The sequence below is a fragment of the Hetaerina americana genome, unplaced genomic scaffold, assembly GCF_022747635.1.
Source record: "Hetaerina americana unplaced genomic scaffold, ioHetAmer1.1.p SCAF_15, whole genome shotgun sequence".
Taxonomy (NCBI): Eukaryota; Metazoa; Arthropoda; class Insecta; order Odonata; family Calopterygidae; genus Hetaerina; species Hetaerina americana.
Window position 1 is genome coordinate 13,040,187 of NW_027286625.1, and position 144,179 is coordinate 13,184,365.

Below are 144,179 nucleotides of genomic sequence, written 5' to 3' on the forward strand. Positions count from 1 at the left end.
TTTAAATTAATTACCAAAATTTTGCGCACGAAGCTTTCAATGAAAATACAATGTATGATTTCTTGAAAAATATAAAAGAAAACATCTCTCGTCCGAAGTGAAATGCTAATTTATTTTTTAAATTTATATTTTAAATATCTATAATGATAAACTTTATCTTCAATATAAAATGCACTCAATATGTGCGCATCATAATATATGTTCATAGACGAAGAAATTTGTGGTTTCATCACGTCTGGCAGTTAGTTGATAATAGTCCGCTTCTTTTATGTACCTTCGTCATGATCCCTATACCGTTTTCTTCGAAGCATTGAATTTATCAATTTCATTATTATGATTAACCATATGATGTCCAGACGATCAAGGATATAACTGCGAACTCAGCGTAGAAAAATTGTTGAGTCTAAATAAAGAACAGATGATAACAACTGTCCACTAAATAAGTTTCATTGTACGTACGGGTTTCGATGTATTACATCATCTTCACCCGGTAGAAACCCGGTCGTACAATTAAACTTATCTAGTGGACCATTGTTACTATCTTTTCCATATTATGTTCGAATTCCACCACATCACGTCTGAAACTACTCAATTTATGAGTCTAAAGTTTTACATATCTGATGACGTCTTTATTAGGAAATATAAAAAGGGAGCATTGGTGATCAATTATGAGATAGTTATGATCTATAAAACACCAATATTGGCTTGAATTTATGAATTTAAATTATTCAATAAAAGGAAATAAGTAGTCAACGTAGATTATTAATTCAAAGGTTGATTTGTGGCAGCTCTCCGAGCCATCCCATTACCTGCCTATCATTGCTCCCTATTCCGTCTTTTCCTTTCGATTACCTGATTCTAGTAGTTCATCTTTGGCCTTCCACTGTACGCTTGTACTTCATCCTCTTAATGTTTTCTTTGATCACTGTTTTAGTAAATTTTCATATCTTCGGATATATTCAATCAGTTGACATCTATTTTAAGTGCCCTCCATGAACTTCTCTTCGCCGTGCTTCTTCAATTGCAATTCTTTGTATTCACTTTATTTTCGTCATTCTTCCGTAGCATCACATATCTATAATTAATAATGTTCTCTGCTTCGATCGTCCAAATCGCACAGCCGTCGAAAATAAAACACTATAAATGAGTTTTTGTGAGCCATTTGTTTGTATAGTGCAAACTTTTGTTAATATTTGCTTATTTTTAAAGAAGACCTTCTGCACCATCCCGATCCTACTATCCCACGTGATTCTTATATAGCTGTTGTTATTGTGCCTAGGTAGCAAACCATTGGCTCACATATAACTTTCCCTAGTTTAATTTGCACTATATTTTCCGTTCTTCGAAGATATTTCTTTTTTTAAATAAAGAAAGGACGCCTTCCAAGGAGCTGTCTGAACCTCCTCAAATGGAATCGCGATGAACAGCTTTCGAACTATTGCGTTAGACTGCATCCACTATGTTTAATGCGAACCCGCTAGCCTCGCAGATGTTGGAGAGCGCGGTGCCCACATGGCTAAGGAAGCCGGCGTTTTACGCTTACAAAATTAGAATTCTTGCATTGTGTTTCCCCTAAACGTCGCTGCGGGTCAAGCGGAATGGATTTTCGTCATGGATTCCGTTCGAGGGCCGTGATTTCCCCAAGTCTGACGTCACCGCGGTTCTCTCGCCTCCTCTTTCCTTATATACTCCACTTTTGTTTCGCCCCCATGATACCGTTCGACCCAAAACTTTCGTCGTCGGCACCTCGTTGCTTTTAGTCTACTATATGTTTTTCCTCTCCCGTTTGGGCAAATGCGGATATACATATTAGTCTTCCTGAGCGTGATTGGAACCCGTTGCTTAGCCGAACTTCCTTTGAGATTCCCATCTATTATCACTTTCGGTTTCGGTAAGCGTGAGCCTCAGGGGAGGCTATTTCTTCTCGCCCGTGTATCCTGAGTAGACCTGCTTCTTACGTAAGCACTAATTCTGAAACAACAATTAACATTCAGAAATAATAATTGGCCTTTAATGGGATAGACGATCGTCAATTTTATCACGTACAGACCCTGAACGATTATAATCCCTACAGGTAGGTCACAGCAAACATGTGTCTCAACAGGCCCCGTTTGTTATAATCATAAGTTAATTTACAAGTACTGTATGTAGCATTAAAGGCAACTTAGAAACTTTTCAAATTTCTTGTTAGCTTTTATAAACAGGCTTTTGTCTATAGTGCTATTTCTGTCGTGTCAAACGTACATTACAAACAGAATACATAGTATCCCTCTGGGCAGAGAGGCTAGCTTAGCAGAGAAGTGGTGTAAGCTAGAAGTATTAGCAAAGAATCAATGTAAGCGAGTAATATTTACCTATTTGGCTTCAATTTCTCCATCGGGAACTCTTCTACCAGTATCATATCATAGTAATGGATCGATGCATAAGAGATTAAGGAGTAAAAAGAACCAAACGAAACAAAATAAGTCCTTACAAATATGTATAGGGACTTCTTTTGTTCCGTGAAAGTATATGCTAGGGGCAACTTACAGTTCTGCTTTCTAAATACGATTGCTTTGATCATTTTTTCAACCTTTTGCATTGATGTTTCGACCTCATTTTGATAGCTGAAAAAATACTTACGTACTTTAGCCTAATTTTCCCCGAATCCAGTCATGTTATCAAACTTGAGGCAAACGACAAATTCTATTGGTTGCTTGTAATTTTCATAAATTACTCGCCTTTTGAAATGTCAAAGTCGAATTCTCTATTTGAAGTGGATTCTGTTTCGCGTTCGTAATTGGATAGGCTGTGGTATTCTAGTGGGTAGAATGGAAACTGGTGATAAGTAACAGGTAAGGTTTCAGGTATTGGAGGATGGGAGGAGAGACATTGAACAATGGCGTTTGGCTACCCTCAGTATAAGGAACGTATCACCCTGCAGTTATGGTAGCAACTTAAGTCGTTCTCACCACACGATTCCCATTTAAGAATTCGAATTTGCTAGGTGAAACCTCCACTACTGAGAATCCACGTCCAGCCCAAAGTGTGGGTCAGTTCAAAGTACCTATCAGATACGCCTTTTGCCCATTTTTATGTCGGTAGGAATATTTTTAGTGTTACAACTTGAACTTAATTCAACTTAAACTCAATTTCTTTTTAATGGCAAATGTTATTTTCTTCGTTTACCTGTATTTGAGGGCGATTTAGAAGATTTCTGGGAATATAAATTTTACGACAATTGTTTATCCTTCCATTTAAATTAAAACTAGGATGAAATTTCATATATCTTTCGACCTTTTCTTTTTATCTTTGTCATAGTACATGTCATATTTCGCTTTTGAAGGAAAATGGAAAACATTTCCTTAGTTTCCTTTTAAAATGGTCATCATTATCTACATCTTAGCGTTTACATTTCAACATATGCGTTTGATAATGATTTAGAATGTTGAGACATTTTTGCCTCCGAATTACCGCACGATAGAGATAATCTCCTGTAGGGCATTATATGATTTTTGTCATTCAGTTTTATGATAAGATTTGTTAGTCAAATTAAAGCTGTTTCTATGTATTTGAAGCAACTGAATGTGTTCCCGTGCTGACAGGTTATAGAAAAGTTGAGTCGTTTTCTTCGTAATAGTAAATTTAGTTGCCCATTTGTCAAAACTACAAGTCCATTCACAAGTTCCCTAAAAACTGTCGAATATGTTCTTTTAAACATTTCAAACTGTGCTTCCTGTAGAGGGTGCGTGCTAATAGTTTTTGTACCGATTTATTACCTTTAGAATGCGCAATCAGAGAAAAGAACAGACTGGTAGATTGACGTGCAACTTTCAGATACGAGCCCTTTATGTCTGATTACTTCCCCCTCAAGTATTGGAGGTGGTGCCTTAAAAATGACCGCATTTTTTTAGTCCGGTACATTTCAAGCGTGCACGAGGAAGCATATTCATGCTTAAGATGTGGAACACTTTCTGTACTTAATTAAACGCGCAACCAATTGGATAATCAATCATGATCTCTAGCAGCATTGTCACATATTTTTGGAACAGCTTTTCTTACAACCGGTTCTGTAAGCTATGTTAGTGTAGGATCTCTTACCTAAATGTTCTAGTTTCCAAATCGGAAAATCTCTTTATTCCATTCTCTACTTAAAATTATTGATGGTGGTTTATCAACTCGTGTGTTTCATATCTGTATTCCTTGTTGAGTAGTTACTATTGTAATCTTAATAATTCCCTTATTTTTTTAAAATTCTTCTTGTTGAGTGCGTTAGTTTAACTAAATAGATTTGGCTTCGTTGACTGTGAATTTATACTCGATGGCATGGTTCAATTCGACACATTTTTATTTAAAATTAATATTGTACACAGGATGTAAAGTACTGCAAATTTTTGCGACTTTTTTATCGTAACCGTTTTAGTTGGATCATTTGTTATCAAGCGAGTCATTGAATGATTTTTCAGGGTACCGCGAGGAAAGCTTTATATTCTTTGGAATATTGAAATATTTTAAGCATTTTAATGTATTGATAATAGCCTTTAAAAACTTTCCATAAAAATACTTGCCAATCTGCAGAATATCCCATAGCATACCTTATTGAAAAAATATCAATTTTCCGTTTTTTTTGCTATTTGAAGTTCGTTTTACTTGGGTCCATTCTTTCTATGGGTCCTTTAGTGGATAATGCGTGTTGATTTCAGCTCTTAGGTTTTAAGTTTCTCGGTGAAAATGGTGAAGGTCTCTAGTTGACATTCCAGAGGGTGTTATGAAACTTCCGTTTAATTTTAAACTCGCCGCCGTGGAATGTCCTTGTTTGTCTCCATTCCATTATTTTCACCGTTGGATACTTACACAATTTTTGGTTTGCAATGCATTAGAATATATTCTACTGTTCCGTGAAGACTGAATGAGTAATTTACCTCTCGGTGGCTTAGGCAGGAGGATGTAAAGCAGCATGTATAGTTTATTTATTCCTCATGGCATGTTCATATAAGTTCCTCCTTAAGTTTCATCTCTTATTTTTCATGCATTTCTTCGTTTTGATTTAGTAAATTATAACATTAGCATTATCTATCCGTAGGTTTTCGCAGGTTTTTCACACTTTCCCTCATGTGTGTTCTCCTGCAGTGGGTTTTTCGTCAAGGATAAAAGCATTATTCCTTAAGTTTTTCCCAGAATTTTGCATATCTTTCTACACTCTTTGTACTTGTGCATATTCTTTGTAAATCGATTGTCATTATGTAGTTCTCTTTTAGATTATTTAGCCTTGAAATGTAATTATATTTTCATTGAAGGTATTTGACGATAGGTCAGATGAAAGAAGGGCCTGTCACAGTCTCAATCTCGCTCAAATAAAGCCGATTTATTATTATTATAATGGCGCCTTTTCTGGGTGAACTGGGTAAATCCGACAATTATTCACACCTTTTGTACATCACCTAATTATTCCTGGTTGAGCATTCACTAACAATCAGCCAAGTTATATTTTATGTTCCAAAGGATAGTCATTTTTCGAAATCGACTAATAAATGTGGATCCATTCGGCAGATGAGCTTTAGATATCATTAGACAAAGCTCACCGTTGTAATAGTCTATTGGCACCATTCCAAAGAAACTGCGGGAGATGCCGCAATTGGCACCATATTGCTATCGATTTCGGGTCATGAATTTGGAATCCATTCCCCCAATTTATTGTTTATTGACCGTTGCATTTAATGTATGAATTGATGTAATAGAAATGAGATTTAATTTTAGTCTTCAAATTATGCTGTTTGAGTTGCTTTAATAATCTCAGGTTGTTGGAATCATCGAAGTATTATTCTAAAATTAAAGAACTTAGCTCTTTTAATTCGATACTAGCGCACTTTTCATCACACTTGCGCTAGTTTTGAACGTTATTATCGGTTTTCATTATCATCAGGATTTATTTGATGGAATACCTCTAAATTATATTGTAACATCTGTTCTCCCTGATTCATTAATTCCTCCTCATAAGTAATAGTTGCTAGCTTTATAAATATTTGACTTACAATTAAAAAAAACTTATTTTTGACGTTGCACGCCCGTTATTGAATCACCTCCGCCACGCACACCCTACCAGTGACTTGCAGGGTACCATGTAGATTTGAATGAATGAATATGGTATTTTCTTCCATAATTTTTAAATCTATAATTTATGCTTCCGTGACTTCTTTATCTCTTCCCATTGTCCCATCATAGTTCCTTCCTTCAGTAGCTTATACAGCATCAGTATTATATAGATGTAAATATATTTGTATAAATGTACATATATATTAAACATATTTTCCTCCTATGTGTTTTCCATTTGGTTATTTGGTTTCCTCTACTTGTCAGAGCCTTTTTATAGTACATTTCTCTCCTACTCCTCGATGGAATTCTTCATAATTACCTCGGTCTATTAATTTTATTTCAATCCTTCTTCTGTAGCACCACATTTTATTGGATTTTTCTTTCCTATAATATTTCTATCGTTCTCATACCTTGATAATGGAAAGTTAGGAAGATCAGTTTGATGTAAAATTTATACAAATTCTATCCTGCCGTGGAGATTATGGTCATTTGCCGTTTTTAGTAGCTAATTCTCATCAAAACCTTGACCTATATGAATCCTTGACATTAAATCAGCTGTGCACATATGTATTCTTTGGTGTTTTCCAAAATTATAAAAAAAGTTCTCGTGACTTTCAAACATCTCTTTTGACCCATAGAAAACCTTTAATTTTGAGAAAAAAGGAAACATTTCGGTTAGAGATATGCTGGATTTTGTTTTGAGTGAATTCACTGTTTTAACAGAATGACTGTTGGAAAGGGAGTAAGAAAATGGGCAGCATTTAATTCAATGAGGTATTTAAAAATTATGTCAGTTGTCAATAATGTGTAATCAGTTCATTGCGGGTTTTGAGTCTTTTGAGTTCGATACGTCGAAACTAGTTGTACCGAATAAAAATTTAGTGGAAAGATACATTGGTATTTTTATTTCAGTTACCACTATTAAATATCAGTCGTAAATTCGTCTCTTTACGAATATCTTGATTTTCTTGTCCTCTCTGCTGAATGGTAACTATCTTCAAAAGTTACGATTCTTTAACATCTGGTGTGCGTTGAATAAAGCATTCCTATGCTTGCATGCTAAATAATTTCGTGATAGTTACAGTGAATTACATAAAATGTAAAATATGTCATTCATCACATTCATAAAAAATACTTTTTGCTACTCTTCCTTAAAAAATCTGTTATCTTCGTCAATTCTATTCTTTCGTAAAGAGTTTCCTAAAAATAAGATCAACAACATAATTTAATTGGCTCATAAAATTGGTATCTTATATTTTCAAGTACCTTAGTGTCTCATTAGATGAGTAAAAAACAATATATTAAAATTAAATATATAAATCGGGAAATTCGTCAGAGTTTAATAATTCTTATGCGTTTTTTGCTTATAACTCTTTGTGCGGTAATAATGACGCACTGGGAATATAAACGTTAGTGGGTATAAACATCAACCTCGACCTAAAGTGATCCAGCATTCATTACGTTGTATGTAGCAATGAGTAATAAACTAGGTGTTTTCTAGAATTTCTCCATCTCTTATTGATTCTGTCCGACAAATTACTCCACTGCGATATTGAAAATGAATATCTGGCCAAATATCTCAGGTGAGATAAATAATTCTTGCCAAATATGTACGTACTGAGGGTTTAAAAAGATTGCAGAAAAGATTGCCGCCACTTTTGTTCGTTGTTTTCCCGTCCTATCTCAAGAGGGGATTCCTAGAAGAGCAGCGCATTCGGACTAGATTCAAGGCGTTTCTCTTTCCATTTCTGCCTGCGTGAACGGGTTTGTATACTCAAGATTTGTGAGCCACCTAGTGGAATATCCTTCTGACGGCTGTCGTAAATATCCTAATGCGCTATTATTTTCCTTCATTTCTGTCTTCGTGCGAAGGAACAGGTAAACTACTCTGCCTGTTCATGGCCACCATCCCATGACTGGGCTCTCAGATGCATTAAGGCATTCATCACTCGCTATAGAAATTTGACTTCTATTTAGTATTGCTGAAGCCGTGTCTTCTTAACTTCATCATCTATCCATCGAAAGGGGAAAGCAGTATGGTTTCTCCAAATTTTATCAAATAATTATGAGTATAATTCTTTAAGGATGATTAATGAACGGATGTAAGAGTTGTAAAATTCCCTCCCCTGATCCTTGGAAATCAGGAGGACCTGACTTACTGATTGCAGTAATACCTCCTTCTGGGGTAGGAAACCAATAATATTTAGATAAAATCGTATTTCGCGCAGCAGAAATCGCATGTGCTTCTGTGTATCTTAAAATTTATGAGTTTGAGCTTAACTCTCATCGAAGGTATTGTAGCACAAAATTCTGTGGAAAAGTATGTTGTTCCTTCCAATACTATGCACCTAAATATCTTGTTAAAAGATGCGTAGAATAATGTCTGTTATGCGAATATTTGTAGTTCTAGAGTGTCGCCTGAAGATCTGTTGTTCAAATAAAGCTGCTGGAAATGCTTTCATATTTATTAGGCTTATCTTTTCTCGCATCAGCGTTTTATAGTTATCGATTCCAGCATTGGTTACTTTTTATCTATCCTCGACTTCAAGCAAACCTTGCCTTCAAGCCTTTTTTTTATTTTCCTTTGATAAGCATATCATTGTCCTCGTATTTCATTTTACTCCTTTTTCTATTTTCTAAATCTCATTTCCTTGAGTGATACCTGTAACTCCAGTGCATAACTGGCGACGTTGACGTGTTTTCCAGCTCAGTCGTACATCACGGATTCTTGTCCCGCTTTTATTTGAAAGAATAAAGCTAGATGTGTCAACAACTTATATCATTCTATTGAGTCTTAGTCTGAAAATTGCTACGAAGCTTTTTATAAAAATGGCTTATTTGGCGATACCAATTGACTCATGTGCACTTGCAGTATTGTTCCGCCGAAATTCTAGCATTCTATTGGTGTGACAGGTAACTTATGTAAATATTTACCGTCATAACGTGCGGAGGAAATAATTCGTTTTGTCTTTACAATGCCACGGCATTAATACACCGAAATTTAGACTTTAATAGTTTGGAGAAACATTTAAAAGCGCAGCGGTCATCTAACAACTGATTATTTGCGGCCGTACTCCGACCTTAACCGACTACGGACTTTGGCAAGTCCACAAGTGAATCAGGAAATATTTATCGAATGCGTGTAAAGACCACATCAGTAGGAAAAAATAACTAAATAAGTGAATGTCATTCTGCATACCCTAGATGGAAGGAATCAAACCATTGCTTGATTCGATAGTTATATAACGAATACACAAAATCAAAAAAAATTGTGAAGAAGAAATGTGAAAACATTTAGCCACGAAACATACTCGAAATGATAATCACATATTCGATTGTCTAGTACGTTACTATCATGCCAAACAGACGTATTACCAATTCGGTTAACAAAACTATAATTTAAAAAGCGTTTAAACTCGATTTTCTCTTAACTTTATCCCGTCTCTACCCATAACGGCCTATTTGCATGATTAGGAGGTCAGAGATTTGCTATTCAAGAGTAAATACATAAAAATTGATTCAGAGCGCTCATGATTACAAAACTGATTCTCACCGCAAGATCACCAATAATAATAATCAAAACCAATGTTTATCATATTAAATAGTCAAAGAAAATATTTCCCAAAACTATAATATTTAGTTGAATTTAAATATTAATACTTGTAAGTGTTGTTGTGTGATATGATAAATTTAATCTATTTTCTATTTCTTTCGGAGGTTATACTCGACCAGTTTATGATCTTGTGAATCCTGCAGCACATCTCATTTTCCGTACACATTTTTCATTGTTATATTTTGGAAAAATAGGGTTGGATATTTTTTTAGTGAAAGAAAAATATACTACTTAAAAATATTTATTTGCATCACACTAAACGATTCAAATCGAGAACTCATGTAAAAAACAGCTACGTAAAAACCAGGCTGTATTTTACGGATCTCGGAACCGGAGTCTATTCTACTTAAAAAAACAGGGTCAGATATTTTTTTAATGAAACAAAAAATATATTACTTAAAAATATTTATTTACATCACACTAAACGATTCAACAACGAGAAATCATGTAAAAAACAGCTACGTAAAAACCAGGCTGTATTTTACGGATCTCGAAACCGGAGTCCATTCCACTTTGCCACACTAATAATGACCACGGAATGAAAAATAATGAAAACTTATACGCTATCAAAAAAATAATAAATTAACTCAAGGGGGGGAAAAATTGCGGACAATAAAAAATGTATCAGCGAATCGGCGAGTGTTTCTTGCCCCATTAATGCTGTAACAATTATTTACTAGAAAAGGGAAATATTTGTGGGTGATATTCTTCTTGATGAAAGGTAAACTTAAAGCGGATAACCCAAACTACGGAAATGTCATATGTTCCATAAACTTTCGAGTACAAAGGCTTGAACCTATTCCTACCGGAAGCAAAATTGTTTTTGGTATCGAAGTGATTTCTTTGGACCTGATTTTACTTCTCTGATTGATTTCGGTTTCTAAGAAAATCGTCCCTATAATCAGTTTTCCTGGAAATTTTGAAATGGCCTGACGGGGGAAGCAAATGAGATATTCAAGTAAAATAACGGTGAGTTTGGAAATATGTTCAATTTTCTAACTTTTATCGGTCAAAACATCAAAGTCATAATTTCATTAAATTTAGTATGTTTCCAGAATATTAACTCTTCAAACATATGTGGGCGACAGTTCCACCTTGGTGGGATTCAAACTGATCACATGCGAGGCAAACATCAGTGTCTAACTAAGAAGCAATAACCATTTGGAATGTGCGACGGTTTACGAGATCCGTACATTTTTCTCGGCATGCACTCTGCGATTCACATGGCACTTGTAGAAGTCGACGGGTTTTGGAGGACCTTAAATTAATGATTGCCATATAGCCATTGTTCTCTGTTCCCTCCATCAGAATCAAATTCCTCCTTTCGACCACCTTTGCTGCCTTCCTTGGCATCCACTTCTCTGCATAAGGTACTTCTATTAGAGTCTTTCACTCTCTTCCTTTGATCCACCGCCGACTTGGTTTACTGTTCGCTTTTAATTATTTTTGTTACTTGTTAGGAGGAATAAGAATAAGTACGCTCGGCGTCATGGAAGATGCGACGCGCATTCACCACGAGGTTTTTATTGTTCGGCTAAGTCTTCTATATTTTAATGTTACCCCCTTCGATTAGAAGCGAATGTTAAAGCTCGATCGGTTACTTAGCTTTCGCGGTGATTTTTTTGGCGTTTAAAAATTCCGCGTTCAGCTTTCATCAAATGTCCGAATTTATGGACGACGATATTTTTTTTTTTGGTTTGGCGACAGAAAATCGCGCCGATTTACAAAACTCGATATAGTATACTCGAGTATAATATACATACATATTATGTTATCCAATTGGCTTGGACGTAGTAATATTAACTTAAAAAAAGTAATCCGTATAATTTTTCGGTCCCTGGGACCGATTTGAGGGTCTTTTGATTTTAATAACTTCACCCTGGAGATCATATTGGAACTCGTGGAGTATAAATTTGAATCGATGTACTCTTTATGCGTTTTGGGTGAAAAAACCAAATTTCCCGAAGGAATTGGGAGTACGTACTGCGATTTGATTTTGTTTCGCGGTTTACCTACTTCATTAGCGCGCGAGCGATTCGGTATCCGTGCGGGCGATTTTTGGAAATTGTTTTATCGCGGAAGGCAACCTATAAAAATAGTTTTCATTCGCACTATTGCCATGCCCGCTTCTTCCTGAGTCTTTTTAGTAGGAGGGCCTGGGGTCGTATGGCGTTGCGTTGAAGCCCACATATCGGTTGTTCTTCCGATGCTGGAAGCCCGTACCCGGAGCGGTGTTGTAGTATACGACTCTTCGAATGCCGAATGGGTCAATGTAGCCAAAGCTCCCAGATCGTACGTCTCCTCCGGAAGAGGGTGAGGTCTCCTCCTCGTGGTATTGTCTCGGCAGGAAGTACCTGAAAAGAAAACGACTCACAAATATTAGTTACTCCTCGCATTGTCCGTTTAAGTCCGGAGAAAATGTTATCTGATCAGCAAATTAAATATTCTCAATAGTTGCAATGAGAAATTGATCTAAAACTAATGTGACTCAAAGATATCACTCTTTGTGGAATTTTTACTAGAGTATAAGTAACTTTATACCAGGGATCATTGATCTTGGATTTATTGGAATTCAAAGTTAAGACCTCAGGAGGTGCACAAACAGAGTTTGCATCAAACCTGTAAAATCTGAAAATCCTGGTTTCCTTTGGGATCATTGAGGACTAGTGATAGAAAAGCCAGAAAATTACTTTATTAAAGGCACGGAACTATGAACTATGGAAAGAAATGACACTATCAGGGGAAGATGATATTCTGCCGTGGTAATTGATATGCTTTAACATTCAGTATGCTTATATTTATTGTGACCTGGCAGACCTGACAGTCTATGTCCACGGAGAAGATATCATGCAATGCCAGGAGACTATTTTGAAATAAGCTACGGCAAAAACTGATATAGTTGTTTCTTACGATATGAAAACTAAAGTGAAGAGTAAGAAAAACTAGACTGGATCTATGAAAATAATTTTTATTGGGATTTTTAGTAAGTTGGCCTGATTTCATATATCAAGTTGTGTAGAAAAATTGTTAGAACTGGCCGTAAGCGAAATGTGAGAGAAATAAATTAAATATCTATTAGATTTTGTGATCCGTTCTCTCCTCTCACTGCCCACAAATGGGATGGCGAGAATAAGGTAACATTTGGCTCTCCTAATGCTTCATTTATGGTTTTACTCTTTTTATTATTTCCCATGTTGAACATTGATCAGCCACTTCCCCATGCTTCAGGGTCGACATGCACCGCCACTTTATAATCAGCTATTCCTGGCTGGAGTTTGCCCAGCATTCATTCTCAATGTGTGACTCGGCCGATAACCCTTGGATTAAATACATACTAGAGCTAATACCTTATTGGAGTACAAGAGTGTTTCTCTTGTCAGACTTATTGAATTTTCATCTTCGGATAAATGAAACCTCTGCGAGAATAGCTAGAAAATGAGGAAATATTCCGGAACAGTAATAATCCTAAATGTTAATTCAGATTTGGATGGTGCCATGTCTGCTTCCCATTCCATGCAGAGGTCCTGGGTTGTATAATCCTGTGAAAGACAGGTTAAAAAAAAATCTTATCCTGATCGTTACTTTCGAGCATTTAGTTAACGGGGATCGGTTTCGTGCGGTGAATTGTTTACTGGCTTCCAATCCCGAGGGCCGGGGTTTGAATATCAGCCGTGGCAGGTGTCTTCCGAGGTATTCCTATCCCTACTTGTGGTGCTTTGCGGAGAGACTTCAAGTGGAATGTACTGTCGTCGGACGGGACCACGAAGTGTGGCTCCTTGGCACTTTTCCTTAAGAGTAGGTTAACACCGACGCCGGTTCTTTTTCCACCCCTCTACCATTCTCTGAACACCTTACCTCTGCCAGAACTGACCACCTACCCCTAACCGCGACTTCAGCTGTAGGGTCTCCCTAATAACCATCCCCATTGAGTTGAGAGTGGGATAATTGTGTCGCTATTCCATGTTTCAAACTAGATATACTGCTTTATGGATTTTTTCGATATGGTACATTTTGGATAACATATTTCTGAAGTTGACGTCTGACGTCCAATCGCTTTGTTCACACACTAAAGATTCTCCAGTGGGAAAATTCCGAAGTTTTTATTTTATTTTTAGTATGTGAAACAGGCAATTTTTCATATTTGCCTTCCAATTATTCGCAGCACATATTTTGGGCCAATATAAAAACATAACCTTGTAGCATTGAGATTTATATCGATTTGATTATCATTGTTTAAGTACAAAGTCACTCACCTGAAGCCATTGTGGTACGTTGAGACTCCATCGTATTCCGGATAGACGGAATTCTGCTCATATCCATCATTCTGGTATGATGGTCTCTGCACATAAGTGGTTGGTGGTCTGTGATCGGTCTGTGGGCTGCTGTCGTAATCTGTCGGTCTGCTATACACGAAGGGTGGGCGGTAAGTTGTTGGTCCTAGTCCTTGCTCGTATGCCGGTGCCACTGTAGGTGGAGGCCTGTGGGTTCACAGTTCAACATGGTGCACAGTAAGTGTACAGTTCAACATGGTGCTCGATAATGCAGCCTTTTTAGAGGAAAATAAAGATACGAGCCTCAGTAATATTCCAGTCAAGTTTTTCACTGCCTGTTCAAGAATGTGGTCTTATGAGCTACACTTTGGTATGCTCCCTGAAGAATTATTATTATTTTATAGTCTATCGTTTAGGGTAGGTTTCGGGTTGACGCGAACTTAATATGTATACATTTTTCTCCTCACCTAAAAGACACAACCACATCCCATAAAACAGTGAAGCTTTCTTTTTATTACTTATATGTACAAAAATAATGATACAAACCTCGGTAATATTGCAGTAAAGTTAAGTTTTCAATTGTCTGTTTAAGTGTTTTGGACTTACAAGTATTAGATAATCTTGGATATATTAATTATTGCCTTTTCAATAGAAGCGTCACTCGGAGTGCCTCTTACTTGTAGAGATACTGATCCCAATGATGGTACTTTTTACTTTGTTTACTCTCAGAGCTGACTTTGAATTCTTAAGAGGTCGCCTCGAATGTTTTCTCTGAGTTCAGCTAATCCCTTCTCTCAGCCTTGCGTCCCGTAAGTATGGGGAATTTTGGTATCATTATGCCCCTTGAGATTGCCCTGTCTGGGTACACTCTTGACTGATCGTGTCACGAAATTATGCATAAGTTGGTGCCCTGTGCTTAGTTGATTTTTCCAAACGATCCGCGCTGCGGCAAGCCACATGGGAATGGAGAACTTGCTCATTCGTCTAAATGAATTATGCAAAGAAACTGTGGGTAATGCCGTAATAGTGACTTCAGAGGAGTCGCTTACTAATGTGCACACAAATATGAAAATTTCCCTGCGTAAAAATCATGTCGGTTCCCGGCCGAGTGTTATAGCCACTTAAACCGGAAATCGAGGAATTCGGGTTCAATTTCCGGTCAAGGTGAATCCTTTATTGCGAAATTCGCTATTTTATTATTAAATTCTCGAATTGTAAGTTAATGAATAATTCCAAACACACCAGGAGTAGGTAACTCCCTGCTAATGTGCAAATCGAACGTACTCTGGACGCATGGTTTTCATTTCATTTGCATTCAAATGTTCTTCATGTAGCTTTTCACTGCATTGGCAAAGGATCAATAAAAGTTAGGGGTCAAACGAAAATATTATTCTCAAATCTTTTATATTTCTTGGTCGAAACATTAAAAATTAGGCTCTTCTCTGGTACCCAGATATGTGTATCTACTGTTTAAATCTGAATTCGAAGGATATTATTCTTTTAGTAGAATAATATCCTCAAAATATTATTTTTTTAGTTCCCGACATGCATTTCATGCGGTCCTGCCGAATTTCATGCAGATTATGCCTCCTCATTTTCCCAAATTAATTCTCTTTCATGAAGTGGAGGCCAATCCGTGTTTAATACGTGTAATTATATTATGATCCATGCAACGTCCGTAATGTACTTGCTAATGCAACGTTGACTTCTGGTATTTTAGTGAAATTGCAATGGCACAATGCGATAGGCAGATTCGACTAAAATTGCCGCTCGCTGGAAAAAAAGTCTTACGGCAGTGCTAAAGTTAACTTATCGTAGAAATTCAAGGGCACGTAGCATTTGAGCGCGCCATTTTTTCATACGGTGGGGAAAAATATTTACTGAAGGAGGAGTTTTTCACTGCCAAGATACTTGTACGTCGGTTACGGGTATTCTACGAAATTAGTTAAGTTCGCAGATGGAACCTGAGGTGCACCTTGTTGCTATGATTCCTCGCGCCCCCTTTCTCACCTGTAAGGTGGCCTTGCCGTAGTGACGGGTGGAGCGGGGGTTGTGGGCAAAGGAGCAATAGCAGAGGGCGAAATTGCCGGGGCCTCTTTGGTCCCGACGAAGATCTTCCTGCTCTTGACCACCCTGTAACCGGCGTTGTCTGCCACGTAATCCTGAAGGCGTAGCATTCCGTTGGGGTCCACCCAGCCATACGTCCCAACTACGGTCCCATCTTCAAGTCTTTTCTCCTTTCGGTACTGTCCAGTGAACGTCTGAAAGAGGGAATTTTGGAAGATAACAAGGTGCGAAAAGTCGCGTGTTGTTAGGAGTATCTCCTATGTTTTGCTCAGAGGTAATTTTGATTTCGCTGCGGTAAACCTACCCAGGTACAAATTAAGAATCAATAACCTTTAGTGAACCGCTAAGGGGGTAAAATAAGAGATAAATACTGGTACTGGTAGGTTCTATTACACGTTTTTCATTCGCGCGAGACGTGATCACAATGAAGCAGAAGCAGTGCGCCCGAAAATATTTTTAATTTAAAAAGCAGTGCTCAGTCATATAATGTAAAACACTTATGCTTGTGGGCGCGTGTGTGTGTGTTTGTGTACATGGAATATATATTCATTTGCACGCATGAACTCATATTTGTTCATGAATGGTGTATGCTCTATCACTCCCACACCATATAAGAGACCAACGGAATAACAACTTGTGGAACAATTCAAACTAAGTATCTTTTGTTGGAAGATACATACCCACGAATCGTCACCAAATCAAAGTCGGGAGTCCTTTGCCCTCCCCAGGCGATCATTTTACTCTTCCTTTATCCCTTCCTGGTAGTTGATACATGATTATACTGACCTCATTTTTTATATTTTTTCGCAATAATCATTGATAAAACCTCCTTAATGGGAAGATCATTTGTCGTAATTATTATTTAACCATTAACTAATTAAATACGTGGAAAGGTTGACTAAGTGTTGTAAATTCTAGAAGAAAATAAACATTATAATTCGTAGACCACAGTTTAATGAATTTTAATTTGGAACCATTTTATTTTAGTGCTTATGCACTAATTATAATTTATTATTATTATTATTTCTTTCTGTTGCTGCATGAAATTAATATTACTTCAAATGTAATAATAGTAGCCTGATAACTTTACTACTACAGTGAAATTATTAATTCTTGTAGGCCAAAAGATTAAATTATTTTGTCCCTATGCTGCATATCTTTAACATAAATTATAGCCTCACTTATAAATATATTAAGCTCCCGAGAAATTTATTAAATATATCTTCTTTTGTTTTCTTTTTGTAGAAAGTAATTGCTGGTATATATAAATTATTCTTTGTTGCTTTACTATATTTTACAATATTATGATTTGTTTTATTTTATTTAATAACATTGAATCCTTTATATCAATCAGACTATTAACTACACTTTTTTAATTTCCTGTAGGCCTCTTTTCTGCCACAAGCTGTTTGGCCATCGTCATTTTGCCATTTCCGAGTTATTCCCACCCTTCATACCTCAACCAGGAAATCCTCATAGCCCTTTCTATCATCAGCATTTAAAATTTTCACCCTTTTAAATTTCCTGTGCTTTTGACCCGTAAACCATCCATTCCGTCCTTCCTTCACCCAAACCTAGTTAGCTCAGAAATCCATTGGGCTGGAGCTATACTCACCTGATATCTGAAGAACCTTTCGGGGCCTTCGTCGGTTTGTATATGGTACTGCGTTGGCTTTTCACTCCATCCGCCCTTTGCTGACGCTGCGTCTGTTTCCTTCATCACCAACGCAACGGCTAGCAACACCTGTGGGTGGTACAGTGACAAAAGCATTAGAAGAGAAAAAGGCTTGTTTTCCGTCCACCTTATAAAAATATATGATTATGGCATAATCCATTTGTTGCCAAAAAATGATCAAAGGATGAAACAACGAAAGTTTGACGGTTTTTGTGATGTCTGGGGATTACTCTTATCAATAATCGTTTCTCACTTAATTTTACTCTTAAAATTGCAGTTGAAATTTTAAGTACTGATTTTTTATCTTTGGTTGTTTGATTCACATTACTTTCTGTTTTTTAATATGTGTGCGTTTTATTACTGGGCATCTTTCAATTCGTCCTGAATTCGAATATGTAATGTTTTCGTCAATCTCTTTTTTTTTAGGTTTTTAGGTAATAACGAATGCGACAACATTTGTTTTGGGTCTACATGTGTAACCTGTATATATTCCAATTAATATTCAGCCAGAGTAATTTGACAGTTTTTTACAGTGTACCTGTACGCACAAACAAGCACCCTTAAATCCAACGAACTGTGTATGTTATGAATGGTTAGAGATAACCGTCAGAATGGGAATGGATTGTAAGGAATTGGAATAGAAACACATTTCTTAAATGTACTCCCATTAATTATTTTCTGATAAGTAAGCATACCTTAGTTTATCGGTTCTGGTAGATATTCATCTAAATTTGTATTTGTGATCTAATTGGCAAATAGAAGTTAGCTTCCAGAGAGATTCTTTGAGATGCAAGTCTCTCCATCCTCTCTTAATGTTTTCAACTGTTCAAACCTAGTTTAAAATGTTTTGTCATATGGAAATAGGTTGCTCAAATCGGCATTTCTCCAAGTCATCAGAGAATTCTGCTTTTGCGGATACTATACTCTGGGCAGCTGCATTGAATTGAATCTGAGATCAAGATGACCACTTTTCAGTAATCTTTAAGTCACTTCTTCCAAGAATGCCTTTAATGAATCCATTTCTTTTATCAACTTGCTCGCAAAACTTATGTTTACGAGTATCCAAGATTAGTTATTTCTTATAGTTGCCTCAAGGAATAACTGAAGTAGCTAACCGGTCGATTCACTTCTAAGTAAACACTCTTAAGTTTTTGTCTAAAAGAAATCCCTTCATGAGGCCTATGATTTGAAAAGTCACGAAAGATTAGTCATCTAAATTTAAGTATAAATTTTACTTGTCATTCAGGTTATATATCAATGAATTATTATTTCCCGAGCGGTTGGAGCCTCTTTGAAAAATAGAGGAGGATTTTACGTTCGGTTGGCCGAGTGCGCAATCAGGGCTTGGGAACAGATTAGAGTGCAGCTCGATTATACGTCTGCAGCATACATTTATCTCTAAATTATTTTCGCGTGACGGTCTGGGAGTCATGTGGTCTCACGTTTGCTCTTCAAGGTTCTTGTATTTTATAATTTGCCGCCAATCATTTTTATTTTGGAAGTAATTAGCGCTGAAGAGCGGTAGTAATTAACGGAAAGATTAGTGACCAAGTTATTTTATGCTAATTCACGGGAAAGATTTTCGTTGTTCTTCAGAGTGGGGATGTTTGGGTGAAAAGTTGGAAGGGAGGTGGCAAAGTTGAGAGTTACGAGAATGCAATGTTGGGAAGTATGGAAAATGGAGACAATGAGAACTAGTCGGGGTTGACTAAACAGTAAGCGATTTGGTTAATCATCCAGCAGTAAATAAGAGTACCCATCCTTGTGATAAAATAAAAATTCAAAGAAAGCTAATAGATCTTTAATAAACGTTTCGATAGCTTAGGTCTGCTTTTATCAGTTAGGTATTTTAAATGTCCAGTGTATTCAATTATTACGGTATAGATTTACTAATGGATTCAAAATTATTTGTCGTAGGGTATCCTGCTTCACTGAAAGTTAATATTAAGATTAAATATACAATGGCTATGTTTTTGGAATCCAGTTAGGAATATTTAGAAAAGAGTATTAAAATCTAGAGTAATATCATTAAAAAAATTCTAATGTATGTAAGTTCATTCCTAAGGCTCACTCAGTCATTCTTAGCCGACTTATAAAGGGCGTTTGGAGGACGAAAATAAAGTGGGAGAATTATATATTCAAACCATTAAGTTTAGGGACTCCTATTTCTTACCAGCAAAATAATATAGAAACAGCGTAAATACCTAATTTTGTCCTGCTCTACCTTTCCTCATTAGTCTCAACTTTCTTGAACCGCCCTCTAAACCGTCCAACGTAGGGCTAGGAATATATCAACTTGCAGGGAATATATCTACCTCATAGGAAGCAGATATTTACCTGCTAGTCGCCCCGAGGGCTCGTTTGGGGGAGGAGGTTGGCGAGAACCAACAATTTATACTGTAGAAATCGCTTTTATGTTTTTTAATGGCTATAGGTGGATATCAAAAAGTCGTGTTCATGGCAGATACCCGGATTTATCGTAAAAAGAAAAATAAATGATATCGCTTCGGTAGTATTTTTAGCCGGAAAGATGACCTTCATAATTAAAAAAAGCATTTAAATTCACGAGCATTGTGCTTAAGCTTCTCTAACGAGCATCGCCTGGAGTTGTTACAAAATGGCTGTCATTGGAGTGATCCGGCGAGGTCTTTAATCTTTAAATTTCTGGGAAGCGTGTTGTATTCACCCGGCCTCATTTAATTACAGGGAATCTAAGACTTCCCAAATGATCCCTGAAATTTCTCATAACCATTTTGTCTCTCTAAGGTCTCCATTTATTTCCTTCGTTAATTTTGATTTAAATATTTGTGTTTAGCCCATTTATTTGTTTACTGTTTTATTATTCTTAGAAGGGACATGGTAGCCCAATGGGTTGAGCGTTGGAATACGTACCTACCGGAGGTCTCGGGGCTGCCTCTGGGCGCCCTCAGCTTTACACAAGCTGTGTGATTTTTCCGGTTCCAGAATAACTTGAGAAACCATTGGCGTCACAGGGAATTTTACCCTAGCCGTGATATGTGAATCCCACACGCCGTTGTACTTAGTGCTGTTTGCTCTCTAGGGGATTAGTACTAGGTACTTTTACGTAGAAAACCACCTTTGGCTTGATAACTGTGGTTTTTTATTCTTAGAAGCTAAAACAATCATTTTTATCATATAGAAAATTTTACTTTAACTTTATTGATGGGTCGATATGTTTTTTTAAAGACTTAGCTTTGGGGTTTTAGGCTACCAAGGAAATCAGTATTGGCATTTTATTATTCACTATTTTATACTATATGGTGTAACTCCCAGTGTTTATAAAATATATCGATAGGTTTTTACTAAGGGATTTTTTATGAAAAGAATTTAAGGCGAATTCCCATTTTACCTCAGTGGCACAAAACTTCTACATTATCCGTAGATCGGAATGGTGCGGTGGATAACGTACGGGCTTCTCATCCAGAGGGCCCGAGATCGAATCGCGGTGGCGACAGATATTTTACAGGGTTTCCCGATCCCTACTTCAGGTGCTTTTTGGAGGGCACTTTGAGTCAGTGGGCCTTCGGGATGGGACCTTAACCTGCGGACCCCTTGGCGCCTTTCGTTAAGAGAGTAGACTAATGCCGACGCCGGGTTTCTCTCCACCCTTCCTTTCCCATCCATCTCTAATGGCGCAAATTTCGCCTCCCCTAAAAACTGCTATTTCAATATGATGCGAATGATGTAATGTAGTGCAGTAGCCGTAATATCCTGATCTGTTTCCGTAATGTTTTGATCACGATCATTAACCAATATAGGGATTCTTTGTCGTCTCTCACAATATCATTCTATTAATCATTATACTTTTGCACATTTAGTCCATTCATCATTAATAGTCTAAAGCTATGGGAACTGATTACGTAGTGTATTGTTATAGAATGATATGCCAATAGAAGAAATGTTGAAGACGCATGAGGATATCGAGCTTGTGACTATACACGTCCAGTCAAATGTTGCTATGACTTATTATCAATAACTTTTATAGTTGCAATCAAAAATTTTCCACAGGCAAGGTCTCTGATATTAAATAAACCTAGAGGTTGTTTCACCATGTGGATTATAATTAATGTAGTTAATATAAAATGTGAAATCAAACATAATTTGATACTCTGATACTTCTATATTCCGTCCATTTTTTGATAGAATGCTTATGATACATGTTTACGAAGGCTAAGGTAATTTCTTACTATGAAATTGTAGTTTTTATATTTTTTTGTATAATTTAATATGTATTATTAGATTATTTGCCTGCATTATTAAAACCTGTTTTGATTATGTTTTTCTTTGTTTTTAGTAAATTAATAAATGGTATATTTTAAAGTGGATTACGTTATGTAGACAAGATGTGCAAGTACTCGTAATTTAGCTTTATGAAGCTTCATGGTTTAATGACAGAAAAGTAAGGGCGAGTTGTGGAAGATCCTATGAAATACCATTGAGTTGGTTTATTAAATATTATCGTTCTGAATAATGTGCACTTAATGTTATTAGGCTAAGATGCTACTATTTTGATAGCGTTCTTCATTTTGTTAATTGCAAGATATGAAAATTACTGTAATATTTGCATGAAACAATCGCGCCTCTGAATACTCTTGTGATCCGAAGAAACGGTCTAATATTTTTAAATTTTGTTGACTTTTGAGTTGACTGTTTGAGCTAAATTGTGTCGTTTTAAGATATTTCATGAGCAAAAATCCAAACTATGGCAAGGGAAATTTATTTGTGTATATTCATTCTGGGAAGCAAACGTGTCACCTGAAAATTTAGATTGCTATGCATTCTGTGAATTACAATATGGTATTTGTTTGTTTCCCGGAATTAAACTGCTTTCTTAAAAAGCTACAATTGTTGAAACATGCGTAACTAAAAGTCGGACGTAGATTGATTATTTGTAGTAAACAGGTTCACTTATATCTGTGATGTATTTTTTCACATCGGCATATTGGTTTTTCAGATGCCTACTGGTAGCTCTTTGTAATGAATCTCATAATACAAATGACTGTATTAATTGAAAGAGTTTTATTTTCTCTGAAAATAATAAAAAATGCCTTTTGAATTATAATTCAAGTTACATAAATTAAATTCACATTATGTCTACATAAAAGATAAGTTACAAAAATTAAATGCGATCTAATTGTTTCGAATTTTGCTGAATCATGTTCTTATGTTTCTATCTCTCGCCATTATCTCTCAATTATATCAGGCGGTTACATCGACAGCCGCAAGACTGCTCGATAATTTTCACGGTTCCACATCAGTGAAAAATTATTCGTAGGGGAATATCTTATCCTTTGCAAGTTATAAGGTATCGTCATTCCGCCTGTATACCTTCGTGAGCCGCGATGACCGGACCGAGTTGCCTGTCCGATTTAGTTTCCTTAGAAGCTGCCAGGGTGTGTTGCGGTTCGACGACTCATTTACCTGATGAAGTGCCCCGCCAAAAGAAGTTTTTACTCGTGGATTGGGATGAACTCTCTCCTAACAGTAAGTGCCTACGTTTCACATAAACAAATCTGTTTTCTTCCATATTTACCGTTGTTCTTTAGCATATTTTTACTTTGGCAGTTCTGAGTATGAAATAAAATTAGCTCTCCAGCTTCATTTTCTTGAAAAATGTTAACTATGAGGCTAGAAAGATCTTTAATTGGTCAATTGAAAAAGTTCTCGTAATTAGGCAATATGTTGAACGTAATGGAAAATAATCAATGGAATGTCGGTGTAACTGAAAAAAGGCGAAGTTGATGTAGAGCCAAAAAAATCAGACTGGAGCATTACTCTGAAGTAATTTTTTTGGCTTCGTAATTCTATTTCAAACAAAGACTTTTACGTGATGATCTAAACCTTAACTGGACCTTACTTTACCTTAGAAATTCGAGTAACCCTCGGTTTATCCGGAAAATGGTCTTGCAAGTACGTGAGCGTTTATGTAGCAGTTAGGGAATTGAACACAATATTTCAGTGTGTTGTAAAAATTACTTCTTCAATATTTGATAATAGTGGGACCATTACGGCACACTGCACTCTCCAACTATAACCACGGTATAATTTTTTGATAAGTGCTCTAGATACTAATGATAACTCTGTCGCTCCTTCTCCAAGCTTGCATGGCGACTTCTCTTTCTGTTCCTATCTTTCGAATAAGGTTAAAAACGCTTCTTGAATCCTGCAAATATTAATCGAACAGCATATTTAAAATGCTAGTAAAAATGGATGGATGAGAATAATGAGAGAAGAATGACGGCTTGTCTACTACGAGGAAGCCGCCTGATAAACCCTAGACCATTGACCTCGAAAAGGGTTCACGATATTATCATAGCGACCTTCGTAGTTTTTTTGGCTGATGGCAACTACAGGAATTCGTATGGAAATGAGTTGAGATACTGGCTCGTTAGCGACAAAAGTGGATTATTCTAGTAATCACCCTCATAATCACTTGTCATGATCATCTACGTAATTCCTATCAAGTATTCTTCATTTCGTTTTTAGTGGTCTTTAGTTAACAGTAACGCAATCAGAGAGCAAATAATTGTTCTTTTAATAAAGTAATCCTAGTTAGTGGGCATTTATTCACCCAGGAAATACTGAGATGGTAGATTTAAAACAATTACCAAGGTCTTCTTTTACCCTTTCGGCAAACCGTGTTTTTAGAAGATGCTTAACATTTTGAATCACTTGGAGTGATTATTTTTCTTCATTAATGACTCATATTTTCGAATTTTTTTATGCTGCCAAGAATTATGAGAAATTATTTATTTTAGAGATATAACTTTCCAGTTGACTTCACATGGATTAGGTTGCCTTCATTCGAAGAGAGGAGGAGTTGGGTACTAATAATGCCATCTGAATATAAGTGCTATATATTGGAAACCTTCATTTCCACTGGTTGCGATTGAAAGTTTTGACAACCCGAAATTTCAATATGGAGGCAACTTTAATATTCTCGAGCGCTTTCGGTTTTCCGTGTTTGATTTCCGAAAAAGGGACGATGACCTTCCGGCTCAAATAAAGAGAAGCAATTAAATCGCTCCGTGACGCTTGACTTTTCCGTGGGGAGAAAAGCGTCCCTGAATCGTTTGACTTAGCATCCTGGGCGGATGGTATGCGGCGCCACGTTTCTCTGGGCGTCGATCCACAAGCCCACGCCTTGGAAAATGAATGAATGGTGAAGTGAAACACGTAAGAGTGCTGTCCAGCGTCACGAGCGCTAATCTGTGGGACTGGTTGGGTTAGGAAAATCATTTTAGCGGCTGATTGCTTTCACCTTTTTCAGTAACGAGCGGTATTTCTTTCATTCAGATTCATATTTTTGATTGAAATCATCGTTAAGGAACTTGCGTAGCCTGGATATTTTAGAAAATATGAGTTTGGGTTAGAATGATAAAATCTTAAGAACCACGATACTGCTATACACTGGAAATGGCCAGCATGGGCATTACAAATATGTATATTTGGGTTGTGGTATTCCAGTGGCTAGACCGACCGCGGAACATGTGGTGCTGGGTTCAAATACGATAGGCACTCCACTGGACATGTGACATATGGCTGGATTTGGAAACATTTTGCTATTGCATGCTTCTTTATCTCGGAAGCTCATGCGCCTGAACCACGACCTATCTCAAAAACACATGGCCGAGAGAGGGAAGAATGTAGTAGCGCTCGGAGTCTGCTGAGAATGAAACGGGTTCTTCCGGGAAGACGCGAAATACGAGAAGGAATCCGGATCCCCATTCCCCTCTCATGAAGGTATTTCTGAATCAACCTCACGAGGAGAGTTTAAAAAAAACTTCTGCGGTAATTTCGGGTCTTGAAATTTGAATAATGAAATGAAAATCGATAAATCTCTGAGGTGTGTATTCCTCTTGTTAATGCTCTATTTAACGTCTTAATTTATTTCCGATTACTGAACGATTTTCAACGAATAAAGTGATTGTAAATTCATAATTTTTGATTGAATGAGCGGTTTAATTTCAAAGGAAGTATTTCACAGTGCTAGAAGACACGTAGTGAACACTATTATCGATGAAGGATATTTGTATAATGTCTTCGTGTCCTTAATTCTACTAACCATTAACTTCTCTTATCGTAATTACAATGCAGCCGTATTACTACCAGGATCAGCTAATGAAAAATATACATGTATAGACATTGTTTTAATCGGAAGCCTCAAAACTGTGTAATTAGAGAATTATCGTGGTAACTTAACATCGGAAATGTAGATGGTATTTTAGCATTTTAACGGGGACCTAACACATCATACCTGAAAAAATCGTACTTTTAAACAATTCAGGTGACATATATTGAAACATTGATACCATATTTAAAACGTAGGCAGCTTTATGCTAACCAGAGTGAAAATTGATGGAGGTAATTCATTTACTTAAGATGCTGGTACATAGTCATTAAAAACTATTTCATAATGTTTAAGTGTAGTAAATGCAAGCAGAAAACCTTTTAAAGACACACGTACTCTTTGAACGAGGGTTTGACAAATGCTAATAAGGACAAAATAGGGCAGCACAAAGTTACGATAGGTCGACTGACCCCCAGTCGAGCTCATAGTAATGGCATTCCCAGCAGAATATATCCATTGAATTTTATGATGTTCGCATCCGGGAATGTTTTAGTGTACGTGCGTATCGAATTGGAGTTAGAAATGACGTACGACCATGCTCACATGTCATTTTAAATGTATTTTTGTTAAAGTTAATTTATTTTATTAACACATTAAATGGTAGGATGATAAATTCTCTCTGATGTTAATGAACATTTAGCTTTCGTCGGGGGAACTAATTAACGAGGCTTAAATCCAAATGTCGGTTTAATATGCTAGGGTAGAGCTAATTTGGCGCAAAGCCTTGTGACCTGTGAAATTTGAAGATTCGGGGACGGGGGAATCATTTTCTTTCCGTATTTTCTCAGAAATTTCCGACACTCGGCTGTAAATCACACATCTTAGATTAGCTGGAAGTATCCGTATGAATCAACCGCGTTTTATCTCTGGACCATCTGATCTATAGCCGAAAGCTATGCACACTAAAAAAAATACATCCCTATGTGAGAGAGAGATCCTTTGAATTCCATATATTGACGGTGTTTTTTTAACGAAGAAACATTTTAGTATTACATACAATTTGACGCCGGAAAAACTTGAATAGTATTTTTGAACTCCGAGCGTTTTTTTATTATTCTATTTCCTTCCCCGTGGCAAATATCACTTTTGCTTGCTGATTATTTTCCTCGTTCAGAGATTTAATCCTTCCTCATTTTATCCCAATCGTTCCTTATTCCCGTCCTAAATGCCAGCCAGAACCTGTTTGTGTGCTAATCTCGAAAGCTTCACAATGTGCTAATCCCTTGTGTAAGAGGTTATTTAACAGAATTAAAGTCGTCCGCCAACTGCGCCTTGTACAAGCGTAGCAGGCCTGAAGGACGGTGAGTTTCCTTGGGAGTTTTCCAAGATGTCGATCAAGTGATAATCAAATGACATTAACATTTGCAAATAGCATTAAAATTTGCATTATTGAATCATGAAAATATCGTCTTCTAATATTTAAAATTCTGGTTTCTTAACTCTGCATTTGTTTAAAAACTTTCTTTATGTTAAGAGCGAATTTGATTCCAGTATAGCTCGTTTTATCACGCAAATATGTCATGGATAAAATCTAGAAAAGATATTTTTTCCTTAAAAAAAATTTATTAGGTGATTTTGTTTACAAAAACCTTTAGGGAGCATTTACGTTGTGATTGCGATAGAACCCTAACTTATGATCTCATCTAATTACACTTTTCTCTCAATCTTCAATTTAGATTGTAATTCCATTTTCTGTTGAAGTTATGAAGCATAGAGACAAGCATTTCGATGATTTTCGTATTATTTTATCCTGAATATTATTTATTATATTAATACACCATTGAATATTGGATAGTATACAAATCTAACTTTGTAGTCATAAACGGCTTATTTTTCGAGTCGAATCCAGGAAGGCCTTATTCTCTTGGCAGTAAATGCAGTATTAAATCTATTGGCAATATGCGGGAGAGATATTAAAATTTTACACTCTGCGATATGCGCCAGTATTCGAAAAATAGCATACTTTTATCATGAACGACATATTATTTCCACGATATCATGTGAATTTCATGTGCCTCATGAAAGTATAAATTCATTTTCGTCTGAACTGAGGGAGGTGTTCAGCAATCATATTGTTCTTCATCCAGGAGCAAAAATATAAAATGGTGCCCAAACTTTTTAGGCCACTTATTTCGTCTGACCTAATGTACAGCTCAGTCTTGTAGGAATTAGCGTGACTTATAGCAGATATCACTATTTCCAAGTTACTTAAGATTAATGGATACTCGTATAGGGATACCCAAGAGACAAAATTTTCCCATGCAAAGCAAGAGTTTTAGCTAGTATTAGAGAACTCCTGCCTGTCATCAATTGTTTATTACTGCAAGATAAGTCGTGCCTTTCATGTAAGGTTAAAAGTGTATTCTAGAATTAAATGAATAAAGTACAATGGTCCTACTTCTGGGATACTCTACGACAAGAAAAATGTGCCTGATTGTAATCACCGTGAATCATTGGATCTATAGATCATCAGGATTTTTTGGCCATTTGAAATGAAATTAAACGGGAATGAAAAAACGAAATGAGAAATTGTCAGTTGTAGCGTTTCTCCATACACGTAGCAGTCACCTATTACGTAGCATTGGACTTGATCACTACCTACATAGCCTTAATTTTTAGATTCCTTAATGTTAATGAATTACGTGCCTTCTTTAAAATCCGATTTCTCAGCTAGCGTAAAAAGTAAAGTCTTGTGGCCAATGGTTACACATTTCTTTGCAATATTGCTGTTTGCTCGTTTAAATAATAATCCTACCTCTCTATATTTCTGGTGCCCTTAAGGTTGCATGCGTGAAATATAGCCAGATCTGCCTTCCCATTTTCGTCATATTTCAACCCGTAAATCCTTTGCCTCAGCTCCACTCCGACCCCTATCTTCTTTTCACTCTAGCTTCTCGATTCTGTGTGTGTGTATATATATATATATATATATATATATATATATATATATATATATATATATATATATATATATATATATATATATATATATATATATATATATAAATGTGTGTGTGTGTGTACACATACATAAATGCACTCGGGGAATGACCGTTATCTTTCTGGTCTTCCTTTCTCTCTCACCCTACTCCATTACATTCCGGTGCACGATGGGAAATCTTCACACGGGCCAAGGATCGCAGGCTATTTATGCTCCGCGCAGAGCGTTCGTGGGTCCGAGGGGGAATTGTAAGACGGGTGGACAGTGGGAGAGAAGTCTGTCATGAATACGAAACCTCAGATGGGTTGTTAAAATAAGGCTTCCCCCTTTCTTTTTTCATTTCATTGCACACGTTTAAAAAATGTAGCACATGCACAAAAGAGATAAGGCAGTCGTTCCTTATGCATTTTTTTAATGATTTCTCCGGAAATGGGGTCAACAGTGACAATTTATTCGTTCTAATGTAGATATAGGAATGAATGTTGTAACTTTGCCGCAAGTGCTGTTTTAGTATGTACTTGTACAGGTATGTATGCTCTGTGTGAATGCCTAATTTTCTTATAAGTATATAAAACACTTATGTTAGGTGCTGTGGAAAATATGTTAAAATCGATTTTGTTTATAGAGTTTCTAAAGTGACTGCTCTCACTCGTACTTCTTTACTTTTCAAGGTGTTGCTCTCTTCGAGAATCATACATCCGGTCACTCCGTTATGAGACACTCAGTTATCTGATCTCTTCCAGCGTATAGGGTTAGTGTATTAAATTAGCTTACTTGGCACTGTTTTACCATTTTTCCACGAAAGGAACACCTACATTAAGTTAATAATACGTGACCAGAGGTTTATTTTAGATTAATTGCAAAGATAGTAATAATAGAAAAGGCACACACGGAAGCATGACTAAATTATTACCATCATAAGAATATTATGTTGGATGATTAGTTAAAAAAGTGTTTTTACCGACTGCTCATTGAGAGGATAGTTACATTTTTAACCATAAAAGTCACATGCGGCAAGAAAGAATTCGTGATTTGGGGAATAAGTATGATTTGCTGCGTTCCCAGTTTATGCGCTTACCCTGTTATTGCCAATGGTAACGCGCTCCCAGATCAACTCATGGAACGCCTAGGATCACATTCGCTGAGGAACTAGATGTTCAAGGATCGTAATTGAATTTTCTCAACTTGAGTTTACGGTTCGGAATGACCTCCGGCATTCAGGGACCTTAAAACTCAATCATCCATTTTTGCTGCTATTGAGCTTACAATTCGCAAATACCTCCGAGTCAAAGTTACTTTACATCTCGAGGAAATTACGATGGCTAAATTTTCCGGCTGTTGAGGCAATGGTTGATATAGGAATTTTGAATTTTTGAATCATTTGTAAAATTTTAATTATTTATAATTTATGCCAAAAATCCTAGGCTACATATGTACACTTAGCGGATGGAGTAAAATATACTAAAATAGGGTGGATCAAATAAGGAACAAATGGAGCACGTTTATTTTTGGAATTGGTTCGGGTGGAAGAAAACGAAAGAGGATATTATGCGAAAGAACTACAATCTAGAGTGATTGTCGAAGAGGAATATAATAATGAGTAACAAGTGAGTAGAAACTTGAAGGGAATTGCAATAAAGGTAGTGTTGGGCATGTGATTCTTGGGGTATTTATTCGCGATGGATGCCTGGGAACTGGGATGATGGGCCCTCATCGCCCGACAACTTCTAAAATTCTGCGTGCGGGACGTGTTCCCCCAATCGACCGTGGCAATCAAATCTAAAAAGACATCATCCTCCAAGGTCCCCTCCCGCTCACTCATTTACTCCCACGTAAATATTCAGCTCCCCCCATTCCACAGTCCTGAGCTCCTATCCTCCTCGCCTCTCGGGCGTGGTTGAGATATTACGTCAGCTCAGTCCTCCCTCCCCTGGTTGAGAGTTGTGGGCTGCTGTTCTCGTGTGGAATTCACAGGTGGGGCTATGCTCCACAGTTCTCGTTCTCGTGCTGTGCGGTCTGTGGGGTTGCCCAGGGAGCGGAGAAGGGCATTGTTTTGAGAGGGGTGGGCTTGGTTGGATAGAGGGGTGGGGGCGAGGACGAGAGAGTGGGGTGGGTTCGAGGAGAGGAGGAGTGTAGAGTGGTTGCCCCCATCACTCCCGAAGGCGCGCGCGTGACTGTTTCTTCCGGCGTGCCGAGCCCACACGTTATCTCCATCGAAATGCCAAACTGTCATGTGGAGCACCCGCTCGTCACGCGAGTGCGTGGCTGGAACAGAATGGCTTCAAAGCGTTTCCTCTTCCCAGCTTAGGGCGGAGATGTCCTTATTCGTTGACATTGGGAAGGGAAAGAAATTCATACCCTTGAACCTCAGAAAGGAGGCTGATTAAAATCCTTGTTGGGGACCACGGAAGTGATAAGGATTGCAAAAGCTTTGTGAATGAGTGGTCTTCGGGTGTTCCGGGGGAATTTGAAAAATACCGCGTGTTGGCGTGCCGTATGTTTTTTCGGGAAAATCGTTTCTGGGGCTTTGGGATTGACGGAGGACATGAGTGGAATGATTGTTTACTGGCGCCTGCAATTGATGACACATTTACCATTGATTAATTTTTTACACTTCAAAAGTGAAGCAGATTGAAACGGTGTTGATATGGAGTACGGAAAATTTGTGTTTTTCTGTTTATATGGATTAAATACAAAACATTCATAAAAATATAAAAATAATTTTGTATCCATTCCACATATCTTTTTGTTAAACAACTTATTTTCAATGCAGCATTTCATTTTCAAGTAAGGATGACACTTGATGATTAAAATTGAAACCGGGTTGTATGGATACGAATTTTTATCCAATATTCGTAATTTCCACCAAGTGAAGGCTTTTAATTTTATCATTGCAGCATTGTATCAATAGCAATGGAGAATGTAGGATTCGATATGCTATTATGATGGGTGCCTTTGTGTAGTATTTTCTTACCACCACTCAAAAGAATAGTTCAATATATACATGTACGTGCTGTGAGTTTCTTCAATTTACTGATTTAAAGAAGGATCAATACAAATATTACTCCTTGTTATTTCAGTGTCTCCTTTTTATGGAAAAATAATTGAGACTAAGTTGATCGCCATTAATTTGAACCTAGTCTTAATTACTGAGGTGAACTTGGAAGGCCGAGATAATTATTTTCATCTCTACCGGTGTTTGATGGCATCTGAAATTGTATTACAAGGGGCAACACTACTTAAATACTGTGTCTGGGAAATCAATCGAAGGGAAGAAGTTGTAGTGCATTGCAATCTCCATTTTTAAAGGCGATTTTACAAATTTGAGTAGTGACATTTACCAGCGCAAATGTGCTGGAGTGCAGGCATTACCGATACAAATTAAGGCAGTTTGATGAAAATAATAGTCAATCAGTAATTTATGCAAAATAATTTTGTATTTTATAAGCGGTAGTATTGAGAGTAAATTGGTGCCTCATAAATATTTATTTATAATGTAAATTATATATTAACATTTGTATCTAATAATATCGTTTTGAATGAATGCTTACATTTTCCATTTCAATAATTATAAACATCAATGAACTTTTGATTTTTTCCTACCCAATATCTCACATGGTACCTCAAGAACGTGTTATTTCTCTGGGTTCAAGTCTTACAGAGAGATTCATGTGTCAATGTAAAGTCCATCAAAACATGTTTGACCTTCTACCTTTAAAGGCATTAATTATGTATTAGGCATTTTAATATTCTGTTGAAATTTTAACTGTTTTCATGCAGCCTAACCTCGAGTTAGTGGATATTTAAGGGTGCACATTTAGTGTCAAGTATTTAGTCAAATGCTGTAGTAGTTTGTCTCTACATTAGTGCATTGTGTTGAATCACCCCTACCGCACAGTACCTTGCAGGATACCATGTACATGTAGTGAATTAGAGGGGAAAATGCTTGAATATGATTGATGCATTGAATTTGAATACGATTGAAACGTTCTAGATTTGCATGATCATATATGATGGTTTCACGGTAAAGGAATGGCAATTTTAGCACCTTAAACGCCTCCACACGCATGATATATGGCTGAAATTTTCTCTAGTCAGTAATATTCTCTTCTATGTTTAGTATGACGACTGGAGTTGAAGTAAATTCCATCTGATTCCTCAGAAGATATCTTTAATTTTTACCAGAAATTTATGATCTGAAAAGTGAAGAAAAAACTGAAGAAAAACGCCAATTCGTAACGTAGGCTCAGCTATCCTTTCTTAAGTTTATCTTTATCATTTTATGCGCGCGTTGTGGCATAAATGCATGGTATAATTATTTTTCTTATAGGTGTTATTTACTGCCCGCGCCCGCAAAATTTCTGTCAGGGTTTTCAACCACCCAATCGCCAAAACCAAGTAGGCAAATAAACGCTTAGAGTCTACCATTGAGACGAAGGCTTTTACGGCCTCCCTCATACGGATTGAGATGACTAATCGAAGGTGTGGAGGAATGAGAGAATCCTCAAGGAAGTGCCCCAAGATTGCCGAAGTGTTGGCGCATCGAGGAGTCATCTCACGGGGGCGATGCATTACCACACAATCGGGGAAACAGACTTTTTCTGTGGAGGTTAAAGGGTTGGCTCCATTATTAGATCCACGAATATTCAAACGGACCACAGTAAGGAGGAATAAATATGCAGGCCTCATTAGGAGTGAGAGATGAATTATAATATGCTTTTTCGAGGCTTTTTCACCTTTCTTTGATAAGGAAACATATTTTATGCTGATTTTGAATTTTATTTTATTATAATTTAGCTGTCGCATACTTAATTATAATGCATTCAGATAAAATGCTGCAAGGTTAAAATTGAATTTATTCACCATGAAACGAATATTTTAATCAATAATTACTAGAAAATCCCCAAAACTCTTCTTCAGTTTTTGATAAGAAACATTATATACGGCTATTCTTGATTTTGGAAACTGACTATTCACATATTAATTCAGTATACGGCCATGTCTGGCAAATATATATGCTGGCATATCATCACAGTGCTGATTTCGGCCAAAATTTCACCAAAAAGCAGTGAGCAGTGTCAGCAGATGCATTATTGTGGGGCAAAAGTCATGAATTTTTTGCCGCAAATACGGGCCGTTTTTTTCGTATTGCTTCACAGAAACGGTGGTGAAATTGTAAGTAGTACTATGTATTAATCATTTGACCTTTTGGCAAGAACTGCCCTATGTCGTGCACTATGCGAAATTACAGAATTCCCGTTACTTTTTAACCACACGACATTTTTTGTGAATAGTATACTTATTGAGTTTTCTTTTGCCCTCTGGACACCACCAGTGGTCCATTCTCTTACTGGAATCTGAATAAGCTCTTCGGCTACTCATAAGGTTTCCGGGGGGTCGAACCATCAGAGCTGATACAACATCCACATACACCCACGTACACCACCCGAGCCGGGACTCGAACCCGCCATCTTTGGTTTAGAAAACGGTCGCGTTACCCATCTGACTAACTCAGTTGGTACTGTTGAAACAAATTAACTTGTCATTATACGGATATGTATGATTGACCACCCAGGGATTTGTAAACTGTTTCGTAACTTTGAGAAATAGACACCGGCAAATCTCCAGATTAAATAATACCGTGGAGTCCAAGCAATTTAGTGGCGTAATACTGAGTTTATAAACCTTATCCAGTATATAGCAAGCCTCCCAACTCCATATTTTCCGAATCTCGAAGCACAAAGACAATGTGTCTGTTTTCACTCATGCATATGCATTATGCCCTGGAATTTTGCAAAAATTCGTCTCCTCGATTCTCAATTTTACTATGGCTCACTATTGGAGCTCTCATCTGAGAGATAGTAGGAGAAATAGTAGGCGTAAAGCAGGTGATAAAAATTTCTATCAGAGGGCCAGTCATCCCAGCCCATCATCACCAGCTGAGTTATTTATTTGAGACCTGATTGAGTCTTTATTCGGGACCATTAGAATAAAACCCGTCCCACAATTAAATTCATAAAATAAAACAAAAAATCCAATTTATAAAAAGCCCCCAAAGGCACACGGCAGATATGATGGTTTACCTAAGCGGTGCCATCAATATTAAGATAACAATAATATTCTGTCTGTATTACTTTGTTCGGAAGATTTACTGTGACTCTCCTAATCAGATATATTTATCTGAGAAATAATTTTATGCATCTAGGACAATGTGAACACTCTAATAAAAGCAACCTGTCGTAAAGACAGAGCATATGCCGGACTTACGTTTTGGCTCCGCAGCTTTGGCGTGGGAATTGTTGAGTAATACGTGTATTGGAGGACGTTTTCGATCTAAAGCGGTCAACCTCTTTTTTCTCCTCGCCGTGCGTAGTGAGAAATGGTCTCGTAATATTTGCGTACATTATTCTTTAGACACGGTTGAGATTATAAATTACCCAATTTAACTGGTTTGATCGCGTTACATTTTATTCAGAATTTTGTTCAGTACGCTGATTAATCAGTATGTAAAGCTATGAGTCATTGAAGATCAAGGATGCGGTGCGAGTACATGGCCATCATTTGCAATCTGAAGACATTGGTAAGGTGAATCACAGTATTAAATATTTGCAATAGAACAATTCAGATGAAAACATCTAAGGATGGAATCGTATATGATTTACTCATGACTTTACTGTACTGTGGTTGTCATAATTCCTAATTTACTCCTCCGCTGTTATGGATGTTTTCAGCATTACTAACAACGAAAGTGGCAGTTATGTACTAATCGTCCATTGATGATAGGATATCAAACCAATAATACTTGTACAGCGCACTTTAAAGAAGGCCACATAAGATCATATTGGATTTTGTTATCTCCTGCAGTCACAAAATATATAATCATTACATTGGATTTACGTCATAAGTAAATTGTATTTTATTTTTGAAGCAAACTGCACCAATATTGTGCCATTGAATTAAGGCCTTTTGAAAAATATTTTTATTTTGGTATTTTTTCGCATATTTTGTATTTTTTCTTCCATCATTGTGGTTCAACATTTTCATAATTTTCATTCATTGTCAAATCTGCTCGTATATTAATACCTTACCTATTATATTCATAAGTGTGAAGTAATATCTTCTCGTTCCATGTGCGTGTGCATATTTAACGCAAGAAGAGTTCTAAAGCACTTGCTCTCTTTAAGAAATATCATTAGAAAAATTGTATAATTCCATGAAGGTTTTCGCCGTCACGGCTCATCATTGATTTAACTTTCACCCAACCTGGAACTCATTCGCCCCAATGTTCCGTAATCCGTCTTTTTCTAATGAGTGTTGGAAAGGTTTGTTGCGTATGAACATTCCCACGACACATTTGGGATCAAATCCTCACATTATCAAAAGATAATACTTAAATTAAGTTTGAAGTAGTATGCTTATGAACGGACAGAATTAATTATTATCATTCCATTATATCCACAATTACCATTGGTTCAAGGGTAATATAGTCTGATCATGGGAATTGAAATGGGAATATAGTCTTTGCAATTTCCAGGGAATAACCAATTCCCAAATCATACCCATGATTAAATCTTTGTTATTTCATGCTATCTATTTGCGATATAAATTTAATGATAGTATTTCATAATTTCTTATTTTCTAATTTGTAATCAATGGACGATAAACATTTGTTTATATTTGCAAATTTCGCGTTGATTATTATTGCTGTACCTGTTCAAATTCTTTTTTTCATGTATTTAAAAAACATTTTACGTAAAATTACTCCGAATAAGGATTTTTAACATTAGGTTATCGCATTCCTTTTTCCACTAAATATAATTTTCAAGGAACCAACTGTAAGTCCCAGCCTTAAAGAAATCATATTTATGGAGAATTTCATTATGAAATATCACATTAGAATTTCGCATACAATTAGTAACTTGAATGTTTACGTTTTATGTTGCGATTTTTTTCCAAAAAGATATTTCAGTATAGGGAATAGAGCCGTTCGAACACCAAGACGCAATTTTAATAGTGGTCCCTTATTCATCTAAAGCTATGTAGCAAAAATACATATTAATTAATGTAATCTTCCAATATATTCCTATACTTAAAAAGGAGTCATTCATTACGGAAAATCGCCGATGATCGCCCAAGGCTCTTGTGGAGCCTCAGAATCAATATTCATGAGTTGACCTCAATTGGGGAGTCTTGACTAAATTAGTTTCAAAATTTCAACTCTGGGAAAACCCATTATACACGGCATTGCCGGTTACGTGTGTGAATAACATAGTATGTACACATCTCCAGTACACAATAGCCAAGTTATAATTGTTATAGTATCACGACGCAACAAGGACAGTTGTAAATCATCCATACAATGCGAATGAGAATATAATTATAGTTTGTTAATGGACAATATTCATTCTTAATTACTTTCAAACCTTGCACCCACCTTAAGTTGCGTAACAATACAGAATCTTACTAATGTATGTCTTCAGTGCATTTAAATTTCGTTCGCACGGCCTCACTTTCCTTTTTTACTTTTAGAATTCAAAGTTTTCTGCAATAGAACGTTCGAGGTTCTGAAGCAACTCTGTCGTTTAAGTTTTGGTATGCCCAATGATGCTTTTCCCAAATTGGCCTACCAATTCAAGGGTTAAGTATAGGGTCCAATATTTAGATACTACCATACCAATACCAAATAAAGGTGAGTAATTGACAAAATGTCTGTATTTAAAACGGACTGGGTCCAAGTTTTCAATCTTTCACTGTTAAATCTCACACCTCTGGCATTTCTAATTTTTATGTTCTGAATTAAACTTTAATTAAGAGCAGTCGAGGCCTTGCTCACAAGAGAAGGATGAAATAAAAATCGATTTGCAAAGAAAAAAATGTAAGGGTATTTTCTTATGCTCATCATAATATATACTTCCATCTAATGACGGTGGTGCTTTTTCCTCTGTGATCTTTTCCACGAATATATGTTTTCCGCCTATGAATAATATAAAACCATAAACACAGTAATCAACCCGAAGGTTGGTTTGGTAGGCGATGGTAGAGTTCATCCAGTACTAAGCCCGACGGCGTGTGAGATGCACATATCAGGGTAGGGTGGTCAGTTCCTTTCCCTGTGCCGGTTATGGTTTCCCAGGAAGATCTGATACCCGAAAAATCACATAGCTTGGGTGGAGCTGCATGTGCCCAGAGACGTGCCCGGAAATCGAACATTCGTCTTTTTGATTGGCGTAGTTAAAAACATTAACGAAGTTGCTTCGTAATTATATGGATGAGAAGTTATGCTCTTACCTACTCATTCCCAATATGGTGTTCTTATTTCTTTAAAATCATGTTATATTGTATTTTCTACTATTGTAACTATGTATCTACTCTAAACTTTCTAATACTCTTTCATGGAATGCTTTTGGAATACTTTCATGAAAAACGTGAATTTTTATCGAACGTTTCTGTAAAAATTATAAAATTGTGAAAAGGGCAGTTCCTTTTGGGTAAAAATTAATTGACGCAAATCAAAAACGGTTTTACTCAATCGGAGCATTGAAAATTTGTATGGAGCCTTCAATTTGGATGCTAAATTTATAGGATAGGTATTTACACCAGATGAATACAATTAATTGAAAGGGATTCTGTAGCATAAATTGTCATAGAATGGAAAAATGCCTGTTTCGCTTAAAATATTTTTGTCTCTTTCTTAATTTCGGTATTTCAAATTCTTAGCATTCAGTACATCGATGAAACCCAATTTTAGTAAAACCTCTTTCGCAATTAGTATATGTACTCAACACTTATCTAATAGTTATATTCCGAGTACTTTGGTGTCTTTACCAAACCTATTTTCCTACACCAATATCATTTAAATGAAATATTCTTGACCTAGAAAATTCTGCAAAAACATTCCATCTTATTGTCTTTGTCTTATTCGACAATTTTGCTTTAAACATAAACAAATCTTAAACTCGTGGCATTTTCATTAGCGGAGCATTTCATTCAAAGTCTCCCTTTAAGTTAAGCCTCATGGGAGCAGTTATAGTGGATTATCCATATATTCAATTTCACAATAAAATTTTAGCCTGTGAAACTTCACTTTCACATCCGTGCCCAGTGGGAATCTTTGACTACTAAAGCTTTAGAGAAAACGAACGATCAGACGACTCTATCCAAAGAAACGTTTCTAGCGGCACAGCTTCGTGCTTGAACGTGAGCTTCCTACGAACCTTATTTCCGCAAGGCTTTTTCTTAATTAATTTTCAACTCCATCTTATTTTTCCCTCATGGCTCTATGACATCAGAGCGCTACGAAACTATTATAGGTTAGATGTATGCCAACCAATGAGTACCGACGTATGTCGCTAACTATGCAGAGTATAAAGGCTTATGAAGTAGTACATATATATGTAATTAGGGTATATAACCAACTAGGTAATCAACCGGAAGATTTGTTGTTTAATGATGCTGAAAGCATACGTTATACACAGTCCTACTTTCTGTGAAATTCACAATCCAGGTATCGGAGCCATTCGTTTCCCTGAGACATCTTTCGTTTCCCAGATAATTCCTGAAGCGAAGATACGAGAAAATTACACAAGTTCGTGTATCCAGAGGCACCATTCGGTTTTGAAACTAGGAAGCTCTTTTACTTGTAGGTGACTTAGTTGCATGGTCTTCCATATCCTATCCACATACGCCATGATGATACATGTACGTGTGCCTGTAATTTCAGTTTATTGGGATTTAATTTGATACCAGAGGTCTATTTTTTCTAATCTTTATAAAAAGGACTTTGAACAGTATTAAATGTGCTTGAATCGAATCATTTTTGGAATAAATAGCTGCTGAGTACGATGACTAATAAATAGCACAGGGGATTGAGATCCCATAGTAACTCACCACAACCTCATGTCAAATGGAAAAAAATGTTGGTTGGGTAAAGCATGACATTTATCGAAATTTGATTTAATTTACTTCGTGTTTTTAAAGGGAATGCGCGTACCAATGACAGTTCTGCCTCGGGGTGTCTGGGAGAACATTATATAATTGAGAGATAAGAACAAATTACAAGTACTTATTGTTTTTCATTCAGTGATTTACAATGAGAGTGAACTTGTTGGAACGGCAATGGAATCATATTAACATTTTAATATTAGTTTAGAAAATTTTATATTACATTTGCGATATTTTGTTAAGGAATTGTATATTTACTTGTAGCTGTGAGAAATGGGCACCTGGTGGCAAGCTCTCTTTTCGTCGCCCCGTTGATTCTAGTGGCACCAGATATGTTGGGGAAAAAGGACGATCCTATTTCACTTGTCTGTTCAATCAGCTGGCTAGGAAGATTGCTGGTGAAATGGAAGGCCGTGAGTTTAAATTCCTTATAGCCTTTTGATTATATGTTATAGTGCTGCAATTGAGGTTTTTCTAAAAATATGCAAGGTGGTCTCAGGTATTTAACTACCTAAGTATGCTGCGTACCTGTGTTATCGAACCATTTTAATTGCTTCACAAACGGTAACATCAGTTAAATAAGAAACTAAAAACGAACGCAAAGTTAAACTCATCAATTACTGCTACAGTTGTTTTGCCATCAACTATGGGATGTTTATTGATGGGATTTTGGATGTGTGCCTTTAAGAGAGTTCTTTAAGAAAGTTTTCTAGAAGCGCACCAATTTATTTCATAACTCCCTGCCCTTATGACATCGTTTCCTGTTTTGTATTTTAAGATGATCCTAAGTTTCTTCCTGCGCTAACTTCCAAGTTTCCCTTTTCCGTTCCGATTGTGGAGGGTAAATTAAGAATTCGGAAATGGAGAGGAAAAATAATATACACATTATGTATTGTCCTAAAGGTGGGAAGTATCTCAAGGCGTTTCGTAAACAATTCCACTTCCACTCTCCCCTTCCTCAACCTCTGCCTCTTTCCTTCCCCCGGCGGAAATACGGCATGAGCCACCATTTCTAATTTTGCGACGTTTTCGACACGCTAGGCCTGTATGTCCGGATAATAGATATATAGTATGTATCAGTTGGCTTCAGAACGTCTTAGATTTCTTCGCCACCGTGCCGGAAGGGAAACCGACAATATTTTTAAGGAAACCCTCAAAATTCACTCCATCTGAAGTTGTCATGAAGGCTTTTCACTTCTAATCTTATTTCGGCGAAAATTGAGTTTTAAACTACGTGAGACTTATTTTCAATGAAAACTCACTCATTATAGAGATTTCGGTTGTCATAACGATTGAATGTTTTCTCGTGAGTCTGTTCATGTGAAGCAAGTGGTTTTCGTGTTTATTTAAACCTTTTGCAGTCAACACCACTCGGGGTTCGTTAAAAAAAAGTGGGCATTATAATTAGTTATTTCCAGGAATTGAATACAGGAATTTGCTGTTTTTATCGTTCATATTTGGAGTCTAATTAACTTAAATACTGTTTCCGACTAGACCCAGACGCGAATCAGATTTTTTTGCAGTAGATGGACTCTGTATTTAACAGTATATCCTTAAGTACCTGCATTTCTGAGTGCTCCTTGGCGTTTCTTTCTTCAGCTGTGATCAATTTGTAGGGAGATACAAACATCTTCTAGAAATGCAATACTAGAAGATGGAAACATCTTCTAGTAACTATGTAAGCGTATATTTAAAGTACATTTGATGGGCAACAAAACTTAAAGATTTTTTACGACTTCGATATACGTCATTGCGTTACCATTTTTCATTCGTGATGATTTCGATTATCATTAATAAAAGGGAATTTTAAGTTCGTATAAGGTAATCTCTCATTTTTATTGACTCTGTAATGCTACATGAAATCACTCAAATTAATGCTTGAGGAAAAGGAAAAAAGGTGTAATATTATTAATCAGAAATAAAATTTTATAAGATATAATAAAAATTGAGTGGTATTCTAGTGAGTAGAGAGCTGAGCCACTTACCCAAGGTCCCAGATTGGAATCATGCAATTTATTCGGTGCGATTTTCTTGTTTATAGAATTTCGTGAGAAACCAAATGGTGGTACGAGGGTACCCTGAATATATGGATTTCACGCATCCATAAGGCTTAGTTCGTGAGCTCTTACCGTACCCATTAAAACCAATCCCTGGGTTTGATTACTCTAGTGCTGGCCGATAACAATCAAATCCCATGTACTCTAAACATTAATATTTTGGTTTTAATTAATCATTTTTTATCCGTATGATGCTTGGTGTAGAAAATAGATTGGTAGTTTAGAAAAGGCATTTATTCCATTTTGGTGGCTCGACCGTGCTATGAAATTGAACTAAGAGGCGAGTGCAGAGGTTACATGAGCGCCTCATCAGGTGGCATTTATATCTTCCAACTGCCATAATTTTTCAGTAATCCACAGTAATAATTTGTCTTTAAGGCCTAAAGAATTATCCGAGCATAATTCGAAAAATCCGACTGCCAACCCTGAAATCCGACTCTCTCCGTTTCTCCCCGAAGGCATTAACCAGTTAAGTCAACGGAAAGAGCCTCCCCGAAGACCGCGAGCGTGACGTAATAGAATTCGTCGAGGTTACACTTTGACTCACGCGTCTGCTCTTCTCTCTACCCTTCGCTATGCGTTTAGCTTGCGTGTGCGGTCGACTTCAAATCTGAGCAACGACGAGCCTCTGCCGGTAACTCGGACGTCCTTGTTCGGAGACGCGGTCACTGGCCAAAAAATATCATCCGTTGTGATAGTGGACTACGGGTCGAGTGTCCGAATGGAATATTGTATGAGACCACATTCATCGATGCATATAAATATAGTCATTGTTTTGCAACACATAGCAGTGGTGTTCCGTCTCCGTGAGTGAGCCGTAATGCCGTTATGGCTCATATTATTTTTTGGTAATACTCTGTCTGACATGAGAAAAAAATCTTGGCCTCGGCGGAAAAAGATTTTGTCAGAGGATTGGCCTAATTTACTTGTACAATGCTTCATATGTAATTATGTTACCTGCTATGCTACTGATAAGATGAGCTCAGCACGTTGACTAGTATACTGACACACTATACCCTGGGTCCGACTTCTGGTATCGAAAGCAGTAACCCTTTCATTGCTATTCCGTTCTTTCTCGTACTATGTTCATGATACTCAAGGGCATTACCCCATGCGTCTGAAAGGATTTTAAACACTATCCCCCTTAAAGTCTTTCTTTGTATGAGGAGAAATTCTGATTCAGTGTTTTTGCCCTCATCTTTACTTTTTCCAATCCTTCCTTGCACTAATTATCTGTCCTACTTCAAAAATTCCAAATATCTCGGAGGCTGCGTGCCTGTTATATTTGTCATTGAAATTAGTCCGCTGATGTTGACATTTGTATTTGAGATTACGAATAAAATTGTACGAAAGTAATTAGGTGATACCTTATTCAATACTGCTGGTACCATAGGGCCAGAGATTTCCATTCGGTGCATGATATACCGTGCTGGAACCATTCTAAAAAGATTTTAAAATGGGCCGAGATTATCTGAGAAGTTATTTATCAACGCAGTTCATAAAGCCTGAATCATGGAGAAGGGACTGGAACGAATTGAATAAATTTAATCTTTTCACAAAATTTTGTCGTTTACAGCATGGTTTCACACAGGGATAGTATACGCATTTCGTATCTCGAATTTTAGAATTATTATTGTTTTATTTTTAGTCGTCTATCAGTCACGGTAGGTTTTGGATGCAACAATTTCTCTGCTAGCTCTGCTATATATCTAAATCCCACGCAACAAAGTGCTAAATAATAATCTAAAACCTTCATTACAATAAACCATTCTTGAAATCCACATTCTTTCTGCCAAACTGCCGGTTCTTTTCCTGCCTTTCCGCGTCTACTCAAATTCTAGTCTACCACAGTTTTCAAGTCTTTGCTGTCCAATGTACCCTGAATTCATTTTCATGCCTTCTTTGAATTTTTTATTATTAGCAGTAGAAAATGAATAAACACGGCTAAAATGTGAAAGGGAACCTAATGAGTAGTTCCTCTGGGCTTAAGAAGATTATTTTTGGTATTCTACCGGCTGAGGTAGGTTTAGGATGGAGACAGACTATACAATGGATTGAAAGATTATTTATATTAAAAAAAAATAACTTTGAGTTCTTATGGCAAACATGTATATGATACAAATTAATCCTTAGGCTTCCGCGACGTCTACATGATGAAGGATCCATGCTGCTTTCGATAATTGCCGTCGCGTAGGTGTGTTGATGGACAGCTGTTTAGCCCCCAGTCCTGTAGGCGTAATAGTTGTCCATCAACACCTACGCGATGGTAATTCCCGGAATCAGCATGAATCCTCCATATGATACAAATACTTATTATGATTCACTTGAAACTAAATTGTAATATTTTATACATATTTTTGAGTAAAACATTATTAAAATTTAATATACTTCGAATTGAAATTGTAGGTAGTACCAGTAATTGGGTTGCTCAAATGGTGTATTGCGACGTACACTTAACCAATGAAATTCAACCACATACATAACGTTGATGGCTGGGGCGGGATTCGAACCCGTGACCTTCGGGGTAACCAGAAGCTGTGCGTTACCCAAGAGGCTAATGCCAGGCTTCCCTTTTCCAGAGTGTCGTTTTATTGCTCCTGGAGTGTAATTTTCCTTTCGGCGTCGCTTGGTGTTTTTCTTATTGGAGGCATAAAACTATACGTGCACACTTCAATACTCCTTCCCTCGGGTTAATATGTGGGGAACTTTTATCGTGGAGTGCAAGAGGTCTGTTAAGGGGGAGTAGTGAAACCGAGAGTGAGTTCAACGACTTGGTTTTGCGAAAGGAATACGGCGAACCCTCCCCACCTCTCTTCGGGCGGATGGAAAAGCGGGGCTTTTTTGATCGAAGGCCGTGAAAATCATCCGGATCTACTAAAGAAGACTCCTTATATGAGCACGGAAACTTGAGAGGAGGCGTAGTGGAATAGAAGTCGCGGTCGGAAGCGCTTTCTACTGCATGACAAAAGCCATGGCAAGTCGAGCATCCCTGTTTGGTGTTTATGCAAAGTCATCGCGCCACCTTTCATTGTTTACGCCTGTGCTTATTTCACCTTGGGGATGCGGCTCCTTTTTTACGCTCTCCCGCTTTCATTATTCTTGGAACGTCGTCATTTTAAGTTTTTCATCCGTTTGAGATGCGAGACCGCAAGTTGAGGATCTAAAAAAATATGCGAGACTCCTGTTCTCTTTATATGTGGTGGGTCCTGGAGATTTTTAATCCTCATTAGTTTCAAGGATTCGATAGGTGGGTAGTTTTCAAACACTGCCGGTTCGTCGATTGCCATTTATTTGCATTTAAATATGATAATTATTAGTATATCATATACATTCGTACATTCACGTTTTTGGTGGACCATGTGATGTACAGTAATACTTCATAAAATTCGATTTTTCATTCCCGGTAAAACTGATGGTTTTGTAGTCTCGTTACATGCGTTGACACACGCTGTGGTGTTTTACGTACCGTTCATTTTGGTAGGTCGCCCAACATTGTAAGATATCACCCTCATTCATCGTTATTATTTTCCATTCTGAATTTAATATGAAGTGCCTATTTATTTCGCGCATCAAGTCGGACCGTAAGTTGTTGAGAAATAGGATTGCGTTTTTTTAAAACTTGAATCTTGTAAATATTGTTTCGCTGTTTAAAAAATTGAAGATAAAAAAGCTAGGAACCTTGAAAATACTAATATTTTATGGCGTCATCGAAGAAAACAATATTATTCCCGAAATCCCCTTTATTTCCTTTGAATTAAAAAAATATAAGGCCCTTAATATTCGAATTATGTAGTTTCACTGTCGGGTATTAGCGAAATGTTGAAAGACGTAATATTTTCTGGAAAAATAGCACATTGTTAAATTAAGAGCTTGGCGCTGCCATGGTCGAATAGGAAATAATCAGCTTAGATAAAATGAAACGTAAAAGATAAATACACATTTCATGTTTAGTCAAAAAACCGCTCAATATATGATTTATATATCCATGTATGTGTATGAATAATTGTTTATATGAGCACATACTATATATACTAAAATGCATTAACAAATTTTTTGTATGCATGGCTAATACCTTAGCACCCCATCCGCTAGCTCGTGCTGCGGCTTGCGGGTATTGTGTAGATGACGATGAAGCTGGGTTTTATTGTAAAGGGATGCAAGAAAATGTGGTTACTTAAAGACGAAAATTTAACAATTTAATCCAACAATCGAGCAATAATGTACATGGACATTTAACTGTATTGTGGACATGACCAAATATATATTAAAATTAAAACTTGAACCTTGAGATGTGTTGTTTAGATTTAGAATTGCTTTGAACACTTATTCTCGAATATTGATGTGCATTTTAAACGTAAACATAAGGGGATTCTTCGAGATAAATTTAATATAAAAAGGGCTCAACTCAATCGATAAATGTTATTAAAAATAGTTTGCGAGAGCGTGATTCTTATTTGATTCCTTCTTTAGATTAATGTATTCGTGTGCCCGAGGAGTTTATACTCCCGAGTCAGCTGAGTAAACATCCCTCTACAATTAGCATGAACGATTATCATTATAGATACACCGATTATTTTTACTCTCGTTGTCCAAATGTTTTTATAATTTCACACGGCCGTATAATTACACAGAATATACTCTTTCTAATGCTATGAATTAAAATAATAGATAAATAATTGTAGAAAAGTCGGAAATTCTTTCTACGTCATAAAAATAATTGATGTGTAGGAATAACTTGCTTTGCTTCCTAATGATGCTGATGAAAAAAGATTCGCTGTTTCTTTTTTAATTACGATTTGTGGTAGGTATATGGCAAGTGTAGAGACTTAAATGAATCGAATTTATTTTAATGCAATTACATCCGTTATTGCATTTTAAAATGCCTCGTCAACCAGAGGCTTACAAAGTCGCTGCCTTGCTTCCAGTTACTGTTGTTTCACTATTTTCCGTTGATATTTTGACCCTCTGCACACCGTTCAACGAACATGACGTGTTACGCAACTATTCAGAATTATTCCTTTTGAGCCCCTCGCATTCACGGCATGCCGTATTGCCCGTCGTATTACGGAGCTATTATGCCAAGGAGTGAAAGAGAAAAGGCCAAATGAGACATCCAATGATGGCTTTGGCTGACTTGCGAACGGGAAATTCTGCTTTGTCGAAAATTCCATCACTATTATGGATTCTGGGCGTTTCATTTGTCTAGTTGTTTTTCGAGGTCACATGGTGTTAATTTCATAGTCAATCACGGATCATATGTGATTTAAGAGTACACATGCGTCCATTGTGTAATGCTATGAGTGTTATTTACATCTCCATAAATACAATTTCCCGCAAGCCGCTGTAAGGGCGTGTGGTGGGTAGTATTCGGTTACCAGCTATATGCGTAGAATTATTATTTAATATATACACTTGAATATATTAGCTCATAAACAAGCACACTCGGTGCACATACATGCCTATGTACATCATGCAATAATCGTTGGACTTGACTAATATGTTTATATTTTGTATTTAACGTTATTTAATTTTTCCGGCTCTTAGGATCAATGTTGTTATGATTGCGTGTCGTGCAATGGAAGAACGAATACTTGAATGTGTCGCGGTTTTGGCTTCTATCTTTCTTATTGTATCTCTTTCGCCAAATATGTTAACATATTTTGGCATAATTATTGCCTTTGTGGGGAAATAAAACTGCTTTCCTGTATCTTTATGAAAGTATGTATGTTTTAAGTCTGAACAAACATTTTCTCCCATGGATCCAAGATACTTGCCGCGTATTCTAAATGTCGCCTAACTAAAGCAGAGATCGTAATACTTTTCTCTCTTGCTTTTTCATCACACTTTCACGCAACCCGTGTAATGAAACTTCTCCTATACTGACCACCATATTCTTGTGATTGGTGTACCCCATGAAAGGTTGGATGTTAATGTAACTGACAAAGTATTTGAATGTGCGCGTAAGTTACACATGTAAAAGAATATTCACTAGTGCAATTGTTTTTATAACCAAATTGTAAACAATAGCTTTGCTCCTTCGTTCTTGAAATGGCTAGCACATGAGGGGGAAAGCGAGGAGTGACAGCGATAAGTGAATGCAGGTCAGTACGTACGTTAGTCAACAGCTCGTGGTTCGGCCATTTGAAGAGGGGTTCGGTGAATTGGGTTGCGCCCGTGAAATCGGTGGCACTCCGCGGAATGTCAATGGGGCCATGCCTAATTTTAGATCTGCGGACGATCATTGTTCGGCTTTGTCTTCCTCTTGGGTTTGAATTTATTAGCCTCGAATGTTTAGAAGGTCAGGGTGACAGAGCTTTGACTGTAGCAGGAACAATACATGTCTACGAATATTTGCAAGAGACGCTACTGATTCTAATTTTCGAAACGAAATATTACAATATTTTCCCGAACGTATTAATCGCTCATCTGGTGTGAATAGGGCCTAGTGATGGGCGGAATATGTAAATTAATCCAGTTTACCAGAAGATCTATGTCGGAACATTAATGCGCAGTGCATGCAGTTTTGTTTCATGTTGTAAAATCAGTGGGTAGAAAAAAATTAATTAAAATTACCCTTGTTGTAGACAACACGTTAACAGGTAATGATGATGGGCATGTACAAGAGAATGTAGGGAAGCTGGAAGAAGAAAAAGAATGGATATGTGGATGCGTATGATGAGACAAAATGAGCTGAAAAGGAAGATAGAGGGCAATCTATGTTGGTCAGAATTAAATTGAAAGTACACGAAGATATTCAACAGTTTTCAGTGACCGTCCAAAACCTGACTCTAATAATGGAAGACCTATAAGAAGCAGATAGTCATGCATTTGGAAATAAACAAATATTTTAAATGCGCTATTTGTGCTAACCTGTATTACTGTAATTACTTGTCTCTAAGTCTTTTGTCTTCTGTTTATACAGTATCGATAATTTCCGATAGTTAATATCAATTTAAATGAGTTTTATCGTATTTTCTCTATTTGCACGCATTTGAACGAATCAGGAAAATCAGCACAATAATATTAATTTTACAAATAGATTATTTTTAAACCATAGGTAGTTGTTAATTTTTATTTTTAACCCTTCACAATACCGCATTTGAGTGTTTAAGATTCTCTTCTGGTTCAAATCAGATCTTACATGTATTTTTATTAACGCAAGTTAAATTTCATGCTCACGATTTATGTATTCTGGTATATATTTGGTTAAAGTATGAATTTTATTTGCAGGCCGCTCATGATTTGCACTCTCGCGTATTAAGAATGTATTTTCCTGCGGTGTGTTTTTCTCAAGGGATGAATATTGGATTTCTTAATTTTTGCACATTAATGCGACTGCAATTTGGTTATAGCTGACGACCTATAGGAGTATAAAGTACGAGGGCATTCATAACAATTGACTCAAAAGAAAAATTCGTGTCTTTCCAGCAATTGTCATTACGGAATCGAACAAGTAATTTTTTACCTAGAGCTGATAAGCGTGTTCGCGCAGAGCATTTCATCGGAATTATGGGTTGCTTGTCGTGATTTGTTAAAATATTTGGTGGTGCGCTTATGGTGTGAATTTTCCCTTCCATGAATCATTGACTTGATTTTTGAAAATAGACTTACAGTGAAAAATTGGTCGGTAGTGGAGAAAATGTGGCACAAAGTTCATACCAGTACACATGTGTAGTCTGGGAAGTTCGCATGGACGAATAGTACATCCAGAGGTCAACAATTTCAGATTGCAAAAATCACTCGCTTTGACCGGGATACACTCTGAAACTGTTGCATTGTAATGCAAATTTCGCGGATGACTCCGTTAAAAGTTACTGTCGCGGGTTATCCCGCAGTTTCTTGGAACCTCAAGAAATTCCAAAAGTATTTTTCGCCGGACAGATCATTTCATATCACCTCCTCTGGTCAGATAAAACCTATCGACATTACTCTTCTATGAGTAAAAGATAATGATTAACACCAGTAAATACGTTACCCATATCAAACCACAAAAAAACGGAACGAATTTCATTCAATTTCATGCTATGGCATGTAGGCGCAATAGCTGTCCGTTGCTCATGAGCGAAACCACCTACTACTCAATCTTCAGCCCGAACTACACGTGGAACAGTAGTTTCAAGATACTCCAATTTGAAATTTGGGCTAGGTTTTCGTCCTAAACGACACCAAGGTATTTTTCAGAAAGTCTCCTCAGGAGTGGTTGCTGAATCAACCCTTGACCGATTAAACGCGCGGACCCTTCCTTCTTTCAGTAAAAGGCCGAATGGTCGATTGAATCAGCTGCGTCAGTGCCGAAACCGCGGAATCGGCGATTTGGATCGCCCTGAACGTCCCACTCTGGAGTCACCTGTCCGTAAAAGTTGAGGATGGATGGATGAGTATCATTGGCCTGTCCTTGCAGAGAGCGGTGAGGCGAAGGAGGGGGCCCTGGCCGTCCGTGGGTAGACCTGCTGACAAAAGGGGGAGGGAGCGTGAGTGGGCGGGCGGGACAGGAGGGAAGGGTTAGTGGGTGGGATCGGTTGGCCAGGGTGTTGGGCAAATGGAGGGGAGGGGGAGCGGCACCATCTCTGCCCCATCCCATCCAGTCGTTCGGACTCCCCGCGTGGCCTTATATAGGTTTGGAGGAGTCGCTGCGTATTTCTCGCAGCACTCGGTGCGGCGTCACTTGAAGGAATTATATCGGGTCCGTGTGACGCTGAGATTCTCTCAGACGCAGTGCTAGGTTGCTCACTAGAAATTTTATGATTATGACTTGCGCCCCGGATCTCGGAAGCCCCAAATTTGGAGAAAATGATGCAAATATTGCGGTGTCGATTGTGAATCATAATTTGAAAATGATCATTTAGCTACAAATGATCACTTGCATGCCCACAAAGCCTACAAAATAGCACTATATATTATGAGATTAATTAAAAATTGTCTATAGGGGCCCCCAATATTGTGTTTAGGGTGTCCTGGAGATTTGAATCCCTCATTTCCCACGCAAGCACCGAGGAGAATGACTGCGTTTCCTTCTGTAAAAGGGTAGTGGACATTTTAAATTTGATTTCTAGTTCACTTCTGAGAATTCGGTCAGGCTCGATATAAAGAAATATTTTTCGTCTTCTGTGATTTTCTAGACAGTAGTTACGAATTTAAATAGATGCAGAATTTAAAGAGTTATTTCTTTTTCGTAGAAATGTGCGACGCAGCTATGTATTCTGGCGCTGGGAAAACTAATTACGCGAAAAATAATTCTCATTGGAAAGATTTTCCTCTCACAGAACTCCTATTCACGTCCGCTTCTAATGGGTTACTGCCCCTAACAAAGAATTTGGTCTCATCAATTTTTATTATGTTCAGCAAAGTTTCTAGCTTTTATTCGCAAATGTTCTCTTTTATACGGTTAATATTATCAATAAAATAACTTAACCAACAGTGACAAATAATATAAAGTAACGTTACTATTTATTTTAACATTGAGGCTCTTTTTTAACCAGAATGAGACTTGACTTGCTTTAATATTGCAAAGCTGAATTACGGCAGTTACTCTCTCCGATGCTGATTTGTCATTCGTTCCTTTCATCAGGTGTTTGAGGGTTTCTTTAGGTGCACTTCTATTTTTTATTTTACTTTGCTGAAAAATTTTATTTGGGATTCTAAATCTTTTAGTTATCCTGTTAATTTTATTTATAAGTACATATAACTTATAAATAACCATATAAAAGTATGTTATTTCTTCTTAAATCGTTATCAAAATAAAGGTAATCAAAACTGTTTGATGGAACATTTTGATGTTGAGATTGTGTGAAAGAAGAAATACAGTACCAAAATATAAAATTTAAAGAAAAACATCAAATTGCTCGAAAAAAATCTTTCATTAGCTTATCGTTTGGTCTCTGATTAATTTAAGAAACGTTGAAATATGTTTGTATGGAAACATGGAGGGCAGAAATTACCTTACTGAGTTTCCGACTACTATGTTGGTGAATTACTAACTTTGATCATTAAATGACACTCACCAGAAGGATCACTTTCCATCTCGCTCAAAATAAACGTTATTTACCGTAGCTTCAATGAGGCAGTAGAGAACTCAGGCTACTCACCTGTGAAGAAAAAAGATTATAGTTAGGAAAACGTGTATGAAAAATAAAAAGCGTTGATATAACCTCGACGAAATTGATATACTTAATTTTACTTATTGTTTAGAATTCAATTTTCGAACATTTTTATACATTATAGAGCTGAGCTTGTCTATTTAAATAATTGCCATGGAATCATTTAATGCCAATTTAATTGCTTTCGGAACACCTAAAAATAAGAAAAAAATGATAAGGGCATGTAATCGTGTTTCCACTTGTCATTGCACCAACATAAGTGCGTACTGACTCACTACTACAGATCGGAAATAATTATTTTCTGCATCGTATATATACTATCTTTGTTTTTAACTGAAGGCGGTTATGGCATAAACGTTTTTAAAATGTGGAAAGTTTCCATTTCTCCGTTAAACTCAGTCGTTGAGTAAGTTGTCCATCGGGCTCCATTAGTCGATACGTGTTGCCAGAAATGATTTACTACTGCCTCAGAGATAATGCGTGCGTAAAAGCATGAGCAGTGTTGTCTTCACGCATCCGTGCGTGGTTTCATATATATATATATATATATATATATATATATATATATATATATATATATATATATATATATATATATATACACATATACATACATATATATATATATATATATATATATATATACACACATATATATATACATATATATATATATATACATATATATACATATATATATATATATATATATATATATATATATATATATATATATATATATATACATACATATATATACATATATATATATATATATATATATATATATATATATATATATATATATATATATATATATATATGAAAGTAGTGATCACTCATTAAAGAAAAATATAATATATATTTTTTTATGTTTTGGCTGTTTCCATTCTCAAGCGCATATAGCACGTCAGAACTTATTTAAAAATTATATGATTCAATAATCGTCTTTATACCGCAGTGTTTCTGCAATAAGTGTTAGGCATTGAGTCGACATAATTATTTTGATGATACTTGATGTAGGAGGCCTTTTACTGTTAGTACTTTACAATTTATTGAAAAATTGTCAATTTATTTCTTTGAATGATTTTCTTGCTTTCTCTGACAGAGAAAGAAAATCCTTTGCAGACTCCTCTCTTGCCTTGCTTCAATAATTCTGGGTAGTTGGTAACCGTAAAAAGTTGTGTATTTAGAAGAGAGTTGGGTTTCGGGAACAATTAAAAATAACCTACACTCTGATATTCATGTAACGAGTCAACATACAGAAAGAAATAATAAATCAACGGCCCATGTATTGAAAGGACTTGCATCAGCTGACGGATATATAGTATTGTGTGAATTCTCAGATTGTTGAAATGAAATGGGTATGGTTAATAAAGAAAAGAAAGTAACAATTTTACCCTAGATAAGTTTAACAGCAAGACCCGGTTTCGATGTATTACATCGAAAATTGTTACTATCTTCTCTTTATTATGTTCGTATTTCGACACTTCACGCCTGAAGCTACTCAAAATGGGTTTGGTCTTTGTGATCCTTGAGATTATCCTCTAAATTCCTCCTATCAATACAATTTTACTCCCATGGTTGAATCATATGCTCCGTAGACATTGATGTAGGTAGGCTTATGTGTAGGAATTGGAACCGAGCACCTTGGGATATTACGAGGTTTGAATGATATCTAGCGGCGATTTAGGATAGGTTAAGCAAAAAGAAGGTGTGATACACGTATATGACATGATTATATGATGTTTCTTGCTCAAAATGGATAATTTATTGCATAATACTAGCCATGCAACCAGAAAGTTGTGCAATACACTTCGTCAGAGATCACTTTACGCCTCGTGTTGAGGAAGATTTTGTTGAGGATAACGCAATACCTACTGTGTGGGCCATTCTGCTCTTACGTTTTTCTTCCCACATTTTCTGCGAAGATTATTGTGTCACTGACCGAATTTTACTTTTTCTAAACACCCATTTTTAGTGACTTAGAATGTCATCTTTGAATTAGTACCATTTTATTTTACTGAAATATGTACGCTTTCATCGTAAATCTCAGTCAGAAAAAAATTGCGCTGCCCTATATTCATCAAAATATACTGCGCCAAACTGTGAGATCTAACGCGTTTATTACCGGCTTCATTTTGGAATTTCCATAATTGCTTGTTTTCAGTTTTAATGAGTCATTCAATTGAAGTGTTTGAGCCGCCAAGTTAGGAGACTTAAAAATTATAACTGGTGTGGGAAAACTTGAAAAAATCAAGCTCAAATCCGGGATGAAGTTGCTTGCCTTGAAGTTCATTTTGCAATTCATTAGGGTATTCCAGTTTTATAGCATGTCCTTAATACCAAATAACATTGACATAGTATATGAAGAATTGAAAAAAGTTGTGTACATGAATCCAAATTATTCACAATTTGGAAAGAGAAAAAAATAATACAGAATGCACAGATAAAATGAGGAATGACGAAATGGAGATTTTTTTAGAATTATATTGAAATAGAAAAGGATAAGGCAGTAGAGAACACCCCAAGAAAAGGGAAAATCTGAGTTGGACAATGGAGAGACAATAGGTTTATGAGGCACGTTTTAGAAAAGCAACTTGGGCGTCAGGATTCATAATGAAATACAAAGGTCAACTGCTTAGGAAACAAGAGGTGACTATGAAAAGAAAGAATATTAGAGTTGTGCGGATTAGCATTGCATGCGTAAGTCGCGGGCGTTCAATGAATTTAAGGATTGAAAATGTAGAGAAGAAAGCGCTGAAAATATTTGGGCCAATAATAACTTATGGTGTAGAAAATATTATTTTCTAAAAAAACGCACAGCAAATTTCTTATACAATCAGTGAAAGTGTATTTTGTCCATGTTTAGGGATATTTTTACTCATAGAGTTAGGTATGTATATGAATTAATATAGACAGGAATATACGATATTTAGGGGATGATAACTAAGAAAAACTTATTTTTTGATGCTGGATCACCACCTGCCACAAACACTAACGGTGGCTTACCGGGCTTGTAGATGTAGGTAGTTGCAGAATATGATAATGGTGTTGATTAGAAAAGGTAGCGATTTTAAAAGATTTATAGGAGTTGGTTTATGATAGATTTCCTACTCAATATTCCCTCTAAAGATAGGTGGTCGTATTAGTATATGTACTCGTATTTCACATCCTCTTCCTCAGTCTTGCATAAAATTCCCACAATAAAGCATGGATATCGGTTAGGAATTCAATTTGTATTCATTTCCTCGCCTCTTCCTTCTTATTTTTAGCCAAGGCTCCAAAAATTTCGAAACAAGGCCGAATCTTCCGACCTTGCTCGGACTAGTGCTTACCAGTGGTTCGCCCTTCCAAGAACTAGGATAAAGACAGAGAACGTTTTGCATGGGATGCGCGTGGGAGTGTCCAAGGAGTTTGGGGCGACCGCCTGGGAATAGTTTCCTCGGACAATGGGTGCCATTGATGGTGGTGTAGCCATTACGACGGATCGATGTTCGCACGAACACCGTTTCGCAATTGGGTCGAGAGCAAAAATTACGGTCTTCATGGGACGGGACGGAATTGGCACTTGGCGATCGTGACTCAAATGAGCATCGCATTGTGTTCGGTCGTTAAGGAGCGATTAGCACGGCGACGCCACAATATTTTGCGTTCATGCATCTATGCAATGAATTGGATAGCGAAACTCTGTGTCCTATTGGCTCTCTTTAAATGTCACTGCTTAGCTCTGATGTTTCTTTTGTCTTATATGTGGGGATGTTGAAATTTACTGGACTTCACAATCTCTTTGGAATTCCAATGCAGGGTCGTGGGTCTGAAAGTAGCTATGGAACCCATTGTGAAAGAAATATATTAGTAGTCCTGGGAGGGAAAACTGTTCATTTGGGTGTTAGCTTATTTTTAATATTAGTCTAAAAGATAATATAAGTGATGTTAAACGAGAAATAAAATCTTTCCAGATACCACAAAAATGTTCCTAATAGAAACAACCGTATTTAAAATAGCTATGCTTCGAGTCGTCCAAATATTGCTGCAAATGAAAGAACCAGACCATGCCTTCTGTTTTTGTTACTTATAATGTCTCATTGGTAACTTCAGAGTATCGAGGAATTTACATTTAAGAATAAGAACCACTAAAGGGGAAAACAATAAAACCCTTAGCTCGAGTCTAGTCACGTAAACATCAGCTTGTTCGGATCCTTTTTCTCGGATAACATTTACTTATCCATTGTTAGTTTCAAATTATTTCGCAAACATTTATTATATTCTTTCGTACTACTATACATTCAGGAAGAACAGCTTACTTTGTATGTGCGTACCATTTAAGTTTTCAAAGTATTGCAATCTATCCAAAAATGGAAATCGAGAGCAATTGCCTTTCAGGGAAAAATATCCTGGGTATTCTGAAGGAGTGCAGGCTGCTGGAATAAATAACTTGAAATTTAATTCAAGCTCAAGATACGAAAGATGTTAAATCCAATACTTTGCGCTTTTGGCGAAACATTCATAGAATTTGCCTTACGGCACGAGTAGGCATTGTGAATTTATTCGTTAGCTTGAATTTAGTGGAAGATATCCGTTTTATGCTCGATTAGAATGCTGAGTGAAAGAGCAAATACCATTAGGAATTGTACATTTACTTGAATCTAAATGTAAATTTTCTGCCGAAACTACCATTATCCTTTCTAACTTAAGTAGTAACTTTAGTTGAACTGCCCGCTATTTTACTGGAAACTTTTCCTGGTCTTAAGAGAAATACAAGTAATGATAAAATAGCATATTTATCCTATTGAAATGAAAGAATAGATGCTAAAAATATACGTAATTACCTTTGAACACAGAATAATAACTCGTAAACTTTTACTTTCTTAAGAATAAGATTCACATAATAGCATTTGTCCTATTTGGGACATAATGATTACTGGCTCAATGTTCATTCATTGACTTGTCACCACGAAATTCTTTCCAATCCACGTGGTGGTCAGCTTTTTATTTGTCATGCTTACGTTGTCAAAATACCGTCCGGTAATGGGAGGATAATATACGGCTGTGGAAAACCAACGTCCATTTTTTCTGCGCCCTTAGTGTATAGTTTTATTTCTGCAATGACCATCTAAAAATATGTAATGAAATGTTATCTCATTTGCTGTGCAAAATAAATTCATTTATAGGTTTACGGAATAGGAGTCGCAACAGTGTCGAGGCACCTCCTTACCCTTGCGTCATTATTTTAGCTCTAAACACATCAGTTCACAATGAAGAATAGAATGATTTCAATCAAGTAAATTTTGAAGACGTTTAGTGGACTAAGAATGTAAGAGAACCTGATTTCATGCATCGCTTAATGCGGACTTTTATTGATGGTGACTAATAGAGGGAATCCCTTTTTATGATTATTTTTATTAGATATTCACTTCGATAATTACCTGAAAATTACCACCGAGGACCATTTCATGTCGTAGCTCTACACGATTCCGGAATCATTTCATTGAAAATATTTAAAAAAATCAGATTTCCTTAAAACATATAATTATAATTTTTTTAAGCTTGCAGTTGAAATTGTATTAATGCAAACATTATAACAATTTATTGGGAATTCAACACAAATATAGTCCTGGACCTACACACCTCTAATATACTATTATTTTTCAAAAGATTGAAGAGGAACCATAGGGATTTTGTGCTTTCGAAGCTTGAGGACTTTCAGCGAGGAAATAAAGAAACGTTTGTAATAATATTTAATGGATAAATGGATTGAGTAGAATTATGAATTGTCCCTTTAATTCCTCTGTATGCGCATCCGTTGCTTATAATAATACCAATAAGCATTAGTGCCATAGAAAAGAACAAGAATTACGCAGTAAAATCTTCATGCACGCGCTTTCAATTAAGTGTTTTATCTGCAATTCTATGCTTAGGCCCGGCGGTTATTCTTCTCGACCTCGCAGTGCGAAGTGCTCACCACAGCATCGACAGTCAATGCAAGACTTGGCAGAGGCCACTGAAATTTTCAGGTGCATTGTTAGCGACGCACGCCTGCGCGTGACGTTTTCAAGCGTGTGGCGGCAGTTTAGAATCGGTCCGAAGGCCGACAGGAGGGCGGAGGTGGCGCCTTCGGGCGCGGCCATGGTAACTCAGGGTACACGGGCGTGACTCGCTGGACGCCCTCGGACAGTGTGAGTGGGAGTTTAGTCGGAAAGAACTGCCAGGTGGGAGGCATGGGCTAAGCCTCTGTATGGATAGATCTAAAATTGTTGAATCACCCAAGATTTCACCAGTAAGAGCAACTGCTGGCTCTAAGGTAGAGGAAAAAGATCTTAGGTAAATTTAATCCTAGAAATAGATAAACTTCTTCATAATATGAGTGAAGGTGCGTTATAATAGCAGTTTACCTCAAGATATATATATATATATATGTGTGTATATATATATATATATGTGTGTGTGTATATATATATATATATATATATATATATATATATATACACACACACACACACAGAAATAACGAAACACAGCATTACAAATTTTCGGCCGTTAGCAGTCGTCAGGGCGGGAAGACGTTGACCGCTGCCTTCGCTTGAATTTATCGATTTGGAGAGGGTCTCGAAATCATTTCAGAAAGTATGCTATGATTTTATATTTGAATCTGAAGTCGTAATACAAGTACTCTTCAAACGATAATTATATTTTAAAGTAAATATTCTCATAGGGTAAGAAGCGAATTGTCTATGTCATTTGATTTTCATGAAGATTTCTTATATTATTTCATTAAATTGTTCATAATTGTACAAATTTCGGCTCTTAAAGGCAGTTGAATGAGCTAATTTTTAGCTCTAGAAATCAATACGAGTTTGGATTCCTTTTCCGCCCTTTACGTAGTAAAATGAAGTGAGTTTTTAGAAACCTGTTTCTCCGGTTGATTCAATTATAGTGGTTTGAAAAGGTTCTAACGAGAACGACTATGGACAGGTTTTAAATGTCTTATTTAACTGAAGTTTAACTTTAACGTTCAATTGAGGTCAAAACTCAGTTTTTTGACCTCTGGTTACGTAAAAAAAAACCGGTTAATAAAATGATAATTAACACACAGGCTGCATTTCTGCGGTTGAAACGATCACATTAACTAATGAACAATCTTATTTGGTTATAAAATTTGATTTTCGGTGATCATTAAGTTTAAGTTTAAGCATTGTCACATGAACTAATAATTGGAATTTAAGAAGCGAAAAAAAACCGGGCCTAAATAAAAAAAAATGCATTTTTGATTGAATTGATCCTATCAAATATATTATTTCTTCCTTGGGATTTAAGCCCTCATTTTTTGGATCAATTTACGTTTTTAACTTGGGCTGATATTTTTAAAATGTGGTCAGATGGCCCTTCCAAATCGAAAGGAAGCAATGCGCCGGGTCGATTAGGCTTCTTTGTTTTCCAACGGGCCGGGGACTGGTGGTGTCAGAAAGTGAAAGTGGCAGCATGGTACTGATTGCGAATTATGTTACCGACATTGATTCTCGTATTTGTGGTCTACCGGAAGCTCTTCCTGTGACTGGCGATAAATTGACCAAATTCAATTCCTTCAAGACTTAACAAAAACGGTAACAGTGTAAGCGAGGACACCTGTTTAGCTGCCATCTCGTTTGAGGTTCGTATTTTAATTTATCTTCATTGCATTGCTTTCAAAAATTATTTTACAAATTTCCATTTGCTTCATATCTTTCAGTTTGTGTCTTCAAATCATAGCAAAAGTAAACTTCTCAAATATGTGCCCTCTTTTTTGTTTTTTTTGCGATCACTTTCGTTGTCTCCCTAATTTCGTGAAACTGTAAAATAATGTAAACCGTACTATAGTGTCTTTCGGAATGGAGTATAAAAATTATTATAAGATATGTTCTGTAACCTAGGCTCGGCGTTTGACGCATAGCCTAGGAGTATCCCTAGGAAGATTATGAAATACTGAATATGGTTGGAACAGCCTCGAATTTATAATTTTTTCTAATTTATACTATTTTAATTAAAAAATATTTTCTATTTATATTTAATTTACTATACACTTTGTAATGAAATTTCCATTTAATAAATCGGAAATCACTGATTCAAACCCTTTCCATTGGATTCATTTCTTACTCAATCGCTTTTATAATTACTAAAAACTTCCGAATTCGAAATCAGGAATTATGAAAATGCGTTCATAATCTAAATTTGTTTTTCACGTGATGAGGGAATATTTCTCCCATCTACTGACTTCACCGTAAATTTATTTCCCAATGTAGATGATCAACCGCAAAGTGCGTAAATTATTAGCGTTTACCTTGAGTCTCACATTTAAAATATGCCAATATTGCTTATGCAAAATTGACCATATCTGTTTATCGTTGAGGCTGCGAGTTTATGCAATGAAATTGATCGTTTAGATCCAGAAACATCGTTAAGTCAACATTTTTCTTAAACAATAATCTTTTTATGTGATAAAAATTCAATTCAGAGGTAATTCTCAGCGATAGATTTTAGCTGATATCTATATGTCTTAAACACGTGTGCATTTATGGTTCATACTTTGCCCTGCTGACAATGCCAAGCATTAGGAAATGAAAAATATGATAATTGCTTTTCTGGGCGCTAACCATTTTTAATTATCTCTGCTTCAGTACCTAATTCAATGGAGGGAATTAAAAACGGCAAGATGATTCTAATTAGAAGAGTAGTTGAGATTACAAGTATAAGCTTTACTCGCTGAAAGATGAATAAAATAATTACTTAGATAGTTACAGTTATTTTAATTGGTTATTCCACGAAACAGGAATAATATTCCCGAGGCAACGGAAATGAGAAAAAGGAGGTAAAGATTTTATAAAGATAAAAACATCACGATCGCCAACTTTATCTGCGATGTTGGGTCACTCTCATTCGCCTTCATTGTGAAACAGTAATTGAGATAAATGAAGAATGTATAATCATGTATCGATTTGAATCTTTTTTCTCTTTCTTCATTAGTCTCGTTGATCCATAATTGAACACTGAGTCTCTTTTATACTCGTCTGACTGATACCGTCAACACCTGGCAATAACTTCAATTCATTTTGCAATATTAACAATTTCTCGATCTTTAGAAGACATTTCAGAGAATAACATCAAAGGAAAGCAAACTGACGGATCCAGATCGTTTACTCACATAATCTCCGCTCTGGTTTTATCTTGTGCACTGCAATGCTAGTTTCTTCACATTAAGGTATGCCCTTGAAATGTAGTACTCCTAAATGCTTCGTGAACGGCCGAGGATAAATTCCGAGGGATCCGCCCCACTTTACTGTGATGGGACGTTGGGCACATGCCTAAGCGAGCCACGAGTGGCCACAAAGTCAAGTTGCAAATAATAGCGATCCTAATTGAAGCGAGGCGGGCGTAATTGGAAAATAATAATACGCGTCACGGATAAACGGTATTTATTATTATATTAGAATACGTATGCGTTTCATATTAGGTATTCGGGTATATTTTTGGGACTCACTTTCCGTTTATTCCTGTCGTTGGGTACTGACCCTTTGACCATTGTAAGAGGCGTTTGAATTATTAATTGTCATTCAAGGTTTTGAAGGTAATTTTGTGCACAAACGCGTGTGAAACAAAGATTCACCAACATTAAGTATCTCTTGAGTTAAGGTAGCATATTAATTTTGGGCGTTAAAAGTTTTTTCTCTTCTCAGAGTCATTGCATCACACTGTGTGTTGTAGGTTTGAATACATTTCTGTCCTTTGCTTTGAATGGAATTGTTATCAATCTTAAACGGTAAAGTGCGACCTCAGTGAATTTTGAATTTTTTAGTCTTCCAAAATCAAGGTCAATAATGTGATATTTTAAGCAATTAATATCAAGGTTACTAAAAAAGAGTCATTCTAATTATGTTTCACTCAGTGCTTTTAAATATGACGCCGGAAAATTAGGACCCTCTTTGGAAAAAAACTGCAAATGAAGTGAGTCGTTGCGGAGAAACGGAATCGTAGAGCTTAAAGCATTTTTACGAATTGAAATAACTCATACATGTATTTGAGATAAATTAGACTTAAGGAAAGAAAAGGGGAGGAATAATTACAATAAAAAAGAAGAACACATTTTGACATTGCATATTCCTTACGTGGGTGTAGGCGTGGGTATTCATGTAACGTGCCAAATTGCAATTCACCATTAAATTTGATAGTTTTGTATCAGTTTAATTTTACTCTAATCTTATGTAGCATTCTTATTCATCTCCTGAGCTATCAAAAAGCTAATAGTTCCGTATCTTTCCTTTGAACTACGTAGTCCAATTTCCATCTTATTAATTTTAAATATGGATCAGGAAACCCTGGTAGATTTGCGATCAGCTAACTATTTAAGGTCTGAGAATCCAAAGACCGCTATGGCTACGGATTTTTTTGCAGTTGCGAAAGTTAATTTGGGTATTTTTAACGGAGTAAAGTGACTTAGGCCTGTATTTATAGTCGTCTCCCAGCTATCGCAGACTCTCTAAAGAGTATCTTTTATCAACATATACTATGATATCCATCTTAGTGCTTCTGCTACGTCAAAATCTCAGGAAAATTCAACTTATAAGAACCTATGGGACTCTAAAGTCGTCCTTGGAGACATTCATAGTTACGTGACTGATTGGTTTAAATTGATGAATTTTAATAAATGGTCATTATCTTCGTATCTTTAAATACTACTCACCTAACTATTAATTAGACCCATGCAATTAAAATGTATTTTAATTGAAATCTAACTACATGAGATTTAGAGGATAATTAGATTTACAGAAGTTAAATGATGCAAAGGGGTTTCTGTGAGCATTCATTCCTTACATGAATTAATTTAGAGACTTTCGCGGGGAGAGTTCCCAGCTGAAGTCGTGCTTTGATGCACCAATAATCTCATTACTCTCATATTAATCGTTGGCGAGATTATTAGAACCACCAGTTCCACAAAAGCTTCCCTTTACGGGCTTACACCTGAAAGTACCTACTAATGACGAAGAAATTCACCACTTAGGAGAATCGGTGGGTAAGAAAGTCAGTAGCTAAAAATTATACTAGAAATAACCATGGGTACATGAAAATAAAAATTCAAAATCGTGACACATAGACTGGGAAGCAATTGACATAAAATCGGAATTGACAAACTCATAATTTAATTATATTACAGTTAGTTATATATGCCCATGTGAAAGGACAGTGGCTTAAAGGGGCAATTATTTTATCATCAAATTTTTAATATTCGCATGAGATTAATGTTGTACTGTATTTTATTTTGTATGAAAAACAGCGTGGGGTGTATGCATCCTGTTGCCATAGTTTTTTTAGATCGATTCTTTTCGTGTGAAGGCAGTTCATACCTGAATTAGCGAAGGGTATTTGAAAAATCGTATTCATTTGAGAATGCGCGGAGTCGATGGTGAAGCAGTAGAATACGCAAAAAGTACCGAAGAAGTGGGTTGCGAAATTTCATATGCTTCGGCTTTCAAAAATAAAAATGTATGAAATATAATAAAAGAAATAACCAGACCACATGGTACACGCCTTTCGAATTCTGATCTCAGATTCCCCATTAGGAATAGGTCATAACGCCACAACCAGGCGTCTCCCCGGATCCTGCGTTTCAAGTCCTCGTGCTCGTGTTTCGTTTTGCAGAGTGTGGACGGCTTATGTTATTGGATCAAGGTACTTATGCTTTCAAAGCGCGTGAGCCCCACGCTCGTCATTTTTTTTTACCGTTGCCGCCGAGGCGCGCGTGACGCGTCTCTCCCACGCACCTGACCGTGTGCTCGCAAACAGTCTTGCAACTCCGTGCAACCGTGAAATTCCGGACTTGTCCATCACGTTTCGTTCCTTCTTAATAAGGCACATGCTACAGCTTTTCAAACGTTTTTAGCTCATTTCTGCGTAGCCAATTAAATAACGATACCACTGATTGGTAAACTTTTTTAATCAGCGTTAAAGTAGAAGGGGTACATATAGAATTATCAAAAGCTCTTTATATCTGAGTAGAAACTGAAGTTCGATACGGAAGAGACCATTGCTCCAGAGCATACGGCAACATCTCCTTCCCTCTGACCTTTTTACTCTCCCACCTCGCCCCCCTTCCCCTTAAGCTAACCTGATCACGTAAGGAATCACTCTTTGGGAAACCAAGTGCCGAAGCGTTCCAGTGTATCCGAAATTGGTTTGTTTCCATGATCTTTGACAGAAATTTCCATTTACGTCGAACAAAATTTAGTTTAAGGTTTTACCTTGAAAATGACTTTCGTATGAGTCGAACAATGGGGTCTGAAAATAAAAAAATCGATGTGGAATCACCGAAATTTATTTCGTTTATATGGAATTTAAAATTTGGATTTGGAGTTAAAGTAGGTGAAAAGCTAGGATAGGTGGTGGTTGGATCCTTTGGAAAGTCTGGATGTTGCCTACGGGATATATCAATACCAAATTACCCATTGAACTGTTGCCCAAACTCTGTGGCCGAGAATTGCAGAGCTACAGGACGAAATCAACGGTGAATTGCAATACTTTTTCATGGGTGTACCTTTAATCTAGCAACTGCCCATAATTAAAAGAATGTCTATAATATTAATAAACATTCAAGTCAAGATTCAGGCTAATATTACGGTAATGAATCATGATGCTTACTGAAGAATACGAAAGGGGACGTCTTACTTCGGTAACATAATAATTGTAACTTTAATGAAGATAGGCAAAAGAAATACTGAGAATCATTAGCCAGTTTAATTACTAAACCTTAGTCATAAATCGTCTCTGAGTATGCAAGAGTATGCTTAAGAAAATGAAGTAAGATCTATCGATAAGGGGCCTTAATTTTAATTATTTATAAAGACCTGACCTCGATTACAGATCCCTTTTATCAAAATTAAAAGCAATGTTTACAAGCCCTTTGATTCGATGCTTTCATGAATTCTAATTACAATAAAATTGTCAATACCCCACAGCCAATACATTTCTTAGTATATATGTATTCATTAGTACGTTTTACAATGTTTTGTAAATTGATTTAAGGAAACTTAGATATTGAATTTCTGATTTGGCCGTGGGGCCCTCGGAAAGAGTAATAGGAAGTGAATGTTTAAATAGTTTTGGTATTTTTAGATGACTTCCATGAAATTTCATTGTTTAACATATTTGAAACCTGCAAAAATCGTGTGCTAGAATATGTATTAAGATATACTGGAGAGGCAATTAGGTGCTCTAGTAATGTGAATATTAATCAGAATATGCCATTCTGGTGATTTATTTAGGATATATATTAGTTAATAAGGTCGCATTTTTATGTTGTAAAAATTAAAAATTATCACGCAATTCTTTAGATATTGCCAACGCAAAGGCGATGGCAATATTACTTAAAATGAACTCACTAAGTCCATTCCAGAGTTCTCTTCTAAATTGAATCTGAAATTGAAAAACTGATTCTTAAAAATTGCTTGTGATAACTGAATATGGTAAACGTGAAAAAGGTAAGGAGATATTTTAATGCTTAATTTCAAAAATGCCTTAAAATAAAGTACGATTAATAATGGCTATTTTTAATAAACAGTGAATTTGCGAATCAAGTTTTACTATAATATTATTTCCAACTTTTAGTGTGTTATACTATTGCAAGGAGTGGGATAACGCTCAATTACATCATTTTCTTTTGTCAATTTACCCGCGGCTGCAAATTGTATTTTCCACATTGGTGAATCGTCGACAAACCTTACACGTCAGGGTTCCTTGGAATTTTTCGTGTTTCATGGCTCGACGGCGCTCCTTTGCAGCCGTTACCTCCGTCCGACGAGGAACGACATTATAGATGTCACGTTGCCAACACCCCTTGCTGGCACAACGGCGCAGTTTTTTGGCGATCGCCCCCAGACGCAGCCGATCGGCCAGTCGGACGGAGAGGAGTGGAGGAAGGCGGGGAGGGAATCTGACTAGAGCAAGCAGTCAGTCCGATCTTACGTTCAGTAAGTAGGCCATTCGGCCTTTCGTATGGGAGTGCTCGAGGGGTCTCATTGCACTAAATGGCGGTGCATTCTTTACGCTCAGGTTGGATTCGCGGTTGGATGGAGTTTTGGTGCGCCCCCACCACAAATCAGTTCGCGTTGCGCAAATGAGTCTCGAATGAATACAGAGGATCGGTCTCAACTCCCGCTCCCCCAATCAGATCGACGAATTAAGCGTTTTGCCGTGGCCCGAGGGGTTTAACCACGGTACTTTCCATCCCATTTTGTCGTAATCCATCAACTTGTAAATAAGGCATCGTTGAACACACCTGAAAGCTTTGTTTCTCAACAATTTGGTGTTTAAGGAAGAACTTTTGCATCACGGTTTGCCCTATAAATCGTAACGTGTGACTTGAAAAGATGAAGTATTACAGCTTAGTTCGGAAGTATTTAATTTTCATTTCGACCTCAACGCTCTCAACAATACAGTTTCCTCTGTATAAGGTAACGTATCGTATCCGTAAATATTCCTCAAAACATTCACATTTGTTTCAAAACTATGTCCGGTTTGCATCTGGGTTCACGGCTTTCAGGGTGGATTGTAAGAAAAGTGTATGAACTTGGCTGTTGGTCTGAGTCAACGCTACAGTGGAAAGAACGATCGTGTCTGAGATATAAGCAGGCTTATTGCAAATTACTCTTAGTTTTTCTTACTTCCCTCTCCTGCGTCATTTGAGTCGTCAGGATTTCCGCGAATGTGACGGTTTCAATAATTTCACGAGCATACTTGTTCTTTTGCCGATGCAAGGCATGCCTACGATAATTTTGCTGTTACTCCTGAAAAACAAAGCACTCTGAAATTTAAAATTTCGGTCATTTTATCCACAATTAACATTTTTTACCAAAACATATTACAAGGTCGAGAGATGGCGATAGTTTAATTGAAAAATTACTTAAAGAGTTGAAAATCATCAGTGATTAAGAGTGATCAGTACAGAGTGATAACGTTCTCAGTATCAAATCACTGATAAATTACAGAGTAAAAATGATTAATTGGAAAATGTTGTCTCATGGTTATGTGAAAAGTTGAAAAGCAAATATTGACACTTCTCAAAGGATGAAATGAATGGAAAAATTGAATAAGCTATCTTCTGCTATCAGGTGAGGAATAATGAGATGAAGTAGCTTTCTATCTTCACCGTAAGGTAATTCTTAAATTCGTGGAGAAAAGGTGAAATTTGCAAGTCCTTCAATGTTAACTAAAGGTTCAGGGTGGGCCTGAAAAGATGTACCTTCAAATTTTGTTTGGTGGCCCAAGTTTTATGACGATGCAGTGCAATCCATCTGCTTGCGGAACGTTCGAGTATATGTCCGATAATATCTCTGGACGTTTGATCTTTCCATGACCAACTCAAGGATTCGTCTTCTCCTATGTGCTAGCAAATCAGAAGTAGTTATGAGTTAAGGAGAAAACTGTTGTAAAGGTAACAAAAGAATCAGATTCATTATAAAAGATATCTTTGAAAAAGCACACAAATATAAAAGATCGTGGGCCGATGATATTTGTCTCATTTTTGGAGACCAAAAGATTTGAGAAAGTTGTTTCCAACTAATTTCTGAGTCACCGAGTGGCAAAACGCTCGTAAAACTTACTAGTTATAGTTATGCTTTTGGCGTAGAACATCGCGTAAGCATAAAAAGGGTATTTCCCTTTCAATTTTAATATGCTATTATGCAGCCAGTAATATTGTCTGCTACTATGAACGCGAAGATAGTAGATGGGATGATGTAATAATTATAGATGATACCCGATCCTTAAATTATACCTTGATTTATATGTCCAGATATTTTCTGTGAGAAAACATCATTTCAATCTGATCGCGCCATCAAGTACGTGTATGTTTGTTCTATTTCAAAAAAACTGCGTGAAATGCTGATATTATTAAGTAGTCGTATCGAGTAATCTGATATTTGTGTTGGCTGAGGTTTAACTTAATGCGGTTTTAACTTAAGATTTTTACTGTTTTTCAAAACATTTTCTCTGGAGAAAACATTAATTTATAACAAGTACATTGAAAAAGTAAAAACGATAAATTGCCTAATTTTCATCGAAATGGATTTGCAATGAATAAGTTTCTTTGTACTTGCAGATAGTAGAGATTTTGAATTGATTCTCCATAAATAACATGCTATTCAGCTTATTATTATTGAAATGTATGCCCATTTTACCGAATTGATAAATTGAAGATAGTACAGACCCGTTAGTGAGCTTGACATATAGAATTAAAGGTTAATTTGTCATGGCGTTAAATGGAAACTTATAAAGCTCGAATTCCTTCTCTTTGAGATTTTCTTTCACTTATTTTGAGTGAAAAAATGTTTTATATTCCACCGTCGTTTTTTAAACATATATAGACTGTTTATTTGGTCACTCTAGAAAGTATTACTTTTCATTTCATTCTGCATCTATCCAGAATGAATTCCTTTGTCATTTTACTAGAATATTATTTGGATCTTTACTTCAATGATGGTTGATCTTCCTACCCATAAATTGTGTATACAATTTTGGGATTTCACTAGGGAATATTTAGTCATTAATGAGTATCCTAATGAATTTGTAATCGAATTCTTAATTTACTTGTTGGTACACTGACATTCTGTGGTGCCAGTTTCAAGAACACTGCGCAACAGCTTACTGCAATTAGTAGACAGAAAGCGCTGGATTACCTCACCCAATTCGTGCTCATCAAAGGCACTAGTAAATCACCCGGTTTTCTTGCTTCAATTGGAACGAGGAGGATAATTTTCATCTCTGTCCATCAAGGAGCATGAAATCCTTCTAAGCGTGTAGCCCATATGAACTTTTTCTGTCGATGGATATGTATGAACGCCCTCTTTTATTTCATCCTGTTTTAAGAATTTTCACTAATACATCCAAGTTCTTTTGATCAATAAATTATGTGCAATCGCACGATTTATAGTTAGAATGGTTGCTCGTAGTTGTTCTTGAGTAAGCTGCTGGGAGTATAATTCCCCAAATTCTCATTCTATGCTGTATCGTCAGAACACCATGCATCAGCCTCGCCATTTTTACCTTAAGGGAATATTTTATGATCAATTGAATAATATGACGCATGCCAGCAAAGAGGCCCCGGGCAAGGAACTGTAGGAACATCCTCGAACTACATTTTCAACCTCAAATAGAAATGCATTTTTTTCATATAGAGCAAAGGGAATTTTTTCAACAAAACTCAATACGGATGGCTTTTTGGCACCAAAATATAAATATATATTCCGTTTTCGTAATTTTAGCCAGCGTAGTATGTACTCGAAGAAAATTTTAAAATACTTGATGAAGATTTCAGTTGAGTGTATATTTTATTTAAATATCTCCAGCTCAATTGTAAAAAACTTGACGAAGGTATGACACAATTAATGGAAAACAATGCTAATTAATGCAACAATTTCAGAGCGTAAAAATCATTCGCCTTGACTGGGACTCGAACCCAGATCCCTCAATATCCGGTCGAGTGCTTTAGCCACTTAAGCTACCGAGGCGTCCTCTTAAACTCTGAAATTTTGGGGCTTTTAAAGGAACTAGATGTTATGACGAAATACCGTACATACAATGTCACATGCATTCGTAGTCGTGCGCGAGGCGCCACTGTCCACGAGGTTAAAAGCCAACTTTAAACACGTATGGTGTTTTCCCTTTGACAAATTCCAAAGAAACTGCGGGAGATGCCGCAACAGTAACTTTTAACGGAGTCATCCGCTAATGTGCATTTTAATGCAACAATTTCAGAGCGTAAAAATCATTCGCCTTGACTGGGACTCGAACCCAGATCCCTCAATATCCGGTCGAGTGCTTTAGCCACTTAAGCTACCGAGGCGAATGCATGTGACATTGTATGTACGGTATTTCGTCATAACATCTAGTTCCTTTAAAAGCCCCAAAATTTCAGAGTTTAAGAGGACGCCTCGGTAGCTTAAGTGGCTAAAGCACTCGACCGGATATTGAGGGATCTGGGTTCGAGTCCCAGTCAAGGCGAATGATTTTTACGCTCTGAAATTGTTGCATTAAAATGCACATTAGCGGATGACTCCGTTAAAAGTTACTGTTGCGGCATCTCCCGCAGTTTCTTTGGAATTTGAAAACAATGCTATTCACTTATGAGCAGGCATTAAAATTTCTGTTGTGCTGAGGGCTTTTCTTGGTAGCCCTTTAGCCAAAAATTTTCAGGCTATTTTATGTGGCCATTTGCATTAATTGTTCGCGTGAGACTTGCCGCGGAAAATTTTGAAAACATTTAACTGCTTAGGAAATGACATGGATTTAAAAAATGCATTCCCTGCGTAAAGAAAATTTAAACGTATTTTGGTAACTAGATAAAAGAGGATTGCTGGAGTTTTTGAGTCGTTAATATGTTAATCAAATGGTATCATTGCTCAATTGATTACTATATTCACATGATTAATATTTTTGCATCGCTAGTAGTTCATCTGTAGATGGATCACTGAAACAACAATGGCAGTTACGACATAACTAATGATGGAATATTCCCCATGGTTCATCTACGGAACTAATGAGCGTCAGTTCATGAGCAGGTTGGCTTGCAGTTCTGCTGTACCATACAAACAAGACATATAATAATCATCAGAAATACAAAATATCCATTTATGATTAAGTCTTCGGCACATTACGCACCGTTGGTTAGCCCTATCCAGTTGCACTACTTTACTCGTTTTGTAGTCGTTTTCATAAGTAGATAAAAGAAAATTTGCAAAGTCTTAGAAAGTCAAACATGAAGTTTTTTTACTTTTTTTTGCATCTTCATAAATTCCCCATTCATTCGTGCAATGTTGCCGCCCAAATTTGTTTGCAATGAGCGAAGATTCAGTGGTGAAGCGTAATACATGCTATACTCACGATGCTTTCGGAGATTCTGCAAATGTTTAGTTTGGATTCAATTAAAGGTCATATCTTGCTTCCAACATGGAATAGATTTTGCTGTGCAAGTGTAATTCCTCCCTAAAGGAATACTGGTTTAAGTTGAATTCCTTCGACGCACACCATATCCAGACCGCAAGTCAGTTAGTTCTCTGCCTCCTTGGAATTCTCGAGAAATTTAATTGCTGAATAAAACTTTGGTAAGGCAGATACATTGACGATAATTTTTAATAAGATTTAAAATCAAGTATAACACACACGAGGAATCCATTTAAATCGAGGCTCAAATTTGCATATTATATATGTATGTGTGTGCTAGCTTCCTCATCTCGATAATTTTAGTTGGTTTCTTAGTAATTGTTCAGTCTCTCATATTTAGAAAACAGAATCGGTCACACCCGTTAATATCATGACGTGCTTTTAACCCGTTGATTGCGTTGAGTTACGAGATATTGACTATAAACAGATGGATTTTATCCACATCTTGGAAGGGAAATGGCTAATGGGAGAAAATTTTTTTTTCGAACTTGCAAGGGAGCTGACTAAAGACATTTCCCATGTCTCAATTCAATTGACGAATTGAAGAGTGAAAATAGTCGTCTAGTTTTTTTTGTTTTATTTATTTTTTAAAACAATAAAGACTGTGAGAATCGTGATGCGTGTGGACGTGAAAAAACAAATTTCCGCTTGCAACGCGGGAAGCACACGAATTCCCCACCCCCATCTCCCCCCACCCCCATCTCCTTCCCCAACATCCCTTTCATAACGGCGCCGCCCTCACAATGGGGGCCCTGGATTGTTTTTTTACGTCGGCTCCTGGGCGACGGGGCGAGGAATGGAGCGTTGCTCTTTTTTCACTTTCACATTCTCTCCACCGCCTCTCGATTTCTGGAGCGGACGCGTAGAATTCACTCGGTAATCGCGGGCGCGATTCGACTCCAGATCCCAGCGGTATACCCCCGAGGAAGACGCCTAAGAAAGAAGGGGAAAGTAGTGGTGCTGACAGTGCATTCGATCTGGGCGGTTCTGTTCATCCCGGCGGGTGATGACGCGGAGGTGAAGTGATGACAAACGAGTGATTAAATTCGGAAGTGAATGCTTCAGGTGGAAGCGAAGAACACTTTAAGATGAAACACGACTTCGGAGGAGATGAAAGGTGCCCTTCACCTCAAGGAGATTTAGGCCTTCCAGGGTCGGGGTAAGGTACCTTAGAGCCTTGCGATGCTCTGTGGTAACAGTTGATAAGTTTGCTGCGGGAAGCTATACTGGCTTTGATTCGTTAATTTTTAAATTTAGCATATACATTTTTGTTAGTTAGGGCTTTAGTTGCAATCAATATTTGCATATATTAGTGATATCAGTAGCAAAAATCATGCAATCCATCTCTACATTAGGTGGAGTGATTATCTTGGTTTTACTTCCCTTCTCTCCCTGTGATATCAAAAACATACTTCATTGCAAAAGTAAATCTGTTAATTTAAAGTTTTATTTTTGGTCTCGCTATTATGATGCCGACACGCAGGCTATTAATATTATCTGTATTTCAACACACACGTTTTATTTTAGCTATTTTGTGGCGTAGCTACCGATTAACCTAGTCTAACAAAAATTGATATATTAAGTACTATCATTCAAATATGTATGAAGTGACCTAAATATGGAGCAGGGTGGAAACAAAACCTGGTACTACGGATGGGTGAAACGAAATACCGCTAGCTTCGTCTTTTAGAGCCGGAATGGGAATGAAAGCCAGCGAATATCTGTCCCGGTATCTTTGGGTATTTTGAGAAAACCTACTTTCTTCCTGCCTTATGAGTACCTATCGAATCAGCTGATACCATATTTAAATGAAGCAGAGGGGAAAATCAAGGTAAAGTTGACCCATAATTTGAAAAGAAATACCGAACACTCGGAACGATGATTATTGAGCACACCGAGCGTTAGAGCGAAGAATATCTTTCGTGTGAATCACAAATTAGCCTTAACTTGGTAGTAAGAAGGACTCTTGAGGAAAGTATTCCTATGGACAAATCAGAATCATAATAGTGAATAAACATAAAGTGGGATTTTATATCCTCATGAAAGCAAACAAATATTTAATTCGAATATGATATGATATTAAATAATGAAGTGGCTCAGGAAATTACGAAACAGTAGAGTTCTTTTTTATAAAGTAACTGCTAAGTTATTTTTCGTCCCTTTGAGAATCCTGAATTAACTATGAAATGCAGGCTAAATGTCAGGGCTTTATGGAAAAAATTCACAAACACGACATTAAATGCCCTGTAAACTACGATTTGACATTTAAGCTACCGATTAGTGAATTGTCAACGAGATAGTTATTAAATAGGCTAAATAAGCTAAGAAGCTTGGAGCATATGGCATAGCGATGTTAATCTCGGCAAAACATTGAAGTGGAGGCGTGATTTGTGTTGTGGGTCAGCTGTTCGGCCTGGCGGTAGATCTGAGCGCTGGCGGCCGCTTTCTTTGACCACTCCTCTCTCACGCGTCAACCGAGAGACCACTCGCGATTGGACGTGTTAGATGCAAACTGGGCCTGCTTCCGCTCACTCTTCCAACAAACGTTGGTTTTTATTGCCGTTTGCATGCTCTGTTGTAGCTCGAAATCTGTACTCCGAGATCGAGCTTGTGCACGGTTCACTTCAAAGCCATGTTATGCGCTACTTCTTCGCTTACAATGTGCTGGACGACTTGGCGCGAGACATATTTGGATTTACCCTCAGATTTATTTTTGAATTTCTCAACGGATAAGTTCTACCCCGCTCTCATAATTCGTGTATAATTGGTAAATAATAAGAGTTATTAGCGAGAGCGGAAATGAGGTGGCATGCATTTGATTTTCTCGAGTTCAGCAGTAGACGAGAAAATCAAATTCATACCATCCCATTCACCCTCAGCTGTTCGGGTTCAGGCTTCCCCTCTCGGGGAGGAGGGTATGGGCTCACGGGACGGTCGCGAATATTTGCTTACTTAAAAAATAAATATAAAAGAAATACACAATTTCATGTATAAAAAACCATAAACACGGTAATCAACCCGAAGGTCGGTTTAATAAGTGATGGTAGAGTTCACCCAGTCCTAAGCCCAACAGCGTGTGAAATTCACACTTCAGGAGAGGGGGCCAGTGCCTTTCCCTTTTTCCCAGGAACATCTGGTACCTGGAAAATACCCCTGGGCTACCGCGACCCACAATTATATATATATATATATATATATATATATATATATATATATACATATATATATGTATACATATACACTCACAAACATTCAAACACGAAAACCTGCCGTATGGTGAACAATAATTCATTCAAATGGAAATATATATAAGGAAAAGGGATAGGAACACATATAAGGACACACGTATAAGTGTTCCTATCCCTTTTCCTTATATCTATTTTCATGGAATGAATACATATATACGTAATTTTTTATTTATTTACATGCATGTGTGTGTAAAATATTTTGCTGAGTGCGTAACTGAAGACGAGTTGCGTTTGTTTCATTGATCCAGTGAACTTAATATTTATGGTGAAATTGTTCCTGACAAAAATGTTTAGTTGCTTATTGCCGCTTATTATTAATTTATGATGAAAAATCCTTAATTGGAATTTATTTTTATCTATTTTTTAACACGGCGAATTAATTTATACGAAGGTACACTTTGCGGTCAGCAAAATTCAGTCACATTAAAAACCAGTGAAATTCTAGCTATTTTAAGGCTGAAGTTAACAATGATTTTTCCAGAAGGAATGATATATCGAGAAATACTTTGCATATAGTAAGTATAAATACATGTTATGTGCAAATAAGTATTTTCCCTCCCGAATTATGTTTTTTTAACTGTTTATCTCCCTGTTCATATATTTGTTTGCTGTACGTTAAAACAAGAAGAAAATGAAATAATTATCTTTTAACTTTGAAAACATTGTAAATTATTGAAGAGTAAATGGTAAAGTCCTTGTATTTTCATATCTCGCTAAATTTTTAATGAATTTAAAGGAAATTAAAAATGCATGGCAATAGCTGACATAATTTTCATTGCCTCTAATGTATAAGGAATTGAGTATAGGACTCGAACGTTTTCCTTCCGGTATTAAGGATATAACTTACCGCAAGGCACTTTATAAATCATTCTGTGCAACTCTCTGAGCTCTACAGGGGAAAATGGAGAAAATGCTCCACATCTCCCCAAAGCAAAAACCTTTCGTCGTTGATGGTGAAGGAACGCACTTTCGCGCCGTAAAACTCTGTCGAAGTCCAATTTGAGCGATCGTTAAAGAAAAAAAATGACAAAAATCGCCATCCTTTTTTGAAAATGCTTTCTTCCTTTCGAACGCTGCAATTTTTTTGCTAATTTTTTTAATGCCCGTCGGTATATTTTGCATTCATCTCCTTAATCATGTGCTTACATTCGCCTCTTGCAATGAATCCATCCCGGAGATGATTGCCGGTACCAGCTTCGAGGAGTGTCGCCGTAGGGTGTACTTCCTTTCTCCTTTTTGGGAGCCGATTTTTTCTACCCCTTAAGGAGGTCGCAACCTTGATGGAAAAGGGAAGAATCAAAGATTGAGGGATAGAAGAAAGCTTGCGAATGCTTTTTACTTTGCTGTTACACGCCTCACCGAGGCTACCTCGGGTGCATTGAAATGTTTAAAGGAAACCTTTGACCCGATTACTTTTACTCGGGGTGGCCGGCCGGGTGGGGTAGAAAGTCGTGGTCCATTAAATGTGCTGTCTGAAGTGGTTCGTAAATACAAGCAAGTATTTGCCGCTTTATGATTAGGGAAGGAAACTTACTTGTTACTGTAATTAGCCTTGCATAGTGTCTTAATCCACGTATTGTTCGCCACAACTCTACTTTTTTCTTATTATATTTATCATTTCCTTCTAAATTAATCAGGTGCACATTCATTATCAATCTTGAACTTTAAAAAATTATGACCATCTAATAATATTCTATTCCTGCACATGACATTATTAAAATATTCCAATTATTTTTTCCTGTTTCATGTAAATTAAATGATTGATAAATTTCAGGTACAATATACAGAGTTTAATTCGATAAAAATAAAATTGTTCCAACCTTTCATACAATTAGGTGGAGGTCTCTTTAAAAATAAACTAAAAGATTGTTTTCTCAAAATAAAATTCTTAGGGGTATGACTCATTATTGTATGCATTCGAATGGTAATCCTCCTACCAAATCGTCATTCGTCCATTGATGTATACATGTATTTATGGGACAAATACATTTATATTGCACACCATACCTCCATTGTAAACGTTTTGCTAAGCCTTTGATAATATGTTTAAATATGTTTCATTTCTTATCCCATATACTTTAGCATATAAACCATACTTGGCAGTAGAACTAACTATAAATATTTAAAATTATTATTCAGTTTTAACTTAGCCCTTAGAGTTTGCCAACGTTTTTTATGATAGCTGAAATATTAGGTTGTCAATCGTTCCAGTAATCAGTAATATATAGGTACCCATTTGGTCAATGATGAGCTGAATAAGAATGCCACTTTCGGAACAGGAAGTTTCTAGGAGTCGGAAGAGTGTGACTTTCTTTCCTTATTCCAGGTTCTTTAGTTCTCAGTTGCTTCATTAATTCTTATCAATATAATTCGCTTCTTCTGTAGTCCATGTAATGACAATAGCCTCATTTATAAAAAAATAAACTCATGCTCTGGTGCTTTCCCGGTGTATCAGTATAATAGAGTTTTCTCGGGTATTCCACCGGGTCAGGGCTCCATGTAATCGATGTTTCGACGCTCGACTCGAGTATTGTCCTCTGGGTAGATGAGTCTCAAACTTGGGCTTTTTACATTAAACTCCATACTTTGCGTCTTCGCTTTACTTGCAAATGTTTTTTCTTGTTGGAGTTTTCCTTTTAAGTAAACTGAGGAAATTACAACTTTGGAGCATTTAGGAATTACGATTTCATTTGTGTCTCCTTTTTATTTACTCTTGATTCCATCTCAGAGTCCTTAGAGCTATATAATGTGGAAAGAAGTTTCCCCAAAATAATTATAATGGAAAAATGACCTTGAAGAGGACTGCTTTCTTCCAAAAGGGATTACAGTTTTAGAATTGAAAAACTTTCGGGATACTACTTTGAAAGCTTCGTTTTGATGTTGAATTGAAGAGGTACACAATAACAATTATGGTTGATGGAATGACTTTGACATAGTAGCTTTCCTGCTAATGGCGTCATTAGCACCTCGATCAAATTAACACCCACCGAGAATTGCGACCGTGTTATTGTTTTATATTTAAAGTGCTCCTCCTTGATATCCTTGTGTGTTAGAGATGTTGGATTGATTACCATTCGATCTTGAACTTGTCTGAGGAAAAGCCACGTGCACTAAAGACTCGAACGTTCTCGACCTTCAACGGAGGAATTTTCCGAAACGAACTTATACCACGTGGCATCATCTTCTTCTTCGTCTCCACCTTTCCGGTGGTGCGTGGGAGTCCCTGAAAGGGATAGAGGCAGCGACATAAAAGAATATCGCCGCGATTCCTACGATCTCCTCCCAGTCTCTTCCTCCTCCACCTGCTGAGCTCCTTTTAAAGTAATGGCTCCGCTCTTGCCCGTCGCCAGCAGTGACGGAAGAGGGGCGCGGAGAGAGTCGTTTGTGCCTTCAATAAAGAGAACCATTCCCATTTCCTCGAGTCATCGGTGAAAACACAATCGTTTGCTAAACTTGACACGAAGTGTTATTTCTAAACTTCTTTTTCATCGAAAGAAATGGGATCTTCGGTATGAAGATAAAGGCACTTTTTTCTCATACTTGTGCAATTCACCCGATGTTTTGAGCGGTCATCAGATTTACTGAAAACATATATGGGCAGTATTGGGAATAACAAGAAGGGAATTAAAACTGAACGCGTTTGGTAAAAGATTTCACTAAAAGGTGGACAACAATGTCCAAGACTATGAGAAGGAAATTATGAAACATACAATGGACGTGTGTATAAAACTAACAAAGACGTTAGTAAAGATTGTTAGCATTATAAATAAAATGTAGAAAATTTAGCATCATATGAAATAGGATAATTTTTAATTGGTGGATTGTTAGAAATGGCTTTGGAGTGCGATGAAAAATGTAAGTAGGATAAAGAATTGGATAAAATATAAGAACCGAAAGAGTGGGGGCAAAAATAATGAAAAAATTGAGAATGCTATATAATTCCATAAAGTGTTAGACTCGATGATTATAAGCTCACTTCGTACCAAGTACCTATTCCGCTGGCAAACGGATTAGGGTAACGAGACTAACTCTTTTCTCTCTGGGTGATTAGAAATTAGGCCTGCCCAGAAGGATAATTTACAATAATAAAAACGGATACACTCCAGCCAAGAGCCAACGTGTTAACATATTGAATTACGCATGAGTGTATCAAAAGTACATGAGAAAGTGTGGCAGATTTCAGTAGCATAAGCAGAACAGAAGTTAGAAAATGAAAGTCCATGGGGCTTTCAGTACAAAACTTCATGCATCGAAGATTCTGACGAGAATAATATATCGAAGAATTAAACGATGGTCGGGATAATGCTACGCATCCTAAAGAATTTGAAACGAAACACAACGACAGTAAATCGTTACCCACTCTGTAAAGAGAGCAGTGATTGATATTGGTGAATGCAGAGAAGAGGCTAAAGTAAAGACAGAAAAAGGCAGGATTGCTCATTGTGGTTTTTGATGTTTAGTGGGTTTATTGAGAAGTCATTGGAATGAAGATCTCACAAGGATACCATGCTTCTATGGAGAGGGGAATGGGAAAGCGCAACCTAAAGATGAAGTCGAAGCAGTGAAGATCCAAGTAAGACACACTGTAACACGAGGTAGAGTTTGTCTATTTAGGCAGCAGCATAATTAGGAGTGGAAGAAGCAAGAGGTGAATGTTGAGAAGAACAGGATTGGCGATGAAGGCTTCTATTTGAACAAGACAATACTAACCGCAAATAGTATTAGCATAGGCATTAGGAATCTACCTATTCCTTAAAAAGTTATGTATGGAACCCATTTTTCTATGGATGTAAGACTTGTACGATGGCAGCAGCCGCTAAAAGGCGATTAGAAGCTATGGAAATGTCGTACTACAGGAGAATGGTTTAAATAAAGTGGATCAGACGGAATGAATTATGGGTGAAGAAGCGTATAGAGAACTTCTACGAGAAGGTGGAAATTAATAGGTCATGTCCTAAGCAATATAGTTTGTTGAAGATCATTATGAAATATAAATGAAAAATGGGAGAGAAAACTTGGGAATAGAAGGCAATATAAATGTGGGCAAGAATTTCTAGGCGCCGAATCTAGGAGTAAATTTTACACTACTCTTCTGTTATTCTGGCGATTATTTTTCACATTTCTCTTCAATTGGATGTCTGAAATTCAAGCGGGTGAGATTCAAATTCCTGAAACGATGTGGCACTCTGTTCTCAACTTGACTGGATCAGAAATTCCTCTCTGCTAATGACGTCAATTTTTTATATGTAAATAAAGAAATCCAGCCTGGTCCGCCTTGAATACTTTTCACGGCTATGCAGATAAGAGACAAGTATTTAACCGTAAAATTTAACCTGATTATTCTTGAATTGCTTCTTCTTTTTATGTTTATCCTCTCGAAATATGTGAAACCCGAAAGGATGTGATATTGGACTTGATGTTCTTGCTTAATTTCTATGATGAATGGTAGTGTGTGGATACCAAACGGCCTTCAAATCGATGGCCGTTGTCTATTTTTTTAAACGCCATGCGTATGTAATGAAAAATTTCCCTCTTGGGCATAAGTTTCCTCGGGTTTCTCCGTGCTCAACTTTCCAGCCCCAGCTCCGTGCTCCAGCCTTTTTCTTCTCTTAGGGTGAGGTGATACGAATCGGAATGTCATTCAAGATTTCCTATAACGCGATGAAATAGCTCTATTTCTTAGGTCAAATTATTACTTTAGGGTGCATTATTCACTCTATTGGGTGGGTATTGGAAGGATACAACTACCAAATAAATATTTTGTGACTCCTATGAAAACATAATCCAGCAACTTACTCCACATCAAGCCCCTCTTCATCTCTGAGTACTTCCTCCCTTCACCCCGTCCAACATTCCTACCCTCTTCCTGCTGTTTCCTAGTTTACCTAACCTTCCCTCTATTACAGTCTTCAACATCCCACTGCCGACCCATATGCCCTTAATCCATTTTTCCTGCCTCCTTAGGATTTCTCCTCACAAACCCCTCTCCTCGCCCACCATACCCAGTACTTCCTTGTTGCTTTTCCTTTCAGTCCATTTCACCTTCTCCATTCTTCACTTTTATTTATAAAACTAAATTATAGTCTACCTGATTCATAAAAATTAATTATTTACAATATTTTGGGGCAAGTTTAAAATGTGATTGCCATAATTTAATTTTCCGCAAGAAGTCTTTTTTCTAAGGGAGGTAAACAGAGCAATTTTGAGTATAGAAAGAAACGCGAGGAATATTCGAAAAGTAAGGGCCGTTTCCTAATATTTAAATATTTTAATGTTTAGCTTAGCCTTTTTCTTTCTTAAAAATCGCATTACCTTTGTTTTATTTATATTGATTCTCATCCCGTATCTATCGCACCGAATTTTACTCAGCAATGCTTGCAACCCCTTGGCTGACTGACAAACTAAAGCTTGGTCATCAGCAAACCTAACTGATATGACCAATTCCCCGCCGACTTTCATTCCTACCTCCATTTCTTCCCATGCTTCTTTTTTCATTTCCTCTGCATACAGGTTGAACAGCAACGGTGATAATGGGACACCCTGCCTTACACGTCTTCCTAACACTGCCCATGATGATGATTAACTTTGAATTTGCTGCCCGAATGCTAACAGTTTCCGTATTTGAATAAGTGTACACATATTTTTTATTTGGAAGGGCAATCCTTTTTCGAAGTCCGCATTCATAACACTTAATAGTTAGTTTTGTCTTTCGATGAGCTGGTTTGTTAAGCATGTCTTTAATAAGTGTATGCACCGTTATATATTTCCAGCAACGCTTAAAAATACATTCGAAATAAATTTATTCGATGTTTTTACCATGAAATGGTTTTATTACATGTGGGGTTATTAATACGATTCAAATGAGATACTTCCGCATGACTGTTGGAATTACTTAACATCTATTCGGTATTCAAAGCACTACGACCTTACAAATGTGGATCCCTTTATATTCCACCAATTCTTACCTGTGTCTCTCAGTTTCTCCTTTCTCTGAAACATCCATGGTAAATATTTTAAATTCTATCCCGTGTCATCCTCCTTTCTCTTACTCCGTTATTTATTATGATACAGATTAATATCATTGGAGAGAGGGTATGTTAAGACAAGGCTAAAAGACTAAAGAGATGCGGCATTAGCCATGTGAAGAAACTCTAAGAAAAAACGCGTCTTCCCCTATGTATCATGTTTCAAAAATTAGAAATTCTCATCCCTCTATTGCTCAACTTGTAATGACATTGTGGTTATTAAAATATCAATTGAATGTACTGTCATGTATTGTTCGAGAAAGTATACGTATATAGGCTGGTGTAATGTACAGGCCTACGAAATAATTAAAAATAAGGAAAAAATTAGAAAATTACTACTATTTGTTGTACTCTAAAGCTTTTCAGACCTGTGGACAATATGAGTATAATAGGGAAGAGGATTGGAAAAAATGTAAACATCTGCTATCGAGCTGATTTAAAAAAAGAAACCATTGTAAACGTTTTTCATAAATATCGTAGGTTAAAAATCCGTGTATTGGTTTGTAGTGGCTCTCCAAGCAATGCTGTTACCTATGAATCCCTTCATTGACGTAATTTCTCGTCTGTGATATACATATTTCTAATGTGGCATGAGAGGATATTCTTCGATGCTTTAATATGGAATTATTTAAGTACAACTAAAAAAAACTGTAAATATGTATAGGATAAACCTATGGAGAGGATTCATTTTATAGCTGGAAGTTACTAGATTCAGAAGTCCGCTTTTGAAATACCGATTTTTATTATAGCACTTGGAAATAAATTTAGTTTCTCTGCCGATACTCCTTCATCCATCCATCCTTACCGATGCTTTTCCTTGCAATGAGTATAAGAAACTTTTTTTTCTTCAAAGCAAATCCGTTTTTCCCTGTGCATACTTTCCTCACTAATCACTTTGCATTCTTGCGCCATCTTTTAGATTGTTTGAATTCCTAGTCAAGTATTTATCTTCAATTAATATTTGTCGTGTCGACTGCAGCTTTTCTGCAATTCTTCGTGCTATTCTAAACAAAACTGAGCTATGTTCTATATCGTGTACTGATATATATATATATACATACACATATATATGTATATATATATATCTATACAGTGGGTCGCGGTAGTCCAGTGGGTAGAGCGTTGGACTGCTGACCAGAGGGTCCCAGGTTCAATTCCCGGGCAAGGCATTCTGGGCACCTGCAGCTCCACCCAAGCTTTGTGATTTTTTGGGTACCAGATCTTCCTGGGAAACCATAACCGGCACAGGGAAAGGAACTGGCCCCCCTACCCTGATGTGTGACTTTCACACGCCGTCGGGCTTAGTACTGGGTGAACTCTACCATCACCTACCAAACCGACCTTCGGGTTGATTACTGTGTTTATGGTTTATGGTTTTATATATATATACATACACATATATATGTATGTATATATATATATATATATATATATATATATATATATATATATATATTCTGTATCGTGTACTTTGCATCCATTATATGCCCCAATATTAAAATATAGGGGACTTACCATTATTTTTTTAACTTTATTTTAATGATTTACCAGTCGAATTAATAAGTACATAATAGAATATCTAATGATGTGCAACTAATTTGATTTTAAGAAATATTTTACCAATTTTTATGAAACCCTTAGGAATTAGTCAATGATATTTGGGAAAAATTTTGTTCCGCTTCATCTTGTTTCACCGAATCTGGTTTATCATTATAAGTAAGTCATATCAGTTTTATTCTTGCTCAAGACTTGCCCTCTTATTATCAATTATTAAACTGTCTTTACGGAGGTGACAGCTATGTATGTGCCTAGTGAGACCTTTAGGAGGCGTTGTGATGGATGTGCGCTTTATCCCACATTCGTTTACGCAAGGCAAAAACATTGTTTTCTTTTCATTCATACCATAATATATCAGGTGATTCTCCCACCAGTAAAAATTTTTAGAACATTCTTTCAGCTGTTTCTTAATTCATAATATAATTGGTAAAATACACCCTTTACAAAATTACGACTCCTCATGAAGTGCACGTACGTATTTAGACCGATTCTACGTAAGAACAAGCATGCAAAGCTATATATTTTAAGTGGAAAAAACCTTTACCTCTAACCTTTATTCTCTAAAAAATATGCCATTTTGAAAATCGTTTTAGTAGATATTTTGTCCTTCGTCTTCCAACAGGATATTGCTTTCACGCACCCCGTCACTTTGGTTTGTTCATGTTCTATATTTATTTGACCTCAACCTTATCTTAAGGTACCACCATATTTCCGCTTGAAAACGTTAGCATTTTCGAGAAAACACAAACCAGTTTGAAGTCTTATAGTAGCGGCCTTGAGGGCATTTCATTTACATAATTCCAATGAGGTAACTATTAAAAAAAACAGCTACCTTTATAACTATATTTCTTTGATGATCTTTATATTTTCGTTAAACATTATTTAATCCGACTAAATAGATGTAAAAGTATCATTTCTGAGCGCATTATGAAATCTAAATGGAAAATACATAGCTAAAGAGTAGTTTAATTTTTATAGCTGGATTTGATATTATTTATTTTATCATTGGGTCATCATATTTCAGAATAACATTGTGAAGGAAACAGGTGAAAACTAGATGTATAAGTTGACAGGAGGTAGGGGAAGAAAGAAATAACTGCTATAGAGAGAATATTAAAAGCTAACTATATTGGATGCATGCGCAGTAGGAATGCTGTACTCATAGATGTTATACGAGCGAAATTGGACGGAAGTTCAGATAAAAGAATGCGAATAATTGTGATGCCAGTTGAGTTGAGAGTGAGTGAAATGTATGGCAAACTGAGGGAAAGCTCGTTAGGTAGAAGGGAAGACCTCAGAGTAAAGTTGAATATTTAAGGCTAGTGACATGAATGTCGTGAAGAAGGCTCAACAAACTTTAAGAAATTGCCATTACGAGACAAGTACTTCTATGTAACACTAATTTCACAATTTTTGAAACTGGATTTTCAAAATCCAGTTTCTGGTTCGTTGCATTTATTTCTGCGAAAGCAACTAACTGGTCACCATAGGGCAGATCAATAGATGCCAAGCGCACTCTGCTCTTGCGTGTGTGTGAGATGTACCATTTACCGATATCATTATATGGTGAGCACCTTCTGGCTCATCATTTCCTTGCCTGTCCGCCCAGGGTGTGTATGATGAGATGTCTCACTCACTGCGGCGCATCAAAGCAATCATTTTTGTCACGGAATTCATTTAGAACGTTCTGATTGCTTACCTCTTTTATTATAATAGTCTTGCGCAATTAATTTACCTTTGACATATGCTATCGAGAGAACCCCTTCTTCTTATTCGCTTCGCAGCTGGCTGTCTCCATGAAATAGTTTCAGCGTCACTCTTAAACTGAGGCCATTGGGATTTAATCACATGACGTAAGTGTTGGAGCTCCTTTCTCCTCCCGTGGATCTAGCTAGAGGCGCTCCAATTATCTGTTGCATCTGAAGCAAGATCAAGGTTCGCATTTAACAATGACCTATCTACCGTGGTTTCTACCGATGTAGAAGTAGATTACAAATATATTGGAAGAAAAATCCTCGATATAATTCGAATTTAATTGCTAAAAAAATAGCATTTCGATTTCTTTAGTTTTTACTTAATTTAAAAGTAGAAAAAATGAAAGTGAATTTTTCAATAAATAGCCTCATAAATTAAATCGTAAATAAATTAAGATTTATTCACCGTGTTCACTTAAAAAGGTAAAGTCCCATAGACGCCATCGGTTATATTGCGCGTGGCCATGGGGAATTTTCGAAATTGCCGTTAATCTTGTGAAGATATACTGCCTTCCAGTCGACGTCCCGTATGAAAACTCGTGACCCATTTTTGTATTTAGATATTTTATTCCGAACGCTTTCGCGCTGGAATGCATGTGTGGTACGCGAAGCAGCTGGACGAATGTTTTCCCTCAGCTGTCGTGAATCCGTGGCACCCCATGCACCCTTTTAAAGGAAAGGAGTGCATTGTCTCACTCAACTGTAATTGTCCTTTGGTAAAGACGGATAGTCGTGAAACGGTAAAAAATAAGAGTCATTACAGGCACGCTAACGGCAGTGTCCCAGAAGTCAAAATTTTCAAGGTAAAGGTCCGCAGAAGGCCCTTTATACACGTATAGTATGTGTATATATATAATATATACGTATGTGGGTAAATATTTACACATATATGTATATATATATATACATATGAGTGTATGTATGTAAATATATATATATATATATATATATATGTGTGTGTGTGTGTGTGTGTATACATACACTTTTCTTCTTTCTTCTCGTCCTTTCAAAATTGAAGGGATCGAATTGGAGTTGCGTTGCATTGACGAAAACCAGTCCTGCTCATTTGCATAGGTAGATAAAGCTACAGGGCTGCATTCTAAGGCACAAAACCGTGTGTACAATCTTTATCTTTAAATTATACGATTGCATTTGAAGGTTTATGGATCCTCGTTCTCAATTGGATAACATTCGGTTTGTGGTTCGACCGTTTGAGTGTTTTTGAAGCCTCTCTTAATGAAGATTTTATATAGGTTTGACGGTATAAGGCTCGATTTTCACCTGGAAAGCATCCGTTTGTATTGAAAGGAGATAATGAAAGGAGGAGTGGATTGAGTAGGGAAACATATTATTCCAATTGTTGAACCTTGGAAGGTGTCTTCCAATTCTGGCTGGAAACATGAGGACGTTATGAACGAATACATACATCTAACGCATTACATCTTCTCTAGCTTTAAATGCTCATTTATTTAATTGTTGTACACGTACAATTTATATCATCTTCAAGATTATCATGAACAAAAATATTTTATGCATAAAAATATTATATGTTTATAACAAAGAGGAACATTTGGTTGAAAATAGATGAGCTCTGATCATAGAATCACACGTAGAAAATTATAAATCCAGATAAAGGTTAAAAATAAGTATCACATGTTAAATGTGAAATGTAATTTAAGGTGAAAATCTTGGAAATGGGCGCTAGGAAGTTCTTAGTTATGTACAAGAGTCCTTTAGATTGAGGTATTCAGAAGTGACCTTGATAAGCCATGAGAATTATAAAATTCTGAATTCTGAATAGATTTCCTCATATCCATTGGACATTATCCAGTATTGTATCCCCCATTACACAGTCTATTCTCAATCGTGAGCATCGGTAAATTGGCGCAAAATGTGAAGGCTGAAGTTATGACGTATTAATCTGTCCCAAGCAAAAATCCTACAATTGCAACATATCTTTGCAATCACCCTCAAAATGAAATTGGATGCTTTGAATAAAACGTTCCATGGCCAAAAAATCTTAAATGTGGGTCTGTATTTAATTTAGATAAATTCGAGGGATAATATATCAGTATTTGTCAATGGGACATCTGTCCTTGAAAAATATCATCCAGGGAATGGAATGGTAAAAAAATGTAGTTTGTAATGCCAGTCGTTCGTAATACATCATTGGAGTAGGAAAATGCTCCAACATGGCAAGGTTCATCTGTTCCTCGTTCGAAATACCTATACCAGCACTTCAAGGTAGTCTACTCTTTTTAATGTGATGATGGAAGCCAATAGTCTTCCTTCATAATTTATTCGGATGAACATACTGCGCCAAAGAGCGAATCTCAAGCGAATGAGTGTCAAAGTGGATTTTTAGGCGGAAAATCAACACTAAATTGCCTAAAGAAAGGCCTATTAAACTTTCTTTAGAAATACAAAACTTTTAAAGTGATAACATATCTGCATAAACATAACCATGTCAATTTAATCAGAATAATATTTTAAAATGTAGTTGCTCTACGCAGTGAAAAGAAAGTGTATTAGCTCATCATTGAAATTAATATATCCTTTTTATTTAGGGTTAGCAGTGTTTAACCGTCACCATTAAACGTGATCCAATGGCTGTAACATAATCTATGTTTGCACCTACTTTAGTACTGTACTCGGATCTGTAACCAAGAAAGACAGTATTCGTCGAAAATAATGACGAATTAAGGAAGGATTCACGGAAGTCTCGCCTCTTTCATGCAAATTTTTGTGACTTTTATTTTAAGCACGTACAGTTTTCAGTGTTGCTTCAATGTCAACCACACCGTAAATTGAAGATACATCATGAAAATTTCCATGGAATAAGAGATCCCGCGAAACGGCCAATGGCGATGCTCTTATTTTCTTCGTGTCAAGGACTCTGTTGGACATACCAAGGAAGGCTGCGTCGTCTAAGTCCTTCGCATGTGTGGCAGCGTCCGCGGATTACTAAAACTTTATGACGCAGCTTGCGTTACTATTCCGATTGACCACCTTGAAGATCTTTACTTATTTCTTGGCACGTAGCCGACGCGTGAGAAAAGCGAAAAGGCGGGATAAAGTTTGAACATTTATTTAATTTTTTTTGTGCTTGGGACAATTTTTTGTAATTTTAACAAGTTAACCAAGTAGTTTGTATTGTCAATGAATTGCATAACTAATTGGCCATTTGATTTCTTAAAATAAACCATATTTTGTAAATCCAATTAGGTGACTGATTAGCTATTTTAATCAACATTTCATACGTAAATTTATGGTTTACAGTGAATTACTTTCGCACTTTATAAATATTCAAAGGATATGTAACGATTGATAAACTTTATTCGGGTTCAAGATTGTTGAGGCGTAAATTAATTCAATTGGGCTGAAAGTCAGAAGTCTAAAGACCCTACGTAAATAAAAGGAACGCATGGCATTTAAATGACAAGCCTATCAAAACACAATACATTACAGATTATCATGGTATCATAAATTTGGTAGTGAATTATTTTAACTAAAAATGTGTGCTTTTACTTCATATTATTCAAGTACACTTCGGTAAAAATATATTTAAAGATCAATGTTACTAGATTTATTCTTACTTGTTAGGAGAAATAATAATTTTCTCTCTTTTGGGTAGTATAAAAAAATTAAGTTCCGTCCAGATCATAATATAATACCTCAGACTTTCTTGTGGGCACAGGAGTTCATTGCATTAACAATAAGGAATCTCAAGAATTTGAGAGGAACTTTTTCCCAGATGGCCTGAGCCGTCAAAAGCTGACATCAGGGATCAAGCTTACTATTTTGGCTTTTGATCTTTGCCTCAAAAGAGTTGCAAAATGCTGGGAATATGACGTTCCACGGATATACAAGCTTCCGAGGTGACGAAAAATATATGCTTCCTATTGGGACGAATTCACTTTCCTTCTCATTGGCTTCGAGGAATCCGACGGCAGAGAATGACGTGTGCACCCGGTGCTGTTAACCCGTTTGTGGACTCTCTTTGCCTATTTTGGCAACTTGAATCCACTTCTCGTACTTCCTTAAAGAAGAAGGAGATCAACACGAGAGGATTGGAACGTGAGTGAAAACAACGAAGAGCTCAGCCATTGGATCATGCCGAAGAATCTTTGTGTTCGTCACAAGATTCTTTTCTCACTTTATTTCGCTCAATCCCTGATCCTGGTATATTGGGGGTGGTGGTTGTCAAGCATTCAATTTTTCCTTAATTACATTATCATCGTCGTATTTATTCTCTCAGAACTTGCTCTGGTAGGTAGGAAAGTAGTTTAAATTTTGTTTTAACAATTTTGCGAAGCGGTTTTTCCATACTAGTTATCTTCTAGAGAAAGGTTGTAAATGTTTAACAAAATTTCGATATTATACTATATGCATTATAAACCGGTAGTGGGGGTATAATGAAAACTCTGCACAAATAGACAAATAATATGCTATTGTTCTAAATTCGTCTAGCTTACTAAATCAGTTTTTAATAATAATATAATGTATTTCTCATTTTGTGACATAAAACAGCAACAATAGCAACTTGTACTTGGTATAAAATTGTTCCTCATAATTATTTTGAGCTGCACATTGGAATAGTGAGTTTTAAGTGATGGAGAATCAACGAGCGTGATTCATAACTGATATCTGAGGAGGAGATTTTGCAGTCAATACTTTCTTTTCTACTTCAAAAACCCGGAAAAGAACACCGATCGGAATTAAAGCGAAGAAAAGTGACTTCTGCTCAAGCGTGTTAAAAATCAAGAGCAGCAGCGAAAGTGTATTTGCCCACACCTACTGACTCATTTCTCGGAGCTCTTTTTCGTGCTATTTCATTGAGGAAATAGCTGTATCGTGGTCCCCGTTAGCGTAATTTTCCATGCCGGAAAGATGCTCTCCGGTTTCCATCGCCGCGGGTAAAATATCGCACGCGCCCCTATTTAATCACTCGCTTGCGTGAAGAATCCTCAACGTTATACCGTTATTTTTTAAATTCCGAGTTGTGCTAGCATTTGGAGCAGTTTCATGACTCAGTTTGACCCAGTTTATGACTATGGGAAATGGTGGGTACGAAACAATTGTGTGGTGGTGACCAATAGCATAGCTTGTGTTTGTCTCTGTGAGTCCATCTTTAATGAACTTTCACTTTCGGATATTTGTGGGTAATTTTGAGCCGTACACTCTCGTGAATCACCACTACCTACGCTTTGAATTGCTTGGTAAGGTAAGGAGTTGCGTTCACGGTACACACCATAATTTTCACACTTGTCTAAATCTGTAGGTCTGTGAATTAACTAGGACTTGTACTCCGTGGAGAATTAGGAGAGTGACGTTATAAAGCGATTGTGGAATATGAAACTGAATGCGATAAAGATGTGAAGAGGTCATTATTCACTTTGCCATTATTTTGGCGCGGTAAATGAAGTCTTTATAGTGGGTCGTTGGTCCATTATGAGGTCCTCATACAAAGGATTATGCGAAAAATACTCAAATGTAACGAGGATTAATACGCTGGATTTTAAATTATAAAATATTGCAATCACATGGTGCATTCTTACCTTTATGATTATTGGGATTCATTTCGATGGATGCGTGAGGAGTGACATGAATTATATTATTCACTGTTTCACTGCAAACGTGGGTAGTAGATGGCGTAATACGGCTGAATGCACAAAATGAGTTTAAACTTTTATCTAAAAACCCAAGGTTAGTAACAAATTCTGGCTTCAACTTCGTTTTCGTATGCGGATACGCCTGTTGTATAGTGTAGCAAATAACCGATGAATATTTTTCGTCTGCTCGGTTTCGTTATTCAATGGAGATTAGCGATTTAAGGAAAAATCGTGCGAAGATTTTTGCTCGTGATAAATAAGGGGTGTACGTTCTCTTTTCGTTTTACCTTGAAAGTTGGATATTTTACAAAATTTCGACTTTCCACTTTGGTTGGATCATACTCTAACAATTTAATCACGAGTTAAAAAATGTTGCTCCGTATTTAATTGGAAGTCTTATGGGACAGTATGCGGAGTAGAAGGGTTTGAGGGACTGAGAAGGATTGAACGTAAATCATCACCGTCACTAGCGAGATCTTATCGTCGGCGAATGGATCGAGCAACCGCCTACCCACAGGTGATTGCTTTCTTGATTTCTCACCAACACCACACACTATCCAGTCTCCCACACTCTTCATTTCCCTTTCTCCCTTCACCTTCCTTCTTCTAACCTCCATCGAATCATTCTTCCACTCTTTACAGTTTATTTCCCTTGAGCCCATGGCCAACGCCACCGAAAATCCGCCTCTTACTTCTTTCAACGTTTTATTGCGTAAGAAAACGAAAGCATTGGACGATCCAGTCAAGACGCTTTTCTCAATCCCTGACAGTTAATGCACGTCACAGTGTTCGCTTTGGATAGATAGGTATATATTAACCACTCCGATCGTGAGGCGAAGGTGGCAGAACACCGGGGAGGAGTGCGAAAATAAAAAAAAATCAAACCGGATTTCTAAGACTGGCAGGAAGGGGGCCTTACTTTCGTTTATCACGGCCCTCTGCCTTTCTCGGCTACTCATAAAAATGACTTCGTTTCGATGGAATTTTCTGGCGATTTAGCCATTACGGCTTACTTCCATTACGGAATCCCAATAATCTCGATAAAATATGCCCTCTTGTTTCATGATATACTACCTTGATCAAAAATTTCCCGGAATTTATTCAGAAAATTAAAAATACAAGTTTATTCATCTAAATCTATATTGTCCCCTTCAAAGTAATCCCCATCGACTGCAACACACTTATGCCAGCGCTTGATCCAATCCTCGAAACATTTTTTATATTCGGTTTTCGGTATGTCCATCAGTGCTTCCTGCGATTTTTCCATTACTTCCTCTCGGCTGCTAAAACGCGTTCCCCGTAATGGTTTTTTAACTCGATTGAACAGAAAGAAGTCACAGGGAGCCAAATCAGGTGAATTCGGTGGCTGTTGGATGGTATTTGTTGCATTTTTCGTCAAAAAATTACGAATAATGATAGCACTGTGCGACGGTGCGTTATCATGGTGCAAAATCCACGAGTTTTCTGCCCACATTTCTGGTCTCTTTCGGCGAATTGCTTCACGCAAACGTCTCATAACGCCCAAATAATACTCTTTGTTTACTGTCTGGCCTTCTGGCAAAAATTCATGATGCACTACACCGTTGTAATCCATGAAAACCGTCAGCATTGCCTTCTTTTTTGACTGAAAACGACGTGGTTTTTTTGGTCTCGGCTCATTTGGTGAACGCCATTCACTTGCCTGATGTCTGGATTGCGTGTCGTACTCATAAACCCACGTCTCGTCTCCAGTAATGATCCTTTTGATGAATGTGGGATCGGATTCAGCCTCGCAAATCATGTCTTTTGCGACGTCAACACGGTCTCTTTTTTGCATGAAATTGAGGTCTTTTGGCACCAACTTTGCTGCTACACGACGGAAACCCAAATCAGTAACCACAATGTCTTGGGCGGATCCATAGGCAATGTTCAAGTCCTCCGCTATTTCTCTGATGGTTAATTTGCGGTTATTGACCAACATTTCTTTTACTTTATCAATGTTTTCACCGACTTTCGATGTCGATGGTCTGCCACTGCGTTCATCATCTTCGATTGACCCACGACCACTTCTGAACCGCTCGTGCCACTGGTAAACGACCGTTTTTTTTTAGAGAATCGTTGCCGAAACACTTTTCCAACATTTCCAACGTCCGTGCGCCACTAAATCCGTTTTTTACGCAAAATTTAATACAAGTTCGTTGTTGCAAATTTAAATCCATTTCTGCAATTGTAAAAAATCGCCAACACACACAGAGATAGATGTACTCTTGGCTACGTAACTTTTGCAAATGTCAAGTTATGACACTAAGATTTAAAGGGAATATCAACAACAGATGTACCAATTTAACAAAAAAACAGAACTCAAATCGGAACGATGGGAGCGCCACACGGTGGTTATTCCGGGAACTTTTTGATCAAGGTAGTATACTATATATCTCGGCCGACTTGGCTTAAAATAGCCCTCTGCTTGTATTATTTAACATAACAGGACCGTGTTCAAATTACGGATTGTGAAATGATGTATATAAGGCAAAGTGTAATATATTGATATGAGGACGCAGTTTGATTATTCTCACATTAAATTTTTACATTGCATTCCAGGTTCACACCGTAAAATCGAACTTGTATCGATTTCTGCAATTCGCATCAGGTCTGCGAGGTTTGATACATTTCAAATGCACAGTGATGTTTATTCCCATTCAATCAAATAGAGTTATTGGTATTAATGATATCGACTTGGACAATATTTTTAGTATAACTATTCTGTTTTCATCACATCAGTAGTTTGCTAATCGACAATATATGTCAGTTATTCAATTAATTATCTTTGCATAAATGTCTCACTTCTATGCCTATCATGCTCTATCCGCAACCTTTTCTTGTTTGATCTAATTCAGGCATAATTTTCGAATAAGACCCTAGACCCTAGACCCACTCAAGTAAGCACTTAAGTAAAACTTACATTTACATGATCTACTCTATTCTGATGAAATCCTGAGTTAAATTCATGAAGCAAATGAAGACATTCTGACTACCATATGAGATCTCCCTCTAAACTTCTCTTTAGTTGAAGAAGAATATCAGATACATTGCTGAAGAAGATTCCTAGGACAGAAATATAGGCCGCACAGTTGTAATATTCGGGCGGTATTTTAGACGAAAGTGTATACAGTAATGAGGTAATGCCTGAGCGCGTTAGAAAAAAAGCATTTAAAAATGAGGGAATTGATGGCTGTAGCACAAAATAACGGCGATAGGAAATGAATTTGATAAGAACGTGTAGTTCTGCAGTTCCGGAAATCTTCTTTGCGGGTGAAGGATGTGCGTTAATTCTACACATTTGACATATTCTTGATAGATCGAAGCAATCAGCTGGATAATAAAGACACATGGCTAACCATTAGATATAGTAGGAAAAGTGAGACCTTTTGATGAGTATAGTAAGGATATGAAAAGTAGATTGACGGGCAGGGGTATTTTGAAAGTCTTGATAGAAGAAATGAGTTAAGAAAGAAACGATGGGGGGTGAAATAAGATCCTTGTTGAATGTAACAAACGAGGCAAGAATCTAGTTTGGAAGGAGGAAATATTTATATATAGGTGAAGGTATTCACATATAGTATTGCTGAAGATATTCACGTTGCACCGAAATATTCCACCGAAGTTTTCGAGACTGCGTAACAGTTTTCATATATCTTCTAAAATCAGTCTATAATTGGTAATATATAATTATAGTAATGACAATAATTCCCTACAAAATATAAATATTTTGTCCTAATACTGTAATGCACTGAGACGTGGTGGCTCGCAGGCTCCACACCTGTGGTACAACTGAACATTTTCACCGCATTAGACGGAAAAGTAATCTTTTTTTCTGGGCAACTTTTCGGTCCGCGGCCGTGAGGATTCTGGAGGAGCTTGGTGGTCAGCTACGCCGAGGACGAGTTCATAGTTCAATCATCGACGTGTAGTTGCCTTTGAAGTACTCAAGTCGGGGGTGGGCCAGAGGTGTTCTCCGTGAGAAACGTGAAAGTGGGACAAGCTCTAACTATATCGTGGCGTGGGTGGGCCAGTTTCTACCTGTTTCCGCCAGGGGCGTTTGTTTATAACGCGTGATGCGGGAAGGGGCGAAGCGGGGGATCAATTTAAGCGGTTCCGTTATTTCACTTTCGCTCTTCGTAATAGACTATTTATTCCGATACCCAAGGCCCATTGTTTTGGAAGCCCATTCAAATATCCACCAAAATTTATGTCTTTCGTTTTCATGGGAGTCCGTGCAGTGACGATGCATGAAGCCTTTTGACTTAAAGCCTTATTTTGGTATTTTATCCTGAGAGGATTTTTAATTAGAGCCATAATGGTCTTCTCTCCCTCAAGTTCCAAAAAATATTCCCCATCCTTGGCTAAATACGTATAGTAAATGAATATGATAATTTTATAAGGTGAGGCAGTTGCTTATTTGAATTCAAATTCCCTTCAAATCAGCAAGTTATGTTGTCACACTCTGAGTGTATCTGTGTGTGGAAATATATATATATATATATATATATATATATATATATATATATATATATATATATATATATGTATATATATATGCACAAACACGTATATATTGGAGTGTGTGTCGAACTAAGATCCATTATCCTAGTCTTTGCGTTCGATTAAAATTTTATGGATGTTGAGAAACATTTTAAATTTCCTGCCCGTATTAAGAAAAAAAACCGCTGTACTTTAGCCCTTCAGGGCATGAGAAAAAGAGATATTCCACGAGTAATAATGGAAATTGATGATATTTATTTGAGATTTTTTGGTACCTTTTTAGTTCGTAATTCCAAATCAATCTATATCAAAATCTGGAAAACATGAAGCTTAACGAATATTAATACGTATCTTTTATACGTTCTCCTCGGACATCGCCCTCGATTCACAAAGTATTGTTTAAAGTTTTTGGCGACATATTAATATTACATATTACACTAGCGAGAAAAAGAATATATATAGTTTTCTTCTCGTTTCCGAAATTGTTTTACCTAACATCCAGGATGTGTATTTCTGTGCTTTCAAAGTCACATGAGTCTATAGTAGCTTATTAAATTCTTCATCTAATGCTCAATCAACTGTACACTACTCGTAGGAGACTTCAATGATATCCTGTTCCTTTTCGTCTCTGCTTTTCCTTATAAATTTTTTCAATTAATATTATCTCATCCTGCTTACTATCAATTAATTATTTATTTTCCAGTAGAATTCTCAATCCTTAGTACATACCTTCATGGCGTAAAACAAACCATTGCAATCTAGGCTACGCGAATGTTTGCAATAATGCTTCAAATGCAAAAAGATATCTCTGTGAATTCATTATCTTCGGCCGTTCTATTCGTGCAGTTGCTCCGTTACCCCAGCCAGTGACACCCTCGATTTTTAAGAGGTACTCACCTGTAACGAAAACCAAAGTCAAATTTGTAATATAGCTTGGGAAGACTAAAAAATATCCTCAAAGGTGAATATTTACACCAATATGGAACTCTAATTGTAAAAACTGGCTCGAGAGAAATGAAATATAATTTTTGTTGGCGACGGCTAAAAACGTTCTTAATTCTATTCATAACATCGAAATATTTAAGATTTTGGAACATTTTAATGAATAGTTCATTTTAATCACCGTTAACCATGTCTCCCGAAAGTTCAGCTTTATTACGTTGACAAGCAGATTTTTGCTTGAGATTGCTATACTGTTCATCAGTTTCAAGAAAATTGACTGAATTAAATTACCCTTTTTCGTTATTTCTGACTATGGAAATGATATTTTTCAGTTTCTTTTGATACGAAATGTTACTGACTTAACGTAGTAAAATCAAGAAATCAGTCATAAGAAAATATAATGATGCTGGCTAAGTAATTATGTTGGTAGATTATCATCTAAAACCGGTGGTCATTTAAATATTAATAAATAATTAATAAAAATTATTGTTCGATTTACTAATAATTTCTATATTAGTATTTATTTTTCTTTCTGTGAAAAATCCTTTTGATTTGGTCTTATTTTTACCGAAGACCAAAATAGTTTCGTGATAGAAAAAGTTATTATACCAAACTTTTTGGCATAATTCTTGCATTTGAACTCAGTTTAGGCGTAAAATGGAATTTTTCCAGGGGGATTCCGAGACATTTGTAACCCAGCAAATCATACCGCTACTTAAAATCTTCATTTCATCAGATTTGCGTAATAATTCGTCGTTGACTCGGGAGTCATTTATTGAGTAATAATTTCATCATTCGAAGTTACTACAGTAGGAAATTCAATGATAGCTGTTTCGCACTCAGAAAATATCTCTTGGAAATATATTTATATGGCAATGTTTCTCACAACATTTTACATTTTGTTGGATCTGGTTTAGTTTGCGGCGGGTTTCATTCAAATTTTTACGCAAAGCTTATCTTAAATAAATAAATAAGAACATATCTCGGAAATTCTTACAAAAATCCAGCGATCTATAAATTCGGCCAATATCAAACGTGGAGTTGTGCAAGATAAAACGTCCTTGTGGAGAAGGGAAGGGAACTCAAGAATATACAGTTTGCAGTAAAGAAGAAGTGCATGAAAATTTTTGTGTGGCTCGTGGCACTCTGTCGGACAGCACGTGGACCATCAGAAAAGCAGACCAGAGAACAAAAACTTTTGAAACGAGGTAATATAGACGAGTGTTGGTGATCGCGTGGATAGATATATTTATTTATTTATTTATCGACTTCATTGGGCGAGGTTGAGACTAATAATCCCTTTTTCCACTTAACCCAACATTACAGACTTTATATTGAAGACAATCACATACAACCAAGCCCTAGATGGAGGAAAATCCACCTAGGCGGGAATCGAACCCGCGACTTTTGGGTTGGTAGGTGAGGACGTTACCCCGCCGCTACCGGGGCCCCGCCGGGCTCGGTGGCGGCGGGGGTAACGATAGAAATAAGGAAGAAGATAGAAACAAGGAAGTCAAAAACATGATTAGAAGATGAAAGAAAATAGAAAATCTGTTTTCAGTATCAGATAATGCATGGAACGTTGTTTTATTAATATTTATACGCAATTAGAGAAGCTGAATAGTCCAATTTGTCTTTTTTCCTCTTAATTACAACTCTGACCTTTCGGATTAGTTAAAAGAGTCCACGGTGATTGCTTTATCCTTGTTGAGAACATTTGGACAAATTAAAAAGGTAATATAAGTCGAATTCTTAGCATTTTGGATTGATTGAAAGTCATCAGTTCAGTTTTCATAAATACTCGCTTCATATTATGACCTTTCGAAAACAGCATAGCCAAGGAGAGATCGAGTGAAGTTAGAAATAAGATTTGGTAAGTTACTTATAAGAAGATTTTAGCTGCGGCGCTCCGAAATATGAACTCTCTCCCAGTATCCGGGTGTGATAACAATGATGCTGAGAAGCCTTTATCCCCATTAGATGTAGGATTGGAGTGGTTGTGGTAGAAAGAGTCATGCAAAAAAGTCATGTCGGCCTAGCTCACGCACGAAGTGCACGTGGTTTGTTAGTGACCATGGAATTCCCCATCTGCCCTCTTTCCTTCCGCGGTTTTTTAAAAGGCTCGACTTGGCTTGTCTAAACGTCGCAAGGCGCAGAGACGGCTGTAAAATGTTTCCTCAGTACTTCTCGTATGTATTGGCGTCCAGGCTCCACTAGATCCTGGCGAAATGAAATGGGACCAAGCCCATTCACTCCCATGTCCATCTCGCTTAAAAATCCCCCCAGACCTTTCCCGCGGTCTACGCTTGAGATACCAACACCCGCCGTCTTTTGCTTTCACTTCCTTCTCGCGCGTTAACCGGAGATCTGCCTGCCCGCTAGTGTCAAGGATGATGTGCGTTCCACGCACCGCAGAAGGTCTGTTATGTTCATAACAAATGCCTGTCCTCCGAAAGAAAAAAAAATGTTGGAATTCGAGCAGTGGGTTTACTGACACTTGAAATAAAAACAACAGTTATTCTTAATTTCATTTGGATCTGGGGCTATTTAACCTCATGATTACATTAGAGTTTTTAGATGACCTATTCCGACTTTCAGTAAAAGAAAATTTCAGCTGCATATTTGCAATCTATTGATTAATTAGATGGCTTAATTATTCTGAAATGGATTTGTTGGTTTTCACTAAATATAACCGATGTATTTCACATGCAAAAAAACTCCGTACTTGTATGAACAAGGAATAATGCTCGTTGTTGAAAAATGATACTTGCCGACTGCTCACACTTAGATGAAGTACTTATAGGTACTTAAGCCTGCTACGTGGCTCTGAAGAGCCCGACAATCATCTTGGATTCTTAATCTTTCTTCAAAGATGAGAAAAAATAATTTAATAAATACTCAATTTAAATTATTGTAATGATGAAACACTGTTTAAAACTTAGGCCTATTTTCCTATCTTTATTATTTTCATTCCTAAGCTTTTGTCTTGAGAAAATGTAGAACTTTCATTCATTCATCAAATAGTGTTCATAGCTGACATTGCGCATTCATTTTCTCAGTAATTTTTTAAATGTGCCAACACCAGTCTGATCCGACGGGTAACCGCTGCTGCTAATGATTCACCAGCTAACATGAAAAGCTTTGTGTTCGAATATCACCTTAAACTTAGGAAAATGTGGACTATGTTGACAAGCTGTCAGTTTTCTACTGCTGGGGATAGTTTGAGATGATCTTAGTCATCAAAGCACCTCAAAAAAACCAGTAATACCTTGCTACGGAATACCCATGGGAAAAGATTTGATTTGATGGTTGATGAATATTTGTGCGACGCTGCTGACGGTGAGAGTCATTTAAAATTCATGAAATCGCAAACTTAAAACTTTAGCATACCTATAATGCATTTTCATTTGGTATACAATCGTAAAATTATAGGGTTAACAACCAGGAACATAATGAATCAAGCCTCTTTTGCTGATTTAACCGTGACGACGGGAAAATCGGGGCTAACTGACTGGACTTACCCATTCGCAAAAGGCTCACACCTACCCACTCCCCCGCATCAAAACCGTTTTCCTGACCGCCCACGGATTCTACTCCCTCGACTGCCGTCAAACCGTTTCCATGCAATCGCTTCGCCCACTCAAAACACTTTCTCCACCTCCTTGACTCACTCGCTTCCCCATACAGTATGCCCCTACCCCCACCAACTCAAGAATAGACGTCCCTCCGTAGAGGAGAAAGAAAGAACGGAACAGAGGGCGCGGTGCACCCATGGCGGCGGCTCAAGCGATGATCACAAAAAAAGGATCATCACGAAGGATATTCGTTTCGAGGTTCCAGTGATTTCTCTCCACCTTTAAATTCTCTATATTTAAGCGGCAGTCATTTTTGTTCCTCTTCTTTACCATGTGGTTTCTCTGGAAGGAGGTAGGCATAAGGTAATGTGGATCTCTCGCTGTCCATATTTCTGTTCTCCCGACGCTAATGATGCTCCCTTTTTCTTCCTTCGTCTCATTCTGATGTTATTTCTTTTAGGCTACTAAGAATTTCCCGACCGGAAGGAGATTGAGATTGTCCCTTTCATCTCAATCATCTTCTCTCTTGATGCATATAATCATTTCATAATCATATTGTTACGACTCTTCTAGATATATTTCGAAACCATCATCTTGCAGATATTTTCAATTTCATCCATGATATTTGATATAAATCGTATATTTCAGTTGGCTTTTAACCTACTTATTAGTATTAATGGATTTATATATTTTAGGAATCCATGTCTAAGATAAGGCGTCCTTGGTACTTGGCACTATTTAACTTCCCACTTATTGTAAAAATTCCTTCGATCGTTGGACTACAACCATTATTACCAATGGCCATTAGAGCCTTGGCATTAATTAGAGTTAGTATTATTTAATTGGCTGAAAAATGACTATCCAGATATATAATCTTCATTTTCGTCTTCATTTGAAAGTTTATAATGAGCACTGGCAAATTCTAGACTCGTAAATGTTAATGCATACTTCTAGAAATTTTAAATAGAGGTTAGACCGGATTAAAAGCATTTAAAGGACAAGCGTAAGCCTTATCACAAACGTTTAAAGTACTTTTAAGACGAAAATTCACTAGTTTGTGCTTTCATTTCGAATGAAATGCAATATGGCTATGTGGCAGATTTTCTGTAAGGCACCTGGGGGTATTCCGGATACCTTCAGCTAAACCCGGCAAATTTTCTATAAACTAACAAGACTTTTACTATCCAAGAAATTTGTTATGCTTGAAAACCAGCATATGTGTTGTTTATTCCGAATTACGATAGAATATCCCATATATTTCCTTCAACATTTTTCTAGTAAGTCTGAATAAGTTGAACTAATATAATTACTTTAAAAAATTAATTAAACGTACCAGCTCAACTTTCTGAAAATGATATTGCATTAGAAATTTCACATTTGTTTCCATTAGGCTTGAGAGAGCTAATTTATTCTATGAGAACATTTTTAACATTGGTGGCATAAGGATTTCATGCTCTTGCGTGATTATCATATCCCATAAGCGCCGGCATGTTGGCATCTATTGAGATGATGTCGAAATACTAATTAGGATTTTTCAATAATCTTCAATTTGCTCCCGTGCCCTGTTACAGTCTCCTTATTATCTTTAGAACATATTATTGATAGGTGTAAGTGATTGGGTCAATAAAAATAATCATAAAGTGTCTGAAATTTATGTGAGTTACAAAAATATTTGATGAAGAAATGCCCCCCGTTGCAATCTCCTGCTGTTATCGCCATAACATTAATGAAAGGAAAAGTGATTTAGATTCTGAGCATTGCTATAGTGTATTGCAACTTGCGATATTTATTATCTTAAGTAACATCTCCGCAACTCTGGCTCGAATCTAGAACTCACGAAGTTGGCACTGTAGATGGAATATTTTTTCCAAATTGAAGAAAACGGTAAAAAATCTGCACTCAAATTTGGTATTGAACATTACTTTTTTACGCTGGGATCAGAACTGTAACAAATGAATGAATCTTTTGCTTTCACGAAAGGTGTGAGTTCATAAATAAATTATTAATGCTATAGATTTCAATGCCTGTCGAGAAAATATATCATTTTCCAAAATTTTCAACTTTCTTACCTCTAGTCCTACCCGCATTTTACATTTGAAATCTGTAATCATAGTGTTTAGTTATATAATTTGGCTATTGACCTGTATTTCATCGAAATTCCATTTGCCTAATTAATATATGGCGCTTGCAATTTATGCTACATATTAGCTGCCGTGAAATATATTTATGCCGCGAAGTTTTGGCGATGCTATTTGTTTGATTTAAGAGCTAATTTAAATAATAAATAATCTATCATCCACCATCGTTGGCGTTTTGGAAATTCGAATCAAATGCCTTCTCACAACTACACAACCAGAAGAGTTTGGAAGAGCCTTAAAGGGAAGGAGAAAGAGTTCGTGGGAGAGGGAAAGAGACTCATCTCATAAGCATCTCGCTTCGTGAGATGAGAAAAAAATAATTTATATGCGCGCGTAGCTCTTCCTGTCTCCTCCTACGCACCCGTCTCAAAAACCGTAACTTTAAGGTAGAACAACATTCTTCCTGAGGAAAAAAGTACCTTTAATACATACTCCCGAAAGACTTGATATGACGTGATTAGGAAAGGAAAAGCTTTGGTTTAAAACCAGAAATATTAATGACAGTTCTATGGACCACTTTGCAGGGAAAATAAACGGGAAGGAGAATTTACTTTCCAAGGATCTGCATGGAGTGAGGTCTGTTCAACTTACACGCTTATTTCCTCCCACTTGTCGGCATCACACTTTCTTCGATCACTCATTGCGTATTCACTACACACGATGTATTATATGTTTCCGGCGAACTATCTAAGGTTTAGAGCAGATGACTTAAAAATTAGGCACTATGGTTAGTGGAATATTTCGTACATAAAATGAAGGATTCGGATCCTTTGAAAAATCAGTTCTCCACCTCTTTTAATCATATAATCTATATCCTTTAATCCGCGGGAATGGCAAAAAATGTATGGAAAAGAATTGCGCTGGAGAAAGTTTGAGAAATTTTTAGAGGAGTAGAGGAAATACCTACCGAAACAAGTGAAATATACAATAAATATTTCTTCTACCAACTCTTAGATTAATTAAATATTTCTTTCTATTCTTGAGATATCAGACGTCTTCGTTTACCGCAGACAATAAATACCAACGACTGCATTTCTATTGCCGAACTCTCTCTCAAGTTTTTATGCATGAAGATTTTAATTGGTGCCATAAATTGTCTCGTTTAACTTAGTATACATCTTTCTTAATATAGGTTAATGATTTATTAAAATCACGGACATCAGCCTTGCTTTTGGCAGTTTAGGGTACAAGCCCAGCAGGCATATTAAGTCATAAGAAAAATTAAATTCAAACATTTAGGGCTAGGGTAGGGCAATTCCTTTCCTTACGACATATTCGGCGGAAACAATTATAAATATGATACTAGGAGCCCCTAAATCAACTCTGTTACTTGGGAAGCATTATATTTTAGGATCACTCGTGTTTTTCTAAAATCAATAAAAGTTAGAACTGTCTAAAACGTTTTCCAGAATAAAAAAAATCTTAACTGCCAGGCATATGTGCATTGAGACAAGGAACACTTTTTATTCATTTATTTAGTCATTTATTTTTTCTATGCTACTGAATGGGGGTGAAACCCATACAGTTCGGAAACAGAGAGCCCAGATAGAGTCAATAAATACAAAAGTTAATACAATGAACTGATTTTAGACTAAATAAAATAATATTTTTAATAATTTTCCTCGGTAATAACTTTCCATGAGAAAAAAGGTAATTTATTTTGCATAATTTCCTTACAATTTAGCTGTTTCAACTCAAAGCCCGTCTTTCTATTCTTTATTGCCAATGTACTCTCTTACAATTATTTATCTAAAGCGAATGCTATATATTTACCTCAATTTCTAGAATTGAAAAAATTATTGAAGGAAGTTCGAAACACTCTAAAAGCCTACTATGATCAAAATAATGAAAATGTCCTCATTAGTCCAGTTGCTTACCAGGATTATTATGTCAATTATTTATTAATCAGTTTGGATTAATATTTTCAACTGAGTTGTTAACTCCTTCGATGTGTGTCATATTGGAATTAGATGCTGTGAAAGAGCATTCATCCTGGTGGGTTTTCGCAAAGGTCTAATCGGTGGAATCACCTTGATGTGCCTGAACTCGCATATCGGTTTTCCCGAGGAAACTTATATGCACAAGTTTCGCTCAAGCTCTGCGGGCAGCGGCCTTTGGCCATGGACGCTTCGAATCAGCGAATCCAAGATCCATGCCCCGCCGGTGACGCCCGAGGGGCCGATATCGTCTCGCAACGGCGCACCTCATTCCCTGCTCCGTCAAGATGGAGGGGGGTTCAAACGCGAACAATCACAATCCAACAAGCGCGGGCCACTGGACACCAGGTCCCATCCTTTAAGCACGCGATCTGGTTCATATTTCAATAAAGCGGCTGCGCCGATACTGCGGCCTTGCGGGCACCGGACCGAGATATAGAGCCCTCTCACCGTTCTTTCGCCTGCACACTCCTCTCGTAGGATGGGCGTAGCCCAGCGCACGCAACGACCTCTCTTTTTCTCCCATATATCAACGTGCATCATTTCCCTCTTCCTGTGCCTCTAGGCATAAGTAGTTTTGTGTCGTGGGAACTTGCCGAAGAACTTCCAAGCACGACTTTACCCTATTTTATTTCCGCCTTGACCCATTCCTTTCAATGAGAAAATGAATTTTCTGACAACCATCAGTCTACCCTTTAGAGGAAAAAAAATAATTTTCACGTACATTTTTATAGCAATCATTCATGACTCCCAAGGGAAAACATCCATTACATAAATTTATGCACAAATAATCATATTATCTCGCTTTATTGGTTTTCACATTTATTTTTTCACTTTTACTAGTTTCTATTTTACCTAGATATCTCAATGAATCCTAAGTACCACACAGAATTAATCTAATACTATTGCAGTAATCAAAATTAGAGTGGCAATGCGCAAGTTTAATAAGCAGTAATGTAAATTATTCACTTCATTGGCATAATCGAGGTGTTCTTCTATTTTTATTTGTTGAATCAAGGTTTATTTTTGTCCTCATTTCTTTTTATTGAAGTGAATTGGTTTAAAAAGTGGGAAAATAGCTTTTATTGAAAATGCTTTTGAAATAAGCCTAAACTAGAAGTAAATTGTACTTAGTTGGCGAAGTGGCTCAAATACGAGTCCATGGTCACAGGAGAATAACTTGACTTTTTGGAATTACTATAACTATCCGATTACAGTGAAATGTAAGCAGTTGATTTTGAATATTTACTCGTAAACCTAACCTTAAAGTTTCACTCTTAAGGTAAAATGATTGCACCATTTGAAAACGGCTGCAAAATACAAAGGCTGTACATTTCTAGAATCATAAAAAAATTTTTATTGCAACTGATTCCCCTGTGCACTTTCTTAGCTCGTTTGCTATATGGCATTACCATAGGAAATATTCTTTAGTTGAGTCCAGAACTCAGCGGAGTGTTTAAAAATTAGACGTGGAGCATTTTGAAATACTACAAAACGTAAGCAGTTGAAACCTTTGCAAGTGGAAACATTTTTCTTCGCTCAAAATGTTCAGTTTACATTCCTGGCCCGCGTACGGAGGAATTACGCTGACGCTATTATATTCTCTGAGTACTTCAGTTTCCCCGAGAATTTCACTGGTAATGAATTTCATCTTATTAGTAATGGTTGAGGAATTGATTCGAATTCACCCTGAATCTGTGTGGACAATGAATTATTATAGGTGAGCTCCAGTCTCCTGTTTGAGAGACGTGCGAGCACGTCTTCCCTCCATCCACATCCACCTACACTGGTCTCCTTAGAGATATACGTATATATATATATATATATATATATATATATATATATATATATATATATATATATATATATCTCTAAGGAGATATATATATATATATATATATATATATATATATATATATATAGAGAGAGAGAGATAAAGGACTATAGAACAATAAGTTTGATATCCCACGCAGCTAAAGTTGTTCTCAGGATCATCAACAAAAGGATAGAGAGTAGGGCAAATGATTACTTTGGGGATGATCAGTTTGGGTTTAGGAAGGGGAGAGGTACAAGTGATACCATTGCAGTAATGAGATCACTTATCGGAATACAATCAGGACGTATTTGCCTATTCCGTAGATTTCGAAAAAGCGTTTGATAGAGTGCATTGGAAAAACACTAATGAGTATATTGAAGAAAATAGGAATAGATTGGAGGGAAAGGAGGCTAATCCGCAACCTGTATATGTCTCAGACGGCTCAGGTGCGAGTGATTCCGGATGGGCAGTGTTGGGAAGAGGTGGAAGGCAGGGTTGCCCATTATCACAGTTGCTGTTCAACCTATATGCAGAGGAAATGATCAAAGAGGCATGGGAAGAACTGGAGGTAGGAATGAAAGTGGGCGGGGAATTCGTAAAATCAGTTAGGTTTGCTGATGACCAAGCTTTAGTTTGCCAGTCAGCCAAGGGGCTACAAGGATTGCTTAGTGAATTGGAAATTCAGTGCGAAAGGTATGGGATGAGAATCAATATTAATAAAACAAAGGTTATGCGAAAGAGGTTATAATTAAGTGCGAAAGGTATGGGATGATAATCAATATTAATAAAACAAAGGTTATGCGATTTTCTAGAAAGAAAAAGGCTAAGCTTAACATTAAAATAGGAGGGCAAAAACTAGAGCAGGTAGAACAGTTTACGTATCTCGGTAGTGTTTTGGACCAACACGGTCAAAGTAGTACGGAAGTAAGGAGAGAAATTACGCTAGGCAAAGAGGTGGCTAGGCCACGTCTCTGTCATCAACTCCCTCCTCCTTTTACAAGAAGGAGGGAGTTGATTACAGGGACTTTGAGTTAGAATATTAAGAAAGGACTCGTAAAAACGTTGATATGGATGGTAGCTATGTATGGCGCGGAAACGTGGTCATTTTAGCAGGAGGATAGACGTGGATTGGAGGCTTTTGAATTGTGGTTGTGGGGAGAAATCCTATGGGGGCAGGAAAAATGGATGAAAGGCGTATTGACGAATGGGATGGTGAAAACTGTAATAGAGGGGAGAATCCCTATCCTGTTCCTTCCCTTTCCTCGTTTTCCTAACATTTTCCCCTCAATTACAGTCTTCAACATCCCGCTGCCGGTGAATACCCCCTTCATCCACTTTTCCTGCCTCAATAGGATTTCTCCTAGAGTTATATATGTATATATATATATATATATATATATATATATATATATATATATATATATATATATATACTTATATATATACTTTACGCTCTATTTTGTAAAAATAAAGGGCAGCAATTTAGATTATTTTTAGTGATTTAATTCGCGACATTTACCATGAAAATGTTCTTAGTCTCGATTTTTGCTGAGAGAATACGATACTTTGCTGCCGCACCGGATTTTTAAGGACTTTGAGTTTGCTAAATTAGTTCTCTTTTAGTCCTTAGCAGTTGCGTTTATAATGCAGTACATCATAATATCCCTTGATCACTGGCAATACTTTGCTACAGTTGTCTTAGCCGTTGCCAAATTCTCACTCCCGTTAATGGTCACCTATTGGACCGAAATATCGGTATAGAGTTCTTAAAAATTATTATGAGTTATAGGGTTGATACCTTGCTGATAATATACCTCTCCAGTATTCTTCCAACGGGAATTTGTTATGTACGTGTAAGTTTCCTTTGTGATTTGCCCGATGTTGCTAATCACTGGAATTTGTGACTTGATATTCGGCTATTATTAGGAAAACAGAAAACATTGCTTCAGCCTGAATATATGAGACTTTGATAATTTTCCTACTTACGTTTTAAGAAATTGTTTTTTCCTCATATCGAGCTTCACTTACCAATTTAGGTATGAAGCCGCTAGTTAAATTGGATTATTATGGAAAGTAGAAAAAGTTCGATTAATTTAGTGAGCTTGGCGTTCTTGTATATGATTCACGCCTTCACCTTAAGGTTAGCAACTCAGACTATTCTTCAACCGGACACGTTGTTGGCCTTAGGTTTTCAGAGCAGACACGCGAAGGCTTATATGGCCCACGCTCTCAGTGGCCTCTTAGTGCACTCGTGGGCGGTTATAAGTGGGAGAACTAGAATCCGCTTTAAAGAAAAACATGACGCCCACATGCGATTTTATTTCTTAATATCCTCGCACTATATCAACAACTTGCTGAAGTCTTCCAAATTATTATGTAATTTAGAAAGTACTTCATGGCATTCATAGGATTACGGGGAAAAAATAAACTGCTGGTGGTGAGATCATAACGCCTTTTTCTAACGTATGCCATGACGTAGATTTTTTCGTTTTTTTTCAGAGCATTTTTTGTATTTATGGATCGTAAAGCCATCGCCTTTACCATAGGATCTGCCAAGATGTGGTAAAATCACAACTGCTGCAATTTTTTATGTCAGCACTCATTGTTTTATGAATGAATTACAGTTTGAAAATTAAAATACTTCCACTAAATTAATACAGGTATATTTATTCTCGAACCTCTAACTACAAAAGTAACATTTTCATCTGCAAAAAGGGACTTGCAACGGTTTTGTAAATATTCATTAACAATCGTTGAGTGGATATTCATAATTATTTACCTTCATTAATCATCTCAATTAATATTTTGTGATTTTCAAGAACTCTTTAAACTACTTATCTCGACTATTTGTTGACAAATTATAGCTTATAATATTAGCAGTTATTATTATTATCGGCCCTGCGCTTCATAAACGTAAGAGCTAGGCTAGGTTTTATCATGTCTCTTTAAACTGAAAGTTTACTTCCACCTCCGGATGACGCCATAACTCAGTTTCATGACCGCTATTTAAGTTCAAAACCGACCATTAACCAGCTAATTAACTGAAAGAAGATGTAACAGGGCCGAAGAGAGTCTCCGAAATATCATCAAATAATATTGCAATATCGTGCGGCTCTATAAAATTTATTAATGAAAAAATATGAAATAAATTGAAAGGTCACTTCATGAAAATATCTCTTTGCCTGCCGCGATTTCCAGAAATCTTGAACTGGTCAATTGCCATTACAAATGGTTATAGATAATGTTTATCTTAGTTTTTTTTTATTTTTACCTTTTTATTTTGCACCCAGTTATATACTAGATCATATTTAGATACTCACTTTCAGTATTTTATTCGGTTTTCTTTTCAATTTCTGGAGAAATTCTACTGTCGTAATATATTAAGATGAACTTAATTTTTTTGGAAGTACCAGGGAAAGGCAGTGATGTATCTGCATAGTTTAACGTTATGATTAGTTTTGCATATTTCTATTCAACTTTCGGTTACTACTACCGGTTTACCTTTTATATTAATAACGCAATGAAGAATTATGTGATCTCGATAGGTTTTGTGGTTTTATTATTGAATGAAATAATTTTGGATGCCTCGATAAAAGAAAACAACATTTACGAAAGGAAACATATTTTTACTAATATTCATTTGATTCTGTAGGTGACGTTTTGTGAGAGGTTTGTGTATGCATGTATACGAGTTTATATATAAATATATATACCTCACGGTGTCCTTCCCTAGAGGTCGTGGTTATGTTTTAGAAAAGTGTCAAATGAGTGCCTTTAGGAGGGGAGCATGACAGATATGACACATTAATGCAGGGTTCTGGGGCAACTACTGCTCTCGCAAGCTGACGTTGCGACCAATTTCAATGTCACACCTTTCCTGCCCTTGCCAAGCATTTAAGTCTCCTCGACAGCGAGTTAGCGGGAACAGACTTTCATCCTTTTTTTAGTTCTACGACCGCATCTATTTCCCTCTCCTTGGGGCTGCTGGAATAGATATTGAGGACCGGCGTAAACAAACTGCCATTTCCTGAGCCACAATTTCCGGTTGAAGATGCGCGTCCCATTCACACGCCAAGGGAAACCATCCGACAGTTTTCCCGCACTTAGGGGGCTTCCACTCGCCTAAAACTTAGCCGTCGGAACGAATTGACTCACTGGCCGCCTTTTCCGCCTGCGGCACTGACCGGCTTAAGACCCACTGCGGACGACAACATCCTCCTTAACACCGGGCAGGCACGCGCACACCCGCAAACGCTAGGAGAAGAAAATTCAAGGAAGCGCCCCTTAGGCGCCTCTGTTGCTCCCATTGCCATGGCATTAAAATCGGAATGGGGGTAGAGGGAAGGCATACTAGGAGTTATTTCCCGACAGTTAGATAGTTAACTGCCCAAATTAAACTACCTTTTTTATGGGTTTCCCCCTTGGCAGTATAACCCTTTTCCGAACCAGCAGAGTTTTTTTTAATTATGAAAACATAGAAGCGTACAATCTAGGGCAAGCCAGCTTGGGCTAGTGGAAGGCCGAGATGATATGAGATTGTGGTTAGGAACCGTCTGAAAGTAGGCACCTCAAATCAGTTGACTGTCCATGAGGATGAAACGCGTAAATCCTAACCAAAATGAAGATTTCCAGTATGTTTGGATAGTGTACAACAAAACAAGTTCTAAAGGCGCTAATAAGAATATCATTAAAATAAAATACGCTATAATGATGATAATGAGAATTAAAATACAATTCTCATCAGTATTTTTCCTTCTCGGTTAATCAAACCCCGCTTCGAGGGCTTCAATCCAAAATTCCCGATTATTTTTATAATATACGCATAATGAGCCATAATAGTGTAGTCTTTTTGGGACGAATTTTCCAAATAACGGCCTATTAACTGGGGGCAGGGAAATATAACTTATGAAACACTCACCAGAATCACGACCATCTTGGGTCCAACGGAGAGCCCCGTCATCCTTCCGGGGGTCCTTTAGATTTCTTTCTTCCCGACGAATTTGATTCTCCCGCTCTACTCCCCTCGTTGCTGTCCCCTCTTCTTTCCGGGCAGATATCCCTCCTCAAATCCCTAACTTCATTCCCATTCGTGGAGTCGCGTTGCCTTCCTTCTACCAAATTATTTTCTAACTCGGTTGAAGGTGGAAACCAAGGGAACCCTGACGACGGAGATGGTACTGCGCTTCTTGTCTTATACTTCTTTCCCGATGTCGATTCTTCCGGTGCGTTAAACACGTGGGTGAGAGATTTTTCCGGCGTGCGTCGAAGAGGGGAGAAGAGAGAGAGGTGGAGAGAGAAAGGGGATAAGTTTGTACTCCTTGGGCGACGGTTGTCGGAGGACTGGCCGCCGGGGAGCCCAAGCTGCCAGCCATGAGGGCAGCCAGCCGCGGCGGTGGTGGGAGGCGGGGGAAGGGGTGGAAGCGGGGGAAGTAATGGGGGCGGGCGGGATGGGATCGCGGGAGAAAGGAGGGGCGACGAGGGGGAGAGTGAGGGACTTGGTTTGCGGGGAAGGGATTCGGGAGTAGCTCTCGAGTCCGCTAGTGGAGGGAGGACAGGGAGTGGGAGGGAGATCGAAGGGAGGTGATATCGCGGTCTTTCCGTAACGGGTGGGCGTGTCGGTCCCTCCGCTCTTCCTTCCTCGAGAACGGAAGGAAAACCCCCAAAAAATGCAGAGGGTGAAAACAAAGGGCTCCTACTTTCGTGTAGGTTGTCATTGTACCTTATCCTCGCATTCCGAATTCGTCTTCAGGGACACAAGGGAGAATGACGGGTGTCACTTTGGGAATCCGGAAGTAGAGTGGAGTTGAGTTTTGTATAACATACTCTAGTGTTATATATTTTTCGAGTTATCATCTGGGAGGAATGATGAATAACAATAGATAGGCGAGAAACCCATCGCTTCCGCTTATGAAATGCCCACGCATACATTTGACGTCATTCTACGCGACTAGATTCATTGGTGTGAAATTAGGAGCACGCCTGACGCTTGCTGCTATTACAGAAGTCAATGACGCACAATGCATTGAAGGGATTCTCTTCAACAGGGCTTCATTGTTACCCTTAAGAATTGTCATTGGGTAACGCATGAGGAACTATTTTCTATTGTAACATTAATTTATTAGGTTTATTAATTGCGTATATATAATTTTATTAGAAAACCATCACAATGCATTATAATACTCTTGCACTGAATGGGTTAAGGCATGTGAGCATATTCTTTTTCCATGCTGATGACCCAGCTCTAAGCATGAAATTCAGGAGTGTATACAGTCTTGAAGTATTCCATTGAAGTAAATATTCGCCTTCATCAGATTTTTTATTGGTAACTGCAGGAGAATCAAGTCCTAACTCCACGTTTTCACGCCATTCTACAAATGTGCAGCCGAACGATAGATGACGGTATCAAATACAGGTTACGATCATTGATAATTTATTATATTTTGTTGAAGACTTGGAATAAATATAAGTAGACATTTGTCGTTAACAGTCAATTAAAATCACCTACAACGACATATTAAATGGGAATGACAATGAAATATTACTTATAGTGATAGTTAAAAATCACCTCGATAGTAAAGCTATATTTACCATCAATTCCCTTACATTGGACTCTTTATTTTAGTTTATCTTCTGTGAATATTCATTCATACTAATAGCTTTCGGATGATTTGAGCTAAGAAACATGTAACTGAGTTTATTTCAAACATCGCGAATCGGGCAAAGATTCCATTCAGCATCAATCTTTGGGGGCATATTCGTTTTGAACATCTTTTCATAATTAAGTAAGGCGACAGGCTTAGCGTCGCAGGATGGGCATTCTGCCATTAATCGGGGAGGCCAAAACCAGCGTGACGTCCTGTGATCAAGCCATAGTTCTGGGATCTTCTGTCGAGTTCTACGCGCCATTGGAGAATTAATATTTTTACCCATGGAATCAGTATAGTGTACAAATTTATGAATTTTTTAGAATGAATTTTATATTATAAGTGCAGAAATCCCAATAGATAATGAAGGGTTGACAACATTTAACGCGAAACAGTATGTGCAATATATATATATATATATATATATATATATATAATAATATATATATATATTATATATATATATATATATATCTAAAATTAGCCCTTTTTTCGAGGGAAGTGTTAACTTAAATAACTGGTGGTCTCGAACCCGGTTAAAGTATTTTCTTTAGAAGGCTTGTATCATGATTAATTACTATCACGTGCACAATATTTATGGTGATTGGATAGCAATTAAATTAAATACACTTCCGACTGACTTAAAGTAACACACCTACGAATATTTCCGAATTTGATTGGAAATTTCGGATCGTTTTTCTCAGGCCAAACGCCCATAAATATCCTCTTACCATTTATTTTTGGCTGCTTGTGACCACAGTTAAGGCGAATTTGTGAATAACATACGTGTCGTAAGGTGTTTGTCACCGTTCGATTGTTTGCTTCTCTCCGCAGAAGACTTCGGCCAATAATGATATCAGAGTTTCTATCGACCTAATATTTCACTGAATTACCAACTAGGGACTGTTTTTCCAATATTAAATGGCTTTGTTGTCGTACTGAAATATTTGGATTTATAAACAACTCTTGCTATTCCGGACCAAAACAAGTGAGCAATGCATAGGCCAAGCAAGGATCACAAATTAGTTTCTCAATGCAAAATTAGATGCGGTCATACATCAATGAAAAAATACAAATTGATTTTTTCTTCTATTGCCAAAATTGGTCTGCAGTTAGAATACTTGAGTCCATTACTACTGAGGCTCCTGGACATATGTCAAATTATTTAGGCTGTGTGTGTGCCAAATCGAAAGTTGGGATGGGCAGTGATTAGGAAAAGGAGTAAGACGGGTATCGCGCTTTTTGACTTATTTTTTGAGGAAATGCAGTCATTAGTAAGCTCATTTTAAGATCGGTAGGATGCGTGAGTATGGGATGAGATTCTAAGAACTATGATAGGGGGAGACCGTTAAAAAAGCAAGGTATGATTAGGAAAAGCATATGGATGAGGAAGTAATGAAGGAAGATGAATATTCGGTAGTAGCAGTATTTTTAGGAGAAGTGGCCGACAGCTAAAGCCATTTGCGCCATTAGGGATGGATGGGAAAGGAGGAAGGGTAGGGAGAAACCCGTCGTCGGAATTAGCCTATTTTTGTCGAAAGGAGCCAATGGGTCCGCAGTTTAACATCCCATCCAATGGACGTCATACTCACTCAATGTGCTCTCCACAAAGCACCTCAAGTAGGGATCGAGATACCACTGTAAAAGATTTGTCGATTCCAGGATTCAAACCTCTCGGGAAGCCTGTACGTTAGCCACTACACCAGTCCCCGATGAATACGGAATTCTAAAACAGTTTATTGGACATTAGTTTGGGGTGCCAGGTTTTGTCTTATTATGGTGAGGCTAAGAAATGAATGAGTGTGCAGTCTGCGTCAATCCAAAACGTTCCTTAAATGGTAGACTACCAAGTAATAATAAAGTATCCGTACTTTCTGAAACAATTATAGGGGGCATATTATGGGGAGTCTGGTTGGCTTATACCATGATGGACAATAGTGATGTGTAGATCAAATAACGCGAAATGCCATAAAGTTTTGTTTTAAAGGAAGAGAAAAATGGAAAAATAAATACCCTGCGAAGAGAAAGATTTAAGTCCAAGATCCCTGAGCAGTATTCTTTCAGTGTACGCTACCATCACTAAGGGCGGCGGCTGAATATTCAGTGGATGAAGCTATTTCTCGACTGCCTTTTGTGGATATTTCGAAAAAGTCTTCCGAATATCATGTTCTAATAAGGATTGAACAAAATCATTTTAATGAATGGAAAATATGCATGCCTAATGCTTTCCATTTTTTGTTAGAGGACACGAAGACGGAGTAAATATGGGGGGTTTATTGTGCCTAACCTTTTCGTGTTTGTCACTAATAAAATTTCAATCTCCACTTCCTTTGCGTAATGAATTCAAGGGGTTTCCCTATACCTATGTGGTATACTGGAGATTGTAACTCTTTTACGAGTAGCTGGCGGAAACATAGGTTAGTAGAGATGTTACAAGTCATGATATTGACTATTTACCATATATTTAATATATTTTATTACACTGTAGAAATGTTTATGGTAAATTCTGAAAATTAGAATGGTAAGCCCGATAAAAATAAGTTAAGTTGGCTCCATACCAAAATTTAGGAATGTTCAAAGCGAATGCTTCGAAAACTTGGAAATTCTGGTAAATTCATAAATTTAGGATTATTGCAGCGCTTATTAATATAATATGATTCATAGATGCCCATGCATTTTAGTGTCATACATATTAATAAGCGAACAACAAAGCTGTCACTACGTATTTTTATATTCTGAACTAGTTAACGAGAGAAATATTACAATTAAAATACTATCTCACACGTGTCTTTTATTAAAGCCATTGAAATATAAACTCCTATACTGTTGAAACAAGGGACAGTTTTCTCCATTTTAAATGGGTAAATGGACAAATACGTACATGATTGAATTAATTATACATTTTTATCTAGAAAATATCGGTATACTTTCGGAAAAAACTGAGTTGTAGGTTTAAAAGCCGTTTTTGGGCCAGGATATTTTACTTTAATGAAGAAAAGCATTTTTTTTTGACGGTATCGCATTGAAAACTCGATGGCTGCTACTATATTCGTAAAATATATTCACTAACAGTCAAAACGTTGAGTAAGGATCATGCTACCCGCTGCGATATTTTGTTACACCGAAAATGTTGACTAAGACTGTCCTTCGCGCGTGCGAAAATATGTTCGAAACATTGGGATAACAAATCAACGGAAAGGGACAATTCATTTCCTTTCCCTTTCAACCAACTCACTGTAGTTTGTCAAGCTTTCCAAAAATCGAGGTTTTCCTTCCTGGCAATTCAGCGCCGGACCATCAGACAATGCAGCGTCATTTTCGGAAGTGGCTCGAGAAAGGGGAGGCGGCGGCGTAAGGAGGACGCGAACACAACAGGACGTGGGAATGGCGGTAATTTTTTTCCGGAGATGCACGAATGTCCCCAGACTAAGGGAACCACCTCATACCCTTCACCCACAACCGCATGAGCACGCGAAGGAGAGCGTCTTAGGCTGGAAAAGGTAGTATGTACTCCCTCCTTCCCTTTCCCTCTAAGTTTCACACTCTTCAAAGCCACAGCGTTCACCCTTTCTTCTGGGACGCGTGAAAGTGGATGGATCGCAGCGCTTTAATTATGTAGTTTTAGTTCCTCCCCTCCGCAAAAATTTTGAGAAAGGGCGCTGCTGCATTAATTATAGAATAATGAGTTTATCCTGGTTATCCTCCGAAATCAGCATCAAAATTTTCTCTCTTCATCCTCATTCAGGAAAAATTCTATGGAAGATAACTACCCAAGTAATTACATTTGATAAGTTCTAACTGAATGCATTAAGGAAATTTCTGAAAATTATACGCTTTATTTAATTTTTCAGTTCAAATGTAAGGGATGCTTTAATGACAGTGAGTAATTGTCAAAATGATGAAGGGATATTTGAATTACGAGGAAAGCTCTTGAGTGATCAGTGATGAATTACCCAGGGTTAATTTATTGCTGATTTATTTAATTTTTTCTTCGTGATGTCCGAATTTAATTGTCTAGCATCTGCCACAGTTGACAAGTGGATACATTTCATAACAGTGTATATAGTAATCCATTAATTCAAAGGTCGGGTTTGGTAGGTGATGGTAGAGGCAAGCTGGGCGTGCTCAGAGATCGAACCCGTGCCCTGTAGTCCAACGCTCTACCGCTGCACTAGGGTAGGGTTCGCTTACCTGGTTTTATTTCTCATTACAGATGTCCGAGTCGTTGCCGGCATGAACTTGTTTGTTGTCCTTTCTCAAACATTTCTCTTGTCTGTGGTCGCCAGCGTGGAGCCTCAAATTCCGATTCGTTCTACCTGATCGTTGAAATCTCCCGTAATAAACTACTATTTAGTGAGGAAACGATGAGTCCCTTGCCTTGAGGGATGGAATATGATAACTGCGTCCACATTCGTGTTGGTGGTTTTGAGGAAATCGACGGCTGGTAGCTGAAAACCATTGCATCTCGAATTTCAATATTGAGGTCCAGCTAACTGTATATTCGATGTAACCGTAATTCCTTACCCAAACGGAGGTTAGTTTTATGTCAGATCCAATTCCTCTGGTAAGCTAATCGGAGCCCTAATTCTATTTGACCTATTTGGTAATATGGATTCGTGGTTGATCCTTGATCGATGAAAATAATAAAACTTCTGAAAAACTGGGTCTCTTAACATAAGAAAAATATTGCTGTGTGATATCATGTGAAATACGAAGTCTATTCAAAAAGTATCGAATTTTGAATTTTCAGGGGTAACATATATTTTATTTTCGATTTTTTTGTGGCGTTATGTTGGTTCTTATATCTCTCACTTATGCCGAAAAGTTCGGCTATTTTGAATGTACAATCAATTGTTGACAGCTGTTTTGCTGGGACGTATTTTGGCTTGTCTTCCATTTCTGCATGTTCCAAAAAATGGATCAAAGAATTTGTATCAAATTTTGTGTGAAAAACGAAATTAAGTGCGAGGACGCATTCCGAATGTTGAGTGTGGCATATAGAGAAGCTACCTTGGACCGGAGCAACGTTTTTTGTTACTTTGTCTCGGGTGTGAAGTAATGGACCTATGTTTCATCCATGGTTATGAAACGGCGCGAAAATTCTCCTTTGTTGCTGATAAACTTTGCTAAACACTCAATTGAAACATCTTCACAACACTGGTTTTACTCGAGTGTGAGCAAAGGTGGCTCCCATCTTGCACACAGCTTACTCATGTCCAAATTTTCAGGTAATATGCGATGTACCGCACTTTTTGAAATGCCTACTATGTCTGATAGCTGGCACACTATCAGTCGACGTTCATCCAGCTTAAATTGGTGGATTTTCTTCACCGGTTCTTGAGTCGTCTCCTCATTTGGTCGACCGATGCGATGCTCATTTTGATAGCTCGTACGGCCTCGTTTAAACTCTTCTACCGAATATTTTACTGCTGTAAACGAAGGAGGAGACTCACCCAGAGTAGAATCCAGTTCAGCTTCTATATTGGTTGGGCAGGGGCCTTTGGATGTCTAATTATGTTAAAATACTCTTGCATGATTTTAAAATTGTTGGCTGATTGGTATGTTGAACGAGCATAGAGGCGTTTTTATATTCCTTAATATGTCATACGCATCATTTAATTTTGAAAGATATTTTCGATTAAATTTCAAATGAGAGGTAATGCAAAATTTCAAATGTTACGTTTCCTTTAATCGTATTTTGATATTCGAACATGAGAAGATGAACATAAGAAATAAATTAATAAAATAAAATAAAATTCTGGTCAGTTATAGTTGCAGAAAGTAAAGCAAGCATTATGAGGATTTTATTATGATTTTTAAGTTTAAAAAATGGATGTTGGAATTTAGTGCTTATGGTCTGAATTTTTATGATAATTCTCACACCAGCTCTCTGGAAAATTTTCATATTTAAATTCCTTCATTTTATTTCTTTTTGTAGAAAAAGCATATACATGTAAGTTTGTTATCGAGAAAATAATTATGAAAGCTATGTCTTGGTGATTTATCGGCAAAATGGGTTATGCGCTGGAATGTTGACGATAAAGTCCCATCAGAGCTCCAAATTTGAGATTTTTTACATACTTAATGCTGCCTCGGAAAACTGAAGTACTTTTCAGCATTGGAGATTTTTACTCGCTCTTGGATTTAGGTAAGGATTTATGTAATGATTTACTCACACTTGTTAGGTGAGCTTTGCAATCAATATTCAACATCACTGTGATATGGTATCTCTCTGAAATGACATGCCATAGCCATAATTTTTTTAAGAAAGTGCACAAATTAAAATCTAAGTTTATTACATTTTTATAACGAAAAGAAGGTAATTACTCAGCAGAACACTTGGTTATATAGTAACGTGTCGCGTGATACCATATTATTTACGTACTGATAGGTGAGCGGAGCGTTCAGCGTGGAACTATTAACCCCCGGTTTTAGATCTGAGGATGCCTCTACTAAAAGCAAACTGTGGTTTCCGGGTACCAACATTCACTGGTAAACCGCTGGTAGCACGGGAACTTTCCCTCCTATCCTGAAAGTGTGAATTTCGCGTCTTTGGGAAGCGTGCGAAAAGAGCTCCGCTCTCACCTATCACATCAAACTCGTGGTTGATGACTATGTGACCAATTAGTGATGTAACTTCAGAAATCAAGGCATATGGTGGTTTTTAAATTATAATTACATTTTTATGCCCCACCATTGTTAAATAAACAATCGTACCTTCTATGGTCAAACTAACACAAACAGGGTAACGTCGGATTTAAATTTATTTACTTCCATACAATTATATGTAATAACGCCAAAAATAAGATAAATATTGAGTTTAGAAAACGGTAATGACGGATAGAGCATTAAGATACACGTATATACGTGTATCTTAATGCTGTACCAAGTAATACCAAGATACACGTATATACGTGTATCTTGGTAATTACTTAATAGGGGTGCATCCAAAATTACGCTGCATTGGGTATCCAAAAATAATCCCTTGAAAATTTCAGTGTCAATTTTCTTTCTTGTTTCTCCCTACCACTTTAATAATAGCAGTAGTATAAAATTAGTAAATTTTAACGCATATGACTACATCAAGTTTGAGACCTAGGTTGAAAAATTATTTTGACCACTATTCGCTATTTGAAATAGACTCCCGGCCAGTAATTATCACTTCATTATTTTCTGTGAACGATTTGCATTCGCAAGTAGAACTCGAGCAAAAAATGTTTGCCTTAAATAAGTGCTCATAAAGGTTAATTCTACAGAATTTTTATTTTCACGATCTAGATTTCAACATTTAGTGTCATCTTCAGGTCTCCGAAAGGTTTGTCGCGGTCTCTTTTAGACTTGAAGATGACAATAGAAAATAAAAATCCAGTTGAATTAATCAACCCATATTGTTTTTTCCGTAATGGATTACAACCTCAAACGAAAACGTAAAACAGTTTCCTTCGCTGAAATAAGACCATTTAGCGACGTGTTTGCCTTTAGAATAATCAGACTGGAATCCTTGCAGTACACCTTCGCTGCCACGGAATTTTCAATTAACCTCCGTTGTGCTCAGTGAAGCGTGGAGGTCGATTTTGGAGTGAACTGGGCGTTGTCAGATGGCGCAAGAGGGAGTGGGTAAAGAGCTTAATGATTCAATTTTGATAACAAAATCGGGAATATTCTCGCAGATAAGATGCTTTGGATGAGAATTTCACTTTTCCAGCTATTGATTAAAAGGATCGGGGGCAAATACTGCATGCGTAATTAAATTCGTGTGGAATTTCTCCTGAAGTTCGTTGACATTTTTGGCAGAAGAACTTGGTGCTTTCTCCTTGAACATCATTCCGATAATTCGAGCTGTCCCTTTTAAAAATTACCCACATTGTTTTTTTTAACAAACATATTTATAGTGCTGTTAAATTATTGAGAGTTTCCTTTTAATGAATGCGCTACCGATGGAAAAGAAAACTTATTATGACTAATGCTTAAATGGCACATATATATATATATATATATATATATATATATATATATATATATATATATATATATATATATATATATATATATATGCTTATTTGATAAAGGGATAACAGGTCGTATCAAATTCTAGCCATTAGTAATACCAACTCGGACCAACTAACGAGCTATTTGGAGCCATTTTGTCTTCGGTGGTCACCTGTGAGTTACTCGAAAATTCCAAATTTTTTATGGACGGAACTGCACAATAAATTTGTTTTCATAAAAAAATAGTATTGCAGTAGTCATGTAAACATGTGCGTGGGTGAATGACAAATAATCAGTAAGTTATTTTAAATAATGCTTATGATAATCCTTACTTTTTCAAATACATTCGATCCAAATAGCACCCTGTGATTGCTCTTTACGTTTATATTAATTAATTGATACTCTTTTTGCAAATTTAGGCGAAACCATTGATATTTACCTGTTGGAATGAATATGATAATGAATACCTGAAGTAAGAAGTAGGATTTCGCCTGAAACGAGAGAAATTGTGAGAGGTAACTAGGTGATAACTCGATACCCTCTTCAATGTTCCCTTATCCTCTACAAGCGATTCGAATTCGATGCGAAGCTTTAATCGAGCGATGAATAGAGTTTATTTTGATTACTCAGTAATCATTATTTCCAGGAGCAGTTTTCATGTTTTAAACGTGCATTTGTGGGACGCTAGTTTGTGGGACCTCTCACTTTATCTAGTTTTTTTCTTGGGTGACCTAAATATTTATTCATTAAAACACTGAGTATAAAGGGTCAGTTTCGTAATAAATTCAATCAGCACAATTGATTTTGCAATTGTTTAAGCATCCTTGTCAGCATTTTTATTTTGAGGTACATTTAGTGGTTAGCATCATTAATGAAAACATTATCCATCTGCATAAGCACATCCTGGTATTGTTCCTAACATACTTATTTTGGCATGCACATTGCTTTCTATTGAAATATTAAAATTGTAGTTGTAAAATAATTACATAGTTGCATTACGAAAGCAAGCTTGAAATAACATTAGATTAAAATTCATCCCAACTGGTTATAGACGGACTTTCATTGTGAAATTATTGTCGTAACAATAATGTTTTTTTTAGAGATTACTATAATAAAACAGTAATTAACCTGAAGGTCGGTTTGGTAGGTGATTGTAGAGTTCACCCAGTACTAAGCCCGACGACTTTTGATATTCACACATCAGGGTATGGGGGCCAGTTCCTTTCCCTGCGCCGGTTATGGTTTCCCAGGAAGATCTGGTACCCGAAAAATCACATAGATTGGGTGGAGCTGCAGGTGCAGGGCGAGGCTTGCCCGGAAACCGTACCCGGGTCCTTCGGCTAGTAGTCCAACGCTCTAACCCCTGGACTACCTCGACCCACAGAGAGATTACTATAGAGCTAGTAGAATGAAATGATTGATTAGATAAAAGTGTTCTTCTTTCATTCATATTCCATTTTGCTGTGGAGAATTCTGCTATATTCGATACACTATACAGTCTTACGAGATTTAGGTAATGTCATTGATAAGGTCGGTGAAAGTGGGTTGATCGTTCGCTCGGTTATCGACACAAAGGAAAAGCGTAAGCGAGGATGGGGTACGCAGTAAATCAATCGCTATAAAAGGCTCGTCATGCTTCTGGTCGATTTTCTATAAGATGGGGTGCGTGCTGAAAAAGGAGAGCGGTCTGAGAGAGTGAAGGGAAAGGGTTTGTGTCCTGAAGATCACATTTCAATCAGGATTGGTCTGCACGTGTAGAAATCAATGTGGAGGGGATTAAGGAATACTGTTTTAAAAGGTGAAAGTGCTACACACCACACTGTTACAAAGTAAACATGCTGCCAAGACAGACACTTTATTTCGTCATTTTAGTATCATTGTCATTTATTCAGAGTGACGTGGAGGTGAGACATTTTACCTTGATGAAGGTAGAAAAAGAAGTATATAGGAATGTATTCTGTATTATATAGAAGGATATTTTCATGCCATCGATTTTGAAAAATGCGCATGTATTTTCGGTGTATCTTAGCTGCTAAATTTTTTATTCGGGGATATCTGTTTACATTAGTGTTAGGGTATTGAATGAGGAGCTAAATGAAAAAAATCATTCACCTTAACCGGAATCCTGATCAAGGCAAATGATTTTTACGCAATGAAATTGTTGCATTTTGATGCATATGAGTGGTAGAGTCCGTTAAAATTACTGTCGCTGTATCTCCCGCAGTTCTGTAGAATATGTTCTTATAGCTCCCTCTATTCTCTGAGGATTTATGGGCTGAAATTTATTTCGGGTCCGTTTTTCAATTGCTTAATATCTTCCTCCGTAATGCAATCAATTCTCACTGCGCTAATTCTAGCCAGAGGAAGCATTAGGATTAGGATTGTAATGTAAAAAGGAAGATCCATTAAGAGGAAGTAGTGTCTTATCATCAAGTTGGGATTTTCCCTCAACACCCCCCTCTTATGCATTCACGACTTCCTCTCCTCGGCCGTTTCCAAGCAACGAAGGAGAAAGGCGAGTTTACGCCCTCGTTTTACATGAGAGTTAAAGGGAGACAGAGAGAGAAAGAGAAAGGGAATGCATGGATACCTCAAGTCCGCTCTCCATAAGCGACTTCTACGGCGCTCGGCGACCGAAACGGTCAGCACGACCTCAATCCGGTCAAGAATGAGGTCACTGGTCGTTAAGTATTAACCACATCCCCTTTCCAAGAGGGGCGTGGTGTCCCTCCCGCGAATAGTGAATAGCGAATAGGGTAACATGGCTAGGGAGAAAATGGGAGAGTGAATAGAAAGGTGGCATTCGATTGTGTCGGACGTTACTGCCATTATGAGACTCAACAAAGGCGGCTTCCGAGTTAGAATGCCTCTGCTTTGTTATGTCTCTGCCTTTTGCATCTCATTTTCATTCCGACTTGTGGAATTCGGCGTCACCCGAGGTTCCCTCTGTGATGCAATCGTGCAAAGAGATTTTGGCAGGCGGACACCTTCGCTCACATTATATTCCAAGTCACACGAGATAGGTCCTGATATTTTTACATCCAAAATATTATTTTTTAAATTTTAGTCTTTAGTTTGTTTTGACTAAATCAACAACTGAAATCTTCATTTTCTAACCCGGAAAACCAGTTATTTAAACGAAAAAGATGTATGAGATGAAGAAGTTTGATAATTCAAACATTACAAACATAAATAAATATAAATATTAACAAGTAATCACAGATTATATTATTTACATCACTAATGTGAAATATAATGCGTCAAGGTTTCTAGGTGGAAGTCTTGGCATATAGCATTCTTTTTCCTGGCTCGATAAAGGAAATAGTTCGCATTTATGTCATGCACACAAAAATTGAATCTCATTAATTATTAATACGTAAAATATGGAATTCGTTCCTCTTTAAGTCTAAATCAGTGTTAAAATCTTGGAATAAATTGCAATCATCCTCGATTTTCATTTTTACTCATTAACATCACTTAACAAATATATCTTTTTATTGCAATTGTAATTCACTTTATCAAGAATCTATCAGTTTATAACCAGCTACTGTTATTCTAATTAACCATTTTTTTAGAAAGCTTAATACGCAAAATTTTCTTCTTGGTGCAGAGCAGAAGTAGAAGAAAATAAATTAAAGAAATATGGGAATTTTACCATTTGAGGAAGAGCTTCTACGGTGGTATTATATGTATAAATATTTGTTCCAGAGAATTATATAAAATTTTGGAGAAAGATAACATTAAGGAAGCAATACAGTTTATTTAGGTGCTTTTTCAGAAAATATGTCGATATGGTCAATCGCCTTACGAAAACCCGATCAGACTTGCCTTACAATGATAATCTTAAAAGTATGTATTTCCGCATCTACCTTCGTTTGGAGAAGAGTATTTCAATTTGAATACATTTAGTAGGTCTTTATTAAAGCGTAAAGTGATAGGATTATAGAATACCCAAAAATAGAATTGGTGGAAAAAATCACAGTTCACTGTGGGTTATTTCTGAAACATTCCTTAATAACTGAAATTTAATTTCACAGAATTTGTTTTTTAAGCTTTTCTCAAATGGGTTACATTATATGATTTTAATAATATTTTAGTGGCTCTATATCATGATTAAGAGCTCCTCAATAGAATATCAATGCACAGCTTTTATATACGCACAGTGTTCCACTATTATTTTCAGGAAGAATGATCTGGTACTTTCCCGGCGAATAATGTTTTCCAAGATTATTCGGGTCTCCCACCGGGTCCACGTTCGTAGGGTTGCCGACGTTTCGATGGCCGAGTCGTCCATCGTCTTCAGGGCATGCCCTGAAGACGATGGACGACTCGGCCATCGAAACGTCGGCAACCCTACGAACGTGGACCCGGTGGGAGACCCGAATAATCTTGGAAAATATTATTTTCAGTCTTTATGTTACAATTAAGGATTCTTGTTAAACTATATTATAGCTATCACTGGCATCGCTGTCATTCTTATCTTATAGGGCAGGAAGTTAAAAGGAGGAAAAAGTATACTACCTTGATCAAAAAGTTCCCGGAATAACCACCGTGTGGCGCTCCCATCGTTCCGATTTGAGTTCTGTTTTTTTTTGTTAAATTGGTACATCTGTTGTTGATATTCCCTTTAAATCTTAGTGTCATAACTTGACATTTGCAAAAGTTACGTAGCCAAGAGTACATCTATCTCTGTGTGTGTTGGCGATTTTTTACAATTTCAGAAATGGATTTAAATTTGCAACAACGAACTTGTATTAAATTTTGCGTAAAAAACGGATTAAGTGGCGCACGGACGTTGGAAATGTTGGAAAAGTGTTTCGGCAACGATTCTCTAAAAAAACGGTCGTTTACCAGTGGCACGTGCGGTTCAGAAGTGGTCGTGAGTCAATCGAAGATGATGAACGCAGTGGCAGACCATCGACATCGAAAGTCGGTGAAAAAATTGATAAAGTAAAAGAAATGTTGGTCAATAACCGCAAATTAACCATCAGAGAAATAGCGGAGGACTTGAACATTGCCTATGGATCCGCCCAAGACATTGTGGTTAATGATTTGGGTTTCCGTCATGTAGCAGCAAAGTTGGTGCCAAAAGACCTCAATTTCATGCAAAAAAGAGACCGTGTTGACGTCGCAAAAGACATGATTTGCGAGGCTGAATCCGATCCCACATTCATCAAAAGGATCATTACTGGAGACGAGACGTGGGTTTATGAGTACGACACGCAATCCAGACATCAGGCAAGTGAATGGCGTTCACCAAATGAGCCGAGACCAAAAAAACCACGTCGTTTTCAGTCAAAAAAGAAGGCAATGCTGACGGTTTTCATGGATTACAACGGTGTAGTGCATCATGAATTTTTGCCAGAAGGCCAGACAGTAAACAAAGAGTATTATTTGGGCGTTATGAGACGTTTGCGTGAAGCAATTCGCCGAAAGAGACCAGAAATGTGGGCAGAAATCTCGTGGATTTTGCACCATGATAACGCACCGTCGCACAGTGCTATCATTATTCGTAATTTTTTGACGAAAAATGCAACAAATACCATCCAACAGCCACCGAATTCACCTGATTTGGCTCCCTGTGACTTCTTTCTGTTCAATCGAGTTAAAAAACCATTACGGGGAACGCGTTTTAGCAGCCGAGAGGAAGTAATGGAAAAATCGCAGGAAGCACTGATGGACATACCGAAAACCGACCGTAACTTTTGCAAATGTCAAGTTATGACACTAAGATTTAAAGGGAATATCAACAACAGATGTACCAATTTAACAAAAAAAACAGAACTCAAATCGGAACGATGGGAGCGGCACACAGTGGTTATTCCGGGAACTTTTTGATCAAGGTAGTATTCCGAAAACATACATACGTTCCAAATAGTATTTTAAAATATTTGGATTAATCTTGAAGACGTCAATAGTCACATTATGAAAGACACAGCCATAAAATATATCGCTGTTTACATAACATACGTTATCTTTGTACTCTAATACGTAGATAGAGGTTGTAAAGTATATGATCATTTTATTTAGTGATAATTAAGTCAACGTCCTTGATATGCCGGCACGGATGAGAGTAATTCACCGCCTCGCTACCGTTGTACCAGCCGGACCTGCGTGCAGGAAGGGTGTAACAATAGGTATTTATACCCACTCACGTAAGAATACGCGGTGAGATTTCAAGAGCAGTTAACGCCTTGCAAATCGGCGCGAGTAGGTGAGGAGGAGGTCGTAGGGGTCGCAAACAAAGGAACTCGCTTGTGTGTATCATCAAGCTAGTCATCTCCCAGGACGCCTTCAGTATCTCTCATTTCTTCCGTGAAGACGCCCTTCCGAACAGTATTTAGCATTCGACCTTGAGAAAATAGGAGAATACTACGCTTAATGAACGAATTAAATTTCATCAGAATAACTTGAGCGCATTATTTGGTCAATTTTGACCCCTTTTTCTGCCATCTTACGTATAAATTTCGCTGTTATACATGTAAAGGTCTGAACTTCTCTCCAAACTCATTCTTCCTTTCTTACGAAAATATGATACCTATCTTTTACGCAATTATTTTTGTATAAACCTTGATGATATCTTAATGAAAAATTTCTTCTATTCACCACTTACATTCTCTGCCTAGCAAATGGATTGTGCGGTAATTTTAGCTAGCACCAGTTAGAAGGCACAGCTAAGTCCAGCATTTTAGTTTTCTACTTGTGGTTAAAACTAAAAATGTCTTTTCCTTAATGCCAAAATTAACATACACAAAAACAAGCATTCGCTAAATAGAGTGAAATTCTTGCAGTAAGAAAAGTTAGAATGAAACTTGGGGGAACGTTTTCGAAACCCTTGTAAGGAAGAGGATTGAAGGATTTCGAAACCAGGTACGAAAAAGAATTGAAGGAAGTAAGACGTATGGAAAGAAAGACAAACGATCGAGTGTTACGAGAGGTAGTGGGGTGTTGAAGGCCGTAGCGGTAGGAAGAATGTTGAATGGGCGGAGAAGAGGAGGTTACAGTATAGACATTTTGAGTAATATAAAGAGGGGTGAAAAATAAGAATATATCATATAGGGTATGTGTATAATTGATGGTAAACCGACCTTCCGCCGGAAGTGTTGCGTCAAACGTGCATCATGATAAGATATGGAATACCTTTTGAGGACCATCCCTGAGCGTAACTCTAATCAAAAGGCTACCTATGATTACACATGAATTTTTAACTTTTGATGATCCAGGAACTCTGACCCATTTTCTAATCCCGTATCCGTCTTTGTCCAATTTCACTTCTCTTAAACTGCCAACGTTTTTTTTGGAGAGCTCGTAAAATTTATCGCACCGAGATTTCATTTTTGAAACAAATTCCTTAAGCCGACCGTCTCTGTGCCGGATACCTCCGTCTATTACGAGGGTCATCCGGAAAGTAGTACCCGTTCGTGCCGCATGAAGTGCTGACGACGCGAGTAGCCGCTGGACGAGGTCAGATAGCTTCAGTGGCTTGTCTGCCTTCTCTGAGCCAAGTTGCGTGACGCTAGCATTGCCTGTGTTGTTTCTGTGATTGTTTACAATGTTTAAAAAAATTGAGAACGCCGCCAGTTGTGAAGTGAGGGCAGTGATTAAATTCCTCAATGCAAGAAACGTTCGCCCATGTGATATTCATCGCCAATTAAAGGAGGTGTATGGAGACAATGTAATGGACGAGTCGTCTGTTCGGCGGTGGTGTCGCAACTTCAACATGGGGAGGGGGAACACACACGACGATGAGCGTTCGGGGAGACCGTCTGTCATTACAGACCAACTGGTGAGCTCAGTTGACGAATTCGTGAGGAACGATCGGCGCGTCACAATTGATGACATCTGTGAGCATTTTCCCAATGTTTCTCGAACAATTGTTCATGAAATTGTTAAACACCATCTGCATTATGCAAAAATTTGTGCAAGATGGGTCCCTCGCGTATCTCAATGAGCTGGCGGCGAAGGACTATGCAGCAGGAATACAGAAACTTGTCACACGTTATGACAAATGCCTTAATTTGCTTGGAGATTATGTTGAGAAGTAGTTTAAAGTATCCTCTTTCAAATAAAATTTTTTATGTTTGTTAATATTTACTTTTGTGTCTTTATTTCACGAACGGGTACTACTTTCCGGATGACCCTCGTATGTTTCTTTTCCTTAAAACAGTCGCTGAATGTGAATGATTTGTTTTCTATTGATGTTAGCTTTACTCTGAAATATAGTGTAATATATGGGTCAGTCCTTGATTTCCATCGACTCGAGGTAGGTAATTGCCAATAAATTTCAGAACACCCCCACTTATCATGCCGATGATTTCGATTTACCTACTTTATTGAAGAAAATGAATATTTACTAAAGGTAGGGAGTAGGCAGTTACGTTGTCTACTCCCTATACATTTTTCTCACATTTATAACACACATTTTCGTGGAGTCTAGTGTATCCTAGACTCTCTCGTAGAATATTTATAGTTTAATTATGGTATTTTCATATAAATATCTGAAAAATTTATAAGATTGACGATAGCCAGCATTTAATCTTTAAAAAAGATATTGTTTGCACCAGCCTCCCCGTAAAAATACTTATTATTTGGCAGCTTTTCTGTATCTTTTACATTAAAATATCTTTTTTAAAGTATTCCCACTTCTTTTGAAAGATTTATTAAGCACTGAAATATATTTAGTGACTATTGAGAAATTTTCATGAACTACTGAATAAGAATATGGTTCGATTAGTATTTAAAATTCTTCTTCCACACTTGCCTGCCTAAAGCAGGTATTTACAACAGCATAGGCACCATGGTTTCTAGATGGGTTTTCAATCGCAAATGATGCCACATAATTGGCCATCATATTACCATTTGGCTAAAATTCTGGGTGAATTTGACAGGATTATTGATACAGATAACAGCGCTTGGAAAGGGTGTCCTCAGGAAAAAAAGCCCAATATATGAATAATGGCATACCTTTCGTGGGGCCTAAATAGCGAATCATTCTCTTCTTGCTAATCTCTTGCGGAAAGAGTGACTTAAGTGCTACTTCAAGCAATCTCAGGTGACTTATCTTGTATTCTAAGAAGAGACGATCTTTCTGAGTGAATACCCGATGGTGTTGACAAATGCGCGGCTTCCTCCTCATTGATACGTCCTTCTTCGGAGGCTGGCCAATTATCTTGCCCTTGAAGGTAATCGGGAGGAAATGAAGACATCGCAAATGGCTTTATGCAAGTATATGGTCAAGTGGTATTGAGGCTGGTGGCTTTTCATCTTTCAGCAGAGAGTAGTGTGCATATTGTATGGAACCTGATAGAGCGTGAATAAATAATTATTTTATTTATTCATTGAGAAAAATGTCGGGAGTTCTCAACTTCGGCCTAGCTTTGAGTTATTAATTAATTATTTATTAACTATTGCCAATGAGCTGATTGATTGCTTTCTACTTGTAATGTAGGTTTCTCATTATTTGTTTAGGTTATTTCTTAACGAAGAAAGAGTTTTATGTAAAATAATTGTCCATCAACCCATTCTTAAAGCATTACATAGACGAGCTATTTTGTCACGTCTGATAACTACCAATGACTGGCAGAATTGTGCTAGTGACGTGTTTCTGTAGCATAATCTTGATGGGACGAGGGCTGATAGAATAATATCATAAAAGTAATCAACCATGGATTTCTGTTTGGAAAAAAAAGGTAGCGTCTCTGCGGTGCCCTGTGATAGCTTTTTTTCCTATTGTAAGAAGTTTTTGTGTATTAATATGGGGTGTATATCATGGGAGCGTTACTTTTTTGAATAAATTTATCCCCAGCCTTCTCATGAGATACAAGCACTATATTATCGGTCTATTTATACCTGATGTTTCAATCCCACGGATCTGATTACATCTTCAGGTTTTTCAATTCAATTGTCGAGAGCTTACTGAAAATAGGTTTTAAGATTCTCGTGTGGCAATGAAATCGCCATTACACTGTCATATGTAATGGAAGCAAAATGTCAAAAGTTGTGTGTATAAGAAAATAAATGAGATATTTTCATTGTAAAGCTGCGATTTACAGTCTTTGAAAGCAGGCAATAAAGTGGTTGAGTGAAATATCATATTTTAGATTTGTCAATTAAAATCTTTACCAAGCTATCGTTTATTGTACTTCTTACATAGATGCAATTTAAATATTTTAATTTAGGAAGCTAGAAAATACACAACATGGCTTAATATGTCTAATTACGGCTGTTTTTATAGGCTAAGTGGCAGAATATAAATCTACCATTTAATTTGCATAAAAAGTTCTTTAACCAACGGGGAAGACAAATGTTGCATTTAAAGATGTAATATAGATTATTTTCTATTGAACCGTAAGTGGAGTAACAGTAGAGTGGAGCCTATTTGTCATCATACCATCTTATTCATGTGCCAAATCTCCGTATTCAGTTTTCCTTTCCTTTCTATTTTCTTTTGGTTCTTCTTTTATCCCAGCTTGTACCTCGTCTCTGACAGAAGTTAGGCACAAACTGGATGGCTAAGCGGTTACCTCGTGAATAGCAAACTCCATTAAAAAAGTGTGGTTTGCTCATTTTCTGGATTCAGTTCAAAACATCTGAAACAAGTTATGTACTCCAAAGAGATAAAAGTACGTAATTGAATTGTACACTTGGGTGGAGCTTCTTAACTATCACCGGAACCACTTAAAGGCTGCTCGAATCTTGAATCTGGAAGAGATACAATCGGGGAATCCCGGCGTGGGTCAGAAATGTTTTTAGAAAAATCTGAAATCTTATGTTTGGTCTATTTCACTCATTCCTTTTTTCCCATGTGGACATAAACCATATTGGGGAATAAAGTATTTTCCGGTTGTGACGCCGTGAGAACCTTATTTGTTCTTCTTGCGAAGAGAGCTCAAGGTCTTCCTTCCCCTCCTAACTTCATGGTGTAGTGAGAAATGTAACGTGTTGATCCTCCGCATGTGGGTGCGGGAAGGAAAATTCCCGCGCTGAAAAATAAAAATATGGGCATAATCGCGATAGTAATGCCGCATTTAAGAAGCTTTTTTTCCTAAATTTTCACATCTTTCTTCAGTTTAAGAAACGTTCAATTAGTAGTATCTGTAGCCAACTATATTGCATACTTTCAACTCTCTTTAATTAAATGAGTTGATATCTGTTCTAAAATTCTACAGTTTTGGGGACTGGAGTTTTTATAGTTGGGGAATAATAATATGTGAATTTACAAAAACATAGGAATATCATTGCACTCATAATTTCAAAGTTTTATTTCTCCATTCACTATTGTTTGCTTCTAAACTGCGAGGTTATATTATTAGAAATTATTTTTCATTGGTGGCGAGCATCGCTTAGTTCATAGGTTCAAATTGAATGGTGTGAGTATTGGCGTGAGAATGAACCGTCAGGTTATTTAGAAGTACTTAAAATGTGTAATATCGCATGTTTTTCCTTCAAATTCCTTTGTCAAGGTGCTACATTTTTGTTAGGGTTAAGACCACTGAGGTGGAGTGATACGGCACGACATTTGCTATTCAGGGGAGAAGAGGAGTTTCAGGAAGTGGTGGAAATGTGCGCAGTCTTGACGATGCATTTACCCTCGACGCAGGAAATTACTTCAGGGATTAAAATTCACACCAACAAGTTGATATGCTCTTTAACCAAATACCAAATATATTCTATCGTGTGATTGTAATATTTTTTAAATTTCAAAAAAATATACATAATTTTTTACTTAACTTCGGGACTATTTAGGTCTTTTTTAAGGTACATTGGAAACATAAAGTTAGACTTTTTATTGCTGTTCTGACGAGGAACATATTTCAAACAACTTCATGTTATTAATATTTTAGCTAATAACACAATCTATATACTTCCGAGAAACGCATATTAAACTGGATCATCGCAAGCAAGATGTAGTGGAAATTCCAAATTACTATCGGTAATGGTAATTTGGAAATGGCAGCAAAGTTGATGCCTCTCTCCCACATTGCACGAAATTTGCTCAAAAGTTTTGGATAGAACTGTGCTCCAACGAGGGTACGAAATGCGAACGTAAACACGCATATTTGAGGTGGTTATCAACTTAGAAATCGTTTTGAAGCCCAGGGTATTTACTAATTTAATTCTGACCAATATTATATTTTTAATCATGCTTTTTTTGTGAGAGCTGCGTAGTTAGCTTCCAAAAGTTGCCAAATGTTTATTTCTAGGATAATGCTAAAGTGTTCTGAAAACTCTGGTAGTTATTAAAGATAAAATGTTTATAAAAATATCTTAATATTTCAGGAATCACATGATGGGAATGAGGACTATAACAATTAATTAACACTTTCATATGCACAACGACGGCTTTATTAAAGCATATGGACAATTTTAAACCCATAATATAAATGTATTTTGTCTTTCTTTCGTTTTTTTTTCAAAAACGTTGTGCGTAGTGTTTTGCATGATTAACTAATTTGTGTGCTCTAAATGATGCATACGAATTCCTCCTATTTTTTCCTCTGATTTTTCAGTTGTTTTCTTATTATGTTTTTTGAAAGCATAACCTCATTTCGAAGCGGATCAATGTCCCCAAACCATTTTTTTTAATCTTCTTTTAAATTCTTTCTGAAAGGGGCAAGTAACGCGGAGTATGTGTGCCGTTTAATTTGCTTACTTTTTTGAAAGACCCTTGTCAGAGTCATTTCGACTAAAGTTCAGGTGAGTGAAAGGTTTTCAAAATGAAAAAAATCCAGTCACTACGAGTTGCATAAGGACTTTGGTTAAAAGTATAAATGTCTTGGTCATCAAAACCGGACAGTTAACATGCAAAAAAGAGGTCTTATTAAGGGCTCAAAGAATAAAACCTTTTTTTTTCTTATTTTCTACAAAGTATGAGTTGTGTAGCCGATTTTCTCAAACAGTATTTATAGGAGCGATTGTTAAGTGATAACCTGTCATGTAAAGAACCTTAGCGAAAATATTAGCCTGGGGTGCAATGTATGCAAAAATTTTAATAATTTACACCTTTAGTTAATAGGAATTTAGTTAATAGGAATATTTTTGGTTGCTACTTTTATTCTGAACATTTAAATGGTCCTGCACATACCGGCCTATATTTTCTCAATTCTTTGTGGGAATATAGTGTTTGGTTTTCGTTTAGTAATTAACAGTAACACACATAATAAATTACTTTTTTAGCGGAATTAAAGTTGAAGTTGAGTTTTCATTCTTTTTGACTTTCTATAAAAATGAGAGCTTGATAAAAACAATTTTCAGCAGCTGCTTTAGCCACTTAAGCTACCGAGGCGTCCTCTTAAACTCTGAAATTTTGGGGCTTTTAAAGGAACAAGATGTTGTGACGAAATACCGTACATACAATGTCACAGGCATTCGTAGTCGTGCGCGAGGCGCCACAGTCCACGTGGTTAAAGCCAACTTTAAACACTTATGGTGTTTTACTTTGACAAATTCCAAAGAAACTGCGGGAGATGCCGCAACAGTAACTTTTAACGGAGTCATCCGCTAATGTGCATTTTAATGCAACAATTAGCTTAAGTGGCTAAAGCACTCGACCGGATATTGAGGGATCTGGGTTCGAATCCCAGTCAAGGCGAATGATTTTTACACTCTGAAATTGTTGCATTAAAATGCACATTAGCGGATGACTCCGTTAAAAGTTACTGTTGCGGCATCTCCCGCAGTTTCTTTGGAACATCTCCCGTACAGAGGCAAGCTTCATATTTACAAGTTCTCATACATACTAAACTATGGATATTTCAAATTTTCTGAAGCTGCCAAACTCATAAGATGGAGAAAAATGTTCAAGCTGAAGCTTTTAATTGATAAAACTCTTCATTCAATGCACGATGGTAATGAATGAATCCGAATCGAACAGCGGTGGTAGTTGTCTCAAAACTTTCATCCAGTGTATTTATTTAATGGACGTTCCTGACATCGGCTGTTGTGATAAAAATAATGATGAAATTTCAAAAGGATTTGTTATCGTGGGTTACTAATGTAATTATCCATCAGGTACTTTTTTTATATTCTCCTATTATATTATTTTTGGCGGAGTAACGACCTACTACTATGGTAGTTTGTTTATTTAGAGGTGTAGTATATAGGATCATTAGTATACCCCATTACAACTTACACATTTTGTTAGTGAAAGGCGTGTGCACGATTCATCTGTTCTCATTTTTATTCTGGCTCAATTTTACAGTTTCTCTGGATACAAACTTAATCCGCAGATTCAACTAGGGTAAAGGTAATTTTGAGAAATAACTCATGCTTAATTATTTTTAGGATTTTTTCGTGCTGATAAAATTAGTTTAAAATTGTTAAAATTTTGCATATTAGACAAAGTCAGAAGCATTAGGTATATTATTTTCGTCTCCCCTCCAAAGAACCTCCAACATCTTGATCTTGAAAATTGAAGACAGTGTCTTGAAAAACTCTTCATTAATTTATAAGATTCCATATGATGATCCTAGCGGAATTTCTAAACGTTTCCAAGGCTATATCACCTGCATATTACTGCAGTTTATTCTAGATTACATGCTCCTGTGTGAAATCGAAATTTGAATTTTGCCTATCTGAAAAGTTATGAATTTTGGAATTCCATATTTTCCTTGGTAGCTATAAAGTCAAGAATCGATTAATGCCTCACTATTCTAATTAGTGAGGACGCAGTATTCCAGTGGGTAGGGTGTTCGGCATGGATTCAATTCCGGGTGAAGCCATTGAGCACTGTCAGATTCACCCAAGTTGTGTAATTTTTTGGGTCCTAAATCTTTCTGGGAAACCATAGGCGGTGCAGGGAAAGGCACTGGCCCCCTGATGTCTGAATTTCGCTCGCCGTCTGCATAGTACTACTGAGCTCTACTCTCATCGATTAAACGAACCTTCGGCTTATAATATATATATATATATATATATATATATATATATATATATATATATATATATATATATATATTTATATGCATATATATTTATATACATATATATGTTTATGAATTTAATTATATCGGCTCTTAACTTGATTACATTTCTCTGAAGAGCGTCAGTTGTGGATTTTTATTTGCTCGAATGAAATTAGTTCGTTGTGGTTTGTCGGGACTTTGATGAAGTTTTTTTCAGAATTCACTACATTAAAATATGTAAAAATCAAAGATTCAACTGCAATTGATAAAGTTTGCTTCCGCATCTGAGAAAATCATCCAAAATTTCTTAAAGGGTATTGCGTTGATATATTTTAGAAATATATGAAATTGATGGCTACTGATGGATTGCATATACTTTACAAATATATTGCATTATATTTGACAAATATTTGCATTCTATTATGCTAGCTAAAAATTATTTTAAATGAAAAAATGGTAATTTTTGATATATTCTTTAGCAATTTGAGATCTTTATGAAACTTAGAAACAATGGCTCGGTTTAAGTATTTTTTTCTAACAGTTCAAGCAGGTTAAAGTGATGGCATCTAAATCTTTTAGCCAGTATAATCTTAATGTTAAGTTGTTTTAAGGAATTAACTTTAAATATAGTGAAGTGGACATCATACCATGAAATTGTTGTGTTTGGGAATATCAAATCTCAGTTTATCAAGCTAAAACACTTATTCTTCTATTATAGTATGCTAGAATAAATGTTTCTTTAATGTTTTTAGCACACAAAAACAGGGATATATCTTGAACTCTGTCATGCAAAACTTCAACCCAAACGCTGTTTTCGTAAAAAAAATGAGATTACATCACATGTTACAATCTATGCTTTATGCGGTGGTTTCGGGTATTCCCAAAGTTTAGAAACCATTGTATTTCCAGATGTAGGGCAATTGGTACTCAACATTCTTCTGTTCAAATTCAACAAATAGAAAAAGTATGCAATTAGGTTATGATTTACCTGTCGCAATTGGCACATACTTCAATTTTCATCCTATTTTCCGATCGTGACACTATTTCCTCCAACTCCAACATTACGAAATCCTTGCGTTATTCATCTCCGTTATTCATTTCTCCTAAATAGTTCCAACCGCCTTTTTTTCATACACTCCTTGTATTTTTGGTGTTAAGACATCGCCACACCTTGGATGTGTATCACTGTCTTCGCTTTTGTCGAATATCTCTTTTGTGTGGGAAGAGTTCTCCTGTTAGCCGTTCATTTTCTGCTCTTCTCCATAGTCTCCATTCATTCCAATGGGTATTTTTCCGACCACCCTTTGTTTTACAAGATGAGGGATGCAATTAGGAAGGGCGAAATACTTGTATGTACAAAAGAGAAACCAAATAAATGACGGAGCGTTCACCATTTAAAATCATTCATAAGTACAGCGGCTGCATGCCAACACGACAGGGTGATGATTCATTTGCGATAATTTCATTGTATTAACATATCTTAAAAATACGGGCTATTCTAAATTGTGTAATACCTTTTTGTGAATAACTCTGTGGAAGAAGAGAGAGCGGCAGTGTTTAAATCAAACCCAGGGCAGGGTTTTACATCGGGCGTATGTTCACTGTACGTCTTTTCCTTTGATAATATGTATTTGTTTCTTACTGTCGTATTTTGGCATCTTGGAAATGTCATATAGTATGAATTTTTTTATGAAGACCTTATTCAAAGCCGGAGTTAAAACATTTTATTGAATTCATTTATGTTACCAGGTAACCATGATTACCAATTATTACCTAGAGTTAAGCATGCACTCGTGTGGTTTTGTGTGTTCAGTATTCATGTGCTAAAAATGTTTCATTACTTATTAGTTCTATGCCCTCCCACCTCATGGTGACATTTTTACTTAGCTATTTAAAACTAAAGTGAATGAATCTAACGTCGCATCAACCCTCCGAATTGATAATCTGAGCAAATTATTAATGTACAGTCTTTAAAAGCTTAACTTTTTCTATCATAAATTAGGTTTATTGGTTGGAAAATCCGATGTCGGTTTTGGTATGACGAAATGAGCTAAGAAATTATTATTTAATATACTTTACATGCTATGACTTTCAGCGCTTTGATACAAATATTTTTAAATGTGTAAAACTATGAGCATAACATTGGAAGAAATCCTAAAAACTAAATGGAATGACTGAAAACTGGTATCGTAAATAACGATCTCAAAAAGTATCCATTGGCTGTTAAAAAAAAAAATAGTAATATTCCATGATATCTTCATTATTATATTTCATGGAATTAATAAATATGCCGTTATATTTGAATTATCGCAATCCATCCTGTTCTCCTTGCTGAAGACCCGAAAATATAGTTTGAATTCGACAGAAAAATTATTAAAAATAATTTCAATTGCAAATTAGAACTCAGGAGAGTGGAGTGAACATCAAATTAGAGTGTTTTTACTGAGAAGAGTTTACTGGAAAAAATACTCCCGGTATAGCATTATACAATCTCACTTCAGTTCTGTATTAAATGCACCGTATAACTTTCCCCGAGATATGGCGATGATATCAACCTAATAGTTTCAAGATACAATACCATAGGAGAAAAAATATTTTAAGAAGAGTTTTAAGATACAATGCAGATTTAAGTGGCACTAAGTAAAGCCTTGGAGTGAAAAGGCTCAGCTTTCATGTTAAAAAAAGCAAGTACCCTGGGATGTCATTTTCTCGGGAGTTCATATTCATTTATTAAGATAAAATAGCGTTAGTTTTTAATATCCACAGTGATAAAAAGTTACAAGAATAAGACGATCGGTTTCGTACGGTGGCTTGCGTAGTGACTACTTCGCCGATGACACAGCGTCAAGTCATGACGATGATATTACAGTGATGTTAGATTTTCTTAACTAACTTTGTTTCTTTACGGGAAGATTTTTAATTGTAGTAGTCATTCAGCACGGTTGGCTGATCTTGACTTACCCCGAAAGTCTCAAATTTGGAATTTATAATTCGAATATCACATTTTCCTGAGGCTCGATGTTTCAATTCTTTGAAAAGAATTCCTAGGAAAGGTGGGCAATATCTCCGGCCAATGAATAGTTCAAATAATGATTCAGGTAAGTCGGGTACTAGATGTTCTTAGGAAGCCACTAGCGGTAAAGGGAATGCAATGGTCCCTAACTCCCATGACAGTATTTCACATACCATAGGCCTAGTAATAGCTGATTACTGTGGTTTTCTCTCCCCTTTGTTCAGTTGCACCATTCCTTTCCTTTATGCCGTTTGACGTGCTCTCGTGCCTTTTTTATCGTTGGAAGCTAGACCGTCTCGAGCATTTCACGACGAGTTTTCACGCACCCACTCCCTACCTCCCCGCCTCTTCTATCTCTCGCCTACTATTGTCGTCTCATTGAGAGAGGCAGAAACGTGTCATTATTCAACGACTGCAAATGAGAAGCGGCACGCCTCAGCTTATGACGAATGAGGAATACTATATGTCGCGAAAATAATTTAAGTGGCTCAAAATCGTCCTTGTATTTATGGTAATTTGAAGAAGAATCACTTCTTAGGCTTCCTGGTTATGAAATTAGTTTATGAAGCGGTTGGGCGGGTTAGTTATGATGGTCGGTTCTTTCAAGGAATGTGTTCATGGATGTAATAGTGAAGATTGAAACAGGAAATAAACTTCGATTTTCATTTTATTAAATATATTTCAAATGTATGATTAGCTAAAGTAGGACATTTCTAATACATCTTAAAATCCAACAGGATTAGTTTTTAATGATTTCTCCATTAAATAATTGCATGCCATCATATTTATTGGAACTATATACTGGCACTTAAGGATTTTATTTTGCATTGATGCAGCGAAAATCGACCGTGTTATCTCTTTGAGCTCACCAATCGTGTTATTAATGCATTTTAATTTAGCATATTTAGACAATGAAACCTCATAAAAAATGTGTATTACGTCTGTAGAGATTCGACCTGCTGAGTGCGAATACATTTGCGAATTCTATCCTCTACCTTAGCTTCATTGGTTATCTCAGTGCCTATTGAAAAGTGTAATGTTAAAAATTCATTAAAACTACTATAGCGTTAATTAATTTACAAGAGGCACATTAATAAACTCTATGTTGTCGCAAAAATCACCATCAGGGTCAAAATTTTCATCATATTTTATTGTTCAATCATTCAATCAACTATGCGAAAAAATCAGCTCAGTAAAAATTTCTATGATTTTAAATCAGGCGGTGATAATTTTTCGTGACCATTAGAAAATGCTTGCATAATACGAGGGTAAATTAGTAAATAAGCGTCGAAGGCCAGCAAGACATCTGGGTGGTCAACGTTTTAAACTGATGATGAAGTAGTCCAAGAGGTTACTCGCTGGCTGCGTCAGCAAGCATAAGACTTATCTGCTTCAAGCTATCAAGGACTTGCAAAGATATAGGAGAGTCTGAATATACAGGGTGAAGATGTAGAAACGCGAAATACAGGAAGTTACTTTGGTTATTATTGCCTCTTTCCCTTATGCGAGTTATTTATTGACTTGCTGTCGCATTTTTCAGTGTTGATATGAAATGTAGGAGGCAACTTAATTTAAAATCCTTCGAAATCTTATGCTGCAGGGGGATGTCGAAGATCACATTGATGGATAAAGGGAGTAACGAGAAAGTATACAGAGGATTAATAAATAGAAAAATGTTGTGCATAATAAGGAAAGGAGGAATCAGATGAATTGGATACCGCCTTCAGACATGATGGATTTTTTTGATTGATAAGAAAAGGTAGGCATCACGAGAGAGACAATAAACAAAAACTTACGTCAAATGTTGGGCGTAGTGCGAGTTGCGAGTGAAATATTGGGCGGAGAAACTAGCAGGGCTTAAGATAATTAGTATTAGGAAATTAATAATGGGGGGCTACAATCGATCAATGGTCGAATTGGTATACTAATTATGATGATCATGCTACCCAAAATACCTATTCTTGAGCTCCCTCTTCTCCAGTAACCTAACAACATTCCCAGGCATCAAACGTTTCTATCTAGCTGTATCTTTTCCAATCACTGTTTTTTCTTCATCAATTTCCCTCCGACAACGTTATACGTTCTTAAACTCTATCTGTCCATGTGACTATGAAACTTATACCCAAGGGAAAAAAATGGAGACTAAATACCTTTGAACCAAGGTGCTATATAAAAAATGTGACACTGAAGCAGGCTATGAAACTTAATCACCCATTTACAAATCATTTTTATTATTTCGTTTATTCAGGAACTTCATTAATTTTTAAATATCTGATTAATCTTTAAAATAAAATATTCTGTGAATTTATGGCCTAATTAAGTGGTCACGTATCTTTTCACAAAGTATTTATATGCCGTTTTAATAAACGGGGTCAAGTTTCATCTCATTCTCAGTGTCATGGGCTCCTTCTATCTTTCTACTCCAGTTATCATTTTCTTTGGCTTTGGAGTTGGGTTATTCCCGCCTTATTTCCTAATTATTTCAGCTTATCCAAGTTTTAAATTTTTCTCGTGGTAATTAAAAATTCTTCTACCAAGAGGAAAAATCAGGTGGTTAATTTATTTCGTTTTGTACGAGGAAATATTTATCGAGGCAAGCTAGAGCCTAACTGTACATTTAATATGCGATAAATTAGTTTGCTATTCATTGAACAGTATTTATAATTGAATACTTTGCCTGCATGCTAATCAGAAACAATTATTATACAAAATTCAGCAGCAATGTCATGGAAACTCGATGTGCTGCTTACAGAGATAGGGAACTTCAGCTGGCGCGTTAAACGATGTTCATTAAACTACTGGATTCCATTTTGATACGCATTTAGGGTGTTTTGTAACGTTAACCCTTTTTTACTAAAAAATAATTTTCCGAAACTTCGCCATGGAGTGCGACTGACGTTAAATTGTTATTCAGTTTAAGTTTAATTTTTCAAATAGATGAATTCCCTGATGCTGAAGTAAATAGCTCATTATCAATAGTTGTTAAAAGAAAGTTTTTCTTTTGGGTGATAATCAGGTGCTCATAAGTGCATTAAGAAGTGGTATCAATTCCCTAATGTTTATTTTCATTCTTTACTACAATAAGCTCATTAGAGAAGTAAGAGAGAATAATGTAAACAGTTTTGCTAATTTTAGTGACTAATTAGCTAATTAGAAAAGTTCCGATATATCGTCATCACATAGTCCCAATTATGATTGCCTAGTGACGTCATTGCCTGGAGATATCTATTAATTCTGAAAATTAATAATGCACGAGTAATTATGGCAAGGGAATTTTCACTTTTTTGTTGAAAAGATCGCGATAATATGTATGACATATGTTATTATTGTCTTATTTGATTTTAAGACGCACCAAAATGAGCTAAAAGGGTTAATTGGACCACGGAATATAACTTGGAGCCCAGAAAGTGTCACCCACTACGCAGCGCTATCGAATTCATCAATTCATTCTGCCTACGTATTTAGCATGGCCGCCAAATAGGATTTGTAATGAAATCATCCGAGAATTATTTTTCGAAGGGTTTTCGATTTTTCATCTTGTCTACAGGTCCAGGTCTCTAAAAGAAAAACCCCCTCTACCGCTGCCCTCCCTCCCATCCCCGCACCCACTGTCTTCAGATCCCACGCCTTTTACCTCGAGCGCGCCCGCGACTGTGCTGGGCGTTCCCCTTTCAGACTACCGCCATGAAAAACATCGTGAACATTTGGCCGCGAGAGTTTTGGCGTTTCAGGGTCACGGCGATCTGCCCACCTCGCGAGACGGATGCAACCTTCAGAATTATGAAAGCGATTTCAGTGAATCTGGTTTAAGAAAAATATCGCAGTGATAATTTCACAATTTCTTCATTCTTTTTTCTCGTAGCGACCTAAATTACCTGAAAACAGAAGCAAGGACCAAAAATGATTTGTCGTCGAGACTCGAAATATTTCTGAAATTGAATTTTTTTGATTGATCAACGAGTAGCCAATGCTGATTTGCTACCTTTATATTAAAGTTTCATAGACAAATATGTTCTTTATCAAGAAAAATATATTTTATAATCTCGAATGGCACATGCAGGTGTATAAGTTAGCAACAATGAGTTCAATGAATTAGTTACATTAAATCAACCCGTAAAAAGATATTTTTTCGTTTTCAGCATTAATACTTATTGGGTTTTTTTCTGGTTTTGCTAATTTATCTATCGGAGAATATGTAAATTTTAGAGGTTCATTGAGATCATAATTTATCAACTACTTTTTGCCTTGATTGCAACATTATTCGTACTCAAGGTCACTGCATCAGTGGTTAATTTTGGTTTGGGCATAAGTATTGAAGGCAAAAACGATTTTTAATAACTTTTTAAGTTTTCGCGGCCATAAATTCATTTACTCATGTGTATAGTATATCTCCTGCATCCAAAAGCGTGCGATTATGCATACTTGACCCGAATTGGAATTGCACGACTTATTTTGCGAGTGAATGAAAAACAGTTATACGTAGACAGTTTTTCCCTCGTCATTAAAATTAGTCAGTATGCCTTTTGAGGTAAGATAAAATAAAAAATAGTAAAAATTTGGGAGATTATCTCGAATGGTTTAATATGTTATTACAACTGACGAGATTTAACCTGAAAAGCGATCCTCAGAGCAGTTAGGGTCACTTAACTGCGTAGGGAGTCATATTTCTCCAATCTTCACAATATCCGCCGATTCTATTTGAATTTATTGGTAATATGATGTGATCTGTGGATCTTATTCTGTATATTCTCTTAAAAAAAATACCTTTTCTCACTTGGGTTTCTTTAGGAGCACCTTAGAGTTTTATCCCGCTGTTGTATCAGCTTAATCGCTTATGTAACTTTATCATGGAACATTTACATATAATATTCCATTTTTAGTGAAAATTTGATATTAAACAGAGTCGGAGATACTTTGTGAACCTAAATTCGAAATCCTTTTAATTTAATAGTGCACATGATTCAGTTACTGCATATTTAACCAAAAATGTGTGCCTATTCGAAATTTACTAGCACCTACTTCTTTATAATTTTAAATTCATTGATTTTTTTGCATTACGATAATTTTGCTACCATGTGCTTTTTCTCGTCACTTTAAAAATGAACCTTTAGAAGAATTATGTAATAGTAGTAAGTAGGGGTTGGCATCAATACAGCACAGCACAGCATACAACGCAGAAATAGAATTAACGAGAAGAGTGACTTAAAGAGAAGAGGGAATGCGCGTTGATGGCATAATAGTATAATTCTGAGGATAGAGTTAAAATGAAAAACCGAGGATACGGTAATAGTGATAATTTTTAGCATCAAAATATACAAAAACTAATCTAATTTTAATTTAATTTACTTTTAATGGAAAAAGTGTATTATTGACTGGAAGAAGCCAACGCGGTAGTAAAAGTGAAAGCGGAACATGGGTCATGGATGAACACAGACTGAGCATTGCGACAATTTTTAGTTTTTCTGACGAGACACTCCATCTACAGTAAACATATCTTAAATTCCACATAAATGCACCGTATCTTCAATTCCAAATACTTTCCACATAACTTCAATCCGTTCAACTTTCCATTTCCTACTCCTTACCTTTCTTTTCCTACTCCCCTGCATTACAGTCTTCAATATACCATCCCCAATAAAAATTTGCGTCAAATTTTCCTGCCTCCTTTGTATTTCTCTCAAAAATCCCCTCTCCTTCCCAGTCATGCCTAATATTTCTTTGTTTGATTTCTTTTCCGTCGGTTTCGCCTTTTCCATTGTTCTCCACAGCGACATCTGAAAATCCTTCAATCTACGCCCTACCATCTTGTTTCAATGACCATGTTTCCGTGCCGCACAAAACCACACTCTATGTATAGCAAACGATAATTGCATTAGTCAATTGGACTGTATTGGTTTGAAGAGAGTTGAGATATGCAAACTCAGTTTGGGTGAACGAAACTCCTCAAGAAAAATCTCATTTGACATAGCTATATTCTGATAATAATAAAAATTACTAGAATTAAAGCATGAGATCTTTTGTTCAGCAAGATATTGGGTAAATTAACCTACAAAGCATATATTTCCTGATCAATATCACTGATGTAGCATTTCCATATGCGCGCACGAGTAAAAATCGACGAAATATCGCTGTGCAGTAGTATCTATGCTATAAATAATATTTATATCCTTAATTGCTAATACATAAGCGTAAAAATATTACATCCGTTGATTAATTTCACTCCCTTATGTGACTACCGAGTATGTTAGATTAGTGAACTAATTGGAAGGAAAAATTTGACATTTTCTGTGGGTATAGTTTTTCCTTCTCTTTGTTTTCTGTAGAACGGTTATAATAGGATAGCTGACAACCCTTCTTAATCTTTCTGACGGCATGCTGAAAGAAAAATGGTGTCTTTCTTTTGTAGATAGCGCTTATGAAATGTTAATTGCGTATTGGCGCCGTTAGTCAAGTTGTAGTGCTCGAAAGAGATATGAGTCAAGCTGTGGGGCTAGGTTCAAAGTTTAGACGCAGGATGTAGAATATATTTGTTATGGTAGTAATCAAGCATTTTGATTAAAAAATCTCCAGAAATGTTGCATACTTATTTCTTTTCCTCCTAACATTATTTTATATTGATTTTTTCTGGGTCCACTTTCCATCCCCGAGTTCCTAGC

At 36.8% G+C, this 144,179-nt stretch overlaps 1 protein-coding gene across 1 annotated transcript; it reads right to left on the bottom strand.

Moving 5' to 3' along the window:
* Positions 1-10,075: 10,075 nt before the first annotated feature.
* LOC139686811 (uncharacterized) lies at positions 10,076-110,300 on the bottom strand. The gene is made up of 5 exons (XM_071583878.1): positions 109,893-110,300; positions 17,639-17,767; positions 15,967-16,217; positions 13,939-14,163; positions 10,076-12,039 (listed from the first exon to the last, which is right to left on the bottom strand). The coding sequence occupies exons 1-5, from the start codon at positions 109,932-109,934 to the stop codon at positions 11,829-11,831; spliced, it is 858 nt and encodes a 285-aa protein (XP_071439979.1). The 5' UTR covers positions 109,935-110,300; the 3' UTR covers positions 10,076-11,828.
* Between the last annotated feature and the right edge of the window lie 33,879 nt (positions 110,301-144,179).

What these genes read in the sequence shown, in the direction of transcription:
- LOC139686811 (XM_071583878.1), bottom strand. Translation starts at nt 109,934, where the DNA reads ATGACGGGGCTCTCCGTTGGACCCAAGATGGTCGTGATTCTG. An exon ending in AAAGGTTCTTCAGATATCAG is followed by an intron (nt 16,218 to 17,638) that starts GTGAGTATAGCT and finishes TCCCTCTTTCAG; the next exon opens with ACGTTCACTGGACAGTACCG. An exon ending in ACGTACCACAATGGCTTCAG is followed by an intron (nt 12,040 to 13,938) that starts GTGAGTGACTTT and finishes TTTTCTTTTCAG; the next exon opens with GTACTTCCTGCCGAGACAAT.